Source organism: Lolium perenne, chromosome 6, assembly GCF_019359855.2.
Source record: "Lolium perenne isolate Kyuss_39 chromosome 6, Kyuss_2.0, whole genome shotgun sequence".
In the NCBI taxonomy this organism is placed as follows: domain Eukaryota; kingdom Viridiplantae; phylum Streptophyta; class Magnoliopsida; order Poales; family Poaceae; genus Lolium; species Lolium perenne.
This window is the reverse complement of record NC_067249.2, coordinates 235,416,682-235,560,860: the sequence shown is the minus strand read 5'-3', so window position 1 is coordinate 235,560,860 and position 144,179 is coordinate 235,416,682. Positions and strand designations below refer to the sequence as shown.

The window sequence follows — 144,179 nt, the reverse complement described above, 5'->3', positions numbered from 1 at the left end:
TTTAAGGAATGCGTGCTGATGTGCCAAATCTCCTCGTGCTCCTTCCGGATATTCTGAAATCTAGAAATAGAGGGGAAAAGGAAAGATCAAGGTTTGACAGCCCTTTTTAATGCGCCGCTTGACCCTGTTTTGAAAATGAGCTTTGCTCTTCTGGGCGCTGGGCGCTCCCGTGGTTCGCGAGAAGGAAAAAGGACTAATCTTTTGTTACATCTGGCACGAGATGAAAAAGAGAGAGCTTCGTCTATCGATGAACAGCAGATTGACGGAGCTCTTGGCATTGCTTTGTTGGCGGAAATCTAGCCTTTAACAGTGCGATCATCTGCGGCCAACGATTTACACGTGGTTCTCCTTTCAACCTACGCTCCTCCTGATGGCGATGCCACCAAGCACCAGCTCCACCCTGACGTTCGAACCAATCTTCTCTCTAGTAGACTTTAGATTCAGTCGTCCGTTTGTTTTGCTTTGAATTGACATAGAGAAAGATTTCTTGCAGGGACGCACAGCGTTGTAAGTTTTAGGCTCGTGACTACACGAGATACGGATTCTCTTCTTACCACAACTCATTGACCTTTTCCCTGTATCTTAGTTAGTTTCGAGCAAGCGTCACTTCTTAATGAATATATCATTTTTTTTGCACAAAGTATTCAATCAGGGGAGGATGGAATCCGATATTGATTCCATCTGTCACGATTTGGAAATCGAGGAGCACTGACCATAGTAAACTCCTTTCTCGTTGTACCGAGATGGAGGTAAGATTTGAACGACCAGGTACGGCATCACATTTGACACCTGAGGAAAAAAATTTACTTAAATTCTTGTCTTATCTGGATAAGACAATCTTATCTGGATAAGACAAGAATTTAAGTAAAAAATAATTCAGAATTTCAGTATCTTTCAATATCTGAGTATATAGAGGTAGGAATTTGTCGAACGAACCACACTCCTTTGTAGACGTCAGGAGTCCATTGATGAAAAGGGGCTGGGGAAAGCTTGAACCTATTTCATAATGCATTATAGTGTATCTATTGGATGATCCATCTTGTTATTGCATCATGTATTGTTAGATGCTCGACGCCCTCGAGATGTACAAGTACAAAAACACGGTGATTCAACAAGCTACAAGGTTGCAAGAAATGGGACGACCTCCGCCACACTCTAAACAAGGACGGGTAGAAGGGCTGGTCGATCTAGCCGACGCATCCACCGAGCGCCCCATTGGCAACAAGAAGGCCAAGGCCGAGAGGAATGCAGCGCCAACATTGGCCGCCATGGACGCCTCCCTCAAGAAGATGACAACCTCATTCTCATTGGAGAATAAGGAAGCGGTGGATAGGGCCGCCGTCGTGTGGAAGGCAATCCTCAACAAGCAAGACATCAAGATCGAGTTGGAGAGGGAGAAAGTGGAGGCGGCGAAGATGGAAGCTCACGCCGTTGCCATGAAGGCCACCAACGAAGCGACACAACTTTTGTTGGCCAAGATGTCTAAAGAATCCAAGATCTTTATGGCCGACATGGAGAAGATGAACCCGTTGGCGCGGGTGTGGCACAAGATGTACCGCGAGCGCATCGGCCAAGAGGTGCTGGCGGCGTGAGCTGCGTCGCCGTCTCCCCCGTCACCCTCCACGTTCATGTCTCCGCCGGCACCGTCGACGTTCATGCCTCCCCCAGCGACCGTGGATCCTGTTGCAGCGATTGAGCTACCGTCAGGGCTCGCCGACGATGAGGAAGTCATCGAGGTTGAGCCGCCCATGACCCCGTTCATCTGATCAGCTGGCTTGGAAGCCGAAGTTGTTTTTTGCAGCCGGAGACGGCGATTCGGTGACGTATGTCGGCCCAAACTTCATATTCGAAAACCTATTTGAATTTGGTGGCAGTGTGTTGGCTCAAACTTTAAATTCAAAAACTTATTCCAATTTTTATGCTTTTACTTGACTTTTTTTTAATTCAAATCATGTATCGGGGCTATCGTATGGGACGCGCCGGTGTGGGAGCAGCTCCTCAAATAGAGGATGTTGTGCCGGTGCCCTCCCATACGACAGCGCCGGCGTCCCTATCGACGACTATTTGGGACGCGCAAGTGAAGATGCTTTTATCTCTACTAATAAGTTACGGATAGGTGGGGTTGGTAGGTCAAAAAAACCGGAACAAATTTTCGTCCATCAAAAAAACCGGTTGAAATTTGGATGCTTTGTTGTACCTAAGAAAACCCGCTCGCCTTTGTCCGTTCCGTGCGCGTGGATCATCAGGACTCCATCCAGCGCCTCCTCGGGTCGTGGGCGAGCATCCGATTTTTTTTGTCTGCCGTTTCTGTCCGTCCTGGTTTTCTTGCTTCCCATGTTGGTTTTCTTTGTGGTATGCGCTTTCGTCCGTCTGTGGTAAGCTTTCTTATGCCGCACGTATAGCTAGCCAACCTTCATACGACGTTCTGCCCGCGATGCCAGAAGTCGTGTCACTACTACACGGTAGGGATTTAGGGGCACTTTGCCCTGGGGCACTTTTCAAAGTGCCCCTAAATAACCCCCTTTAGAGGCACTTTGGCCAAAATGCCTCTAATACCCTATCTATTGGGGCAGTTTGGAGAAGTGCCCCAATTGGTATACATCTATTGGGGCAGTTTGGAGAAGTGCCCCAATTGGTATACACCTATTGGGGTAGTTTGGAGAAGTGCCCCAATTGGTATATACCTATTGAGGCAGTTTGAAGAAGTGCCCCATTTGATATACACCTATTGGAGCAGTTTGGAGAAGTGCCCCTGTAGGTGGCTACCTTTTGGGACCGTTAGGAGAAGTGCCCCTGTAGGTCGCTACCTTTTAACGCACTTTCACAAATGTCCAAATTTGTACCTATGTAGTTAGTCAAATTGAACTAAAATTTGAGAATTCTACTAAACAACGAACTCCCTGCGGAAACAACAAAAGCGTACAACACCATCTGCTAATAGAAGTGAATAGATATAACTTCAACAGACCATCACATAGAACTTTAAAGCCAACACTAGCAAATGCAAACACATCAAAATCCAAACTAATTGATAATCTAAACAAATCCGATGTACAAACCTTCACCTAGCAATCTAGCTGGCTTCACGCCAGCTCGCCACGCACCTCTACAGGTTCGGTTTGAACAACCAGTTGCAACCTCAAAATAGCTCCATCTCCGGAACACCACCACAGTAGGACTCAATAGCTCACCGTGATCACGACGGAATAGACAACACGACGGCATCAGAAGGGTCCTTAGATTACCAAGACTTCTTGGTCTTGTCCTCTTGGCCTTTCTCCTTGGCCTTCTTCTTCCTTGGTTATCAAATCACAAATCCTCGGTGAGGTATCTGCACAGCGTCTAAGTTACTTGAACTTCTACTTGTCCTTTAAATCAAGAAATAATTTTAGAATAATCATCCCATGCAAGAAAATTATACTCCCAGCAACCCAAAATGGGACTAGATATCCCCATGCAAGAAAGAAAATGACCGTCATCACTCTGCTAAACAATATATACAGATAGTACATACAAGCTCAGTTGAGCTCCTTGAGATCAACTTTGCTAGGTGTGATTTTTCTAACTCACATGACATAGTGGCAGAAACTTTGCTAGGTGTGATTTTTCTACCTCACATGACATACTGACATATGCAAGTCAGTGAAACATACTGGCACATGAGTACTGATCAACTAACAAGGTGATACTGTACTAGACGAACAAGCGAGCTTCGCCTCTTCGCCTTAATAGCGTTGTCTCACATCGTGACCGTTGCGACACATTCACGGGTAGACACAGTCAGTCGTAATTCAGTTTGGCTTTAATTATGAAAAAAAAATGTTTCTCTTGGTTGAAAAAAGGGTAATTATAGCCATGAATAGTAATAATGTGAGATATAAAATGAAAAGAAAAATAGAATAGTATAAGAACATGTAGTTCAAAACATCTTCAAATAATATAGTTTATCTTGGATAGTACACTACTAGGAAAAGCTTTATTAGTGGCGCACCACTTTTGGCTATCAGTGGCGCACGGTGCGCCACTACTATCACGCCACTGCTATGTGTTAGCAGTGGCGCACCACTAGTGCACCATTGGTATGTCACGTGCGAGTGGCGCACCACTGATAACCAGCTCTGTGCGCCACCGCTACGCACGTAAGTGCGCCACTAGGACACCGGTGATGTGCTCCACTGCCTAATAAATGATTGGACATGAATGGACCACGTGGCCCTGGGTGGCAGGTGCTAGATCTGATTTTTTGTTTGTTTTTGAAATGGCTAGATCTGAATCTTGACGCGTAAAAAAACTACTTTTATTTATTATATTATAACAAATCAGAGGTATTACATGCCAGTTCAAACAAAAAGAACTATTACAGGACCTAAATAAAAATAGAAAAGCAAAATTCCTAAATTTTGCATCTAGGACCCCAAAACAAATTACAAAAGCAATCAAATCTTGCTCGTGGAGGAGCTCCTGGTCGCAGACGCAGCCGAGTGCGGTAGCGGCGTCCATGGCGAGCGCGACCATGAGCTACACGCACTGGTCCTGCTCCTTGTCATGCGGGTGGAAGACGACGCTCCTGGTCGCGCGGGTGGTAGGTGATACGTCTCAAACGTATCTATAATTTCTTATGTTCCATGCTACTTTTATGATGATAATCATATGTTTTATACACATTATATGTCATCATTATGCATTTTCCGGCACTAACCTATTAACGAGATGCCGAAGAGCCAGTTGTTGTTTTCTGCTGTTTTTGGTTTCAGAAATCCTAGTAAGGAAATATTCTCGGAATTGGACGAAATCAACGCCCAGGGGCCTATTTTCACACGAAGCTTCCAGAAGACCGGAGGACTAACGAAGTCGGGCCACGAGGCGGCGCCACAGTAGGGCGGTGCGGCCCAAGCCCTGGCCGTGCCGGCCTAGCGTGTGGGCCCCTCGTGACTCTCCCGACTCTGCCCTTCCGCCTACAAATAGCCTTCGTCGCGAAACCCCCAGTACCGAGAGCCACGATACGGAAAACCTTCCAGAGACACCGCCGCCGTCCCATCTCGGGGGATTCAGGAGATCACCTCCGGCACCCTGCCGAAGAGGGGAATCATCTCCCGGGGGACTCTTCACCGCCATAGTCGCCTCCGGAGTGATGAGTGAGTAGTTCACCCCTGGACTATGGGTCCATAGAAGTAGCTAGATGGTTGTCTTCTCCTCATTGTGCTTCATTGTCGGATCTTGTGAGCAGCCTATCATGATCAAGATCATCTATCTGTAATGCTATATGTTGTGTTTGTTGGGATCCGATGGATAGAGAATACTATGTTATGTTGATTATCAATCTATTACCTATGTGTTGTTTATGATCTTGCATGCTCTCCGTTATTAGTAGAGGCTCTGGCCAAGTTTTTACTCTTAACTCCAAGAGGGAGTATTTATGCTCGATAGTGGGTTCATGCCTCCATTAAATCTGGGACAGTGACAGAAAGTTCTAAGGTTGTGGATGTGTTGTTGCCACTAGGGATAAAACATTGATGCTATGTCCGAGGATGTAGTTATTGATTAAATTACGCACCATGCTTAATGCAATTGTCTGTTGTTTGCAACTTAATACTGGAAGGGGTTCGGATGATAACCTGAAAGTGGACTTTTTAGGCATAGATGCATGCTGGATAGCGGTCTATGTACTTTGTCGTAATGCCCAATTGAATCTCACAATACTCATCATATCATGTATGTGCATTGTCATGCTCTCTTTATTTGTCAATTGCCCAACTGTAATTTGTTCACCCAACATGCTATTTATCTTATGGGAGAGACACCTCTAGTGAACTGTGGACCCCGGTCCATTCTTTTAATCGAATACAATCTACTGCAATACTTGTTCTCTCTTGTTTTCTGCAAACAATCATCATCCACACTATACATCTAATCCTTTGTTACAGCAAGCCGGTGAGATTGACAACCTCACTGTTTCGTTGGGGCAAAGTACTTTGGTTGTGTTGTGCAGGTTCCACGTTGGCGCCGGAATCCCTGGTGTTGCTCCGCACTACATCTCACCGCCATCAACCTTCAACGTGCTTCTTAGCTCCTACTGGTTCGATAAACCTTGGTTTCTTACTGAGGGAAAACTTGCTGCTGTACGCATCACACCTTCCTCTTGGGGTTCCCAACGGACGTGTGTATACACGCTATCAAGCATATTTTCTGGCGCCGTTGCCGGGGAGATCAAGACACGCTGCAAGGGGAGTCTTCACATCCAATCTCTTTACTTTGTTTTGTCTTGCTTTACTTTATTTACTACTTTGTTTGCTGCACTAAAACAAAACACAAAAAAATTAGTTGCTAGTTTTATTTTATTTACTATCTTGTTTGCTATATCAAAAACACAAAAAAATTAGTTACTTGCATTTACTTTATCTAGTTTACTTTATTTACTGTTGCTAAAATGGGTACTCCTGAAAATACTAAGTTGTGTGACTTCACAACCACAAATAATAATGATTTCTTATGCACACCTATTGCTCCACCCGCTACTACAGCGGAATTCTTTGAAATTAAACCTGCTTTACTGAATCTTGTTATGCGAGAGCAATTTTCTGGTATTAGTTCTGATGATGCTGCTGCCCATCTCAATAATTTTGTTGAACTTTGTGAAATGCAAAAGTATAAGGATGTAGATGGTGACATAATAAAATTAAAATTGTTCCCTTTCTCATTAAGAGGAAGAGCTAAAGATTGGTTGCTATCTCTGCCTAAGAATAGTATTGATTCATGGACTAAATGCAAGGATGCTTTTATTGGTAAATATTATCCCCCTGCTAAAATTATATCTTTGAGGAGTAGCATAATGAATTTTAAACAATTGGATACTGAGCATGTTGCACAAGCATGGGAAAGAATGAAATCTTTGGTTAAAAATTGCCCAACCCATGGACTGACTACTTGGATGATCATCCAAACCTTTTATGCAGGACTGATTTTTTCTTCGCGGAACCTATTGGATTCAGCTTCTGGAGGTACCTTTATGTCCATCACTCTTGGTGAAGCAACAAAGCTTCTTGATAATATGATGATTAATTACTCTGAATGGCACACGGAAAGAGCTCCACAAGGTAAGAAGGTAAATTCTGTCGAAGAAACCTCTTCCTTGAGTGATAAGATTGATGCTATTATGTCTATGCTTGTGAATGATAGGACAAATATTGATCCTAATAATGTTCCGTTAGCTTCATTGGTTGCACAAGAAGAACATGTTGATGTAAACTTCATTAAAAATAATAATTTCAACAACAATGCTTATCGGAACAATTCTAGTAACAACTATAGGCCATATCCTTATAATAATGGTAACGGTTATGGTAATTCTTATGGGAATTCTTACAACAATAATAGGAATACACCCCCTGGACTTGAAGCCATGCTTAAAGAATTTATTAGTACACAACCGCTTTTAACAAATATGTTGAAGAAAAGCTTGGGAAAATTGATATACTTGCTTCTAAAGTTGATAGTCTTGCTGCTGATGTTGATCTTTTGAAATTGAAAGTTATGCCTAATAGGGATAATGAAAATAAAATTGTTACTACAGCAAATGCCATCCAAGTTAGAATTTATGAGAATATAAGATTAATGGCTGAACTGCATGCTAGGTGGGAAAGAGAAGAAAATGAAAAACTAGCTAAAGAGAATAATGTAGCTAAAGTTTGGACTATTACTACCACTAGCAATGCTAATGCTACACATGTTGCTGCACCTCCTACTAATAATGGTAAAAGAATTGGTGTTAGCAATGTTTCCACTTCTAATGCAAAGCGAAAAGCTACCCGAAATCGCTAAAACCGCTAAATCGCTCGTGATAAAACTGCTGAAATTTTTTCCAACATTGGGGACAATGATCCCATTGCTTTAGATCATAATGGTTTAGCTTTTGATGATTGCCATATCTCTGAAGTTATAAAGTTCTTACAAAAACTTGCTAAAAGTCCTAATGCTAGTGCTATAAATTTGGCTTTCATGAAACATATTACAAATGCTCTCATAAAAGCTAGAGAAGAGAAACTAGAACGCGAAACTTCTATTCCTAGGAAGCTAGAGGATGGTTGGGAGCCCATCATTAAGATGAAGGTCAATGACTTTGGTTGTAATGCTTTATGTGATCTTGGTGCAAGTATTTCTGTTATACCTAAGAAAATCTATAATATGCTTGACTTGCCACCATTGAAAAATTGTTATTTGGATGTTAATCTTGCTGATAACTCTACAAAGAAACCTTTGGGGAGAGTTGACAATGTTCGTATTATGGTTAACAATAACCTTGTCCCCGTTGATTTTTTTGTCTTGGATATTGAATGCAATGCATCTTGTCCCATTATATTGGAAAGACCTTTTCTTCGAACTGTTGGTGTTATCATTGATATGAAGGAAGGTAATATTAAATATCAATTTCCTCTCAAGAAAGGTATGGAACACTTCCCTAGAAAGAGAATGAAGTTACCTTTTGATTCTATCATTAGAACAAGTTATGATGTTGACACTTCATCTCTTGATTACACTTGATACACACTTTCTGCGCCTAGCTGAAAGGCGTTAAAGAAAAGCGCTTATGGGAGACAACCCATGTTTTTACTACAGTACTTTTGTTTTATATTTGAGTCTTGGAAATTATTTACTACTGTAGAAACCTCACCTTATCTTAGTTTTATTGCATTGTTGTGCCAAGTAAAGTCTCTAATAGAAGGATGATACTAGATTTGGATTACTGCGCAGAAACAGTTTTCTTTGCTGTCACGAATCTGGGTCTAATTCTCTGTAGGTAACTCAGAAAATTATGCCAATTTACATGAGTGATCCTCAGATATGTACGCAACTTTCATTAGTTTTAAGTTTTCTCATCTGAGCAATTCTGGTGCCTCTTAAAAATACGTCTTTACGAACTGTTCTGTTTTGGCAGATTCTGCCTTTTATTTCGCATTGCCTGTTTTGTCATGCTTGATGGATTTTTTGATTCCATTGTCTTTCAGTAGCTTTGTGCAATGTCCAGAAGTATAAAGAATGATTGTGTCACCTCTGAATATGTGAATTTTGATTGTGCACTAACCCTCTAATGGTTTGTTTTGAGTTTGGTGTGGAGGAAGTTTTCAAGGATCAAGAGAGGAGGATGATACAACATGATCAAGGAGAGTGAAAGCTCTAAGCTTGGGGATGCCCCGGTGGTTCACCCCTGCATATATCAAGAAGACTCAAGCGTCTAAGCTTGGGGATGCCCAAGGCATCCCCTTCTTCATCGACAACATTATCAGGTTCCTCCCTTGAAACTATATTTTTATTCCGTCACATCTTATGTACTTTGCTTGGAGCGTCTGTTTGTTTTTGTTTTTGTTTTATTTGAATAAAATGGATCCTAGCATTCAATGTGTGGGAGAGAGACACGCTCCGCTATTGCATATGGACAAATATGTCCTTAGGCTTTACTCATAGTATTCATGGAGAAAATTTCTTCTTCGTTAAATTGTTATATGGTTGGAATTGGAAAATGATATATGTGGTAATTGGTATAATATCTTGAATAATGTGATACTTGGCAATTGTTGTGCTCATATTTAAGCTCTTGCATGATATACTTTGCACCTATTAATGAAGAAATACATAGAGCATGCTAAAATTTGGTTTGCATAATTGGTCTCTCTAAGGTCTAGATAATTTCTAGTATTGAGTTTGAACAACAAGGAAGACGGTGTAGAGTCTTATAATGTTTACAATATGTCTTTTATGTGAGTTTTGCTGCACCGCTTCATCCTTGTGTTTGTTTCAAATAAACCTTGCTAGCCTAAACCTTGTATCGAGAGGGAATACTTCTCATGCATCCAAAATCCTTGAGCCAACCACTATGCCATTTGTGTCCACCATACCTACCTACTACATGGTATTTCTCCGCCATTCCAAAGTAAATTGCTTGAGTGCTACCTTTAAAATTTCCATTCTTCACCTTTACAATATATAGCTCATGGGACAAATAGCTTAAAAACTATTGTGGTATTGAATATGTACTTATGCACTTTATCTCTTATTAAGTTGCTTGTTGTGCGATAACCATGTTCCTGGGGACGCCATCAACTACTCTTTGTTGAATATCATGTGAGTTGCTATGCATGTTCGTCTTGTCTGAAGTAAGGGAGATTTACCACTAAAATGGTTAGAGCATGCATAATGTTAGAGAAGAACATTGGGCCGCTAACTAAAGCCATGATCCATGGTGGAAGTTTCAGTTTTGGACAAATATCCTCAATCTCATATGAGAAAATTAATTGTTGCTACATGCTTATGCATAAAAGAGGAGTCCATTATCTGTTGTCTATGTTGTCCTGGTATGGATGTCTAAGTTGAGAATAATCAATAGCGAGAAATCCGATGCGAGCTTTCTCCTTAGACCTTTGTACAGGCGGCATAGAGGTACCCCTTTGTGACACTTGGTTAAAACATGTGCAGTGCGATGATAATCCCGGTAATCCAAGCTAATTAGGACAAGGTGCAGGCACTATTGGTATACTATGCATGAGGCTTGCAACTTGTAGGATATAATTTACATAATTTATATGCTTTATTACTACCGTTGACAAAATTGTTTCTTGTTTTCAAAACCAAAGCTCTAGCACAAATATAGCAATCAATGCTTCCCTCTGTGAAGGACCTTTCTTTTACTTTTATGTTGAGTCAGTTCACCTATTTCTCTCTACCTCAAGAAGCAAACACTTGTGTGAACTGTGCATTGATTCCTACATACTTGCATATTGCACTTGTTATATTACTTTACATTGACAATATCCATGAGATATACATGTTACAAGTTGAAAGCAACCGCTGAAACTTCATCTTCCTTTGTGTTGCTTCAATACCTTTACTTTGAATTATTGCTTTATGAGTTAACTCTTATGCAAGACTTAGTGATGCTTGTCTTGAAGTACTATTCATGAAAAGTCTTTGCTTTATGATTCAATTGTTTACTCATGTCATTTACCATTGTTTCAAATTGCTACATTCATTACATGTGCTTACAATAGTATTGATCAAGATTATGTTGGTAGCATTGTCACTAAGAAATTATCTTTGTTATCGTTTACCTACTCGGGACGAGTAGGAACTAAGCTTGGGGATGCTTGATACGTCTCAAACGTATCTATAATTTCTTATGTTACATGCTACTTTTATGATGATACTCACATGTTTTATACACATTATTTGTCATTATTATGCATTTTCCGGCACTAACCTATTAACGAGATGCCGAAGAGCCAGTTGCTGTTTTCTACTGTTTTTGGTTTCAGAAATCCTAGTAAGGAAATATTCTCGGAATTGGACGAAATCAACGCCCAGGGGCCTATTTTCACACGAAGCTTCCAGAAGACCGGAGGACTAACGAAGTGGGGCCACGAGGCGGCGCCACAGTAGGGCAGCACGGCCCAAGCCCTGGCCGCGTCGGCCTAGCGTGTGGGCCCCTCGTGACTCTCCCGACTCTGCCCTTCCGCCTACAAATAGCCTTCGTCGCGAAACCCCCAGTACCGAGAGCCACGATACGGAAAACCTTCCAGAGACGCCACCGCCGCCAATCCCATCTCGGGGGATTCAGGAGATCGCCTCCGGCACCCTGCCGGAGAGGGGAATCATCTCCCGGAGGACTCTTCACCGCCATGGTCGCCTCCGGAGTGATGAGTGAGTAGTTCACCCCTGGACTATGGGTCCATAGCAGTAGCTAGATGGTTGTCTTCTCCTCATTGTGCTTCATTGTCGGATCTTGTGAGCTGCCTATCATGATCAAGATCATCTATCTGTAATGCTATATGTTGTGTTTGTTGGGATCCGATGGATAGAGAATACTATGTTATGTTGATTATCAATCTATTACCTATGTGTTGTTTATGATCTTGCATGCTCTCCGTTATTAGTAGAGGCTCTGGCCAAGTTTTTACTCTTAACTCCAAGAGGGAGTATTTATGCTCGATAGTGGGTTCATGCCTCCATTAAATCTGGGACAGTGACAGAAAGTTCTAAGGTTGTGGATGTGTTGTTGCCACTAGGGATAAAACATTGATGCTATGTCCGAGGATGTAGTTATTGATTACATTACGCACCATACTTAATGCAATTGTCTGTTGTTTGCAACTTAATACTGGAAGGGGTTCGGATGATAACCTGAAAGTGGACTTTTTAGGCATAGATGCATGCTGGATAGCGGTCTATGTACTTTGTCGTAATGCCCAATAGAATCTCACAATACTCATCATATCATGTATGTGCATTGTCATGCTCTCTTTATTTGTCAATTGCCCAACTGTAATTTGTTCACCCAACATGCTATTTATCTTATGGGAGAGACACCTCTAGTGAACTGTGGACCCCGGTCCATTCTTTTAATCGAATACAATCATCGCAATACTTGTTCTACTGTTTTCTGCAAACAATCATCATCCACACTATACATCTAATCCTTTGTTACAGCAAGCCGGTGAGATTGACAACCTCACTGTTTCATTGGGGCAAAGTACTTTGGTTGTGTTGTGCAGGTTCCACGTTGGCGCCGGAATCCCTGGTGTTGCGGCTCACTACATCTCGCCGCCATCAACCTTCAACGTGCTTCTTGGCTCCTACTGGTTCGATAAACCTTGGTTTCTTACTGAGGGAAAACTTGCTGCTGTACGCATCACACCTTCCTCTTGGGGTTCCCAACGGACGTGTGTATACACGCTATCAGTAGGCGGCGACGAGCGCGAGGAGGCGGCGGAGCGATCCGGTCGATCTGGACCTTGTCTGGCTGAGCACCAGCATCACATCCACCGCGTGGCGGCTGGCGGTGATTAGATCCCTGAGCAACGCGAGATGCTTCAGATGCTCTAGGGTTTGCTATTGGATCCACTAAGTAAAGAGTAGTTGGTTCCTAAATAGGATGGTTCATAAATATCTAACTAATAATAGTAGGGTTTAGTGGGTATGAGCATGTAAGGTCCAGTACTAGACATGGTTACTATTAGGATGGATCATAGTGGTTTGATATTAAGCATGGATGGTTAATGATGATGACAATGAGAATATGAATTAGGATTTACACTTAATTTACCCTATTTGATCATCTGGGTTTTATTAGGATGAGTACATGAAATACCAACTTATTAGTAATATGGCTTCTACTATTTTATGAGAACAAAAATATTTATTTAGTTGCTAATTATAGATCTATGAGTGAATGTTAAGTTCATATGATCACATTTCACAATTCCTAGGGTTTTAGAGTTTCACATAAAATGATGGAGTTAGGGTTTGATAACCCACAAGTATAGGGGATCGCAGCAGTCTTCGCGGGTAGTAAAACCCAATTTATTGATTCGACACAAGGGGAGACAAAGAATACTTGGAAGCCTTAACAGCGGAGTTGTCAATTCAGCTGCACCTGGAAACAGACTTGCTCGCAAGAATTTATCAGTAGTAACAGTTTTATAACAGTAGCAGTAGTAGAATAACAGCAGCAGAGTAACAAAGACAGCAGTAGTAATTATAGTAAACAGCAGGATTAAAATACTGTAGGCACGGGGACGGATAACGGGCGTTGCATGGATGAGAGAAACTCATGTAACAATCATAGCAGGGCATTTGCAGATAATAATAAAACGGTGTCGAAGTACAAAGCAATCAATAGGCATGTGTTCCAATTATAGCCGTACGTGCTCGCAATGAGAAACTTGCACAACATCTTTTGTCCTACCAGCCGGTGGCAGCCGGGCCTCAAGGGAATCTACTGGATATTAAGGTACTCCTTTTAATAGAGTACCGGAGCAAAGCATTAACACTCCGTGAACACATGTGATCCTCACGTCACTACCATCCCCTTCGGTTGTCCCGATTTCTATCACTTCGGGGCCATTGGTTCCGGACAGCGACATGTGTATACAACTTGCAGGTAAGATCATAAACAATAAATATCACGATGAAACAATAACATGTTCAGATCTGAGATCATGGCACTCGGGCCCTAGTGACAAGCATTAAGCATAACAAGTTGCAACAATATCATCAAAGTACCAATTACGGACACTAGGCACTATGCCCTAACAATCTAATGCTATTACATGACCAATCTCATCCAATCCCTACCATCCCCTTCGGCCTACAGCGGGGGAATTACTCACACATGGATGGGGGAAACATTGCTGGTTGATGGAGAGGCGTCGGTGGTGATGGCGGCGATGATCTCCTCCAATTCCCCGTCCCGGCGGAGTGCCAGAACGGAGACTTCTGGCTCCCGAGACGGAGTTTCGCGATGTGGCGGCGTTCTGGAGGCTTTCTGGCGACTTCGACTTCTTCCCGTGCGTTTTTAGGTCGAAGGCAATAAGTAGTCCGAAGGAGGGCGTCGGGGGCCAGCCGAGGGGGCGACACACTAGGGCCGCGCGCCCCCCTCCTGGGCCGCGCCGCCATAGGGTGTGGGGCCCTCGGGCCTCCTCCCGACTTGTCCTTCTGGCTCCGTCAGTGTTCTGGGAAAATAGGGCCTTCTGCATAAATTCCGAGGATTTTCCTGAAAGTTGGATTTCTGCACAAAAACGAGACACCAGAGCAGTTCTGCTGAAAACAGCGTTAGTCCGTGTTAGTTGCATCCAAAATACACAAATTAGAGGCAAAACAATAGCAAAAGTGTTCGGGAAAGTAGATACGTTTTGGACGTATCAACTCCCCCCAAGCTTAGCTTATTGCTTGTCCTCAAGCAATTCAGTTAACAACTGATGCGATAAAAGAACTTTCACGAACACATTTGTTAATATGATGTATATATTCTCATGCTATGGCTAACACTTAGGCAGTTCACAATAAGATGCATGCAATTAAGATCATCTAACAGCTATGTCAATCATGGAGAGGTACCAACAATTAATAATAAGCATCATGAATCATGTCTATAAGCAGGATTGCAATGTTCATAAAAGAGTATGATAAAGTGGTATCTCGCTTGCCCATATTTGATCAGCAAAACATAAATGCTCAGGCACCTCTGAAGTTCATAGAAAGACTAGAAGTAGTGATTGTCAAAGATAAAAGCATCAAAGTTATACCACAATCAATCATATTTTGAGACAAGCATATTGTACTAAGAATGACAGTTGTGCTCTCAAGAAAGTACTCAAAGAAAGGATGGAGACGCAACATAAAAAATAAAAGATTGACCCTTTGATAACCCACAAGTATAGGGGATCGCAGCAGTCTTCGCGGGTAGTAAAACCCAATTTATTGATTCGACACAAGGGGAGACAAAGAATACTTGGAAACCTTAACAGCGGAGTTGTCAATTCAGCTGCACCTGGAAACAGACTTGCTCGCAAGAGTTTATCAGTAGTAACAGTTTTATAACAGTAGCAGTAGTAGAATAACAGCAACAGAGTAGCAGAAACAGCAGTAGTAATTATAGTAAACAGCAGGATTAAAATACTGTAGGCACGGGGACGGATAACGGGCGTTGCATGGATGAGAGAAACTCATGTAACAATCATAGCAGGGCATTTGCAGATAATAATAAAACGGTGTCGAAGTACAAAGCAATCAATAGGCATGTGTTCCAATTATAGTCGTACGTGCTCGCAATGAGAAACTTGCGCAACATCTTTTGTCCTACCAGCCGGTGGCAGCCGGGCCTCAAGGGAATCTACTGGATATTAAGGTACTCCTTTTAATAGAGTACCGGAGCAAAGCATTAACACTCCGTGAACACATGTGATCCTCACGTCACTACCATCCCCTCCGGTTGTCCCGATTTCTGTCACTTCGGGGCCATTGGTTCCGGACAGCGACATGTGTATACAACTTGCAGGTAAGACCATAAACAATGAATATCATGATGAAGTAATAACATGTTCAGATCTGAGATCATGGCACTCGGGCCCTAGTGACAAGCATTAAGCATAACAAGTTGCAACAATATCATCAAAGTACCAATTACGGATACTAGGCACTATGCCCTAATAATCTAATGCTATTACATGACCAATCTCATCCAATCCCTACCATCCCCTTCAGCCTACCGCGGGGGAATTACTCACACATGGATGGGGGAAACATTGCTGGTTGATGGAGAGGCGTCGGTGGTGATGGCGGCGATGATCTCCTCCAATTCCCCGTCCCGACGGAGTGCCAGAACGGAGACTTCTGGCTCCTGAGACGGAGTTTCGCGATGTGGCGGCGTTCTGGAGGGTTTCTAGCGACTTCGACTTCTCTACGTGCGTTTTTAGGTCGAAGGCAATAAGTAGTCCGAAGGAGGGCGTCGGAGGCCGACCGAGAAGGCCACACCACATGGCCGCGCGGGCCCCCCCTGGGCCGCGCCGCCCTATGGTGTGGGGCCCTCGGGCCTCCACCTGACTTGTCCTTCTGGCTCCGTCAGTATTCTGGGAAAATAGGGCCTTCTGCATAAATTCCGAGGATTTTCCTGAAAGTTGGATTTCTGCACAAAAACGAGACACCAGAACAGTTCTGCTGAAAACAGCGTTAGTCCGCGTTAGTTGTATCCAAAACACACAAATTAGAGGCAAAACAATAGCAAAAGTGTTCGGGAAAGTAGATACGTTTTGGACGTATCAACTCCCCCCAAGCTTAGCTTATTGCTTATCCTCAAGCAATTCAGTTAACAACTGAGCGATAAAAGAACTTTCACGAACACATTTGCTCATATGATGTATATATTCTCATGTTATGGCTAACACTTAGGCAGTTCATAATAAGATGCATGCAAATAAGATCATCTAACAGCTATGTCAATCATGGAGAAGTACCAACAATTAATAATAAGCATCATGAATCATGTCTATAAGCAGGATTGCAATGTTCTTAAACGAGTATGATAAAGTTGTATCTCGCTTGCCTGTATTTTAATAGCAAAACATAAATGCTCAGGCACCTCTGAGGTTCATAGAAAGACTAGAAATAGAGATTGTCAAAGATAAAAGCATCAAAGTTATACTACAATCAATCATATTTTGAGACAAGCATATTGTACTAAGAATGACAGTTGTGCTCTCAAGAAAGTGCTCAAAGAAAGGATGGAGACACAACATAAAAATAAAAGATTTACCCTTCACAGAGGGAAGCAGGGATTAACATGCGCTAGAGCTTTTCATTTTTAAAACAAGAGTAAAATTATTTTGAGAGGTGTTTGTTGTTGTCAACGAATGGTAATGGGTACACCAACTACCTCGCCAACCAGACTTTCAAGAGCGGCTCCCATGAAGGACATTATCTCTACCAGCAAGGTAGATCATCCCTCTTCTCTTTTGTTTACACACGTATTTTAGTTTTATTATGGGTGACACTCCCCCCAACCTTTGCTTACACAAGCCATGGCTAACCGAATCCTCGGGTGCCTTCCATCAATCACATACCATGGAGGAGTGTCTATTTGCAAAATTAAGTTGCTTACTGATGAATTAGAGCAAAACATGTGAAGAGAATTATTAATGAAGTTTGATTAATCGGGGCTGGGAACCCCATTGCCAGCTCTTTTTGCAAGATTATTGGATAAGCGGATGTGCCACTAGTCCATAATGAAAGTCCGTCAAGAGTAAATGAAAAGGTTGAAAGTTAAACACCACATACTTCCTCATGAGCTATAAACATTAAACAAATTGAGAAGCATTTTGAAGGTTTTAAAGGAAGCGCATGAGAATTTACTTGGAATGGTTTGAAATGCCATGTATAGGTATTTATGGTGGACACTTTGGAACAACTTGGTTTTCAGGTGTTTGGAAGCACAAGCAGCGTTCCCGCTCAGTACAAATGAAGGCTAGGAATAGACTGGGGAGCGACAAATCAAGAGAGCAGTAACTGTCATAATTATGCTTGCGGCAAAATAAATTAACGGAGGCATAAAAGTGATACAAGAACTCTGAAGCAATGTAAATCATCGAGGCTTAATTGACTTTTGTTCAGTCATATGCATGCGTGAGCATGTGCCAAGTCGATATAAATGAATTATTCAGAGGAGGATACCACAATGCCATACCTACTTATGAATAAAACAATGCAAGCAAACATCATGACATGCTACTCATATTAATAAATTGGAGCTAAACATGAGAGATCATGAACTGCTAGACTTTCTCAAATGGCATATACCTCACATGAACCAACTAAGCATGCTCACATGGATGAGTATATGTACAAAAATGAAAACAAATAGAGTTCATACCAGCCTCTCACCACAATCCAATTGTCGTAGATCGTCATTATTGCCTTTCACTTGTGTAGCTTGGATAATATGAAATGAAAACCACGCTCCAGCCACCGAAGACCATTGAACTCAAAATGAACTTTACAAACCAAAGAAGAACAGCAAATATTTTTGGTGTTTTCGAATTGGAAACAAGAACAAGAGGAAACAAGCGAACAAAGCAAAATCTTTTTGGATTTTCTTATAGCAAACCAACGATAGCAAATAAAGCAAAGTAAAAGCAAGAAACCAAAATAAACAAATGGTGAAGAGAAACAACAGAAATATTTTTGGTCTTTTTGTGTTTTAGGAAAGAAACAAAGCAAAAAACAAGAAATGGCAAACTAGAAGACTCACATAAACATAAAGCAGCAGAAATTCGTCAAACTTGACAGCAGTACAGTACTCGATTTTTATGAAATTCTTTCACTGCTCAAATCGAAAAGTGTTCAACTAATGAAAGTTAGATAACAACCTGGGGAACATGCTCAAAAATTGGCTTCGTAAAATAACGTTCTGGCTGTTTTTGAGAATTTTTATGGTGACAGCCCAGAATCTGTTTTCAATCAGCACTTCCCCAAATATCATCTCCCTCTCATTAGAAAACCACTCAAACAAACTAAACAAGTATGTACAAGTATCCAGCAATCATAATATGCAAAGAATGAGTGATGCCGATATACCTCCCCCCAAGCTTAGGCTTTTGACTCTTCTTGATCAAATTATATCACCCTTCTCTCTTGACCTTTGAAAACTTCTGCCACACCAAACTTCTCATAAACTTCATTAGAGGGGTTAGTACTCAAAAACTTTAATCCACTTTAGTCCTGTAGTGAAACATTGCAAGAACTCAATAAAATATTAGCTACAGCTCTCCACGTCTAGAAAGCCTTACTTAAAGTCTACAAGAGACAATGCAAAAAAACAGAGACAGAATCTGCCAAAACAGAACAGCCAGTAAAGACGAATTTTTAAGAGGTACTTCCGTTGCTCAAATAAGAAAACTCAAAACTAATGAAAGTTGCGTACATATCTGAGGATAACTCACGTAAATTGGCAGATTTTTGTAAGTTACCTACAGAGAGACATACTCAAATACGTGACAGATAGAAATCTGTTTCTGCGCAGAAATCCAAATCTAGTATCAACCTTCTATTAGAGACTTCATTTGGCACAATAATGCAATAAAGTAAAGATACAAAGGTATTGCTACAGCGAGTAAAACAAGTGGAGGAAGAAAGAGATGTTGTTTACCTCCTCTATGCATATAAAAAGTATTTGTTAACAAGGTTGATCAAGTCTTGCCACCAAATAAATTTTACATAGCATAAGAAGAAATAAACCTCAAATCAATCATGTTACCTTGAATTGTATTGATATGGATCCAATCATAAGATTTTGATATCCTTCTTTAGGCTCATATATAGGACAATCAATAGTTCCAATTTTGATAGTTCTCACATTAGAAATAGTATTGACTCCACATACTTTATCAATCCTCTTGGGGAAATAGATGGTATGCTCCTTATCATCAACATTGAAAGTAACCTTCCCTTTGTTGCAATCAATAACAGCCCCTGCGGTGTTAAGAAAAGGTCTCCCAAAAATAATAGACATATTATCATCTTCAGGCATTTCCAACACAACAAAATCAGTTAATATCAAGCAGTTATTAGTAACTTGAACAGGAACATCCTCACATATACCAACAGGAATAGCAGTAGATTTATCAGCCATTTGCAAAGATATATCAGTAGGTATCAACTTATCTAAATAAAGTCTCTTATAAAGAGAAAAAGGCATAACACTAACACCGGCTCCCAAGTCACATAGAGCAGTTTTAACATAATTATTCTTAATAGAACAAGGAATAGTAGGTATACCTGGGTCGCCCAACTTCTTTGGAACTTTACCATTGAAAGAGTAATTAGCAAGCATAGTGGAAATCTCCTCATTGGGGATTTTCCTTTTGTTAGTAACAATATCTTTCATATACTTTGAATAAGGAGGCAATTTAATAGCATCAGTCAAAGGGATTTGCAAGAATAAAGGTTTCATCCAATCACAAAATTTATTATAGTGTTCTTCTTCCTTTGATTTTAGTTTCTTAGCACGAAAAGGCATTTGCTTTTGCACCCAAGGTTCTCTTTCATTACCATGTTTCTCAGCAATAAAATCTTCTTTAGTATACTTTTTATTTTTAGCATGCTTTTCAGGTTCATCTTCAACCTCTTCTTTATCAGAAGCATCATTCTTATCATTATTATTATCATGTTCATTACCACTTTCAGTTTCAGCATCAGAAATAGAAATACTATTAGGATCATTAACAGGTTCAGAGGATTCTACAACATTTTTATGTTTCTTCTTCTTTTTCTTTGAAGGTGCACCAATTTCTTTAGTTCGTTGAGAATCTTGTTCAACTCTTTTGGGGTGCCCTTCAGGATATAGAGGATCCTGGGTAGAGACACCGCCTCTAGTTGTTACTTCATAAGCATGTTTCTCTTTAGAATTATTTTTTAACAAGTCATTTTGAACTTTAGTGAGTTCATCAATTTGAGTTTGAACCATTTGAAAATGTTTAACAAGCATCTTAACATCATTGGAGGTTCTCTCCACAATATCATGCAATTCACTAATAGCTTGAGAATTTTCCATTAGATGATTCTCTACTCTCATATTAAAATTTTCTTGCTTAACAATATAATTATCAAACTCATCTAAGCATTGAGCAGGAGGTTTTGAATACGGAATATCTTCCCTAGTAAAGCGTTGAAGGGAGTTTACCTCGATCATGGATGAAGGGGGAGTTATCTCACATATATCTTCTATTGGAGGTAGATTCTTCACATCTTCGGATTTAATACCTTTTTCCTTGAGAGACTTCTTAGCTTCCCTCATATCTTCATCATTCAATTCAATTAAACCCCTCTTCTTCAATATTGGTGTTGGAGTTGGTTCAGGTATATTCCAATCATCATAATTCCGGCTTATTCTAGCCAATAATTCTTCAGCTTCGTCTGGAGTTCTTTTCCTGAAAACACACCCAGCACAACTATCCAAATATGCTCTAGATTCAATGGTTAGTCCACTATAAAATATATCAAGTAGATCATTCTTTTCTAAATCATGTCCAGGTCGAGCTCTGATAAGAGAACAAAATCTTGTCCAAGCCTCAGGCAATTTCTCTTCATCTCCCTGGTCAAACCTATAAATTTTCTGTAAAGCAATATGTTGAGCACTAGCAGGAAAGTATTTTCGAAAGAAAACATCACGCAGCTCAGTTGGACTTTTAATAGAACCAGGAGGCAAATTATTATACCAAGTTTTAGCATCATCCTTTAATGAGAAAGGAAAAAATTTAGCGACAAAGTAAGTACGCATCTTGACATCATCAGAAAACAAGCTACTCATAGAAGAAAGTTCAATCATGTGTTCTACAGCACTTTCTTTTTCAGTACCACAAAAGGGTGCTTTCTCTACAATAGCTATATGAGATAGATCAAGAGAAAAATCATAATCTTTATCCTTAATGCATATAGGAGATGTGGCAAATTTAGGATCAGGAGATAACTTATGTCTAACAGTATATTGTGTGAGGAACTTTTTAATTTTTCCTGCATCAGCAGTAGCATTGCATCTATTAATAAAATCATCATTAAGCTCCACATAATCCTCATCAGGATCATCACTAGAATAATCAAGTTCAGGTGAATTAACAGGTGTAGCAGCATTAGGAGTTTCAGCATTTTCAATTTGTCTAGACCTAACAATTGTTGCATCTAGAAAGGATCCCAATGAACCACTATCATCAAGCACAACAGAAATATTATCAATATTATGAGAGTTTTCAGATTCAGCAGAAGTACCAGCAAGTGAAGCTTGCGGCGGTGAAACAAGTTGACTTATCACAGATGGTGAATCAAGTGTAGCAGAGGTACTCAGAGTTGTACCTTTTCTTGTAGTGGATGGTAATATGGCGACTTTAGGATCGCGAGTTTTACCCATGATGGAGAATTTGCAGCGAACAATATCAATCCAAGTGAACTTCCAAATAAAGCTATGCTCCCCGGCAACGGCGCCAGAAAACAGTCTTGATAACCCACAAGTATAGGGGATCGCAGCAGTCTTCGCGGGTAGTAAAACCCAATTTATTGATTCGACACAAGGGGAGACAAAGAATACTTGGAAGCCTTAACAGCGGAGTTGTCAATTCAGCTGCACCTGGAAACAGACTTGCTCGCAAGAGTTTATCAGTAGTAACAATTTTATAACAGGGCGTAGTAGAATAACAAAGAAAGAGAAAGTAGCGTAAACAGCAGTAGTAATTATAGTAAACAGCAGGATTAAAATACTGTAGGCACGGGGACGGATAATGGGTGTTGCATGGATGAGAGAAACTCATGTAACAATCATAGCAGGGCATTTGCAGATAATAATAAAACAGTGTCGAAGTACAAAGCAATCAATAGGCATGTGTTCCAATTATAGTCGTACGTGCTCGCAATGAGAAACTTGCACAACATCTTTTGTCCTACCATCCGGTGGCAGCCGGGCCTCAAGGGAATCTACTGGATATTAAGGTACTCCTTTTAATAGAGTACCGGAGCAAAGCATTAACACTCCGTGAACACATGTGATCCTCACGTCACTACCATCCCCTCCGGTTGTCCCGATTTCTGCACTTCGGGGCCATTGGTTCCGGACAGCGACATGTGTATACAACTTGCAGGTAAGACCATAAACAATGAATATCATGATGAAGTAATAACATGTTCAGATCTGAGATCATGGCACTCGGGCCCTAGTGACAAGCATTAAGCATAACAAGTTGCAACAATATCATCAAAGTACCAATTACGGACACTAGGCACTATGCCCTAACAATCTAATGCTATTACATGACCAATCTCATCCAATCCCTACCATCCCCTTCAGCCTACAGCGGGGGAATTACTCACACATGGATGCGGGAAACATTGATGGTTGATGGAGAGGCGTCGGTGGTGATGGCGGCGATGATCTCCTCCAATTCCCCGTCCCGGCGGAGTGCCAGAACGGAGACTTCTGGCTCCTGAGACGGAGTTTCGCGATGTGGCGGCGTTCTGGAGGGTTTCTGGCGACTTCGACTTCTCTACGTGCGTTTTTAGGTCGAAGGCAATAAGTAGTCCGAAGGAGGGCGTCGGAGGCCGACCGAGAGGGGCCACACCACATGGCCGCGCGGGCCCCCCTGGGCTGCGCCGCCCTATGGTGTGGGGCCCTCGGGCCTCCACCTGACTTGTCCTTCTGGCTCCGTCAGTATTCTGGGAAAATAGGGCCTTCTGCATAAATTCCGAGGATTTTCCTGAAAGTTGGATTTCTGCACAAAAACGAGACACCAGAACAGTTCTGCTGAAAACAGCGTTAGTCCGCGTTAGTTGCATCCAAAACACACAAATTAGAGGCAAAACAATAGCAAAAGTGTTCGGGAAAGTAGATACGTTTTGGACGTATCACCCTTCACAGAGGGAAGCAGGGATAAACATGCGCTAGAGCTTTTCATTTTTAAAACAAGAGTAAAATTATTTTGAGAGGTGTTTGTTGTTGTCAACGAATGGTAATGGGTACACCAACTACCTCGCCAACCAGACTTTCAAGAGCGGCTCCCATGAAGGATGTTATCTCTACCAGCAAGGTAGATCATCCCTCTTCTCTTTTGTTTACACACGTATTTTAGTTTTATTATGGGTGACACTCCCCCCAACCTTTGCTTACACAAGCCATGGCTAACCGAATCCTCGGGTGCCTTCCATCAATCACATACCATGGAGGAGTGTCTATTTGCAAAATTAAGTTGCTTACTGATGAATCAGAGCAAAACATGTGAAGAGAATTATTAATGAAGTTTGATTAATCGGGGCTGGGAACCCCATTGCCAGCTCTTTTTGCAAAATTATTGGATAAGTGGATGTGCCACTAGTCCATAATGAAAGTCCGTCAAGAGTAAATGACAAGGTTGAAAGTTAAACACCACATACTTCCTCATGAGCTATGAAACATTAACACAAATCGAGAAGCATTTTGAAGGTTTTAAAGGTAGCGCATGAGAATTTACTTGGAATGGTTTGAAATGCCATGCATAGGTATTTATGGTGGACACTTTGGAACAACTTGGTTTTCAGGTGTTTGGAAGCACGAGCAGCGTTCCCGCTCAGTACAAATGAAGGCTAGCAATAGACTGAGGAGTGACAAATCAAGAGAGCAGTAACTGTCATAATCATGCTTGCGGCAAAATAAATTAACGGAGGCATAAAAGTGATACAAGAACTCTGAAGCAATGTAAATCATCGAGGCTTAATTGACTTTTGTTCAGTCATATGCATGCGTGAGCATGTGCCAAGTCGATATAAATGAATTATTCAGAGGAGGATACCACAATGCCATACCTACTTATGAATAGAGCAATGCAAGCAAACATCCATGACATGCTACTCATATTAATAAATTGGAGCTAAACATGAGAGATCATGAACTACTAGATTTTCTCAAATGACATACACCTCACATGAACCAACTAAGCATGCTCACATGGATGAGTATATGTACAAAAATGAAAACAAATAGAGTTCATACCAGCCTCTCACCACAATCCAATTGTCGTAGATCGTCATTATTGCCTTTCACTTGTGTAGCTTGGATAATATGAAATGAAAACCACGCTCCAGCCACCGAAGACCATTGAACTCAAAATGAACTTTACAAACCAAAGAAGAACAGCAAATATTTTTGGTATTTTCGAATTGGAAACAAGAACAAGAGGAAACAAGCAAACAAAGCAAAATCTTTTTGGATTTTCTTATAGCAAACCAACGATAGCAAATAAAGCAAAGTAAAAGCAAGAAACCAAGATAAACAAATGGTGAAGAGGAACAACAGAAATATTTTTGGTCTTTTTGGGTTTTAGGAAAGAAACAAAGCGAAAACAAGAAATGGCAAACTAGAAGAGCCACATAAACACAAAGCAGCAGAAATTCGTCAAACTTGACAGTAGTACAGTACTCGATTTTTAAGAAATTCTTCCACTGCTCAAATCGAAAAGTGTTCAACTAATGAAAGTTAGTTAACAACCTGGGGGACATGCTCAAAAATTGGCTTCGCAAAATAACATTCTGGCTGTTTTTGAGAATTTTTATGGTGACAGCCCAGAATCTGTTTTCAATCAGCACTTCCCCAAATATCATCTCCCTCTCATTAGAAAACCACTCAAACAAACTAAACAAGTATATACAAGTATCCAGCAACCATAATATGCAAAGAATGAGTGATGCCGGTATACCTCCCCCCAAGCTTAGGCTTTTGGCCTAAGTGGAGTTCAACCCCAGCGAGGATCACTGTTCCTCGCCGGTGGATAATGCATGGCGTAGTCATAGTAAGGTTCCTGTGCAGAAGAAAAGCGTGGAGGCTCCACATGCCCAATATGTTGATGCGAGGAACTTGCTGCATCGGATGATGAGTCGAGGTGTTCCTCGGCCTCCGTGTTGTCTCTTGCATGGTGGCCTCCTCCTTCTATGTGTGCACTCAGCGCACCTTCTGTGACTGACCAATCATTCCTGGAATCAAGGTTAAATAGAATAGGCGCAGGCAATTTTACTAGTTTTTCAGTTTTCTTAGTTAATCTCCAAGTTTTCGTATAAAAAGTCATCTTGTACAACAGGTTACTCAAGTTAGATGAATCAGAAACAAATTCATGTTTAATCATGGAGGCTATGTCAAGTTTCTCTACGGAGAGCGGAATATCAAGATGGTGAGGTTCTACACCATGCATAGCTAATAAACGAGAGGCGATGAGACCTCCACAAATTCCTCCCTTCTCACGGTTAGTAGCAAGTCTATATGCTATCAAAGCTCCCAAATTATAAGTCCTGTCACCTCGTAACGCAGCAGCTAGAAAGGCTAAATCCTGAATAGATAGCTTACTACCATTCTTTCTAGCAAGAACGCACTTGGTAATGAAGTAGGCAAAATAGCGTATAGCTGGGAGTTGAATGCTACTAATTTTACCGCTATCCTCTGAGAAGCTTCTTCCATGACAAATCATCTTGTAGAGATTTAACAGCTCTTGTGGCGATCCCCTCATCTTCTCGCACGATCCCCATTGCGGTACTCTAATGGCTGCACAAAAATCATTGAAAGGCAAGTTGACAATTTTGTTATAGATTTTGTACCGAACCATGGGGTTAGATTGAGACCAATTGAATTCAAAGTCCTGCACTACAGACATAGTCAGTTTGGCATATTGGCATGGTTCATCATCAACAAAATTACCCAACCCTGCACGAGAAATTAGATTATGAACATCTTCCAGTATTCCCGCACTTCTCATGAAATCTGTGCACGGGTAGTAAGAGGGGTATACTCCCTCTTCGCGGTTCACTCTCATGACTTGTTGCACCTTCAATTCTTGTTGGTTCAGTTGATATCTCTTCCACTCCATTTTCTGAAATTTTTCAACAATCATTATAAAATTTGATTTGGTGACATATAATTAAGGGGAACTACTATAGGAACTTGCTAGAGTACTAATCATGCATCAAAACTAATTTTTACATCATAGAACAAGCATGCAAGCTCACTAAACATGTTACCTACAGCAGCAAAATATTTGAGATATACTCAACCAAACAAAATTCTACTTGGATCATTGGAGGAGTAACATACCAAGGAGCAAATGTGCCAAATTTCAGCAAGAAATCTGGGCTGAGCAAAGAGATCGAAAAATCCTGAGCTCTTGAGCAAAAACGCGAGTAAGAGAAAGCTGGTTCGAGTTTTTTCGGGAGAGAGAAGATTCTGGGAGAAAGAGATGAAGTAGTGGGGCAAGGAGGGGCCCACACCACAGGGTGGCGCGCCCCCCTCCTTGGCTGCGCCGGCTGGTGGGGTGGCCCCCTGGGGTGCCCCACTGGTCATCCCCAGGTGCTCCCAGGTGCCTCTTCGAAAAATAGGAACAACGGTATAATTTTTGTAAATTTTTGAAAACTTTGAAAATGCACATTTCTGGGTATTAAGTTTATTATTACTGGACAGGAAATTTTTTGAAATCTCTAATTAACTAAGGAACTTTGCAAATCAAAGGTGCTACAGCAAGTAAAACAAGTGGAGGAAGAAAGAGATGTTGTTTACCCCCTCTATGCATATAAAAAGTATTTGTTAACAAGGTTGATCAAGTCTTGCCACCAAATAAATTTTACATAACATATGAAGAAATAAACCTCAAATCAATCATGTTACCTTGTATTGTATTGATATGGATCCAATCATAAGAGTTTGATATTCTTATTTAGGCTCATATATAGGACAATCAATAGTTCCAACTTTGATAGTTCTCACATTAGAGATAGTATTAACTCCACATGCTTTCTCAATCCTCTTGGGAAAATAAACGGTATGTTCCTTATCATCAACATTGAAAGTAACCTTCCCTTTGTTGCAATCAATAACAGCCCCTGCGGTGTTAAGAAAAGGTCTCCCAAGAATAATAGACATATTATCATCTTCAGGCATTTCCAACACAACAAAATCAGTTAATATCAAGCAGTTAGTAGTAACTTGAACAGGAACATCCTCACATATACCAACAGGAATAGCAGTAGATTTATCAGCCATTTGCAAAGATATATCAGTAGGTATCAACTTATCTAAATAAAGTCTCTTATAAAGAGAAAAAGGCATAACACTAACACCGGCTCCCAAGTCACATAGAGCAGTTTTAACATAATTATTCTTAATAGATCAAGGAATAGTAGGTATACCTGGGTCGCCCAACTTCTTTGGAACTTTGCCATTGAAAGAGTAATTAGCAAGCATGGTGGAAATTTCCTCATTGGGGATTTTCCTTTTGTTAGTAACAATATCTTTCATATACTTTGAATAAGGAGGCAATTTAATAGCATCGGTCAAAGGGATTTGCAAGAATAAAGGTTTCATCCAATCACAAAATTTATTATAGTGTTCTTCTTCCTTTGATTTTAGTTTCTTAGCAGGAAAAGGCATTTGCTTTTGCACCCAAGGTTCTCTTTCATTACCATGTTTCTTAGCAATAAAATCTTCTTTAGTATACTTTTTATTTTTAGCATGCTTTTCAGGTTCATCTTCAACTTCTTCTTTATCAGAAGCATCATTCTTATCATTATCATTACCATTATCATGTTCATTACCACTTTCAGTTTCAGCATCAGAAATAGAAATACTATTAGGATCATTAACAGGTTCAGAGGATTCTACAACCTTTTTATGTTTCTTCTTCTTTTTCTTAGAAGGAGCACTAGGTTCAATTCGTTGAGAATCTTGTTCAATTCTTTTGGGATGCCCTTCAGGATATAGAGGATCCTGGGTAGAGGCACCACCTCTAGTTGTTACTTCATAAGCATGTTTCTCTTTAGAATTATTTTTTAGTAAATCATTTTGCACTTTAGTGAGTTGATCAATTTGAGTTTGAACCATTTGAAAATGTTTAACAAGCATCTTAACATCATTGGAGGTTCTCTCCACAATATCATGCAAATTGCTAATAGCTTGAGAATTTTCCATTAGATGATTCTCTACTCTCATATTAAAATTTTCTTGCTTAACAATATAATTATCAAACTCATCTAAGCATTGAGCAGGAGGTTTTGAATACGGAATATCTTCCCTAGTAAAGCGTTGAAGGGAGTTTACCTCGATCATGGATGAAGGGGGAATTATCTCACATATATCTTCTATGGGAGGTAGATTCTTCACATCTTCGGATTTAATACCTTTCTCCTTGAGAGACTTCTTAGCTTCCCTCATATCTTCATCATTCAATTCAATTAAACCCCTCTTCTTCAATATTGGCGTTGGAGTTGGTTCAGGTATATTCCAATCATCATGATTCCGGCTTATTCTAGCCAATAATTCTTCAGCTTCGTCCGGAGTTCTTTTCCTGAAAACACAACCAGCACAACTATCCAAATATGCTCTAGATTCAATGGTTAGTCCACTATAAAATATATCAAGTAGATCATTCTTTTCTAAATCATGTCCAGGTCGAGCTCTGATAAGAGAACAAAATCTTGTCCAAGCCTCAGGCAATTTCTCTTCATCTCCCTGGTCAAATCTATAAATTTTCTGTAAAGCAATATGTTGAGCACTAGCAGGAAAGTATTTTCGAAAGAAAACATCACGCAGCTCAGTTGGACTTTTAATAGAACCAGGAGGCAAATTATTATACCAAGTTTTAGCATCATCCTTTAATGAGAAAGGAAAATTTTTAGCGACAAAGTAAGTACGCATCTTGACATCATCAGAAAACAAGCTACTCATAGAAGAAAGTTCAATCATGTGTTCTACAGCACTTTCTTTTTCAGTACCACAAAAGGGTGTTTTCTCTACAATAGCTATATGAGATAGATCAAGAGAAAAATCATAATCTTTATCCTTAATGCATATAGGAGATGTGGCAAATTCAGGATCAGGAGATAACTTATGTCTAACAGTATATTGTGCGAGAAACTTTTTAATTTTTCTTGCCTCAGTAGTAGCATTGCATCTATTAATAAAATCATCATTAAGCTCCACATAATCTTCATCAGGATCATCACTAGAATAATCAAGTTCAGGTGAATTAACAGGTGTAGTAACATCAGGAGTTTCAGTATTTTCAGTTTTATAGACCTAGCAATTGTAGCATCTAGAAAAGATCCCAATGAACCACTATCATAAAGCACAGCAGAAATATTATCAATATTATGAGAGTTTTCAGATTCAGCAGAAGTACCAGCAAGTGAAGCTTGCGGTGGTGAAACATGTTGACTTATCACAGAGTACAAAGCAATCAATAGGCATGTGTTCCAATTATAGTCGTACGTGCTCGCAATGAGAAACTTGCACAACAACTTTTGTCCTACCAGCTGGTGGCAGCCGGGCCTCAAGGGAATCTACTGGATATTAAGGTACTCCTTTTAATAGAGTACCGGAGCAAAGCATTAACACTCCGTGAACACATGTGATCCTCACGTCACTACCATCCCCTCCGGTTGTCCCGATTTCTGTCACTTCGGGGCCATTGGTTCCGGACAGCGACATGTGTATACAACTTGCAGGTAAGATCATAAACAATAAATATCACGATGAAACAATAACATGTTCAGATCCGAGATCATGGCACTCGGGCCCTAGTGACAAGCATTAAGCATAACAATTTGCAACAATATCATCAAAGTACCAATTACGGACACTAGGCACTATGCCCTAACAATCTAATGCTATTACATGACCATTCTCATCCAATCCCTACCATCCCCTTCGGCCTACAGCGGGGGAATTACTCACACATGGATGGGGGAAACATTGCTAGTTGATGGAGAGGCGTCAGTGGTGATGGCGGCGATGATCTCCTCCAATTCCCCGTCCCGGCGGAGTGCCAGAACGGAGACTTCTGGCTCCCGAGACAGAGTTTCGCGATGTGGCGGCGTTCTGGAGGCTTTCTGGCGACTTCGACTTCTTCCCGTGCGTTTTTAGGTCGAAGGCAATAAGTAGTCCGAAGGAGGGCGTCGGGGGCCAGCCGAGGGGGCGACACACTAGGACCGCGCGCCCCCCTCCTGGGCCGGGCCGCCCTAGGGTGTGGGGCCCTCGGGCCTCCTCCCGACTTGTCCTTCTGGCTTCGTCAGTGTTCTGGGAAAATAGGGCCTTCTGCATAAATTCCGATGATTTTCCTGAAAGTTGGATTTCTGCACAAAAACGAGACACCAGAGCAGTTCTGCTGAAAACAGCGTTAGTCCGTGTTAGTTGCATCCAAAATACACAAATTAGAGGCAAAACAATAGTAAAAGTGTTCGGGAAAGTAGATACGTTTTGGACGTATCAGGGTTTTATTCCTAATATAATTAGGGTTGCATTTGGAATTATGGAATTAGGATTTCCAATTTGTCATATAATAAATTGATGAGCAAATTGAATTTAGTAAATCCTTAGTTCAAGTTATTATTGAGTCAGGCATTTATATTATTTTTTATCATTTAAAATAAATGATAAATAAGGTAAATGCAATTTAGGGTTTTAAATAGTAGTTGAAATAAGGGTATATCTTTTAATTCTTTTCTAGGTTTTGAAATTATATGTAGAAGTAATGATCAATTAGGGTTTTCATATGATTAAACATAACCACAAAGAAACAATTGTTGTATTATATGAAATTTTATCACAAAGCAATATTTACTTTCTTGATGTGAAAAATAGAAACAAGAAAATTATATTTTTAGTATTTAGGTCTTAATAGTTTAAGATTTAAAATTGGTCTTCTAAAATTTAGAGGAAAATTCATATTATTATTCTTTTGATTTTAAAGTATTTGTTTTCTATTATTTTTATTATAGAGTTCATTTTCTGATACTCACTTTTATTTATTGGTTGTGTTTTTTTAAACAACTTATAAATGTTTAAAAGGTTTTTCCTAAAAAAAATAGACCGAATGGTATGTTGGGCTGGCCCAATGGCCTGGCAACCAGGCCCGGCCCAACCTGGTCCGACCGAGTCGGTCCGGCTCGGTCGGGTCAACCCCGAGTATCGTCGCCCTCTCCTCCTCTCGTTCTCACGCACGCGCCGCCATGGCCTGGCCGCGCCGCCGCTCTCTCCTGGCCGCCTCCGGCCCTCTACAACGCCGGCGAGATGGGGCTTTCGTCCGCCTCGATGAGCTCTGTATCCTTCCCCAACTCGATTTGGTTTTCCAGCTCTACCTCGTCCGCCCCCAAACCTAGAAACCCTAGCGGTCGCTGGTCGGTTTGGCCATCGCCGGCCAACCCCCGCGCTGCCGATGGTCGCTTCTGCTGCCCGGTGAGGCTTTGCCCTCACCCGCCGCCTCGATGCCGCCCTACGCGCGCGCGCCGCCCTGGTCCTGCTCACGCCCGGCGCTCCCTGGCGTGGCTCCGACGCTCAAGTATCCCCGACGCTCTAGCCACCAGACGCCGCAGCGCCGCCACTCCACGAGCCAGCGGCAACCATGGCGGTCGGGAAGAACAAGAGGATATCCAAGGGGAGGAAGGGTTCTAAGAAGAAGGCGTGAGTGCCTCCCCCGCCCCGCTCGTTCTCTGCACTACCTCGATCTAGGATATGTTCCCGCTGTTCTTCTCTTCGTCGTCCGCTAATGCAGTTTCTTGTGTGTCTTCTTTGATTTTGCAGCGTCGACCCGTTCACCAAGAAGCAGTGGTACGACATCAAGGTGCTGCTGATTTTCAGCCAGCGGAACATTGGGAAAACTCTCGTGTCCAGGACACAGGGTACCAAGGTATGCTCTCCCCCTCCTTGCGTCTGCGCGCGCGGTATTTGCTGGACATTGATGCGGTCCGTTTCAAGTATTAGCTGCATAGTCGTTTGCGTGCTCGCCTATGATTTGTGAATTGCGATTTCGTCTTTCGACATGTAGTGCATGCTACCAGGCTGTCTATTTCGAACCTAGTACACATGTTTTAGGTGTCTGCAGTTTTCGTACATGTGTAGATTTATACGTACTTGTATTATCAAGAATTTGCTGAGCTCTATTGACTATTGTATGCAGTTATCTGTGTTGGTCCGTCTAGCCAATGTCACAACGCTATGTTTTGCATTCATGCAGCCCAAACTATGTTTAATCAGACCATGCTTATTGGTTCACACTTGCCCAATTTTGGTTATAATAGTTTATTAGTTATTTTTATTATGTACACTAGCAACCAGTTCTCTAATAGGAGTAAACATGAGTCTGTTGTGGTGTTTTGATTGATCATCACTCGAAAGATTGTATGCATATTTTATCGAGATAGTAATATGTTGTGGCTAGATCTGTTGTCATGGATTTATCTTTTGAATGTACATCTAAGATCTCTGGTTTAGTAATCCCAACAGTAATAGCTTATTGCTAATCCTTTAATCTTCGTTTCAGATTGCCTCTGAGGGTCTCAAGCACAGGGTTTTTGAAGTGTCCCTAGCTGATCTTAACAACGATGAGGACCAGGCTTACAGGAAGATCAGACTCCGTGCTGAGGATGTCCAGGGGATGAATGTCCTTACGAACTTCTGGGTATTGTTTGAAAGGGTTGATGATGAGTTCTGCTAGAAGCATTGTCCTGATCTTTCAATAACTGGAAATGCATCGACAAGCATGTGAGTTATCCTACTCTATCTTTTTGGCTTGCTGATTAGGGAGCCAGTTTTTTTTTTTTTTTATATATCGCTTCCTCTTAGATCCTGGAATAAATTAACTCTCTTATGTTCATTACTTCTATCGTACATTTTGCTGAGAAACTTTTTGATAGCTTAAAAATGGCAAGAAAACTTGTTCTCTGTTCTACATTTTACTTAACAGTGATAATAATCATGTTAATGCCTCGTGAACCATACATTGAATTCAGTTTCACCCTATCAAAATATGTAGCGCAATTGTTTTAGTTGCTACGAACTCTGAATCTAGAGGTGACATACTGACCATTGTGTTTTTATTCTCTTTTTTTCTTAAAGGGTGTCGGTAATGTGAGAATTTGTTGTTGAACTATCACTAGTGGAAAAGAGGCCTTTCGTCCCACCCTTTAGTCCCCGTTTTAAACCAAACCGGGACCAATAGGGGGTATTGGTCCCGGTTCATCATGAAAACCCTTTAGTCCCGGTTCGTTTGGACCCTTTAGTCCCGGTTGGTAATACCAACCGGGACTAAAGGGTGGTCTATGGGGCAAAACCCTTTAGTCCCGGTTCGTATTACCAACCGGGACTAAAGGTCTACCCTTTAGTCCCGGTTCGTATTACGAACCGGGACTAAAGGGTTTTTTGCTTCCCCATGCACCTCCACCCCCCCCCCCCCGGATCGCCTTTTTTAACACTGTAAAATAGAAAAGAAAATGATACAAAATTCAAAAAATAAAATGTTTTCGGATTCTTGTATGTTATGCAACCTACTATTAGGGAAAATTAACAAATTTAAATTTTCACTTATTTTGCAAAAATGTTTTGAAAAATGGTAAAACCGCAATAACTTTTGCGTACGACGTCGAAAAAAAACGTATAATATATCAAAAAAATCCTGGGAAAAAGTTACATCCGAATTCACCAGGGTTTACCCGGTTAGCCAATTTTTAGATTCTCAAAATTCCAAATGAAAATATGAAAGCAGGAAGATTTTAGTTTTTGCCAGAAATTCGGAATTTTATTTTTTAAATTTTTTTAAAATAATAATTACATCATGCATAAAGATTACTATTACTTAACCATAAAGTTAGCCAATTTTTTAGATTTTCAAATTTTCAAGTTTGGCAAAAAAATATTAAAAAATAATAAATTAAAAAAACAATTATAATACAAATTTAAAAAATTATAATTATAATACCATTACCACAACATGTACGTTATTAGTTTTGTTTATTAAAATAATTATTTGGAATTCGAATAATAAATAAGTGTGACATCGACCAACATGTTAATAGGATTGATATGATACTAGTATCACAACATGCGCGCGAAGCACTTGGAAGCGGGATGGGAAAGGAACTTGGAAGTTAAGCGTGCTAGTGCTGGAGTAGTGGGAGGATGGGTGACCGAGCGGGAAGTTGGACCACAAGTAAGTAATTTGACTAGAGATTAAGGGTAGTTAGAGATTAAGTGGAGTTAGAAACTAAACTAGTTAAATAACTGAAATACTAGAAATTCTGAAAAAATAGGAAAAAAAAGAGGAGCGAAAAATAATTGGGAACCAAATAGATAAAAAAAATAACGAAATAACCTTTAGTCCCGTTCGTGTTACAAACCGGGACTAAAGGGTTTTTTTCTCGACGCGCGCCAGCAGCCCACGTGGCGGGACCTTTAGTCCCGGTTTGTTTTACAACCGGGACTAAAGGGGGGACCTTTAGTCCCGCCTAATTGGTCCCCGTTTGGAAACCGGGACTAAAGGCCCAAATGAACCGGGCCTATAGCCCTGTTTTCCACTAGTGTATAGATTGGAGTGCCTCCTTAATTCATATCTTTTATGTAGTTGTAGAATCTCGTGTGAGTTATTGTCAGACAAGTTGACACCACTGAATCTTGCGAATCAGAGACATTGTCATACTCCTCACCTGAAATCAACTGTTTTGCTCATTTATGTTGGTCCTTAGACATGTACTCCCTCTGTTCTTTTTTAATTGACTCGAATTTAGTACAAGTTTGTACTGAATCCGAGTCAATTAAAAAGGAACGGAGGGAGTATCAACTAGCTGATGCATGGTATGCGTAATGTGCTTGTTTGGATTTTTTCCCCTGTATATGCTGGTGTGGATATATTTTAAATCATAAACTACGATGCATGCCTTTCTGCTACATTACTGAGTTTTGTATAGAAAAGATGTCAAATGTGCTCTGCTCTGAGCTTTGCAAGTTAGGTGCTTTGTGGTCATACTAAGAATTAACTAGGCTGGAGTAGTTCATGCTTCATGCAATATCATCGTCTCTTAAATTGGTTACCTATAGCTATGGACCCTTGCAGCTCTTGTTCTTAAGACCTTTTATTAGTTAACAGTAAAACTGCTCCACCTAGGAGCCTCCACAGCGTTTAGGCATCCTAAACCATCCGATACGCTCACTAAACGGCCTTGATCATTCGGCATTGGAATTCTGGTGTCTACTTTTAGATCTGATCATCTTATTGTGTAATTTATTTTTGTTTTCACGATGTTACCTTGGATGGTTGGACTACATCTTAAAATCTACTCTGCTCTGTCTTGATTACATCTACATCACTCAGGCATAACAAAAAGATGGGTTCCGAGCCATGATCATCTAATTGTGTTTGAAATTTGGAGAAGTTACTATAAGAACAATTAATTAGATGTGCTTCCTATTGATTAAATTACAAGCTGCATTTTCCTGTTTCTTGGATGGAGGTAAATTTATTGTCCACATGAAATCATCTTAAAGTATTTGGCATGTATCTTCCTCACTGACAGCCATGGTTTTAAAGGCGTCGCCTAGGCGTCGCCTAAGCGACGCTTAAGCGTCCGAGCGCCCGGAGATGGCAAGGCGTCGTGCTCGCCTTAGGATCTTGTCTAAGGCGTCCAGATTCGCCCTTTGAGGCGTCCAAGTCGTCGCTTAGGCGGGGAAAGCGTCGCTCTGGCCCATTTTGGACGCCATGGACAAGTCAAGCGGAAGCAAAGGAGGCGAGCGGGAACCATGGCGAGAACTCAGAAATTGGCGAGAAATTGGGGGCCAGAGAGAGGGGAAACAGAGGGGAGAGAGAGAGGGGAACAGACCAATCAAGAATCGAATCGATTGAGAGAGATCTCGTCCTCCATCCTCCTCCGCCGGCCTCCCCTTCTCCGGCCAGCACCCTCCCCTTCACGGACGCCGGCGTCCTAGGAGTCTGCAGCACAGCCGGCGAGCGCGTCCGGGCGCCGCGGTGGCTGCCTCTCCGCCCGGCCTCCTCCTCCTCCTCCTTGCCCCATCTCGGATGGCCTCCTCTTCTCTCGGTGGGGGACAGAGAGGTCGAGGTTGAGCTGTGTCCTTGCTCGTCCAGCCCCATCCCGTTGGGCCGGTTGGGCCGGGGATAATTCTTTTTTTGCCTTTGAGTATACTGGGCCGGAGCCGTGTCCTTCGCTTCGCTTCGAGCCTTCGACCGAAGGCGTCGCCTTGCAACGCGCCTTGAGCGCCTATGCGTCCAGGCGCACCCCCATCGCCTTGGGACGCCTGGCCGCCTTTAAAACCATGCTGACAGCCACAGTCAAAACTCAGTTCATCTTCGAGATCATGCCCCGGCTCGCTGGAATCGTTTCTGGTGCCGCCGTCTCTGCAGTCTTCTCTTGGCCGGCTGTTCCCACAGTGAATGTCTTACTACTAATTGGCACTAAATCTTGGTGTGGTTAAAATTTCATACAAATAATATCCAGTGTTTGTGCAGAATCAGATCACTTTGTCATTATAGGTTTGAGTTGGATTTCAAGTTATTATTCATATCGAACAATCAAAGCGGGAACTTTTATTAAACATAAATTACTATGTAGCATCATATCAAGTTATCCAGAAGTAGCAGGTTCATTTTTGGAAACACCAGTAGCATCATTGTGCGTAGATATTATAGTAGATAATGGTTATTCCCATCCATATATTCTACTATTGATTTATGTAGCTTATAAATTGTGGTGGTTACCGAGTTTGCAATGTGGTTTTGTATTTTCATATTGCAGCAAAAAACGGTAGTGTTCATTCTGCAAATATTGGTAGAAGGTTGTCAGATATACCTCATGTTACATTTTATTTCTCTACCAAACAACATTTGCTCGCCCTTTTATTTATGATCAGAAAATCATTATGCACTTCAACCATCAATTGTCGAATGATGTAAAGAGTATAATATATTATTGATATGATCTTCTATTTATGGTTATCCTTTTTCCATAATGTGATTATGGATCTGGACTTTGGAATTAACCTTTGTTTCCTTGCGGTTCTTCTGTTTGTAGGTACCATATAATGTAGATTTTTGGGGAAAGAGTTTATCCTGATTTTATATGACAAATTTACACTATTGAGGCACAAGAACAGCAGGCGTGTCATTGGAGTAATTAGCTGCAGTCATGTTGCCTGATATATATATGGGCAGAGGGTGGGTGTTGCCTACCTCTCGATTTTGATGTAAAAGTCGTATGATGAAGGTATGCACGCCTCTGCCATTTTGCTTTCCCAACGTCCAAATCTTGCATGACTTCCATATTACGAGTTGTTGCCTGCTGCAAGATGGTACTGCCAATGCTTCATTAACACTAAGCGCTCTAGCATATTAGTTGAGACCCGTAAGTAAAGATACACATGTAAATAGAAGGTCAAGGAGTCAATGTCTCTTATGTCTTCAGTAGTTCAATCCAATTAGGGGTAATGATTTGTGCAAAATACTTTAGATTTTAAGTACATGATATCCATCGAGCAACATCTGCTGGTGATCTCATGTGCAAGACACATTCACTGTATCTCCTTTCGCCTGGTTTCGTAAATGGTGAGACAACTGGACCAAAAAAAAATGCCCACAGATTTTGGCTTCAAGGATGCCCTTTACTTCTCTATGGCAACTTCATCTAGGAAAATAACTTTTGTTTAAATTTAGTTTTTTTCGTTGGCCCGGTGTACTTAAGTGTGTTATCTAGGATATATATAGACCATCTGGTCAGTAATCATATTTGCAAGAATTTCTGTTATTAAATTGTTGCGTATATTAGAAAAACCATTAAAGTTACATATTGTTTCTTTGAACTATCAAACATACTTGGTATCAACACAAAGCGGATATGACCGCTACTAAATGGTTTGAAAGTTTCCACTTAGTGTTGATTTTGTGTCAGATTTTTGATAAATTTATCCACACGTTTAGAACAAGACGGTCCTCAACATATGTGGTCCTCGGAGATGGTCATTGTTGCATCTAACAAATAGTGTTGTATCTACCCAGCTATATGCGCTATAAGTTTATCTTGGTTAAATAAACAATTGTTTCTCACTTCTATTATACTTACTAATGTATGTACAAGCTTATGCACATTTTATTTTCATGATTTCAAACATGATAAGAAAACAACTATCGTAAAATAGACAGGCGGAACAACGTGTGCCATCATGATCTAGTATGTTCATGTAGCCGCTGCTGTCAAAGTTAAAAGTAGCGGCTGAGCCACTGGCTCGAAAGATCCATCTTAATGAATGTCACATTCATTTTCGTAGTGCAAGATATCACTCTACATAAACCTCAAATGTTAAATAATCTGAATAATTGTTTGTGCACACATTAGACCAATAACATCTTGTGTCAGATGATTATCTATATATTATTGGAATCATCCTTCAGTACTTGAAATCTGTTTTGACCAGTCACAAGTTTTTTTTTTTTGTAAAATATGTTCTTATAATATGCAAGTCATGTATTTGCCAATAAAAATTTGGATTTACTGCATTTTGAGTAAACTACTGATTTGTTGTTTCTTTTCTAGTTCAAATGTTCATCCTGTTGTGGTCGTGGCACATATTCCGGAAGCAATTCAGTTCGCTATAGGCCTTACCGATGGCATTGTTTATGTCATGATTGGAAGGTTGCAGTTTTTACTTCAAGTTTTAGTTGAAACCTGATATTTGGAATGCTGTGAAGTTACATGTAGTAGGATTTGTTATGATGTGATATATAGAATTCTGGATTATGTATATGTATTACAGGGTTGAATACTTTTCTGGTACATTTGTACATTTGGATTATGTGCATACATTGTTGTTTATATTTGCCTTTATTGTTATATTGAAGAATTTTCCTATATTTGCCTCTAATTGTATTTTGGGCAATTCTTAAAGTTGTCTCTGATTGTGTTTTGGGGCATATCTCAAAGTGCCCCTAAAAGCTTTTTTGGGCAGTTCTGAAACTGACCCTAAAGACCTTTTGAGGCAAATCTCAAACTGCCCCTATAAACCTTTAAAGGCAAATCTCAAAGTGCCCCTAAAAATCTTTAGAGGCAAATCTCAAACTGCCCCTAACCTTTAGAGGCAAATCTCAAACTGCCCCTAAAAATCTTTAGAGGCAAAATTTAAACTGCCCCTAAAAACCTTTAGAGGCACTTTTCAAACTGCCCCTAAAAATCTTTAGAGGCACTTTTCAAACTGCCCCAAAAAACCTTTAGAAGCACTTTTCAAACTGCCCCTAAAAATCTTTAGAGGCACTTTTCAAACTGCCACTAAATGTATTTGGGGCATTTCATTCAAAGTGCCCCAAATACATTTAGGGACACAAGCATCCGGGGCACTTTTCATAGTGCCCCTGAAAGTAATTAGGGGCACTTTGGCTACCTATTGGGGCACTTTGAAGTGCCCCTAAACATAGACCGTACAGTAGTGTGTCCCATTGAGAAAGTAAAGAGTTCGGCAACTGCCGTATATAAATACTCCGTAGGAAACTACGAATCCATATCCGGTTGATTTACAAAACAGGTGATTCCCTATAGTCCAATCAACGGAAGCACCGATCAATATTAGAGCTGACGCAACGAGCCGAACCGCGCATCATGGCGGCGACTTTAGAGACGCAACTTATTCTTCGTGCGTCGCTGCCGGAGAATCCCGTCGAGGGCGCCAGCAAAAGCGCTCCAGGCGTGAGTCTCGCTCGCCTCGGCTCTGCCTGGGATAAGCCTCCACGATCACAACGGCGGCAGCGATAGCCTGAGGTTGGCTCTCGCTCCCGACTGCAAGGCAGCACGGCTTCATCTCTTTTCGGTGAACATGGATAATTGCAAGTCGCCTTTCCGCTAGATCCTGAGTAGAACATCCAACAGGTCTTGTTTGTCATCGACAGTGGCTCAATCCTCTTGGTGATCCTGGATGAAAGAGTGCATGGACGTGATGGCCGCTTGGCGGTGCCATTGATGAAAGAGTCCATGAAGGAGCCAAGGCAAGACGACGACGGGTAGATATCCGGAAATCTCATGTTGGCAACCATCTTGGCTCACGGTTGAACAACGTAATGAAGATGGCCTGGTCGTTGAACCTGCTCCCGATGATGGTGCACATTGATGAATCGGCTAGGTACTCCCGGTTGGAAACGCTCGGCGGCCACCGATGCTGCCTCTGCGGCCGCCTGCAGATGACTGGAACGAGTGCACGTGCCTGGAACTCACTAGCTCGATGGTGCAGGTCTTTCTTATACTGTTGAAACGAACTGGGGTGGCTGGTTTGTTGTTCGGCTGCTCTAATGTGCCAGTCCAGATTAAGGACCGACGACAACACATGCTTCCCCTCCATCGGCCTGCAGCGCGCCGCCGTCCACAATTGGCATCCTCGTCGTGCCCTCTGGCCGCCCAATCGGCCACATCACCATCTTCGTCAGCATTCCGGAAGACGTGTCGACCTGGTGTCATGCTGGTGATGCCAGCAAAGAGGAGAGCCGGTGCTCGGTTGAGTCACAGCAAAAGCGAACCGTTTTTTTCCATCGTCGCTCGTGAGAGGCGGCGGCGGGATCCAATCTTCCCAATCTCCGGCCAGGGGTTGGGCCTGGTTTCCTCTCCCTCCGGTCTTGGCAGGCGATGGCGGCGCTACACGTCGTAACCTTTTTGAAGGCATCGTTGTCGCGGCCTGCATCTACACTCTCACGCTGCTCCGGGGGAAACCCTAGATCTGGGTCTCCCCGATCGGACGATGGCGACGCGCCCTGCGTCGTTCTACCTCCTGGGGCATCATTTTTGGAGCAGCTGCTGGATGTTGGCGGATGTCGGTGAAGTGGTATTCATCTACCACATTGTTGGCGCCGAGGCTCGGTGGCATGGTGCTGCAGGGTATCGACGACAGATGCGGGATGATGTATGCGTGCAGGATGGTGGAGCCGTCTGGCGTCATGGTGGCATCGACGACAGGTTATGCAAGGTTAATACGATGATCTCTCTTGAAGATGGAGTCGAGGAAGACGGCGGTAGCAACTTCTGTGGCGTGTGCGTTGTCGTGCGTGGAGAGTCTGCTTAACTGGATGTGCTTCTCACCGCGGTTTGGGAAGACATTTGGTTTTTGGATGATGTCAGTAGGTGTATTGTCACCCCTTTCATCGCACTGTAGGTCTAGTGAGGTGGCTTCGAGGTTGATTTTTTTTGTATTACTTCTTGTAAGGTTTGCGAATAATCTAGTAAAAAGTCGTGTGCATTCTTTGGATGCAGAAGCTGGAGCGATTTTTCCCTTTTCGAAGAAAAAAAAGAATCGGTTTCATAGAACTTCCATCCCTAAATCTTCAATTAAGGCCTCCGCATCCCTTCCGCATCTCAAGTCCTTCGGTCAACGATTTGTCCATGCGGTTATGCGTGGAGATGATGATGGATGGGCATCACTCTACATGGCTTGGTTGAAGCGATGGGCAAAAGTAGGTAGTGGCGGAGCCTGATATGGAGTGTATCATGGATGCGCTAAACTAAGTTGTTTAGAGCATCTCCACTCGTCTTCCGACCAGACTCCTGGCGTGCCATTTTTTCATGCGGATGGTGAAAAATGGCCCAGCCCCCGGTTTCTCGTTTTTCGCCGGATTTGGGCTTTCATCCATCCGGCGAGCCCACGCCAACCCCGGCCTACCGGGGAGCGCTCGGGGACTCCGGACGAAGCGAAAGCGCGCGAAACGCCGAGACATTTCTCCCGCGCTTTTCGCTTCGTCTTCGCCGCAGAGGTGGACCCGACCGGTCCGGTCAGCTCGTCGCGGACGCGTCGCATTCCACGCGTCGTTTAATCGCCGGCACCAGCCGCGCCTATATACCCCGCTCCACTCGCCGCGACGCGTATCCCCGCTCCACTCTCCCTTCACTCTCCCGATCCATGGTGTTCAACGACGAAGACGGCGCAGCCAACAACGGCTTCCCCCGCCGGTCGCTCCACGCGTGGGAGGGGCACCTCCTCCACCAGGCGGGGTACCCCTGCCCGCCGGACACGAGGCCTACCGGCGGCGGGTGGCGGCTAAGTGTTGGCGGCGTACCAATCCCGCCGCCGCCCTGGGGCCACGCCCTCGACGTCGCCATCGAGGAGGCTCGGATGATGATGACGGACGAAGAGCGCGTCGACCCGCGCCACCACCCCGACAACTACACGAGGTGGAACTCGTTCTTCCTCCGGCGGTGGGAGCGGGAGCTGGCGGCCTACGACGGCCCGCCGCCTCCGCCTCCGCGCAACAACGCCGCGGGTCGCTGACGTTGGTGGAGCGCGCCGAATAGGACGCTGGAGAACGTCATCGAGCACATCGAGGGCGGCAACTTCCCGGTGCTGACGATGCCCCCTCCATCGAGGGCATCGGCCAGCCGCCGCCGGGGAAACAGCTGGCAGCCACGGCACATGGCTGCCAGCTCGTCGTCTTCCGGATCGGCGTCGAGGTCGCTCTCCAGGTCGGCGCCATCCTTGGCGCCGGTGAAAAAGGAGGCGGCTTCTCCACCGAGCAACCGCGCGCGCGGCGGCGGCGTCGTCATCCGCGAGCCCTCGACGGCACAAGGACGCCTCCGCCCCAAGCGCGAACACGACACCTCCGGCGAGCGGAAGCGCAAGCTGGCAAAGGTGAAGGTGGAGGAGGTCGAAAGCGCCGAGGACGCCGCCATCCTCGAGGCCGTCATCGCGAGGTCCCTCCAGGACCTCGTCCCCGCTGAGAACGCCATGCCACTCGACCAGGCATGCGCCTCGAGGGAGCAGTGGGAGAAGGAGGAGGCGGAGCGGCAGACGAGGCTCCTCGAGGACGTCGCTCGCTACCGCCGGCCAGCGACTCCTCCATCCGGCGCCGCCGTCCCCGTCATCGACCTCGAAGCCTCCAACGACGACTGGTACAAGCCATCGCCGTCCCCGCCTCGCACCAGTGGCCGGTGGGGAGACGCCGGCCAAGGCAGCAGCCAGGCGGCTTCGGCGCCGCCGCAGTTCGAAGACACACTACTTGCACTATGTCAACAAACTCGATGTTATGCTCCCGGAGCATGTAAGCTCATTTGCTTATTGTCCTAGCCGTATTTCGATGTTCCAAAAATATTACTAACCATATAGTTAATTGTTTTTTGCACAGGTGACTTGGGAGCCATATGGAACAACGGGTAATATTGGTCGCTAGATCACATTCGGTTTGAACCCAAAGTGCCTAGACGAATCATATCTTTGGAGGTTGCGCAGCATGTTGATTTGTTGCTACACCATGGAGTGGCATCTACCACACCGAGTTATGACACAGTTTGGCTTATATCAGGAGACCCCGCAAAAGTTCAAAGACACTTCTTTCCATCTTCACGGGTAATTACTTATGAAAAACCTTGAAGTTATTTTGATTGTTTCATTGTACTGACAAAGATTACATTCTATGTGCAGCATTGACAAAATCAAGAAGAAGGGCATAAAGAATTGGAGCAAGAACATAAAGTACACATCAAGAGGACATATTGCTCGTACACAACTAAACCCGTCGGCATCTCAAAGCGAGGACATATTGCTTGAACCCAATCCGGGTTTCGACGAGATGGCCAATTTGGAGTACAACAAGCTCATTAGGATTGGAAGACGCACACAATTAGCCCGGATTGTGCACTTTGCGGTATGTTTTCTCCTCTCTTTGCGTTCCATCTTTGAGTCTAGATTTAAGTACTTCCACCCTTCCACCACCACATAGCCTAGGATCTGAAACTGAAGAAGAAACTCAATAGTTGTCCGTATTTATTTCCATCTAGAGAAACGGGTAAAGGAAGCCAAATGACCATGTTTGGTACTCCCTCCGTTTCTATATATAAGCCATATAGTTTTTTGAGAAAAAATCCAGAATATAAGGTTTATTGCATTGCCCTATTTGTATGGACAATATTTTTAGAGATTTGATTAGGTTTACTTATCTTATCTTATGCAAAGTCCTCTATTAGCTCACGGCAATTACCTAGGGTTAATCCTAGCCAAACATGGTGTAATTTTTCCTAAATATGCATTCCTTAATTTCCGTGCCAAAAAATATATGGCTTATATTTAGGACTGGAGGGAGTATTAAATAGCTTGCACAATTCCCCACGCTCTGATATTTTAAACTTCATTTTCTCCTTCATGCAAGTGTTTACAACTTTTTTTATTACTTTTAATTAATGACAACGTTTCTCTATAACCTTAGACTGCCAGCCTCTTTTTTACTACCCAACATCACAATAGTAGGATAAAAACCCATGGCAGCTACGTTTGGTTAAGTAGGGACCGAGGAATCATAGTAAATCAGGGATGATGCCTCACCTTTGTTTGAACAATGGCAAAGACAGAGAAGGAGAAGGACCAAGACAAATGGGAGCTGCACCAGGCAGGATCAACAATCGGGACCAGGAGGATGGTGGCAAACGAGTAGACGAGTGGGTTGCCGTTGACAGAGAGGACACCCACCAAAATTAGTTTTTTTTCCTAGGTGAGATCACACAGACACTGTTTGCTGCTGATTCATATGAAATTAACAAGGAAATAAAAGCCTTTTTTTAAATGAAAAAAATAAACGAGGGAAGAAGAAGTCCCACTACATGATTTCAGAAAAACCAGCTGCAACCTACGCGAGGCTGCAACCAACCAGAACATGATAATCCATCCGCGGGAACTTTACTGTACGAGGAAGAAACAAGAGGTTTTGATATCTGTCTTCCTCAGCTTCAACTGAACTTGCAAGTTCTCATATATTCAGGCAATGTGAGCTATCAAGTTTTCAACAAAAATATACTCACAAACTAACTCTGTCAAAAAGAAAGCAGGTCGATGGCTGTAGTGGATTGCATAAAGTCAATAAGTATGGCATAAAAGTACGTATCATCATTTCTCAAAATAAAATAAAATGAAGCACCAGAGAACGAACGTGGTTATTACTCAAGGTTCAAGACAGGTCTCATATAATGGTTGGCAACTTGTTGCTTGAGTGCGTTGCTGTAAGAACCCTTGAGCCAGACTTCTGTGAGACAGCGTAGATTATCTAGGCCAGAAAGCTCTAAAGATGATCCGCCGTAGCAGTGGATTATCAGATGCTCAACAAAATCCATCATCGGCCCTCCCAAAGTTAGCTTCAACTTGGAGATGCAATCAATCCTGAGGGCAAAGAAGCTGGAGTAGTAGCGTTGATAGTCATCGTCTCTACCAAGAAAAAGCACACCATCTTGAATCGGCTTTACCAGCAGACGGTGTAAGATATGTGGACGGGACAATTCGTCAAGGACATCTAGGTCCTCTTGTGTAGCGATCTGAAGCTCCAACTTTTCGAGCTTGTCAAGTTGTTTGATCCAAAGTGACAGTTTATGTACAGGCCCGTACAACTTAAGGCTCTTTAGCGTCTTGGGTGGCTGGGAGATGTCATCTAAGCAATAAAGGTGATCCTGCTTATCCTCCCTCAGTTCGAATCTCACCGACAAAGACTCCAGATGGCCGTGACCTGAGATGGCACCACAAAATTTGTGCCAGTTTCCCCTATTTATGCCACACACTGCGAGCTTACGCAGTTGGGTAAGCTTCTTGAGTTCCTTGAGAAAGGCCTCCCCGCTTGAACAACCTCCCACATTGATAACACCAAGAGTATGTAAGGCAGTCAGCTTACCAATCTCAACAGCAACTGGCACTTTAACACCGCCCTTCCGGATGCTAACAACGAGTTGACGTCTACGGATCTTCGACAACCAGGATCCCAAAGTACGTCGCATACTCCATGTAAACAGTGTTGATATCTGGTCATCGTTGGCTGCAGGAAGGGTTGCAACAACCGTGTCATCACTTTCTTGTGGTATTGATATCCGGTCCTTGTCGGCTGCAGGAAGGGTTGCAACAACCGTGTCATCCTTGTCTTCTTCCAGTGTAGTTGATGCCATGTCATCCTCTGCTGCGACGACCGTGCCATCACCATCTTCTAAAGGTGTTGATGTGCATTTCTCTCCTGCTGGTAGGGTTGTGATCCAATACTCATTCTCATATAATGGTATAGTGTTACCAGCACGAATGTATTGCAACTTCTGTAGCTTGAAGATGGCTGGTGGCAACATGACTACGGATGTGTGTCTCACGTCCAGAGTCTGTAGCTGCCTCAGGAAACCCAATGAGTCAGGAAGGAGACTGATCTCTCTGCAACCCCGTAGGGAGAGGAACTTGAGGCGAGGCAATAACTTCCCGATATGTTCTATGCAAAATTTGATACACCTGATGTGTCCTCCAGATCAAGCACCCGAAGCATTCTCATATTATTGCAACTTGAAGAAGAGATGAAAAATGACCTCCACTCCCCGAACACTGTCAAAGATCGTACTCGGGACAACTCCATGCTTTGAAATACATTCTCATCTCTATCCCAACAACTCCTTATGGTGAGGTGTTGTCCTGTACGTTGTGAGTTGGGGCTGCAACGCCCTTCAAGTGCAAACACAAGGTTATCTTCCATTGGCCTCGACATAATGTATTCACGGAAGAAGCCATTCACTTGGCATATCTTTTTTGTTTTTCGCGTAAATTCCCACCTCTTTGAAGCAGTAATTAATGTGTATAGATGCTTTATGCCCAGCTCCTGGATTATGCTCAGCTTAGCAAGCTCAGTGAATAGCATTTCCCCTTTCTCCTCTGCGGTACAACCTGCAGATGTGTCCCTTGAGTAACCCTCAGCGATCCACCGCCTCAACAAACGCCTCTGCCTAATGTTTTGGTTTGCAGGGAATACTGACAGATAGAAGATACATGGCTTGACTGTATCTGAGCAGGCATCAAAGTAGGACCGCATCCAACAAAATAGACCCGACAAACCATGGAATCTTATGTCCATCTGCAACATGCCCATAAAATCATCTCTCAAACAATCCAACAAACTTGCGGATGATGGGTTGAGATCTTCTTCGCCTATAGCATCACTTGTGGATGATTTGGGATCTTCTTCGCCTGTAGCATCTTTCACTTCGTATGAGTATTTCTCGATGGCAACAATTACTTCGGGAAGCCCTCCACACTTGGTCATTATAAGTTTCAAAACCTTCTTTTCATGGGTAGTCATTTCTGGGCGGTGCGAATGCATCTACAATTTAGAAAACCATATCAATTAAATTAGTAGAGATGCAAAACTAACTTAAGTGCTAATACTATTTTAGAATTTGATTGAATCCATCATCAATATATGTAAAGCATGGGTAACACATCTAAATGTAATTATTGTAAGGTGAAGAAAATTAACTTCTATGTTATGAAGCCAAACTCTCAATTCAAATCAAATTCATATCTCGAAGGTAAATTGCATTGAGAAATGTACTCCCTAATGCCCAAAATATAAGGTCTATTTTGATTCACTAAGGCAAGGTTTTGATTAAATATTACTCAAATAATATGTAGTTTATGTAACATATAACTGATGTCATCAAACTGGAACTTTGTACTCCATCCTAAATTTGATCATAACTCTTACAAATTAAACAAAACATGAGTTATAAACCACAAAAAGTATACCATTGGATTCATAGTTGAAATATTTTTCCAATGGTACAATATTCGTCAAAGTTTCGCCCCAAAAAATAAAATTACTTATATTAAAGTATGGAAGAAGTATAAAATTGAACATATGAGTAACTAAGATGGACCTATTTGAGGAGATCAGGAAGGCTGGACTGGCTTCAAAATGTCTGTTTGGACCTTACAAAAAGTTCTTTATTTGTGTGGGCTGATATCATTTGTGGTACAAACCTTTTACTAGTATTCATCCTAAATGTCACTACAATTTCAAATAGAACACTCATTAGTAGGTACGTTTGGTAACAAAAAATGATGCATTTTTGTACACACATGAACCAATGTAGATCAACACATGTCTTAGCAACACATGTATATTTGTCTTGTTTTTCTCATCGTTAAGGGATTTATTTACATGTATTATTAAGGATAACGATGTAATTTATTGTTTTGTTATCTTCGTCTTATCAGGATTATACATATTAATATGCTTAACCGAATCGATATTAGCTAAATTTATTGATATAGAGGTAGGCAATTATTTACCATGTTGAATAGACCTAGAGATGCATCATATTCTAGACCTTTGACATTGAACGATCGATTTCCCTTATCTACACAATGTGCTTCTACGGATGATTCATTTGTAATCACAATGATACATCCACTGATAGGCTCAGATAAGAAGGTGGCTTGTATCAAATCCCAGTCCTCAACTGAACGTAGACCATCGATAACGACAAGGCATTTGTCTTCATGCAAAAGCTTACGACACTCTTGAATTGGGTCATGGCCTTCCATCATACGAAATGCTGCAGTTTCCTTGGTTTGAAGATTGTCAGAATGAAAATCCACAAGTAGGCGCCAAGAGAACTCCGCTAGATTGAAGGGATGTGGCACATCGACCCAACCAGACGTTTTGAAACTCCCTTTAGTTGTTATTTCATCATGGTAAATAGTTCTGACCAGAGCTGATTTCCCAACACCAGCAATCCCGCAAACAAAGATCACTCCTGGATCTTGCAAAAAACTTGTAAGGGCATCCAATTCATTCTGACGCCGCACAAGTTCAAACGTTTTTGTCCATTTACGTGCCTCTTCTCTTTTTCTGGAGAAAACACGATCCTCCTGCAAGTAAGAATAAACAATTGGATCAGCATGCAGTTGCTATTCTATGTTTTCTGTAGCTGACTTACCATTCGTTTTAAAATCATAGGCACACAATGAAATTGCCAACATTTGAAAGATAATATCTTATGGCAAGTGCAACATGCCTAGAAACGTTGAAAGTATGTCATCATTTGCAACAAAAACAATCAGCAGATCCAACATATATGTCTGGCGCACCCAACATTACAGAAACGTGTTTGCAATATTAAAGAAATCCTTTTGTAGCCCATGCCTAGAAATCGTTGTACGGAGTAACATTTAACTTGTGGTTACATAACAAAATTGAGATTCGTTTGTAACATTATGAAAAGCCTTTGCAACATCAAAATTTCCCAAAACAAGCAGGCCTCCACCGTTGAACATAGAGGCACCGCGATGGCCTAAAAAACAAGTCGAGCTTGCAGGCCAAGAATCCGCTACCTAGGAGACCTATTGCCTCCGGATCGGGTGAACCCCTAACCAATATGTTCATGGACGTTGTTTGCTGGGCCTGGCGGCGCGTGAGGAGCTCACTGTCCATGATTTCCATGGCGCCTTTCTTCACCTGGTGTGGCGTGGGTGGTTGTCCTGCATCAGTGACGTCACAGTGGCTAGTGCGCATAGACGCTAACTGCAGTTGCGATGACCAGCGAGTGAGCAGAAGAGCGAGCGTTGTAGAGAAAAAACACTGCGAGCACACGGAGCTACATGCACGTAGCGAGCTAATGGGCTGATCCATTAGCCGATTGATAAGAATCATTTTCCATATCTTATTACCAAGAAACCATGCATATCTCCATCTCCATCTCCTCTCCACTACTTATAAAGAGCGACGTTGGCAGAAACATTTTATCTGAGCCATCTATCTTCTCTCATCGGGTGGCCTAGCGCGTGCTCCAATGATGTTGGGCGTCTTTCCTTAATAGACGAGCGCGCGCAGCTGTGTGGGCAACTAGCCGTCGGTGAAGAAGACGAAATGCTGATGGGCGGAACGGCAGGTCGACGAAAGCGCGGGCGATTCGCCGTCGTCGAAGGCGGCGCAGATGCCAGCACAGCCGCAAGGCAACGGAGGTGTGGACGAATCAGTTGAGGCGGAAGAATCGACAAGCGTGGGCAAACTATCGCGGCGAGTCAAGCGGTGGCGCTGGCCGCTATGGGAACTTTCCGGTTTCCTTTTCGTCTACTTTTTTTCTTGGAGAGGACGAGTCTGGAGAGTTTCCTTCTTTTCCGTTATTTTTTAGAGGATAATTGCTCAGTTGAAGAAGCAACGTCAGACTCTGACTTCTCTCCTTCACGTTCGAGGAGCCGGTTCCGGTCAGGCTACGAGGCAAATTAAGGTATGGCCGGCGAGGTTGGATTTTGTATGTACGTAACAGGTAATAACATTCATTAAAGATGACAATCTGGTATTTTTGTGAGGTCAGCTAACTGAGAGATTATTTTATTCATCATTTATGGGCTCATAGTAGAGGTAACTTCACACGTTCCAAGACGAAATGAGTCTACAAACTAATAAATGAGACTTTGCATGATACCACCTCTATGTTACTTTCCACTATGAATACATGGACTAACAATTTACGTATGACACCACCTTATGTTACTCCTTACTATGAGTAGCCTCACTCCAACCCTGTGCTGTTGCAGAACTAGTTCCAGGTGCTACCCACATTTAATTTTTTTATATGTGTTGTTTCCGTCATATATGTATTGTTTTTTCCTAATCGGATCTAGCACTAATGCTTTGGCTAATTACTTTGCTGGTATCGGGGTAGCACAAGGCAACGGGAAGCTCATATCTACCTTTTTCAGGAGAGTTGCGGCTAAGCTTTTTTACAATGTACCCAAGACAGGAAGGAAATACCCCTCTTGGAAAATTGCCCCTTTATGTTGCAGGTGATATTACACTGCATATTCACAAGGAATCTGATTGATAAAGTACAGCTACGATTTATCACTTCAACTTCAGTGAAACTATATTTAAAATATGACAAAAGAAACAATTTTGTAATTTCAAAAGCACTGCATATATATGACTACTGTTGTTGTATATATAGTGTAGCAAGATCATATTGTTTCTATTGGCATTTCTTATCAGAAATTATACTATGAAATTGTTATTTTCGTTAATCAATACTCCCGCCATCCTCAAATTAGTGTATGGTAGATTGGTAGGACATGTCTAAGTTAAACTTTATTAAATTTCACCAACTTCCTAGAAAAAAGCAATAACATTTATGACATTAAATTAATATAGGTACTACTAGATTGTTCAATAATATAGTAATTTGATGTCACATACATTACATTTTTTGTGTAAAATTTTAGTCAAATATAAAAATATTTGACTTCCCAAAAAGAAAAAAAATGTATACTTGCTCGCGGACGGAGGGAGTACATGTGTGCACGTACACATTTACTAGCAGCTATAAGGCGATTTTATGTGCAAAGATAGGCATATAACACCCCAGCAAAAGGTAAATAACACAACTAAAATAGAAAACAACCCACGCAAGTTAAAACATAAGCCACCAAGATAAGGGAAATAATGTGGTGTCAAACAACTCTAACAACACTTGAATATCTTTATAAAAGCTTTTTTTGGGTGTCATCCTTAACTCCCTCTTCTCTGGGTTTGGTCAAAGTCAAACTCAGTAAAATCATCATATTGTATATTTTATATTATAGATATTATATATATTCTTGACCAAACTAGCTAAAACTTGACTTTAACAAAATCCAGAATCGCAAAGTAACTAAAATGAGTGATGTTTTGGCACATGGGAGCATATGCTCTCTTTATATTGAAATGCATTTTAGACATATTTTGAAATATCAAAAAAATTAAAACAAAAAAAAATCACATGTACATCTTTACGTACTACACGCTCACAAATTTGTTTCATGAAAAATCAACTTGTTGTGTGACGTGTGTAAAAAAGACAAATTCTAGTGCTAAAAATAAGGTTTTTCACAAGATAAATTTTCTATTTTTTATTTAGACCACAAAAATTATCATTTTTTTACGAAACTTGGCGAACACACATATATTGTGGATCTATACATGTAGAATTTTCTTTCAGAAAATTTTTACACTTCAAAATATATTTTCTTGGTAGAGAGAGCATATGCACTCGGGAGCTGAATTGAGTTTTTACTAAAATAGAGGCCTATAATCGTGGTCGTTAGATCCAGAAATTCATTCACGGTAGTACCAACTCTAACAACTCTCTCTGTCTCCAATCCTAATGTGTTTGCTTTTGACGTGTTACCTTCCGGTGTTGTAGGTTTTAAAGCATAACCACACAATGCATTATCTTTTCGGTTTTATACTGAGAATTAACTTAGAGCTCGGTAGAATTTTAAACCGTTGGATTTTATGTATGCTTTGTGATCGTGTTTGCGTGGATTTTCTCAATTCAGCCTGGTTATGGTTTATCGTGTTCTGCTCTCGCGCGCGCATTCATGGGCCTGCCTGTTGTTCTGTTGCCTTGTCCGGGTTGCACGAAACTGGCAGGCGATTGATCAACCGTTTCTCACATGTAAGGCTGCTGCCATGCTCATGCTGGCCATAGTCTAATAGTTAATGCATTTAGTCGTAGTGGAAAGTAACATAAAGTAGTAACATGCACATGTTACTGCTCTATATTAGACTACTCACAATAGCAGCATCATAAGTAGTATTATGCACTACATGCAAAATGCCGATGTGTCGTATCAATTAATGATGAAAGAGATGATAGTGGTATCATAAGTAGATACCATATCATAACACGTAGAACTAGAAAAATTAATGCCAAATAAATATTATACACACTTTTGTATTGAGATTCTACAAATCATTAAATACATGTAACATATGATACTACTACATGATACTATGCATTGTGAAGATAATATCGTACACTAGTATCATATGCATGATACTACTATATGATATTCCCTATTGTGACTAGTTTTAGTATCCTTGTAGTGGGTAGTAACTTAGGATCTCACTCCTCTTTCTTCACCTATTATCATGTCATGTCACCGAATCATCTTGATATGTGTGATGTTACTACTTATGTTACTTCCACTATGAGTAGTCTTACGCATGCGATGTGATTAGAGGCGCGACACTTCTTATTTCGCATGCAAAATTGCAAGCTTCATGCACATGTAATGGCCTAGCTAGCTATAATATGTGAAGTTTATTTCTCATTCCTTTCGTATATATTCTTTTACCATTTTCTCTCTATTTTTCCTACTTACTTTTTATTCTTTTCTTTTTATTTTATGTTCTCTTCGATGTATTCCTTTTTTGTAGATGAATAATAATTTGTTTCTTTATTTTGAAAGATTTTTTCCCTTGTTACCAAAAAATTAATTTCAGATTTTTGTTGCTAATATATAGGGATTTATTAATTTTGTTTCAACTGTTTGTTCTTCTTGTTTTTAAATTTAGTTCCACAATTTCTTTTTGTTCCTTATTTTTTTCTTGTTCCATGTGATATTATTTTTTGTTCTCTTTTGTATAGTTATTTGTTCTTTTGTTCCCAAAAACTTGTTCCTTTTTTCAAAAAAATTATTCCATAATTTTTTCCTAGTTTTGTTCTTTTAATTTTCCTAGTGTATAGTTGTTTGTTCCTTGGTTCTAATATACTTGTTCCTATTACTCTACAAAATTAGTTTTGAGAGGCATAACACTATGTACCTTTTATTTAGAAAATATTTATTTCTCTTGTTTTAGAAAATTAGTTCCATAATTGTTTTTGTTCCAACATGAATATCATTTTTTGCTTTTATTTTTAGAAGAGATTTGTCTCTCTTGTTTCGGAAAATATTTTCCTACTTGTAAGTGGAGTCGGCAAGTGAGAGAAAAATACTCTAAAATCCGCACTAAACCCTAGTTTTTTTGTCCTAGTTGCAAGTGGGGTCGCAACTTATAGAGAAATTCTCTGGAATCCACGCTAAACAATAATTTGTCTTTGTCCCAGTTGCAAGTGGGGTTGCAACTGACTCTTGTTGCCCAGTTGCAAGTGAAGTCGCAACTGACAGATTAATGCTTTGGGATCCACGCTAACCCTAAGTTGTTTTTAGTTCCAGTTGCAAGTGGGGTTGCAACTCATGTATAATACTCTACAATCCTCCATATGCCCTAATTTATATTTTTATCCCATTTGCAAGTGGGCTTGGAACTTAGTCATGTTGCCCAGTTGCAAGCGGGGCCGCGATTGAGAGAGAAATGTTATGGAATCAGCGCTAGGCCCTAATTTTTCTTTTGTCCTGTTATATGTGGTGGTCGCAACTGACTCTTGTTTCCCATTTACAAGTGGGGTTACAACTGAGAGAGACATGCTCTGAATTTGTCTTTTTTTTGCAATTGGTGGTCTCAAGCGACTCTTACCCAGTTGGGTTGCAACTCAAATAGAAATGATCCATGTTGGAAGTGGTGGTCGCAACCGACTCTTGTTTCCTAGTTGCAAGTGTGGTTGCAATTGACCTTTTATTGTCGAGTTGCAAGTGAAGTTGCGAAGGAGAGGGAATTGGTCTCTGGAACCCGTGCTAACCCCAAGTTTTTATGTTTGTCCCACTTACAAGTGGGGTCTCAATTGATTTTTGTTGCTTAGTTGCAAGTGGTGTTGCAAATGAGAAAGAAATGTTTCGGAATTTGTGGTAACCCAAAATTTCTCTTTGTCCTAGTTGCAAGTGTGGTCGCAACTGATCTACCTAGTTGCAAGTGGGGTCGCAACTGTTCTACCTAGTTGCAAGTGGAGTTGAAACTGAGAGAAATGTTCCGGAATCCGTGCTAGCTCTGAATTTGTTTTTCTCCCAGTTGCAAGTGGGGTCGTAACTAACCTTTGTTTCCCATTTGCAAGTGAAGTTCCAAGAGAAAAATGCTTCGGAATCCGTGCTAGCCCTGAATTCTATTTTTTTTGTTCCAATTACAAGTGGGGTTGAAACTGAGCTCTGTTGTGCAGTTGCAACTTAGAGAGAAATGCTATGGAATCCAGATTCTTGAGTTGCAACTAGGGTTACAGTTGAGTTTCTTCAGTTGCAAGTTTTGTTGCAACACAGATTTTTTCAAGTTGTAACAGATGTTGTAACTATTATTTTTATTTCAGTTGCAACTTTGCAACTTATTTTTTTCTAATTTTAGCTGCAGTTGCAAATGAGTTTTGAAAAGAACGGTGTCTCGTTCCCAGGAGTCCTTCCCTGATGTTCATCTTTGGCATTTTTTTTACAAAAGTATGAAGGAAAAAAAATACAATGGTACCTTACCCTACAACATATCAAGTCAATAAAAGGAAATAAAACAACCCATGAACTGGAACAACGCAACATACAAAACGGAAAAGAAAAATAGCTCAAAGGAGAACTCAATCAAACACACTATCTCTGCCTGTACTTGCTAGCGTAGTGGCCGGCCCGGCCTGGTGCATGCGTACGGATCTCTACCCTGGGGCAGGCGCAAGCTAAACCGAATCAACACCGGTCGTGTCGGGTGGGTTCGATGGCGCCTACACACACACACACGTGTGACGTCAGCTAACTAAGAGTTAGCTAAGCATTAGATGGACCCTTGAGTTTTAGGTGTTGTCCCTACATGACTAGCCTTAGACATAGTTTAGAAGATCAAGTTGTACTAATAATGTACCGCTAAATTGTCTAATTCTATGAATAAATGTACATTTAGTTTTATCTTTAATTAATTTTTAAAAAGTTGTCCAACTGCATAGAAAAGTACTACCACTGGATTCATCTTGACAGGTAGTTTCATTTTTTTCGAAATGGAGACTATGCGACAACCTATGCATCAATAGATGCATATGGCCTTCTTTATTATTTTGTTCAACAAAGGTCCGACAAAGATCATACATCAAAAAATCCTAAGCCACCACAAAACACCTGCACACCCGACAATGAGTGGAAGTCATGCCAACTCGGCCTTGTGCCCTGAAAACGTGGAAAACCCCTCACCAATTAGGAACTAGGAACATCGCATACCCCGAGATAACCTCTAAGAGAAACGGGAGTGTTCATCCGGTATAGCAGACTCTTAGCGAGTGCCTCATGCACATGCTACAGAAGTTGTCACCTTCATCGAACTGCCGATCAATCTTTAGGGTAAATATCTGTATAAACTTCGCCGTTCATGCGGTCGATGCCACCACGACGCCAGACAACGCCACCCCTAGGCATGTCCATCGTTGCACACCAACCATCGAAACCTCAATGCACCATACTGCCGAGACTCGTCGTTGCAGATGCTAGATGACACGCCACACTCCACTTTGGTCTCAATGGGAGAAACACGCGGGGACCAACGCCCAGCCACCAAGCCGTCCACACGTATGTCCAACCGATGAATGTCTCCGAAGATGATGCCCCCCCCCCCCACAAAGGTGACGACGTAGACGTCTCCATCATCCGATCGATGAAGCCCCCATAGAGCCTCCAATGAGGGCTACGACGCCCACGTGCGCCGTCGTCAATGGTGGCCTCCCCTAGATCTGAGGTTTTCCCGGAAACAATGGAGCGATAAATTATCCCCACCATCGCATCCAACGAGGAATGCGACACCCACACACGCCGCCGTTGATGGTGGCTTCCTCACCCGCTTCAGCAGCCGGACCACTGTCTCCTCCTTACCATGGACCGCCGCACCCCACGGGCCAAGCGATCCGCTGCCGGGAAGCCACTGCGAGGTAGCACCACTACTGGCTAGATCCCTTTGCATCTACGATGAAGACAACCAAAGGTAGAGGAGGCCACGTCGCTGTGTGATCGGCGCCATGGCCACACATACACGTTGTCCCGAGGCGCCCGCTCAAGATCCACCGCCGCAGCCACACCTCTGAGCCACAACGGAGGGACGCCCCGCCGCCGCCATCATCCTACCGCACGGGCTTTGCCCCGCTGGGATCTGGCAGTGGTTGGAGGGGAATTGGGGAGGGTGGCAACTCGGGTTAGGGGGAGGTGGAGGAGGAGCGGGAGGGGAGTTGGCATCCGGTGTGTAGATGAGCGAGATGATGCCATGGACATGTAGTTTCATTACATGTTAAATTGATGTCACATATGTTGTTACTTTTGTATAAAAAGTTTAATCAAATTCAATAAAGGTTGACATAAAACAGAGCTAGACCTACCCTTATTTGTGAATGGAGGGTGTATGAACTTATTGCATTAAACACGCTTTTGGAAGAAAAATATTGCGCACCTTTATCGAGGGGATATGCGTCGTATCAGCTCCTATATCTTCGCGGCTCTGCTCCGGTGCTCCTCCCCTGGAAAAATTCTAGGCGTGTCAAACACAACAACGGTAGAGATCTTTCCATACTTGTTCATAAGCGGAGGCATGATCGTAATTTTAGTGTATGTCCACCGTCCGTATAGCTCTGTACATGCCCGTATGGCCCGCGTTGTGTTGTACCTTGTTTTTTACATATCTACGGTCACGTGCCTGTGCCGAAATAGAAAGGTCCTATAAATATCTTGCTCACGTGAGCTTTCTTTTTCTTACACAACATACACATACCGTACCAATATAGACGGGTGTACATGGGCCGGATATAGGTTTCGGCGGACCTAGCATAGGAAAAAAAAACCAACTATAACCCATCAACTTTGTTTAGGGGGGAGCACCGGAGCAGCCCTCATATCTTCGATGTTGATCACTGTAACTTGACCTTCATTTTCACATTGTGTGGCGACGCTTTCGTTTGTAATGATATATATGCAACTGTTACTGGCCTCAGATAAGAAAGCAAATTTTATCAAGTCCCACTCACGTGTGGACTCCAGTCCATCAATAACAACGGTGCATTCCGATCGATTCACGCAGAATCTTACAACATACTGGAATCGGGTCGTAGCCTTGTAGTATCAACTTAGCTGCTATCTGGTCCTTGGTTTCAAGATCATCCGAACAAAAATCCAGAAGTAAGCGCCAAGAAAATTCCTTCAAACTGAATGAGACACATCGACCCAGCTGCACTGCTTCACCTTTAGAGGATTGGACTCATCCCAGGTCACTCCTATATGGCGATAATAAGCTTGTCTCACGATAGCGGATTTCGTGATACTAGCAGGATTCCCGCACACGATGTTCACACCAGGAAAGTAGAAACTCTCCTGAATGGAACTGTCCGTCTCAATATCCAACTCGGACCAAAGATGTCTAGAGTAATTGTCGGTCCATTGACGTGCCTCTTCTCTTCGGGTGGAGGAAAATCGACAGTTTATCTTTCCTTCGGTACCATAGTAAGAATAACCCTGCAAGTAAGATGTGAAATTATAAAATTTGGAAAAATAATAACTATCCCGTTCGTTTGGCCGGAAGAGGGCACGCATTGGTCATCACCAGCGCCTTCGTAAATAAAACTTAGAGCCCTAATGGTCGACGTACCAGTGGCTAACTCAACAACCAGCTAGAATTTAAATCTTGTCCAAAGAGAATTTCGTGAATTCCCGCTAAGGGATATCTTTATAGAAATATGGCACCAAGAGGACGAGACGTTTTGCACCGGGAGCATATGCCCCCAGTTTTTCAAATGAGTTTTAAACACAGTTTAAAATGTCACAAATTTTCAAACAAAAATTGACGCATACATGTTGAGTTGTTGGCATTCTATTTCTATGTACTCATAAAGTTGTTTTGCCGAAAACCTACATTTTTTGGCAGAGGACGCATATCCTTCGCACGAGCGATCGCAACCACCGACTCCTATGTACGACACGCGTCCCACGAGCGGTTAGCGATGGATGGGCCCCACCACTATGGCGTTATCTTGCTTATGAGGCTGGCCATAGTGGTAAGTATCATGTTGTAGTATCATGCATATGATACTTGTGTATGTTACTATCTCTATAGTAGTTAGTATCATGAAGTAGTATCATAGTTATGCTATATTTATTACTTTTTAGAATCTCAATGCAAATGTGTGCACAAGATTTATAACTTTTCTCGTGACATACGCTATGATACAGTATCCACCTATGTTACTCTAATCTCCTCTCTCCTCCTTAATTAGCTGCCACATCAACAATTTTGTGGGACCAATGTGTATGATACTAGCTATGATACTAGCACTATGGCCAGCCTGATGCTTTTTTCTCCACCCGTTCTCCTTTTCTATCCCAATGGAAATACTTCTCTGCCTATAGCCTACCCTTCCAGAGGTCCATCAAGCCGGCGACCTGCCGCCCCGTCTCACACGCGCACCACCGGCAAGATCCTAGCCCTCGTTGCCGCCGGAGTTATCCCAGCTGCGTCGCCGCCATTTCGCGCCCATCTTCGGTTGTCATCATGATGTGAGGACCGGGTGGGCGGAGCTCCAAGGGTGATGCTAACAGGGGCAACCATGGTGGCGTGAGTCGGGGTCTGCAACGATGACACGAGGGTAGTGGCTCTGCTGCGAGGGGCCACCACGCGAATGCGGCCGGAGTCCATTTTTAGGAATATGCATAGATGATCAGTATATCTGTGCATCTGATAGTAAAATAGTATTTTTGTCAGAGTTTTTTTGTATTTTCAAAAATACAAATTATTTTAAAACAAAATTGATGGTGTATAATCTCGGTGTAGATATCTCCTATATTTTTTTGGCACAATGTTTGGAGACCTAGAAGTTCGAGTTCATATTTTGCAAAAGGGGCTTACTAGTGCCTAGGTGCATCCATCAGTTTTAGAATGAAAAGCTTGTATTAAATGGAGTTATTAGTATAGTATGAAAAACTGCTAAATGGTGTAATTAGTCTAAAAATCAAATTAGACGGTAAAAGCTAGAATTCACTCTATTTGTTATGAATATGCCAACATGTACACAGAGGAAATTATCATGCACGGTGGGTATACTTTTTGCTGAGTTTCTGAACAACCATATCAAGATCTTTAAAAACTAGTGTAAAAACATAGAGACATAGATCAATGACAATAAAATGTAGCACAAGTTGGTGGTACCTAAATTTAGAGCCGCCAAAACAAGGAAAATAGGCAACTGATACCAAATTTTTAAATAGCCTTTTGTGAGACCCCCGCTAGAGCTAGGTTGTTTATGGCAAAAGTCCCTAATTTTGTGAGACCCCCGCGACAGCCGGCTATAGCCCTATCTAGCCTCTAATTAGACCCTAATTTTTGAATTTTACTTCGCTTATCTTCTTTTTTCTTTTCTGTTTTTGGAATTTTGTACACTAATTCGATAAAACATGTAAGTTGAATAATTAAATATTTGCTTGCATTGGGTAGCTGAATGAATTGTACCTTGAATTATGTTTGAGTCATAGTTTTTCTCTCTTTTTTTTGCAAAATACGACTGAAATTTCTCTTGTTTTTGGAGCAAGACAAAATAGATTAACCGAATAGCTATACCCTTATTGGCTACTGAAAATGGCGCCGCCAAAATGCAATAGAGACGATATTTCGAACTTATGATTAACACACGTCGTACTAGCCTAGGATAACAGCACCAAGACCAAACCCACCGGTCAATGACTACATGCTTAATTATTAGGGTAAAACATGCATACCTTTTTAATGCGATCAAAGGCTACGCCAGCTTCGAAATCTTTGCCGCTCAGCACTTGAAGTGTGTCATCTGCACAATGTCTGGCCACACTTTCAGAATTTGTAATGACAAGGACACAACTTTTAGTAGGTTTGGATAAGAAGGCAGACTTTATCAAGTCCCAGTCATCCATGGACCGCAGACCATTAATAACGATGAGACAATCGCTTTCACATAGAATCTTACAACACCCTTGAACTATACCTGGGTCTTCCATCATACCAACAGCTGCAATTTCTTTGTCATGGAAATCACCTAAACGGAAATTCAGCAGCAAGCGCATGGCGAATACGTCCAAGTCAAATGGCTCAGGTACATCGACCCAATTGCGTCGCTCAATTTCCCATCCACTGGATTCTTCCGATTTATGCATTGTGTTGGCGTACACTTCGTCGATGAGAGTTGACTTCCCAATACCAGTTTCCAACAAGGAGAAAATACCACCGCGCCTTAATTTCAAATTAAGTTCACCTGTATCACCGCGACACCCAGAACACTGCAAATAGAAAGATATAGAATTCACACAAACTTGAAAAAAAATATGCATTCATATACTGGTTTTATCTAGATACATACGACGTACTATCTCTGTTAAGAATTATAAGCCTCGAGGGCCAATTCTCTAAGAACAAGAAAATTCATAACATTCCTCATTAATTACTGCATGCACCAACAGTTTTAAATGATTGGGAGAAGAGTGATTGGGAGAAGAGAGAGAGAGAGAACACAAACGTGTATTATTCGGGGAGAGGGGATAACAAGAGAGGCTTTCTATTATCATCAAGTCTTGAAATGACGTTTCGCCTCTCTCGTCCCCCCGAGGGCGATCCCCTTCCCAGGAACCAAGAAAATACACAGAATCCACAAGATAATCCAAGATTTAGAGGCGTGAGGACAACGGATCCAAAGATTTCCTACCCCAGCACTACCTGGAACCACTCATCCAACCAGGATTTCAGTCTCCTGCCGCCGGAGTTCAAGGCGAGACTGCGCTCCATCGTCACCCAATCCCCAAATCCCCGCCGTAGTATCGACCAGCTAAGATCCAAGATATCACTCCTACTCGCCCCCCACGAACCTCCAATTGCCATCCAAAATCCCACACAATCCCACACCATTCGCTCGCTGGAATCCCACTACATCACAGTGCCTCTCTCCCCAGTTCAGGCCGACCAGGTTCCCCGCCCGTTTGTGGGGGATCCTCTTAATGGCCTCGCAGAGACGAGAAATATGGAGGCCGAGCGATCAGAATCCACCCCTATCTCGCAGGCAGCAGGCCAGGCCCGCCAGCGCTGTCAGCGGCGAGCGATCAAGGACCTCTCCAAGGCAAGATCACCGGCGATCACATCAATGCTGATTAAGGGGCAATCCCGGCCTTCAGGTTGGGACTACGCTGATCCGGCAGGTACCATATATTCTTTGGAAGGTATGAATGTCGTTGATCTCTCCCCTGCAATTCCTCTGCCCCCTGATCCCGGTGGAAAGGCTATAAAGCAGGACACCGGGGACACAGACCTGTATACCCACAGCAAGACCCAGTTATCTGCCCAACCACTACAACACACCTCCGTCAAAACCATGGAAAATCCAAGCGAGAAGGAAGGAGAAGGGGCCAGGGAGGCCCTGTACCGGACCTCTGGCCCGCCTGCACCATCTGCAACAGGTTCGCTGAGTCTCGCCACGGCTGAGACATCGTGGCGGTGTCAAGGGAAGCAACCAATGGTGGACGAACGCACTGAGGCGGAGAGGGCTCCTCTCATTGTCAGCCTCGCCAAGGCCAGGGGTTTGGCAGGCCCTCGCCTTGTCGCCGTTGGAGTTTTCCTCTCTGTCTTTCTAATTCCTACCAAACAACTGATCAATTACATGAGGAATGTCTGGGAAATTAGAGGAACTATGGAGATGCACCAACTCGCCGACAAGCGTTTCGTGCTCGAATTCTCAGAGAGGAGGGATTTCGAGCACGTAACGAAAGGTGTCCCGTGGAGGTACCAGGGAGACGCAGTCCTCGTCCGGGAGCTCGAAGACAAGGAGGACCCGAACCTGGCCTAGCTCGGATCGCTTCCCATATGGGTGCAGTTCACTCGCATCCCCTTCTACCTCCTATCCAAGCAGCTAGCTAGAAACCTGGGGAGCAGGATCGGGGAACAGATCGCCATCGACAACAACGCTCGCGGGGATATCTGCGATAAGATTCTCCGTGCGAGGGTCCTTCTGCCTCTCGCCCAGCCCCTGCAACGATGTGTCACGCTGATGGACGATCTCTCCAATGAGGAGGTGATCGCGCCCGTCCTCTACGAGCGGCTTCCCAACTTCTGCATCCTTTGCGGGGTGATCGGCCACCAAGCGACGAAGTGTGGCCTGCCGGCTGAGCTGCAGACGACAAGATACAAGGCCGACCTGGAGACCCGGCCTATCCACAAAAAAGACCCCAGGAAGTGGTTCCTGCCAGAGGTGGTGGGACACAAAGGTCGTGCTATCGGGATGGAGTAGCCATGGCGCATTGCTACGGCTCTAGGACCAAGGTCTGCAACCCCACCCACAAAGGAGCTAGCCATCGTCGCCCACGTTGGCGAGGAGGTGGAGAAACTAACCATGCAGGACCAAAAGGATGCGGAACAGGGGGCGTTGGAGGGAGCTAATAGCTCCAAGCCCCCTACGGCCCCGCCAAACATCTGTAGCGACCCCAAGCTCTCCAAGAACATGCAAGTTCTGCACGGCCAGAACAAGGCCGACAACACATCCTCTCCTATAAAGGACTGGAGGAGGCTGCCCAGGAAAGGGGAGGAGATCAAGAACGGCGAGCCTGTCGGCCTGGAGTGCAGCAACAAAGGCGACCGCAAGGAGCTGCTCAAGAACAAGGCTCAGACCATAGCTCCGGTCCCTGGCACGGGATCGGTGTTGGGTAAACGTGGTGGCATCAAAGATGGAGACCAGGTGGGGACCGTGGGGGTTATCACCTACACCAAGAAGAAGAGAGGAGGTGAGATCGTTTCCACAGTCACGGCAAAGGAGGATGATCAAGGGACAGAGGATGGTAAGGAAGCAACCAGCCCGGGGGCTGCTGGTCAACTGACAGGCGCAAACACCTGTTAGAAGCCATGAGTCTTCTAAGCTGGAACCCCCGGGGTATGGGTCTGCCCCGAACGGTTCAAGAACTGGTGCAACTTGTTCGCACATACAGACCCAAGATTGTGTTCATCAGCGAGACAAGACGTACAACGTGAGATGAAAATAAAAGATATTAGATGGAGGCTTGGCCTCAAATACTGCAGAACGCAGAATGGCACCGGAAAAGGCGCTGGCATTGCATTGTACTGGGATGAAAATGTTGAAATAAAAGTCTTGTCTGAGGGTCCGAGGTATTTCGATGTGTTAATTAGAGAAGGCCCCAATGGCCAATGGTGGCGGGGCACTTTTGTGTATGGTGAGCCTAAGGCCTCAGAAAGGCACCATATGTGGAGAACCCTGAGGAGAATCGCGCCCAATGCATCTGAGCCTTGGGTAATGATAGGTGACTTCAACGAGACTATGTGGCAACACGAGCATTTCTCGGAAACTAAGAGGTGAGAGAAAAGGATGGTTGAGTTCAGAAAGACACTTTCCTTCTGCAACCTTCATGATTTGGGTTGATGCGGTCCCTTGTGGACCTTCGATAATAAGCAGAAGGAGAGACGGAATGTCAGGGCACGCCTTGACAGGGCTGTGGCGTCTGATAGTTGGAGGAGCATGTTCCCTGATGCCAAAGTAACAAACATTGTCTCTACTCGTTCAGACCACCTGCCGATTTTGCTGGAGATTGAAAAGCATCCAAAATCCAACAGGCAGCCTGAATTGCCTAGGTACGAGCGCATGTGGGAGCGCGAGCCATCCCTGCCTGCAGCCATTGAAGGGGCCTGGACGGGCAGCCCACCTTGCTCTTCATTAGGTGATCTCATGTCCAAGTTAAAGAATACACGTAGCCACCTCAAAGAGTGGAGCGAGCAAAACTTTGGTAACGTAGCAAAGAGCATAAAAAAGTTAAGCAAGAAAATAAGCTCCCTGTGGAAAAGGCCAATCTCTGAAGCGCGGGAATTTGCTGTCAGAGTTTGCAGCAAAGAGTTAGAGGAATTATTGCATAGAGAGGAGATGATGTGGAGGCAGCGCTCGAGAATCAATTGGATAAACGAAGGAGACAGGAACACAAAATACTTCCACAAGAAGGCGTCATGGAGACAGATGAAGAACAGGATTAAAAGAATCAGAGGGGCAAACGGAAATTGGACAGATGACCCAGCAGCTATCGAAGACCTAGCTACAGAGTTCTTCAAGAAGTTGCACACCAAAGACAAAGAGGTTGCCCCAGACGATTTGATAAACCTACTCCACACCCCCATATCGAAAGAGATGAATGCTGGTCTTTGCAAAGAGTTTTCAGATGAAGAAATTGGCGATGCTCTTTTCCAAATCGGGCCGCTGAAGGCCCCTAGACCAGACGGCATGCCTCGGCTTTTTTTCCAAAGGAATTGGGCCATTGTGAAAGAAGAGGTGGTTGCAGCGGTTACAAAATTCTTCCAGGAAGGGGTCATGCCTGAAGGTGTAAACGACACTGTCATTGTGTTAATCCCAAAGGATAAAGACCTGGAAAGCTTCACTGACTTCAGGACGCCCTCTGCTTGATGGCATCATTTCGGAGACCCAGAGCGCGTTTGTCCCCGGGAGATTGATCACAGATAATGCAGTCATCGCCTTCGAAAGTTTCCACAAAATCCAAAGGAGCAACAATGAAAACAACAATCATTGTGCTTTCAAACTCGACCTCTCTAAGGCCTATGACCGTGTGGATTGGTGCTTTCTGGAAAGGGCTCTACTAAAGTTGGGTTTCTGTGACAAGTGGACCAACTGGGTGATGACCTGCGTTCGATCGGTCCGTTTTTCTATTAGAATCAATGGTCGCACTCTCGACCCCTTCTGCCCCACTAGAGGATTAAGACAGGGTGACCCTCTTAGCCCTTACTTGTTCCTGTTTGTGGGAGAAGCTCTCTCCAGCATACTCAAGAGAGAAACCGATGGTGGAAGAATCACTCCCCTCAAGGTCGCCAGGAATGCTCCTGGCGTCTCGAACCTGCTTTTTGCGGATGATAGCCTCCTCTTCTTCAAAGCTACCACAGAGGAGGCACGGGTTGTTGGCAGCTATCTGAAACTTTTTCAACTCGTTAGCCCGAGCAAGTGCTCGCTGATGTTCAGCACAACTTGCCCATCCGCAACACAGATCGAGATCAAATCAATCCTTAACGTGGTGTCTTCCACCTTTGAGGAGAAATACTTGGGTCTGCCCACTCCTGAGGGACGTATGAAAGGTGACCATTTTCAGCCCATTATGAAGAGGTTCTCTAAACGTCTCACCAGCTGGGCGGAGAAATTTTCCTCCCATGGAGCCAAGGACACTCTTATAAAATCGGTGGCTCAAGCTCTCCCTGGGTACGCAATGGGGGTTTATAAGATGACTTTGGGCTTCTGCGAACAATATGAGAGGCTCATCTGGGACTTCTGGTGGGGAGACGAACAGGATCACCGCAAGGTTCATTGGATGGCGTGGGAGAACATGATAAAACCAAAAAAGCAAGGGAGGTAGTGGGTTCAGAGACATACATCTCTTCAACCAAGCTCTTTTGGCTAGACAGGCATGGCGTTTGATCCAGAAACCGACCAGCCTATGTGCAAGGGTTTTAAAAGCCAAGTACTTCCCCTATGGTGACATACTGGACACAGTGTTCACCTCGGATCCCTCCCCGGCGTGGCAAGGAATAGAGTTTGGCTTGGAGCTGCTGAAGAAAGGAATCATCAAACGTATTGGCAATGGAAGAGGAACACAATTCGTGAGAGACCAATGGATCCCAAGGAATGAGGGCCTAAAGATCACACACATCAAGAAGAACTCAAGACGCAGATGGGTGAACCAACTTTTTCTCCCTGGAACCAAAACCTGGAATGTGGAACTCCTTCGTAAATTGTTTCAGGAGCATGATGTTGAAGCCATCATGGCCATCAACGTCCCTGAGCAAGACACAGAGGACAGAGTGGCATGGCACTATGAAACTAACGGTAACTTCTCGGTTAAAAGTGCATATCGCCTCGCTCTCTCGATGAAACATCAAAAGAGAGACCTGGGAAGTTGCAGCAGTAGCCCAGATGGAAATAGGTCGATTTGGAACCTGATTTGGAAATCTAATGTTCCCCCAAAAATTCGCATCTTTGGTTGGAGGGTGGCCACTGACTCCCTGGCCACTAAGAGAAATAAAAGAAGAAGATCTCTTGAGCTCAATGATCAGTGTATCATCTGTGGAAATGGGGAAGATGATGCCCATCATGCTGTCGTTGCCTGCACCAAAGCGGTGGCTCTTCGTCAGGCTATGCGCAAATTTTGGGCCCTTCCTGTTGAATCCAAGTTCAGAGATTCAGGGACTGATTGGCTTCAAAACCTACTCGCCCAGGCTGACGAGGGGATGCGGCCTAGGATCCTTTTGCTCCTATGGCGCGCTTGGCACCTTCACAATGATGTCATTCACCAAGACGGGAAAGCACGGATCGATGAATCTGTGGTTTTTCTCCAGTCCTATCTGGTCGACAACCACTTGCATGTGCCTTCCATGCAGGACCTGAGAGGCAAGGAGATTGTTCAAGCCCCTGTCAGCAGGGACTCCACGGCGCCCAACTCTCCAGATCCAACCTGGTCTCCTCCCCCGAAGGGTTGAGTGAAGGTGAACACTGACGGTTCTTTCTCCGACCGCGATCGTTCTGGAGGGGCGGGCATCATCATGCGAGACCACCTGGGCAAAAGTTTGTCGACTTCTTGTGTGGCCCTGATGCATTGCGAGGATGCAGAGGAGGTGGAGGCTAAAGCTGCGCTAGAAGGTATTAAGATTGCAACCAATCTGGGGTATACAAAAATTATCCTGGAACTTGACTGCTCGGCTGCAGCAAAGGCTCCGACGGCGATGGCGGCGACGGCGACATGGACTACACGGTGTTCTACCGCCATTTGGGCATGTAGAGCGCCGTGTTTTAATATTTACAGTTGTATTCCCCTAGCCGAATTTGAAATATAGTCGAATTCGGTCTCTATGTATGAACTTCGCCCTCTATATAGTAAATATCATTAAATTTAGTCTAAATTCGCCCGTTTTAAGCCGTAGTTTGTCAAGTTTCCGTTTTTCAAATTTAGATCGCCGTCTTCGCCTGAGCACGCGGCTGGGAAACTACTCCTCCCCACGCCAAATTTACGTCCAATCCGGACGTAAATTTCCCCGGATTTCGGCGTGGGGAGGGCAAACGAGTGGAGATGCTCTTATGCAACACACCGCAATTATATCGATGAATAATTACTTTTTCTGTTTTCACCATGTAGATTTTCTTTTCCCGTACAACGCACGGACACCTTAACTAGTCCTCAATAATCCTTAAAAACACTCTAGTACCAAATAAAGTCTAAATGGGGATGAAGATAAAAAAGGTTGGGGGAGCAGACAAATTACCATCCTTACCTCTCACGTCTAGCTGCTGCGAAGGAAAAGAAGAGAGAGAAGGCCCTAAACAGGCCGGCTCACTCACACGGACGTACCGGCAGAATGGTTGCTAGGGTTAGCGAGAACACGCCGCATAGGGCGACATATATTAGTCGATTTGGACAAAACTGGCTATGCTTAGCAAAGAAATTCACAAAATGAACTCAGCTCGAAACCACTTCACCAGATAGCCTTTCTGGAAAGGGGCGCCGTGCTGGATTGCTGGATACTATAACGGAGCTTAGTCAACGGCGCCATGTTAACGCAGTTGATTTTCCACATCGCTGGCCCCGGACCAACTTTTTTTAAGTGTAAAACACAATATATTAAGCAAGCAAATCGTCTTATTAAAAACCGGACCCCCGGCAACCTATTTGCACGCATGACGTCTTGCCTCCGGGCGCCGTGCATGTACGGTGCTTTTTTTTAGCAGTCCTGTACGGTGCCTGGGTCTGGCGCCATACCCCTTCGTCCATTTCAACGTCTAGGCCCGACCGGACGCAAGCTCACTTCTAGCCCTTGTCGACGCCTCCTCCGATACTCGCCGCCTCCCGCCCGCGCCAACCGACCTCGCCTTTCGCCTTTCTCCGTCTCGTCCGCCGTCGTCTATCTTCGCCAGAGACGCCGGGATCTCCGTCCCCCCCACCGTCCCGGTGCTCGGTGCCGCCTCCATGGAGGTCGGCGGCGCGAGCTCCCCTCCGCGTTGTAGGCTGCAGCCGGCCTCCCTCCGGCGTACGTCTGGCGTCCCTATGGAGTCCTCTTCTACAAGGTAAAGTGCATCATCACTCCTCCATCTGGTTATGTTAGGTTAATTTTGCAGATTATGTAGATTAATTTTGATTTGAGATGGCAGTAGTGTTGTTAGAATTTCGATTTAAGATGCCTAAAGATTGTCCTCCATCTGCATCTAACTAGAACCACGATTGGGTTCATAGAGAAACTAACACCACCATTGAGTACATCTCAGTAACTGGAACTCCTCATTTTGGCATTCCTTTAGTCCATGATTAATATGAAAATGTTGCAAAACGTAAACTCGAACTGGTCCCTTACAACGAATTCCACCAAGACATTTCTTCCTAGCTGTGCAATTGGGCCAGAACACTAGAAGCAAAAAAAAAAAAAGTCTCACATAAAAACCACCGACCAAAAGAACTTACACTACAGAATTTGCATTACAGTATGAACTATATATGGCATTACTGTGTGAAGTACTGCTCTATTTCTAGCAAACTGAAATCCGAGAAAGTCAGTATTATAGTTCGTAGTGACTACTAAATGCCATGACTAATTTTTGGGCTTATTTTGTAGGTATTCTCTCATCGATTACTCGTACGATGAACTCCACCGTGCGCGGTTTATGGAGGAGAAAGGAAGGGTTGTTGACCAGCTCCACCTGAGGTCTGGTGGGGTTAATGACAAGATGAAGTATGACGAGCGATACACGAAGCATAATCGGCAGACTGGGCTTCTACCTTTCATCACGCTCGTGTCTCGTTGGACGCAGAAGATAAACCCTTGTTTAATCATGACACTCGTTGACCGATGGCATCCTGAGACACATTCTTTTCACTTACATTGTGGGGAGATGACCGTGACTTTACAGGATGTTTCTATGATCCTTGCACTTCCTATCAAGGGTGAACCCGTTTGCTCCATCACTGATACTGAGAGATGGCGTACCACTATGGAGGGCCTCATAGGGAAGGAACCGGGTGTGCCAAAGATGTCCGCCGGTGCAACTTATTCCTGGATTGCTCAAAATTTCGGCTAGTGCCTGGATGGATATGATGAAGATAGTGAAGTGGTGCAGCAGTATGCCCGGACATATTGTTGGTATGTAATCAGCCGGGTTCTTTTTTCTGACGCCACTGGTGATCGCGCTTTCTTTATGTGGCTTCAGTTGTTTGTTGGTTGGAAGCATGGACTCATTTGGGTACAACTGCATTTGCACCGTCAGGTAACCACTCAATATTTTCACAAAATTGAAGTTTTCTCGAGTTGGAGGTACTTACATATTGTTCCTTGTGTGTGCAGCTAGACGAGGCGTGTCATAGGGGAACAGATCCAAAGGACCGGGGCAAGCCAAAGGAAGCTAATATCTGTGGTCTGATGATCCTCTTGTTGGTATGGTGCTGGGAGCGCTTGCCAGTTGGGCAGCCAACATCTTTGGGTCACGACACGTGGGATGCAAGATGATCAGTATATGCCTACATGGGCGTGGCATTGGGACAAGGTTGAAGGTTTCTTGGGTATTGCTAGCGTACAGTTGACGTGGGCGTAGTAGCTTCCTTGTGACGGTAAAGCACTCGTCCGTTGGGAACCCCAAGAGCAAGGTATGATGTGTACAGCAGCAAGTTTTCCCTCAGTAAGAAACCAAGGTTTATCGAACCAGTAGGAGCCAAGAAGCACGTTGAAGGTTGATGGCGGCGAGATGTAGTGCGGCGCAACACCAGGGATTCTGGCGCCAACGTGGAACCTGCACAACACAACCAAAGTACTTTGCCCCACGAAACAGTGAGGTTGTCAATCTCACCGGCTTGCTGTAACAAAGGATTAGATGTATAGTGTGGATGATGATTGTTTGCAGAGAACAGTAGAACAAGTATTGCAGTAGATTGTATTCGATTAAAAGAATGGACCGGGGTCCACAGTTCACTAGAGGTGTCTCTCCCATAAGATAAATAGCATGTTGGGTGAACAAATTACAGTTGGGCAATTGACAAATAGAGAGGGCATGACAATGCACATACATGACATGATGAGTATTGTGAGATTTAATTGGGCATTACAACAAAGTACATAGACCGCTATCCAGCATGCATCTATGCCTAAAAAGTCCACTTTCAGGTTATCATCCGAACCCCTTCCAGTATTAAGTTGCAAACAACATACAATTGCATTAAGTATGGTGCGTAATGTAATCAATAACTACATCCTCGGACATAGCATCAATGTTTTATCCCTAGTGGCAACAGGACATCCACAACCTTAGAACTTTCTGTCACTGTCCCATATTTAATGGAGGCATGAACCCACTATCGAGCATAAATACTCCCTCTTGGAGTTAAGAGTAAAAACTTGGCCAGAGCCTCTACTAATAACGGAGAGCATGCAAGATCATAAACAACACATAGGTAATAGATTGATAATCAACATAACATAGTATTCTCTATCCATCGGATCCCAACAAACACAACATATAGCATTACAGATAGATGATCTTGATCATGTTAGGCAGCTCACAAGATCCGACAATGAAGCACATAAGGAGAAGACGACCATCTAGCTACTGCTATGGACCCATAGTCCAGGGGTGAACTACTCACTCATCACTCCGGAGGCGACCATGGCGGTGAAGAGTCCTCCGGGAGATGATTCCCCTCTCCGGCAAGGTGCCGGAGGCGATCTCCTGAATCCCCCGAGATGGAATTGGCGGCGGCGGCGTCTCTGGAAGGTTTTCCGTATCGTGGCTCTCGGTACTGGGGGTTTCGCGACGAAGACTATATGTAGGCGGAAGGGCAGGTCAGGGGGCCACACGAGGGGCCCACACACTAGGTCGGCGCGGCCAGGGCTTGGGCCGCGCCGCCCTGTGGTGTGGCCACCTCGTGGCCCCACTTCGTCTCCTCTTCGGTCTTCTGGAAGCTTCGTGGAAAAATAGGCCCCTGGGCGTTGATTTCGTCCAATTCCGAGAATATTTCCTTACTAGGATTTCTGAAACCAAAAACAGCAGAAAACCGCAACTGGCTCTTCGGCATCTCGTTAATAGGTTAGTGCCGGAAAATGCATAAATATGACATAAAGTATGCATAAAACATGTAGATATCATCAATAATGTGGCATGGAACATAAGAAATTATCGATACGTCGGAGACGTATCAGGTATTTCGAAGACACACTACTTGCACTATGTCAACAAACTCGATGTTATGCTCCCGGAGCATGTAAGCTCATTTGCTTATTGTCCTAGCCGTATTTCGATGTTCCAAAAATATTACTAACCATATAGTTAATTGTTTTTTGCACAGGTGACTTGGGAGCCATATGGAACAACGGGTAATATTGGTCGCTAGATCACATTCGGTTTGAACCCAAAGTGCCTAGACGAATCATATCTTTGGAGGTTGCGCAGCATGTTGATTTGTTGCTACGCCATGGAGTGGCATCTACCACACCGAGTTATGACACAGTTTGGCTTATATCAGGAGACCCCGCAAAAGTTCAAAGACACTTCTTTCCATCTTCACGGGTAATTACTTATGAAAAACCTTGAAGTTATTTTGATTGTTTCATTGTACTGACAAAGATTACATTCTATGTGCAGCATTGACAAAATCAAGAAGAAGGGCATAAAGAATTGGAGCAAGAACATAAAGTACACATCAAGAGGACATATTGCTCGTACACAACTAAACCCGTCGGCATCTCAAAGCGAGGACATATTGCTTGAACCCAATCCGGGTTTCGACGAGATGGCCAATTTGGAGTACAACAAGCTCATTAGGATTGGAAGACGCACACAATTAGCCCGGATTGTGCACTTTGCGGTATGTTTTCTCCTCTCTTTGTGTTCCATCTTTGAGTCTAGATTTAAGTACTTCCACCCTTCCACCACCACATAGCCTAGGATCTGAAACTGAAGAAGAAACTCAATAGTTGTCCGTATTTATTTCCATCTAGAGAAACGGGTAAAGGAAGCCAAATGACCATGTTTGGTACTCCCTCCGTTTCTATATATAAGCCATATAGTTTTTTGAGAAAAAATCCAGAATATAAGGTTTATTGCATTGCCCTATTTGTATGGACAATATTTTTAGAGATTTGATTAGGTTTACTTATCTTATGCAAAGTCCTCTATTAGCTCACGGCAATTACCTAGGGTTAATCCTAGCCAAACATGGTGTAATTTTTCCTAAATATGCATTCCTTAATTTCCGTGCCAAAAAATATATGGCTTATATTTAGGACTGGAGGGAGTATTAAATAGCTTGCACAATTCCCCGCGCTCTGATATTTTAAACTTCATTTTCTCCTTCATGCAAGTGTTTACAACTTTTTTTTATTACTTTTAATTAATGACAACGTTTCTCTATAACCTTAGACTGCCAGCCTCTTTTTTACTACCCAACATCACAATAGTAGGATAAAAACCCATGGCAGCTACGTTTGGTTAAGTAGGGACCGAGGAATCATAGTAAATCAGGGATGATGCCTCACCTTTGTTTGAACAATGGCAAAGACAGAGAAGGAGAAGGACCAAGACAAATGGGAGCTGCACCAGGCAGGATCAACAATCGGGACCAGGAGGATGGTGGCAAACGAGTAGACGAGTGGGTTGCCGTTGACAGAGAGGACACCCACCAAAATTAGTTTTTTTTCCTAGGTGAGATCACACAGACACTGTTTGCTGCTGATTCATATGAAATTAACAAGGAAATAAAAGCCTTTTTTTAAATGAAAAAAATAAACGAGGGAAGAAGAAGTCGCACTACATGATTTCAGAAAAACCAGCTGCAACCTACGCGAGGCTGCAACCAACCAGAACATGATAATCCATCCGCGGGAACTTTACTGTACGAGGAAGAAACAAGAGGTTTTGATATCTGTCTTCCTCAGCTTCAACTGAACTTGCAAGTTCTCATATATTCAGGCAATGTGAGCTATCAAGTTTTCAACAAAAATATACTCACAAACTAACTCTGTCAAAAAGAAAGCAGGTCGATGGCTGTAGTGGATTGCATAAAGTCAATAAGTATGGCATAAAAGTACGTATCATCATTTCTCAAAATAAAATAAAATGAAGCACCAGAGAACGAACGTGGTTATTACTCAAGGTTCAAGACAGGTCTCATATAATGGTTGGCAACTTGTTGCTTGAGTGCGTTGCTGTAAGAACCCTTGAGCCAGACTTCTGTGAGACAGCGTAGATTATCTAGGCCAGAAAGCTCTAAAGATGATCCGCCGTAGCAGTGGATTATCAGATGCTCAACAAAATCCATCATCGGCCCTCCCAAAGTTAGCTTCAACTTGGAGATGCAATCAATCCTGAGGGCAAAGAAGCTGGAGTAGTAGCGTTGATAGTCATCGTCTCTACCAAGAAAAAGCACACCATCTTGAATCGGCTTTACCAGCAGACGGTGTAAGATATGTGGACGGGACAATTCGTCAAGGACATCTAGGTCCTCTTGTGTAGCGATCTGAAGCTCCAACTTTTCGAGCTTGTCAAGTTGTTTGATCCAAAGTGACAGTTTATGTACAGGCCCGTACAACTTAAGGCTCTTTAGCGTCTTGGGTGGCTGGGAGATGTCATCTAAGCAATAAAGGTGATCCTGCTTATCCTCCCTCAGTTCGAATCTCACCGACAAAGACTCCAGATGGCCGTGACCTGAGATGGCACCACAAAATTTGTGCCAGTTTCCCCTATTTATGCCACACACTGCGAGCTTACGCAGTTGGGTAAGCTTCTTGAGTTCCTTGAGAAAGGCCTCCCCGCTTGAACAACCTCCCACATTGATAACACCAAGAGTATGTAAGGCAGTCAGCTTACCAATCTCAACAGCAACTGGCACTTTAACACCGCCCTTCCGGATGCTAACAACGAGTTGACGTCTACGGATCTTCGACAACCAGGATCCCAAAGTACGTCGCATACTCCATGTAAACAGTGTTGATATCTGGTCATCGTTGGCTGCAGGAAGGGTTGCAACAACCGTGTCATCACTTTCTTGTGGTATTGATATCCGGTCCTTGTCGGCTGCAGGAAGGGTTGCAACAACCGTGTCATCCTTGTCTTCTTCCAGTGTAGTTGATGCCATGTCATCCTCTGCTGCGACGACTGTGCCATCACCATCTTCTAAAGGTGTTGATGTGCATTTCTCTCCTGCTGGTAGGGTTGTGATCCAATACTCATTCTCATATAATGGTATAGTGTTACCAGCACGAATGTATTGCAACTTCTGTAGCTTGAAGATGGCTGGTGGCAACATGACTACGGATGTGTGTCTCACGTCCAGAGTCTGTAGCTGCCTCAGGAAACCCAATGAGTCAGGAAGGAGACTGATCTCTCTGCAACCCCGTAGGGAGAGGAACTTGAGGCGAGGCAATAACTTCCCGATATGTTCTATGTCAAAATTTGATACACCTGATGTGTCCTCCAGATCAAGCACCCGAAGCATTCTCATATTATTGCAACTTGAAGAAGAGATGAAAAATGACCTCCACTCCCCGAACACTGTCAAAGATCGTACTCGGGACAACTCCATGCTTTGAAATACATTCTCATCTCTATCCCAGCAACTCCTTATGGTGAGGTGTTGTCCTGTGCGTTGTGAGTTGGGGCTGCAACGCCCTTCAAGTGCAAACACAAGGTTATCTTCCATTGGCCTCGACATAATGTATTCACGGAAGAAGCCATTCACTTGGCATATCTTTTTTGTTTTTCGCGTAAATTCCCACCTCTTTGAAGCAGTAATTAATGTGTATAGATGCTTTATGCCCAGCTCCTGGATTATGCTCAGCTTAGCAAGCTCAGTGAATAGCATTTCCCCTTTCTCCTCTGCGGTACAACCTGCAGATGTGTCCCTTGAGTAACCCTCAGCGATCCACCGCCTCAACAAACGCCTCTGCCTAATGTTTTGGTTTGCAGGGAATACTGACAGATAGAAGATACATGGCTTGACTGTATCTGAGCAGGCATCAAAGTAGGACCGCATCCAACAAAATAGACCCGACAAACCATGGAATCTTATGTCCATCTGCAACATGCCCATAAAGTCATCTCTCAAACAATCCAACAAACTTGCGGATGATGGGTTGAGATCTTCTTCGCCTATAGCATCACTTGTGGATGATTTGGGATCTTCTTCGCCTGTAGCATCTTTCACTTCGTATGAGTATTTCTCGATGGCAACAATTACTTCGGGAAGCCCTCCACACTTGGTCATTATAAGTTTCAAAACCTTCTTTTCATGGGTAGTCATTTCTGGGCGGTGCGAATGCATCTACAATTTAGAAAACCATATCAATTAAATTAGTAGAGATGCAAAACTAACTTAAGTGCTAATACTATTTTAGAATTTGATTGAATCCATCATCAATATATGTAAAGCATGGGTAACACATCTAAATGTAATTATTGTAAGGTAAAGAAAATTAACTTCTATGTTATGAAGCCAAACTCTCAATTCAAATCAAATTCATATCTCGAAGGTAAATTGCATTGAGAAATGTACTCCCTAATGCCCAAAATATAAGGTCTATTTTGATTCACTAAGGCAAGGTTTTGATTAAATATTACTCAAATAATATGTAGTTTATGTAACATATAACTGATGTCATCAAACTGGAACTTTGTACTCCATCCTAAATTTGATCATAACTCTTACAAATTAAACAAAACATGAGTTATAAACCACAAAAAGTATACCATTGGATTCATAGTTGAAATATTTTTCCAATGTTACAATATTCGTCAAAGTTTCGCCCCAAAAAATAAAATTACTTATATTAAAGTATGGAAGAAGTATAAAATTGAACATATGAGTAACTAAGATGGACCTATTTGAGGAGATCAGGAAGGCTTGACTGGCTTCAAAATGTCTGTTTGGACCTTACAAAAAGTTCTTTATTTGTGTGGGCTGATATCATTTGTGGTACAAACCTTTTACTAGTATTCATCCTAAATGTCACTACAATTTCAAATAGAACACTCATTAGTAGGTACGTTTGGTAACAAAAAATGATGCATTTTTGTACACACATGAACCAATGTAGATCAACACATGTCTTAGCAACACATGTATATTTGTCTTGTTTTTCTCATCGTTAAGGGATTTATTTACATGTATTATTAAGGATAACGATGTAATTTATTGTTTTGTTATCTTCGTCTTATCAGGATTATACATATTAATATGCTTAACCGAAACGATATTAGCTAAATTTATTGATATAGAGGTAGGCAATTATTTACCATGTTGAATAGACCTAGAGATGCATCATATTCTAGACCTTTGACATTGAACGATCGATTTCCCTTGTCTACACAATGTGCTTCTACGGATGATTCATTTGTAATCACAATGATACATCCACTGATAGGCTCAGATAAGAAGGTGGCTTGTATCAAATCCCAGTCCTCAACTGAACGTAGACCATCGATAACGACAAGGCATTTGTCTTCATGCAAAAGCTTACGACACTCTTGAATTGGGTCATGGCCTTCCATCATACGAAATGCTGCAGTTTCCTTGGTTTGAAGATTGTCAGAATGAAAATCCACAAGTAGGCGCCAAGAGAACTCCGCTAGATTGAAGGGATGTGGCACATCGACCCAACCAGACGTTTTGAAACTCCCTTTAGTTGTTATTTCATCACAGTAAATAGTTCTGACCAGAGCTGATTTCCCAACACCAGCAATCCCGCAAACAAAGATCACTCCTGGATCTTGCAAAAAACTTGTAAGGGCATCCAATTCATTCTGACGCCGCACAAGTTCAAACGTTTTTGTCCATTTACGTGCCTCTTCTCTTTTTCTGGAGAAAACACGATCCTCCTGCAAGTAAGAATAAACAATTGGATCAGCATGCAGTTGCTATTCTATGTTTTCTGTAGCTGACTTACAATTCGTTTTAAAATCATAGGCACACAATGAAATTGCCAACATTTGAAAGATAATATCTTATGGCAAGTGCAACATGCCTAGAAACGTTGAAAGTATGTCATCATTTGCAACAAAAACAATCAGCAGATCCAACATATATGTCTGGCGCACCCAACATTACAGAAACGTGTTTGCAATATTAAAGAAATCCTTTTGTAGCCCATGCCTAGAAATCGTTGTACGGAGTAACATTTAACTTGTGGTTACATAACAAAATTGAGATTCGTTTGTAACATTATGAAAAGCCTTTGCAACATCAAAATTTCCCAAAACAAGCAGGCCTCCACCGTTGAACATAGAGGCACCGCGATGGCCTAAAAAACAAGTCGAGCTTGCAGGCCAAGAATCCGCTACCTAGGAGACCTATTGCCTCCGGATCGGGTGAACCCCTAACCAATATGTTCATGGACGTCGTTTGCTGGGCCTGGCGGCGCGTGAGGAGCTCACTGTCCATGATTTCCATGGCGCCTTTCTTCACCTGGTGTGGCGTGGGTGGTTGGCCTGCATCAGTGACGTCACAGTGGCTAGTGCGCATAGACGCTAACTGCAGTTGCGATGACCAGCGAGTGAGCAGAAGAGCGAGCGTTGTAGAGAAAAAACACTGCAAGTACACGGAGCTACATGCACGTAGCGAGCTAATGGGCTGATCCATTAGCCGATTGATAAGAATCATTTTCCATATCTTATTACCAAGAAACCATGCATATCTCCATCTCCATCTCCTCTCCACTACTTATAAAGAGCGACGTTGGCAGAAACATTTTATCTGAGCCATCTATCTTCTCTCATCGGGTGGGCGTCTTTCCTTAATAGACGAGCGCGCGCAGCTGTGTGGGCAACTAGCCGTCGGTGAAGAAGACGAAATGCTGATGGGCGGAACGGCAGGTCGACGAAAGCGCGGGCGATTCACCGTCGTCGAAGGCGGCGCAGATGCCAGCACAGCGGCAAGGCAACGGAGGTGTGGACGAATCAGTTGAGGCGGAAGAATCGACAAGAGTGGGCAAACTATCGCGGCGAGTCAAGCGGTGGCGCTGGCCGCTATGGGAACTTTCCGGTTTCCTTTTCGTCTACTTTTTTTCTTGGAGAGGACGAGTCTGGAGAGTTTCCTTCTTTTCCGTTATTTTTTAGAGGATAATTGCTCAGTTGAAGAAGCAACGTCAGACTCTGACTTCTCTCCTTCACGTTCGAGGAGCCGGTTCCAGTCAGGCTACGAGGCAAATCAAGGTATGGCCGGCGAGGTTGGATTTTGTATGTACGTAACAGGTAATAACATTCATTAAAGATGACAATCTAGTATTTTTGTGAGGTCAGCTAACTGAGAGATTATTTTATTCATCATTTATGGGCTCATAGTAGAGGTAACTTCACACGTTCCAAGACGAAATGAGTCTACAAACTACTAAATGAGACTTGCATGATACCACCTCTATGTTACTTTCCACTATGAATACATGGACTAACAATTTACGTATGACACCACCTTATGTTACTCCTCACTATGAGTAGCCTCACTCCAACCCTGTGCTGTTGCAGAACTAGTTCCAGGTGCTACCCACATTTAATTTTTTTATATGTGTTGTTTCCGTCATATATGTATTGTTTTTTCCTAATCAGATCTATCACTAATGCTTTGGCTAATTACTTTGCTGGTATCGGGGTAGCACAAGGCAACGGGAAGCTCATATCTACCTTTTTCAGGAGAGTTGCGGCTAAGCTTTTTTACAATGTACCCAAGACAGGAAGGAAATACCCCTCTTGGAAAATTGCCCCTTTATGTTGCAGGTGATATTACACTGCATATTCACAAGGAATCTGATTGATAAAGCACAGCTACGATTTATCACTTCAACTTCAGTGAAACTATATTTAAAATATGACAAAAGAAACAATTTTGTAATTTCAAAAGCACTGCATATATATGAGTACTGTTGTTGTATATATAGTGTAGCAAGATCATATTGTTTCTATTGGCATTTCTTATCAGAAATTATACTATGAAATTGTTATTTTCGTTAATCAATACTCCCGCCATCCTCAAATTAGTGTATGGTAGATTGGTAGGACATGTCTAAGTTAAACTTTATTAAATTTCACCAACTTCCTAGAAAAAAGCAATAACATTTATGACATTAAATTAATATAGGTACTACTAGATTGTTCAATAATATAGTAATTTGATGTCACATACATTACATTTTTTGTGTAAAATTTTAGTCAAATATAAAAATATTTGACTTCCCAAAAAGAAAAAAAATGTATACTTGCTCGCGGACGGAGGGAGTACGTGTGTGCACGTACACATTTACTAGCAGCTATAAGGCGATTTTATGTGCAAAGATAGGCATATAACACCCCAGCAAAAGGTAAATAACACAACTAAAATAGAAAACAACCCACGCAAGTTAAAACATAAGCCACCAAGATAAGGGAAATAATGTGGTGTCAAACAACTCTAACAACACTTGAATATCTTTATAAAAGCTTTTTTTGGGTGTCATCCTTAACTCCCTCTTCTCTGGGTTTGGTCAAAGTCAAACTCAGTAAAATCATCATATTGTATATTTTATATTATAGATATTATATATATTCTTGACCAAACTAGCTAAAACTTGACTTTAACAAAATCCAGAATCGCAAAGTAACTAAAATGAGTGATGTTTTGGCACATGGGAGCATATGCTCTCTTTATATTGAAATGCATTTTAGACATATTTTGAAATATCAAAAAAATTAAAACAAAAAAAATCACATGTACATCTTTACGTACTACACGCTCACAAATTTGTTTCATGAAAAATCAACTTGTTATGTGACGTGTGTAAAAAAGACAAATTCTAGTGCTAAAAATAAGGTTTTTCACAAGATAAATTTTCTATTTTTTATTTAGACCACAAAAATTATCATTTTTTTACGAAACTTGGCGAACACACATATATTGTGGATCTATACATGTATAATTTTCTTTCAGAAAATTTTTACACTTCAAAATATATTTTCTTGGTAGAGAGAGCATATGCACTCGGGAGCTGAATTGAGTTTTTGCTAAAATAGAGGCCTATAATCGTGGTCGTTAGATCCAGAAATTCATTCACGGTAGTACCAACTCTAACAACTCTCTCTGTCTCCAATCCTAATGTGTTTGCTTTTGACGTGTTACCTTACGGTGTTGTAGGTTTTAAAGCATAATAACCACACAATGCATTATCTTTTCGGTTTTATACTGAGAATTAACTTAGAGCTCGGTAGAATTTTAAACCGTTGGATTTTATGTATGCTTTGCGATTCGTGTTTGCGTGGATTTTATCAATTCAGCCTGGTTATGGTTTATCGTGTTCTGCTCTCGCGCGCGCATTCATGGGCCAGCCTGTTGTTCTGTTGCCTTGTCCGGGTTGCACGAAACTGGCAGGCGATTGATCAACCGTTTCTCACATGTAAGGCTGCTGCCATGCTCATGCTAGCCATAGTCTAATAGTTAATGCATTTAGTCGTAGTGGAAAGTAACATAAAGTAGTAACATGCACATGTTACTGCTCTATATTAGACTACTCACAATAGCAGCATCATAAGTAGTATTATGCACTACATGCAAAATGCCGATGTGTCATATCAATTAATGATGAAAGAGATGATAGTGGTATCATAAGTAGATACCGTATCATAACACGTAGAACTAGAAAAATTAATGCCAAATAAATAGTATACACACTTTTGTATTGAGATTCTACAAATCATTAAATACATGTAACATATGATACTACTACATGATACTATGCATTGTGAAGATAATATCGTACACTAGTATCATATGCATGATACTACTATATGATACTCCCTATTGTGACTAGTTTTAGTATCCTTGTAGTGGGTAGTAACTTAGGATCTCACTCCTCTTTCTTCACCTATTATCATGTCATGTCACCGAATCATCTTGATATGTGTGATGTTACTACTTATGTTACTTCCACTATGAGTAGTCTTACGCATGCGATGTGATTAGAGGCGCGACACTTCTTATTTTGCATGCAAAATTGCAAGCTTCATGCACATGTAGTGGCCTAGCTAGCTATAATATGTGAAGTTTATTTCTCATTCCTTTCGTATATATTCTTTTACCATTTTCTCTCTATTTTTCCTACTTACTTTTTATTCTTTTCTTTTTATTTTATGTTCTTTTCGATGTATTCCTTTTTTGTAGATGAATAATAATTTGTTTCTTTATTTTGAAAGATTTTTTCCCTTGTACAAAAAAATTAATTTCAGATTTTTGTTGCTAATATATAGGGATTTATTAATTTTGTTTCAACTGTTTGTTCTTCTTGTTTTTAAATTTAGTTCCACAATTTCTTTTTGTTCCTTATTTTTTTCTTGTTCCATGTGATATTATTTTTTGTTCTCTTGTGTATAGTTATTTGTTCTTTTGTTCCCAAAAACTTGTTCCTTTTTTCAAAAAAATTATTCCATAATTTTTTCCTAGTTTTGTTCTTTTAATTTTCCTAGTGTATAGTTGTTTGTTCCTTGGTTCTAATATACTTGTTCCTATTACTCTACAAAATTAGTTTTGAGAGGCATAACACTGTGTACCTTTTATTTAGAAAATATTTATTTCTCTTGTTTTAGAAAATTAGTTCCATAATTGTTTTTGTTCCAACATGAATAACATTTTTTGCTTTTATTTTTAGAAGAGATTTGTCTCTCTTGTTTCGGAAAATATTTTCCTACTTGTAAGTGGAGTCGGCAAGTGAGAGAAAAATACTCTAAAATCCACGCTAAACCCTAGTTTTTTTGTCCTAGTTGCAAGTGGGGTCGCAACTTATAGAGAAATTCTCTGGAATCCACGCTAAACAATAATTTGTCTTTGTCCCAGTTGCAAGTGGGGTTGCAACTAACTCTTGTTGCCCAGTTGCAAGTGAAGTCGCAACTAACAGATTAATGCTTCGGGATCCACGCTAACCATAAGTTGTTTTTAGTTCCAGTTGCAAGTGGGGTTGCAACTCATGTATAATACTCTACAATCCTCCATATGCCCTAATTTATATTTTTATCCCATTTGCAAGTGGGCTTGGAACTTAGTCATGTTGCCCAGTTGCAAGCGGGGCCGCGATTGAGAGAGAAATGTTATGGAATCAGCGCTAAGCCCTAATTTTTCTTTTGTCCTGTTATATGTGGTGGTCGCAACTGACTCTTGTTTCCCATTTACAAGTGGGGTTACAACTGAGAGAGACATGCTCTGAATTTGTCTTTTTTGCAATTGGTGGTCTCAAGCGACTCTTACCCAGTTGGGTTGCAACTCAAATAGAAATGATCCATGTTGGAAGTGGTGGTCGCAACCGACTCTTGTTTCCTAGTTGCAAGTGTGGTTGCAATTGACCTTTTATTGTCGAGTTGCAAGTGAAGTTGCAAAGGAGAGGGAATTGGTCTCTGGAACCCGTGCTAACCCCAAGTTTTTATGTTTGTCCCACTTACAAGTGGGGTCTCAATTGATTTTTGTTGCTTAGTTGCAAGTGGTGTTGCAAATGAGAAAGAAATGTTTCGGAATTTGTGGTAACCCAAAATTTCTCTTTGTCCTAGTTGCAAGTGTGGTCGCAACTGATCTACCTAGTTGCAAGTGGGGTCGCAACTGTTCTACCTAGTTGCAAGTGGAGTTGAAACTGAGAGAAATGTTCCGGAATCCGTGCTAGCTCTGAATTTGTTTTTCTCCCAGTTGCAAGTGGGGTCGTAACTAACCTTTGTTTCCCATTTGCAAGTGAAGTTCCAAGAGAAAAATGCTTCGGAATCCGTGCTAGCCCTGAATTCTTTTTTTTTTTGTTCCAATTACAAGTGGGGTTGAAACTGAGCTCTGTTGTGCAGTTGCAACTTAGAGAGAAATGCTATGGAATCCAGATTCTTGAGTTGCAACTAGGGTTACAGTTGAGTTTCTTCAGTTGCAAGTTTTGTTGCAACACAGATTTTTTCAAGTTGTAACAGATGTTGTAACTATTATTTTTATTTCAGTTGCAACTTTGCAACTTATTTTTTTCTAATTTTAGTTGCAGTTGCAAACGAGTTTTGAAAAGAACGGTGTCTCGTTCCCAGGAGTCCTTCCCTGATGTTCATCTTTGGCATTTTTTTTACAAAAGTATGAAGGAAAAAAAATACAATGGTACCTTACCCTACAACATATCAAGTCAATAAAAGGAAACAAAACAGCCCATGAACTGGAATAACGCAACATACAAAACGGAAAAGAAAAATAGCTCAAAGGAGAACTCAATCAAACACACTATCTCTGCCTGTACACTTGCTAGTGTAGTGGCCAGCCCGGCCTGGTGCATGCGTACGGATCTCTACCCTGGGGCAGGCGCAAGCTAAACCGAATCAACACCGGTCGTGTCGGGTGGGTTCGATGGCGCCTACACACACGTGTGACGTCAGCTAACTAAGAGTTAGCTAAGCATTAGATGGACCCTTGAGTTTTAGGTGTTGTCCCTACATGACTAGCCTTAGACATAGTTTAGAAGATCAAGTTGTACTAATAATGTACCGCTAAATTGTCTAATTCTATGAATAAATGTACATTTAGTTTTATCTTTAATTAATTTTTAAAAAGTTGTCCAACTGCATAGAAAAGTACTACCACTGGATTCATCTTGACATGTAGTTTCATTTTTTCGAAATGGAGACTATGCGACAACCTATGCATCAATAGATGCATATGGCCTTCTTTATTATTTTGTTCAACAAAGGTCCGACAAAGATCATACATCAAAAAATCCTAAGCCACCACAAAACACCTGCACACCCGACAATGAGTGGAAGTCATGCCAACTCGGAAGGGCAGGTCAGGGGGCCACACGAGGGGCCCACACACTAGGTCGGCGCGGCCAGGGCTTGGGCCGCCGCCATAATCCTACCGCACGGGCTTTGCCCCGCTGGGATCTGGCAGTGGTTGGAGGGGAATTGGGGAGGGTGGCAACTCGGGTTAGGGGGAGGTGGAGGAGGAGCGGGAGGGGAGTTGGCATCCGGTGTGTAGATGAGCGAGATGATGCCATGGACATGTAGTTTCATTACATGTTAAATTGATGTCACATATGTTGTTACTTTTGTATAAAAAGTTTAATCAAATTCAATAAAGGTTGACATAAAACAGAGCTAGACCTACCCTTATTTGTGAACGGAGGGTGTATGAACTTATTGCATTAAACACGCTTTTGGAAGAAAAATATTGCGCACCTTTATCGAGGGGATATGCGTCGTATCAGCTCCTATATCTTCGATGTTGATCACTGTAACTTGACCTTCATTTTCACATTGTGTGGCGACGCTTTCGTTTGTAATGATATATATGCAACTGTTACTGGCCTCAGATAAGAAAGCAAATTTTATCAAGTCCCACTCACGTGTGGACTCCAGTCCATCAATAACAACGGTGCATTCCGATTCACGCAGAATCTTACAACATACTGGAATCGGGTCGTAGCCTTGTAGTATCAACTTAGCTGCTATCTGGTCCTTGGTTTCAAGATCATCCGAACAAAAATCCAGAAGTAAGCGCCAAGAAAATTCCTTCAAACTGAATGGATGAGACACATCGACCCAGCTGCACTGCTTCACCTTTAGAGGATTGGACTCATCCCAGGTCACTCCTATATGGCGATAATAAGCTTGTCTCACGATAGCGGATTTCGTGATACTAGCAGGATTCCCGCACACGATGTTCACACCAGGAAAGTAGAAACTCTCCTGAATGGAACTGTCCGTCTCAATATCCAACTCGGACCAAAGATGTCTAGAGTAATTGTCGGTCCATTGACGTGCCTCTTCTCTTCGGGTGGAGGAAAATCGACAGTTTATCTTTCCTTCGGTACCATAGTAAGAATAACCCTGCAAGTAAGATGTGAAATTATAAAATTTGGAAAAATAATAACTATCCCGTTCGTTTGGCCGGAAGAGGGCACGCATTGGTCATCACCAGCGCCTTCGTAAATAAAACTTAGAGCCCTAATGGTCGACGTACCAGTGGCTAACTCAACAACCAGCTAGAATTTAAATCTTGTCCAAAGAGAATTTCGTGAATTCCCGCTAAGGGATATCTTTATAGAAATATGGCACCAAGAGGACGAGACGTTTTGCACCGGGAGCATATGCCCCCAGTTTTTCAAATGAGTTTTAAACGCAGTTTAAAATGTCACAAATTTTCAAACAAAAATTGACGCATACATGTTGAGTTGTTGGCATTCTATTTCTATGTACTCATAAAGTTGTTTTGCCGAAAACCTACATTTTTTGGCAGAGGACGCATATCCTTCGCACGAGCGATCGCAACCACCGACTCCTATGTACGACACGCGTCCCACGAGCGGTTAGCGATGGATGGGCCCCACCACTATGGCGTTATCTTGCTTATGAGGCTGGCCATAGTGGTAAGTATCATGTGGTAGTATCATGCATATGATACTTGTGTATGGTACTATCTCTATAGTAGTTAGTATCATGAAGTAGTATCATAGTTATGCTATATTTATTACTTTTTAGAATCTCAATGCAAATGTGTGCACAAGATTTATAACTTTTCTCGTGACATGCGCTATGATACAGTATCCACCTATATTACTCTAATCTCCTCTCTCCTCCTTAATTAGCTGCCACATCAATATTTTTGTGGGACCAATGTGTATGATACTAGCTATGATACTAGCACTATGGCCAGCCTGATGCTTTTTTCTCCACCCTTTCTCCTTTTCTATCCCAATGGAAATACTTCTCTGCCTATAGCCTACCCTCCCAGAGGTCCATCAAGCCGGCGACCTGCCGCCCCGTCTCACACGCGCACCACCGGCAAGATCCTAGCCCTCGTTGCCGCCGGAGTTATCCCAGCTGCGTCGCCGCCATTTCGCGCCCATCTTCGGTTGTCATCATGATGTGAGGACCGGGTGGGCGGAGCTCCAAGGGTGATGCTAACAGGGGCAACCATGGTGGCGTGAGTCGGGGTCTGCAACGATGACACGAGGGTAGTGGCTCTGCTGCGAGGGGCCACCACGCGAATGCGGCCGGAGTCCATTTTTAGGAATATGCATAGATGATCAGTATATCTGTGCATCTGATAGTAAAATAGTATTTTTGTCAGAGTTTTTTTGTATTTTCAAAAATACAAATTATTTTAAAACAAAATTGATGGTGTATAATCTCGGTGTAGATATCTCCTATATTTTTTTGGCACAATGTTTGGAGACCTAGAAGTTCGAGTTCATATTTTGCAAAAGGGGCTTACTAGTGCCTAGGTGCATCCATCAGTTTTAGAATGAAAAGCTTGTATTAAATGGAGTTATTAGTATAGTATGAAAAACTGCTAAATGGTGTAATTAGTCTAAAAATCAAATTAGACGGTAAAAGCTAGAATTCACTCTATTTGTTATGAATATGCCAACATGTACACAGAGGAAATTATCATGCACGGTGGGTATACTTTTTGCTGAGTTTCTGAACAACCATATCAAGATCTTTAAAAACTAGTGTAAAAACATAGAGACATAGATCAATGACAATAAAATGTAGCACAAGTTGGTGGTACCTAAATTTAGAGCCGCCAAAACAAGGAAAATAGGCAACTGATACCAAATTTTTAAATAGCCTTTTGTGAGACCCCCGCTAGAGCTAGGTTGTTTATGGCAAAAGTCCCTAATTTTGTGAGACCCCCGCGACAGCCGGCTATAGCCCTATCTAGCCTCTAATTAGACCCTAATTTTTGAATTTTACTTCGCTTATCTTCTTTTTTCTTTTCTGTTTTTGGAATTTTGTACACTAATTCGATAAAACATGTAAGTTGAATAATTAAATATTTGCTTGCATTGGGTAGCCGAATGAATTGTACCTTGAATTATGTTTGAGTCATAGTTTTTCTCTCTTTTTTTTGCAAAATACGACTGAAATTTCTCTTGTTTTTGGAGCAAGACAAAATAGATTAACCGAATAGCTATACCCTTATTGGCTACTGAAAATGGCGCCGCCAAAATGCAATAGAGACGATATTTCGAACTTATGATTAACACACGTCGTACTAGCCTAGGATAACAGCACCAAGACCAAACCCACCGGTCAATGACTACATGCTTAATTATTAGGGTAAAACATGCATACCTTTTTAATGCGATCAAAGGCTACGCCAGCTTCGAAATCTTTGCCGTTCAGCACTTGAAGTGTGTCATCTGCACAATGTCTGGCCACACTTTCAGAATTTGTAATGACAAGGACACAACTTTTAGTAGGTTTGGATAAGAAGGCAGACTTTATCAAGTCCCAGTCATCCATGGACCGCAGACCATTAATAACGATGAGACAATCGCTTTCACATAGAATCTTACAACACCCTTGAACTATACCTGGGTCTTCCATCATACCAACAGCTGCAATTTCTTTGTTATGGAAATCACCTAAACGGAAATTCAGCAGTAAGCGCATGGCGAATACGTCCAAGTCAAATGGCTCAGGTACATCGACCCAATTGCGTCGCTCAATTTCCCATCCACTGGATTCTTCCGATTTATGCATTGTGTTGGCGTACACTTCGTCGATGAGAGTTGACTTCCCAATACCAGTTTCCAACAAGGAGAAAATACCACCGCGCCTTAATTTCAAATTAAGTTCACCTGTATCACCGCGACACCCAGAACACTGCAAATAGAAAGATATAGAATTCACACAAACTTGAAAAAAAATATGCATTCATATACTGGTTTTATCTAGATACATACGACGTACTACCTCTGTTAAGAATTATAAGCCTCGAGGGCCAATTCTCTAAGAACAAGAAAATTCATAACATTCCTCATGAATTACTGCATGCACCAACAGTTTTAAATGATTGGGAGAAGAGTGATTGGGAGAAGAGAGAGAGAGAGAGAACACAAACGTGTATTATTCGGGGAGAGGGGATAACAAGAGAGGCTTTCTATTATCATCAAGTCTTGAAATGACGTTTCGCCTCTCTCGTCCCCCCGAGGGCGATCCCCTTCCCAGGAACCAAGAAAATACACAGAATCCACAAGATAATCCAAGATTTAGAGGCGTGAGGACAACGGATCCAAAGATTTCCTACCCCAGCACTACCTGGAACCACTCATCCAACCAGGATTTCAGTCTCCTGCCGCTGGAGTTCAAGGCGAGACTGCGCTCCATCATCACCCAATCCCCAAATCCCCGCCGTAGTATCGACCAGCTAAGATCCAAGATATCACTCCTACTCGCCCCCCACGAACCTCCAATTGCCATCCAAAATCCGACACAATTCCACACCATTCGCTCGCTGGAATCCCACTACATCACAGTGCCTCTCTCCCCAGTTCAGGCCGACCAGGTTCCCCGCCCGTTTGTGGGGGATCCTCTTAATGGCCTCGCAGAGACGAGAAATATGGAGGCCGAGCGATCGGAATCCACCCCTATCTCGCAGGCAGCAGGCCAGGCCTGCCAGCGCTGTCAGCGGCGAGCGATCAAGGACCTCTCCAAGGCAAGATCACCGGCGATCACATCAATGATGATTAAGGGGCAATCCCGGCCTTCAGGTTGGGAATACGCTGATCCGGCAGGTACCATATATTCTTTGGAAGGTATGAATGTCGTTGATCTCTCCCCTGCAATTCCTCTGCCCCCTGATCCCGGTGGAAAGGCTATAAAGCAGGACACCGGGGACACAGACCTGTATACCAACAGCAAGACCCAGTTATCTGCCCAACCACTACAACACACCTCCGTCAAAACCATGGAAAATCCAAGCGAGAAGGAAGGAGAAGGGGCCAGGGAGGCCCTGTACCGGACCTCTGGCCCGCCTGCACCATCTGCAACAGGTTCGCTGAGTCTCGCCACGGCTGAGACGTCGTGGCGTCGTGAAGGGAAGCAACCAATGGTGGACGAATGCACTGAGGCGGAGAGGGCTCCTCTCATTGTCAGCGTCGCCAAGGCCAGGGGTTTGGCAGGCCCTCGCCTTGTCGCCGTTGGAGTTTTCCTCTCTGTCTTTCTAATTCCTACCAAACAACAGATCAATTACATGAGGAATGTTTGTGAAATTAGAGGAACTATGGAGATGCACCAACTCGCCGACAAGCGTTTCGTGCTCGAATTCTCAGAGAGGGGGGATTTCGAGCACGTAACGAAAGGTGGCCCGTGGAGGTACCAGGGAGACGCGGTCCTCGTCCGGGAGCTCGAAGACAAGGAGGACCCGAACCTGGCCTAGCTCGGATCGCTTCCCATATGGGTGCAGTTCACTCGCATCCCCTTCTACCTCCTATCCAAGCAGCTAGCTTGAAACCTGGGGAGCAGGATCGGGGAACAGATCGCCATCGACAACAACGCTCGCGGGGATATCTGCGATAAGATTCTCCGTGCGAGGGTCCTTCTGCCTCTCGCCCAGCCCCTGCAACGATGTGTCACGCTGATGGACGATCTCTCCAATGAGGAGGTGATCGCGCCCGTCCTCTACGAGCGGCTTCCCAACTTCTGCATCCTTTGCGGGGTGATCGGCCACCAAGCGACGAAGTGTGGCCTGCCGGCTGAGCTGCAGACGACAAGATACAAGGCCGACCTGGAGACCCGGCCTATCCACAAAAAAGACCCCAGGAAGTGGTTCCTGCCAGAGGTGGTGGGACACAAAGGTCGTGCTATCGGGATGGAGCAGCCATGGCGCATTGCTACGGCTCTAGGACCAAGGTCTGCAACCCCACCCACAAAGGAGCTAGCCATCGTCGCCCACGTTGGCGAGGAGGTGGAGAAACTAACCATGCAGGACCAAAAGGATGCGGAACATGGGGCGTTGGAGGGAGCTAATAGCTCCAAGCCCCCTACGGCCCCTCCAAACATCTGTAGCGACCCCAAGCTCTCCAAGAACATGCAAGTTCTGCACGGCCAGAACAAGGCCGACAACACATCCTCTCCTATAAAGGACTGGAGGAGGCTGCCCAGGAAAGGGGAGGAGATCAAGAACGGCGAGCCTGTCGGCCTGGAGTGCAGCAACAAAGGCGACCGCAAGGAGCTGCTCAAGAACAAGGCTCAGACCACAGCTCCGGTCCCTGGCACGGGATCGGTGTTGGGTAAACGTGGTGGCATCAAAGATGGAGACCAGGTGGGGACCGTGGGGGTTATCACCTACACCAAGAAGAAGAGAGAAGGTGAGATCGTTTCCACAGTCACGGCAAAGGAGGATGATCAAGGGACAGAGGATGGTAAGGAAGCAACCAGCCCGGGGGCTGCTGGTCAACTGACAGGCGCAAACACCTGTCAGAAGCCATGAGTCTTCTAAGCTGGAACCCCCGGGGTATGGGTCTGCCCCGGACGGTTCAAGAACTGGTGCAACTTGTTCGCACATACAGACCCAAGATTGTGTTCATCAGCGAGACAAGACGTACAACATGAGATGAAAATAAAAGATATTAGATGGAGGCTTGGCCTCAAATACTGCAGAACGCAGAATGGCACCGGAAAAGGCGTTGGCATTGCATTGTACTGGGATGAAAATGTTGAAATAAAAGTCTTGTCTGAGGGTCCGAGGTATTTCGATGTGTTAATTAGAGAAGGCCCCAATGGCCAATGGTGGCGGGGCACTTTTGTGTATGGTGAGCCTAAGGCCTCGGAAAGGCACCATATGTGGAGAACCCTGAGGAGAATCGCGCCCAATGCCTCTGAGCCTTGGGTAATGATAGGTGACTTCAACGAGACTATGTGGCAACACGAGCATTTCTCGGAAACTAAGAGGTGAGAGAAAAGGATGGTTGAGTTCAGAAAGACACTTTCCTTCTGCAACCTTCATGATTTGGGTTGCTGCGGTCCCTTGTGGACCTTCGATAATAAGCAGAAGGAGAGACGGAATGTCAGGGCACGCCTTGACAGGGATGTGGCGTCTGATAGTAGGATGAGCATGTTCCCTGATTCCAAAGTAACAAACATTGTCTCTACTCGTTCAGACCACCTGCCGATTTTGCTGGAGATTGAAAAGCATCCAAAATCCAACAGGCAGCCTGAATTGCCTAGGTACGAGCGCATGTGGGAGCGCGAGCCGTCCCTGCCTGCAGCCATTGAAGGGGCCTGGACGGGCAGCCCACCTTGCTCTTCATTAGGTGATCTCATGTCCAAGTTAAAGAATACACGCAGCCACCTCAAAGAGTGGAGCGAGCAAAACTTTGGTAACGTAGCAAAGAGCATAAAAAAGTTAAGCAAGAAAATAAGCTCCCTGTGGAAAAGGCCAATCTCTGAAGTGCGGGAATTTGCTGTCAGAGTTTGCAGCAAAGAGTTAGAGGAATTATTGCATAGAGAGGAGATGATGTGGAGGCAGCGCTCGAGAATCAATTGGCTAAACGAAGGAGACAGGAACACAAAATACTTCCACAAGAAGGCGTCATGGAGACAGACGAAGAACAGGATTAAAAGAATCAGCGGGGCAAACGGCAATTGGACAGATGACCCAGCAGCTATCGAAGACCTAGCTACAGAGTTCTTCAAGAAGTTGCACACCAAAGACAAAGAGGTTGCCCCAGACGATTTGATAAACCTACTCCACACCCCCATATCGAAAGAGATGAATGCTGGTCTTTGCAAAGAGTTTTCAGATGAAGAAATTGGCGACGCTCTTTTCCAAATCGGGCCGCTGAAGGCCCCTAGACCAGACGGCATGCCTGGGCGTTTTTTTCCAAAGGAATTGGGCCATTGTGAAAGAAGAGGTGGTTGCAGCGGTTAAAAAATTCTTCCAGGAAGGGGTCATGCCTGAAGGTGTAAACGACACTGTCATTGTGTTAATCCCAAAGGATAAAGACCCGGAAAGCTTCACTGACTTCAGGACAATCAGCCTCTGCAATGTCGTCTACAAAAATATCTCAAAATGCTTGTCAAACAGACTACGCCCTCTGCTTGATGGCATCATTTCGGAGACCCAGAGCGCGTTTGTCCCCAGGAGATTGATCACAGATAATGCAGTCATCGCCTTCGAAAGTTTCCACAAAATCCAAAGGAACAACAATGAAAACAACAATCATTGTGCTTTCAAAGTCGACCTCTCTAAGGCCTATGACCGTGTGGATTGGTGCTTTCTGGAAAGGGCTCTACTAAAGTTGGGTTTCTGTGACAAGTGGACCAACTGGGTGATGACCTGCGTTCGATCGATCCGTTTTTCTATTAGAATCAATGGTCGCACTCTCGACCCCTTCTGCCCCACTAGAGGATTAAGACAGGGTGACCCTCTTAGCCCTTACTTGTTCCTGTTTGTGGGAGAAGCTCTCTCCAGCATACTCAAGAGAGAAACCGATGGTGGAAGAATCACTCCCCTCAAGGTCGCCAGGAACGCTCCTGGTGTCTCGAACCTGCTTTTTGCTGACGATAGCCTCCTCTTCTTCAAAGCTACCATAGAGGAGGCACGGGTTGTTGGCAGCTATCTGAAACTTTTTCAGAGTTGCACGGGTCAACTCGTTAGCCCGAGCAAGTGCTCGCTGATGTTCAGCACAACTTGCCCATCCGCAACACAGATCGAGATCAAATCAATCCTTAACGTGGCGTCTTCCACCTTTGAGGAGAAATACTTGGGTCTGCCCACTCCTGAGGGACGTATGAAAGGTGACCATTTTCAGCCCATTATGAAGAGGTTCTCTAAACGTCTCACCCGCTGGGCGGAGAAATTTTCCTCCCATGGAGCCAAGGACACTCTTATAAAATCGGGGGCTCAAGCTCTCCCTGGGTACGCAATGGGGGTTTATAAGATGACTTTGGGCTTCTGCGAACAATATGAGAGGCTCATCCGGGACTTCTGGTGGGGAGACGAGCAGGATCGCCGCAAGGTTCATTGGATGGCGTGGGAGAACATGATAAAACCAAAAAGCAAGGGAGGTAGTGGGTTCAGAGACATACATCTCTTCAACCAAGCTCTTTTGGCTAGACAGGCATGGCGTTTGATCCAGAAACCGACCAGCCTATGTGCAAGGGTTTTAAAAGCCAAGTACTTCCCCTATGGTGACATACTGGACACAGTGTTCGCCTCGGATCCCTCCCCGGCGTGGCAAGGAATAGAGTTTGGCTTGGAGCTGCTGAAGAAAGGAATCATCAAACGTATTGGCAATGGAAGAGGAACACAATTCGTGAGAGACCAATGGATCCCAAGGAATGAGGGCCTAAAGATCACACACATCAAGAAGAACTCAAGACGCAGATGGGTGAACCAACTTTTTCTCCCTGGAACCAAAACCTGGAATGTGGAACTCCTTCGTAAATTGTTTCAGGAGCATGATGTTGAAGCCATCATGGCCATCAACGTCCCTGAGCAAGACACAGAGGACAGAGTGGCATGGCACTATGAAACTAACGGTAACTTCTCGGTTAAAAGTGCATATCGCCTCGCTCTCTCGATGAAACATCAAAAGAGAGACCTGGGAAGTTGCAGCAGTAGCCCAGATGGAAATAGGCCGATTTGGAACCTGATTTGGAAATCTAATGTTCCCCCAAAAATTCGCATCTTTGGTTGGAGGGTGGCCACTGACTCCCTGGCCACTAAGAGAAATAAAAGAAGAAGATCTCTTGAGCTCAATGATCAGTGTATCATCTGTGGAAATGGGGAAGAGGATGCCCATCATGCTGTCGTTGCCTGCACCAAAGCGGTGGCTCTTCGTCAGGCTATGCGCAAATTTTGGGCCCTTCCTGTTGAATCCAAGTTCAGAGATTCAGGGACTGATTGGCTTCAAAACCTACTCGCCCAGGCTGACGAGGGGATGCGGCCTAGGATCCTTTTGCTCCTATGGCGCGCTTGGCACCTTCACAATGATGTCATTCACCAAGACGGGAAAGCACGGATCGATGAATCTGTGGTTTTTCTCCAGTCCTATCTGGTCGACAACCACTTGCATGTGCCTTCCATGCAGGACCTGAGAGGCAAGGAGATTGTTCAAGCCCCTGTCAGCAGGGACTCCACAGCGCCCAACTCTCCAGATCCAACCTGGTCTCCTCCCCCGAAGGGTTGAGTGAAGGTGAACACTGACGGTTCTTTCTCCGACCGCGATCGTTCTGGAGGGGCGGGCATCATCATGCGAGACCACCTGGGCAAAAGTTTGTTGACTTCTTGTGTGGCCCTGATGCATTGCGAGGATGCATAGAAGGTGGAGGCTAAAGCTGCGCTAGAAGGTATTAAGATTGCAACCAATCTGGGGAATACAAAAATTATCCTGGAACTTGACTGCTCGGCTGCAGCAAAGGCTCTTCGCTCTCAAGAACCTGATAGATCAAAACAATGGAGCACGTATGAGGAAGCCAAGAAGAACCTGAAGGCATTCCAGGATCATACCATTATCCTTGTCAAAAGAGATTGTAATAGTTGTGCTGATGCTCTTGCGAAGCATGCCATGACCTGTGGTGTCTCCTTCCTGACAGACACTACCCCCCATTTTATAAGGGAGCTTGTAACCAAAGATAACTTTTCGGGATTTCCCAGCTAATATAAGCGCCCTGTTGCTCAAAAAAAAAGAGAGGCTTTGTATTGTCTAACAATTTTTAAAAGCCCAGAAGCCTTATAATCCGTCACGGAGGGAGTATTTATTGGGTTAGCACTACGTTATTTCACAACAGAGCACTATAAAACGAAATTATTCAAGTCTACTCTACGTTATTTCTTCATAATCCTCTTCATCATCTGCGAACTCTTCTTCGAAAACCAGGTCCTTAATTTGGGCATCAAAAACCTCATTCTTCAGAACTTAAGGAAGGAAGAAGAGTCGGCGGGTAGACTTAAACTTGACTTGACTTTGTTTCTTTATATATACGAAAAATCTGATTTCAATTGGTGTGAAAAAACACCGGGCAAGGTTCTATTCGATCAGATCCAGAAAGGTTGTGTTGGCTTCTCAGTTAAGAAGAAGCAGTAAGCGGAGGTAAGAAAACACGAAGCTAGATATCGACCAAGTCCAGGGTGAAGCATCTAAGTCAGGATCTTACCTTTTGTTTTCTCGTGGCCAGGTAGTTGAATTCCATATAGAATATAGCCTTCACTGGACCTAGCTTTCGACTACCGGGTAAGCCTATAATACTAAAGGAAGTTTTAACATAAGCTACCTTCCTCCCAGAGATAAGATCATATCAATCCGACTTTACGTTATGCGCCAGCTTCGGATCGGAAAAGTTCTTCTCATTGTATCTTTACTAAAGCAACAAGCCCCAGCTAGTGACGACACTATTGGAAGGTGAAGAATTTCTTTTTTTATATATTTCCCACTATTAGATAGTGGGAAAAAAACCCCATGATAAGTCCCAAAATATTCATATTGAACTTGAATCAGAACTTCTCTTGGAGGATTTCTCGCATGGAGACTCTCCTCTTGAGCTCTATCGGATCTAATTTTATTATTTCAAATATGGGACCTGCCCTTTTAATGGGACATCCCGGCAACAGTCCTACTCATGCATGTGGACAAGGAGCTTGTTAAAGAAAGTAGTACCATTTGTGTGGACAAGCCAAAGCAATCCTTTGATGTTCTCAAGCAAGCTTTAATTGAGGCTCCTGTGTTGGTTCTCCCTAATTTCAGTAAAATATTTGTGCTAGAGATAGATGCATGTAGGCGTTGGGGCTGTGATAAGGGGTAGAAGAATTCGTGTATGGTGGGTTTCGAAGGGAAGGTTGCACAACAGATCACTATATACGATCGTGATTCCTCTCGCACAGAATAGGCACCTATCTGCTAACCTCGATCTCCCCGGAACACCAATTGAAAGGAACTGAAAAGATAAGAGAGATGCTAGCTAATTAGTTTACTCAACCCTTATCAGATTGCATAAAGGCCGCCTTCCAACTTCTTAAGTGGTTTATCTAAAAGATTCACGATATAATTAGTAAGACCTTTCAAATACCAAACATGAGTCACATGACATGTGAGTTTGATGTATCACATTTGCTATCTTCGTATCTGAGAATCCACAAATTCTACTACACATTTTTTGCTAAATCTTTCGTCTTCGTTTTCACCTATTTAGATCTTTTTTATAACTATCGGGACTACTAATTTGAAGTACAAAGATCTCCTATGAATATGCTAATGCTCTTACTTTCTACGTGAATCTGAGGATTGAAGCAAGCTCTTTATCGCACCATAACTTAGTCGGGATCAGGCTCAAACGCATCGGCAACCTCATCGTCGGAGAGACACTGTTTTCCTACCAAGGAGGCTATTATAGCCGGATTAGGAAGTTTGGCTGCGATTTGCCTTTGGTCGTGATGTGAAAACGCGGCAAGTGATGGCGCACATTAGTTCTATCACACTGTGTTTCCCCATTAATGGAATTCCATAAGGGACTATCGGAGGATGTGTCGAGCCGTGGCCTAGCCCAAGTTGTCGATGATCACCTAGCGCGGTCAATTAACGTAGGAACATTCGCTACTATGAATGGTTCTACACATGCAGTAACTAAGGTAAAATAAGCCAATTCATCGAGTATGAACCTGAACGCAGAAAGCCTTCCACTGGCAGGCGATTATTTTTCACAGGATTTCTCGTTGCTGATGTCAGCATTCTCACTTCTTATACATCCTCCAGGTCTTGTCACCAAAAAGCTTCCCCGATGGGTCTACAATAATTCCTGAAAGTCATCGAGTACTCTTCACTTCACCGCCATTCTTGTAACCGTCACCTGTAATCCGCGCAGGTGTGTCCGTCTCCGCTTTGCCGTCCGATAAGATCACCTAGATTGACCAGCCAGCTGGGTAGGTTTGGATATTCCTTTCTATTGAAAAAGGAGTAAGACGAGAAAAGCCTTCCTAATCTGCGGGCTGTCAACTGTTCCAATGAAGAACTTATTTCCCCAGCCACTTTAGCATGAGAGTTGCAATCAACAAATCGGAACATTAATTGATTCGTGGAAATGCCGCGGGGATGCCTTTAGATTGATTGTCTTTCCTTTATGTATCTCTCTTATCAAGTTGATTTCTGACATCACCCTGTTGCGAACATAGATACAACAATACAACTCCATATTTGATTCAAGTCAAGGAATATTTTTATGTTTTGTTCCTAGATGAAATGGAATACCTATTATATTCAAATTCATTCCTATTATACAAAAGGGTCCAAATAGACTAAGCAAAAGAGTTCTTCATTCAAGTTGGCCCTTTCGAATAACTTGATGCACTATCTCCCTTCAACCCTTTGAGTGAAATGTAGAAAAAGGAAGGAAAATCCATGGACCAACCCCATTGTCTCCACCCCGTAGGAACTACGAGATCACCCCAAGGACACCTTCAGCATCAAGCCCTCGATTGGAGGGAAATCTGTGACTCGAAACATGTTGTTATCTTTGCTCTAAAGAATAGTCATGAGCATTAAGTAACCGTCTTATAAATAGGGTTGGGAAAGGTTCCTAAACGTATTGGTTCGCGAATGCATTGCTTGAAGGAAGGAAGATGCTTTAGAGGAGGGATGCCATCAAAGGGGTGTGCCGGATTTGGGCTTTGCTAAAGATACTGACTAAATAGGTTATTTCCAAAATCGAGGACCTCAGGGCATGTACAATGGTAGGGAAGACATGTCTTCTCTTAGTAATCCACGTCATCTAGAGAAGATGATAAATATTAGAGATACAATGCATCATCTCTTATTATCATTTCTTATAATAAATGAGAATTAATTATTTTTAGTAAGAAATTATGTGGGTAAGGGAAGACAAGTCGTACAATGGGAAAAATAGTCTTCTCTTATTTCGTAAGAGATCATCCCTTAGCTAAGGGAAGACAACATTCTCTTTCTTCCTTCTCTCTCCTCCAACTAAGCAAATATCCTGCGTGGCAAGCGTAAGGGAAGGCTGACGTCACCCCATTGTACATTCCCTCAGGAAGATAACTCAAGCACAAAAGACAAAGGTATCGCTTGTAAAAGGGGCACGCTGCGGTACTAACAGTGCCGAATCAGCGGATGGTCCTTTTTACTGTAAAGCCGTTGCGGGCGCTAGCTAGAAGATAGTTATCATATCATATTTTTTGAGCATTATACATAAGAAACAGTCTCAACTCGCGGGTGTGATGGGACCAGCGGAAATAGAGAGAGGTACTTCCCACAAGAAAATGAGTAGAAAATAACTAGCTAAATAACTAGCTCCTTCGGTTAAAAAGGGTTTCTATGAGTGAGCGATCCTTGATAAATGTTGATTGATACGTGTCAATGACAATAAGTGGATGTGTTTTGTTAAAGAAAAATGTTTGTTCCTCTTCCTTGAAACGATTTTTTATGAACATCGAGATGATATTGATTACCATGAAATCCTCGATGGTGTTGGCATTTTTTCTTTGGGGGGGGGGGGGGGGGAGAGTGACATGTAAAATCAATATCTTCTATTTGACTTATCTAGCCATGTCTTGTCTTGCACATACTCGGGTCGCTGAATGGTTCATCTTCGATTGGCATGGTCCTTTGGATGTAAGAGATTTTGTTTGCTGGCCACCGGGCCCTTCCATGAGTTTAATTAGATATCTACGTATGAATCTCTTATGAAATCCCATACCCTTTCTCATTTCACAAAGATCACTTCTTGATTGACTATATTTGAGTCTTTGGGGTACTTTAGGATTATATTCCGCGCCGAAGATTTGTGCTTGTGGGCTAGGGTGAATATAGCGGACCAGCGGATCTGGTAGTTGACAATCGTTCGGACTTGGTGAAGATTGGCACAACTTTTCATCTAGCAGAAGCGAATAAGAAGTGAAGATCGGTAGTCCCGAAGACAAAAAGACAGGTGGTGGTGGGTCATTAAAGCTGGCTATGACTTCGTTCTATGACTTTATGCTTCAAGAAATACGGCCAAGTTCTTCATGATTAATCATCAATAATTGTCAACATATAATGAACACCACTTAAGGATGCCTTGCAAGATGGTCCCCACAAATCAGGTTGCACATAATCAAAGATACCTTATATTATATGAATGCAGTTTCTTTTCATGCGGCTATAGGACAACCGCCCCCCTATAGGTAGTAGGGTAGGGTGGGTGGTACCACTCAGATAGCGGCCAATCCTCCTAACTACACACGGGCTTAGAGCGCGTGAAACTCATCACTCGAGTGTCAGGGTCGTCGGTTGGGAAAGACACTGAGATGTGTTTTTTATGAGCTAAACAGCTAGCAAGCACTTTTCGGTGTATGCCATTCTCGGGTAAAAGCTAGGGAAATAGGGGACAAACGGCTCTAGTCTTTGATCTTCTTGTTGAGGAACGTTTTCCCGGCAATCTCAGCTTATTAGGGTGGCCTCTAATAGGTCACTCAAAATCTTGGTCATACGCCTTGCAAGAAGGCCCTCGACCAGGGGAATCCTTATTGATCAGTAGTCACAGAAAACTCCATAACGAAAGAGCTAGCCTGGGGCATTCCAACATCCAGAACCATGCCTGTCAAGCCAACCTTCCCTCACTCCAAGCATGATGTTGAGGGTGATTTCCTCTTTAATTACTTACATATGTATAGGGCTCGGACAGGGACATCTACTGCCCATTGCTCTTTAATACGGTGGTGGATGTCTTTCAAGGGTGTTGATTAAAGGGAGTGAAGCAGTTTTAATTAGTGGTCTATGCCCCAGGCTCATACCTAGTAACATAATCAGTTCACAACATGTAAATGGTACTTTAGCATTCTTAGAAAATGATACTAGGGTAAATTTGAAATGGTATTGAACTGTTTTGAACAAATTTATTGTTTGTGAATTAATTATCATAAGTGTGTGTTGATTCCCGTTAATATTGAGAAAGAGAAATGTTTTCCTTTTATTGATTTTTTAATCTGTTACGAGCAATTTTCCTGTCAAATATTTAGTTATCCTCTCCCTCATGATTTATTGAGGAGAGAGAATTTACAACCTATAGTTTTTGTAATAATCGCTAGATGTGCGTATCGCACATGTCACCGCCACCTCACGAGCTTGGCCGGGCTCGTTTGTCGGGTGTGCCTCCCTTCGGGCACAATTTACAACCTATAGTTGATATCATCATAACTTAGGATGACAAGCTACGGAGGAATTTCATGGCCTCTGGGGCAAAAAAAAAGGTGTTGATTAGGGCATGCCTTGCTAGTATGCCCATCTATATGTTATCCTTCTATAAATTACCTAGGCTCTGAAACTACATCTGGAATGATGAAGAAGAGAATCGAACAGTTCATTTAGAAAAATGGATATCCTCGTGTATGAAGAGGAAATTTGGTGGTTTTGGGAAAGCTTACAATATTAAAATCTCTGCTTTGTTGGGTCTTAGATGAAAAGGATATATCAAAGCTGAAAGTAAAATTCGATAGGAGAGTAGTGGATTCTAGGTATAATTTAAGAATAATAATATTCCTCTAAGTCCATGTATACAATTTCTTAGTGCAGGGGTTTAGTACTAGTAGATATTGTTTGGGATCTTAGAGTCCCTCCTAGAATCCACGTTCTCTTGTGGTCGTTGCTATCCTAAAAAATACGACTAGAGACAATTTGAGGACAAGGGGAATGCCAAAATCTACGGAGTGTGATCTTTGCAATGAATTTGAATATGTGAAGTATTTAACTTTCTATTGCATTTTAGCTAGGTTGCTTTGGAAACATGTTTTTGAAGTTTTTGAAATAGCTATTGCTAAATTTGAATATGATTTTTTCAAATGTTTGTTGAAACAGTGAGGATTCCACCACCGACGGTGGCGCCCATGGTTGTCGTGTTCCTCGTTGGAGGCAATAGTGGGGGCGTCTCTCGCTCCATTGTTTCCGTGGGGGAACCTCATATCTAGGGGAGGCCACCATTGATAGCGGTGCCCGTGGGCACCGTAGCCATTGTTGGAGGCGTTATGGGGGCCTCCTTGATTGGATGATGGCAGTCTCTATGTCATCACCCTCGTGGGGGCATCATGTTTGGAGACATTCATCGACTGAACGAACGCGTGGATGGCTTGGTGGCTGGGCATCGGTCTCTGCCTGTTTCTCGCAGGGAGACCAAGGAGGAGGGGCATGTCATCTACCATCTACAACGACGAGTCTAGCGTGTGATGATGGACGCGCAGGTAGGTGGCACTGTTTGCCTTCGTGGTGGCATCGCCAATAGAAACGACAAATTAATGCAGATAATTATCCTGAAGATTGCTCGGTGGAGGTGATGACTTCTATAGCGTCTGCATGAGGTATTCGCTAAAAGTCTTCTATACCAAATGAGTGCTCCAGTTTCACTCAGAGGGTGTCTCGGGGTATGTGATGTTCCCGGTACCTAGTTGATAAGGGATTTTCACGTTTTCAGGGCACAAGACCATGTTGGCATGATTTTCACTCATTATCGGGTGTGTCAGTGTTGCGTGGTGGTTTTAGGGTTTTAATATATGATCTTTATTAGACATTTATTTAATAAATTAATAAAGAAGGCCGCATGCATCTACCAGTATAGAGGCTGGAGCATAGCCTCCATTTCAAAAAAAAATGCAATTTAATATGGTCACTTCTGTCATCTTGTGGGGTATGTAGGATAATAGAAACAGTTCAGCATTTTTTACCTAGATTAATATGAAACTCGAAGGTCCTTCCAAGGACATGGAGGATAAAAAAACTTAATCAATTCCTAGAAAGAGTTTGTGAGACCCAAATCTACTCTGGCGTTGACAGAAACTTAAAGTGCACCGACTTTGTATGGACTGCATATTATTTTACGAAGGCAGGATAGCTGCAGGAGCACCAAGGAGATCATACATGTATGTTAGTGTAGTGTGATAATTTTCTGCCATATTTAAGAGTTAATAGTTATTAAATTCATTTTAAGTTGTTGGATTATTAAATTAGCCTAGTATGACTTATCTAATTCATATGTTTGCTTTTTTGTCTTCTGATACTAGATGTTGCTTAAGATTGTTTACTATGATAAATTATCTATGTTCACATCACATTTGTTTTTCGCTATTTTCTGCATGTACTTTCTACAGTCGTCAGATATTTTAAAATTATGGTCATTCCAATATACTTTGTATTTATAGTTTCTTTGTTTAGTTAACTATGGTGATGATCTTTCATGCTATATTCTACTGGTGATCATATGTGTTTCATAGCTTTGTTTTCACACGTTATATATTCATTATTTCTTTGCTTACTTAATTATGTTCATTCATTATTGATATATTTGAGTTAACAGCATATATGTATCCTAACTAGATCATGATGATTTAAGTACATCCATTTTCTTGTTGTATATTATCATAATTTTCTGCTATATTTGAAAGTTAATTTTTTGTTCATTTAAGATTTAGAAGATTTCACACTTTAATTATTTTTTGCATGTCACATTGTTTATCTGATTATAATGACATATATATTTTCTTCTTTTATGCATGTTAGCCAGTATGTTGCAGTATTTTGACGGATATGGGTCTTGTACTACAACTTCTACTCTTATGTTGTACCAACTACTCCGACCAAGGGTTTGTGCATGCATGTCATTTAGTATGTTAGGTACTTATTTATATATTGTTGTACTGCAATAGTGTATTAGTGGGTTAGATACTTCTACTATTTTTTTGAAATCAGATACTTCTACTAATTTGATTTAGATAACTATTTTTAAATTTTTTTGTATAGTGTACACGTCTTACTTGGATATGGTGGAGTTCGAAAAGAGAGTGAAAAAGATTGTGACGTATTGTTTTGTTAAAAGAGGTTGGATATTCATATGATATCCCCTCGATTAGCTTGTTGCTTTGTTTATTTTGGACTGAGTAGCGGAAGTGAGACCGTTGTCCACGCCAGAGATTGAACTTAAGAATCAATCCAATGCGCAGATGGCGAGTCTTCTCCGTGAAGAGGAACTCAAATGGTATCAACGATCCAAAGCCCAATTCATTTTGGAAGGTGATTCGAATACGCGATATTTTCATGGCCTGGCCAATGGAAGACATCGGAAAAAACGTATTCACTCTCTTATCCAAGATGAAGGGGTGATTGAAGGCCACAACAACTCAAATCATACATTACTAATTATTATAAAGACATGTTTGGTCTTCCGGAGGAAAGCTCATTTTCTCTTAACGAGGACTTAACGGATGATATACCCCAAGTTTCTATAGAAGAGAATGGCCTACTAACCGCACCTTATTCTGAGGATGAGGTTCAGAAGGCAATTTTCCAAATGGAATGCAACAAAGCACCGGGTCCAGATGGTTTTCCAGCGGAGTTTTATCAAACTTTCTGGGATACCATTAAATCGAATCTTCTAGATTTGTTCAGTGATCTTCACACAGGACAACTAGAATTATTTCGTCTAAATTTTGGTGAAGTAATTTTGTTACCGAAAATTAATGAGGCAGAAAGGATTCAACAATATAGATCTATTTGCCTCTTAAACGTCAGTTTCAAAATTTTCACGAAAGTGGCCACCATTTGACTTAATACGGTTGCGGATCATATCGTTCAGCCATCACAGACCGCTTTCATGCAAGGAAGAAACATCCTTGATGGAGTGGCAGTTTTGCATGAGACGGTACATGAGATGCATTCTAAGAAATTAAATGGGGTCATTTTAAAATTAGATTTCAAAAAGGCGTATGATAAGGTGAAGAGGTCTTTCCTACAGCAGACACTCAGGATAAAAGGTTTTTCTCCAGAGTGGCGGGCTCTAAATTATGATTTTGTGTATGGAGGTAGTGTGGCAATTCGGGTTAATGATGATACCGGCCACTATTTTCAAACACAAAAAGGGTTATGCCAAGGGGATCCGCTATCACTGATGTTGTTTAACATTGTAGCGGATATGTTGACGATACTCATAGAGTGGGCCAAGTCTGATGGTCAAATTGAAGGTGTGATTCCACATCTGGTTGATGGGGGTTTATCTATCCTTCAATATGCTGATGATACAATTCTATTTATGGATCACGATCTCGAAAAGTCTCGCAATCTGAAATTAATTTTGGCAGCTTTCGAGCAGTTGTCGGGATTGAAAATCAATTTCCATAAAAGTGAATTGTTCTGTTTCGGTGATGCCCAAAATGATATGACTCTATATACATAGTTGTTTGGTTGTGGGCAAGGCCGATTTCCTATTCGCTATTTGGGTATTCCGATTCATTTTCGGAGACTTACAATTGCTGAATGGAAAATTGTGGAAGAAAGATTACAAAAACGCCTTAGTAGTTGGAAAGGTAAATTGTTGTCCCTGGGAGGAAGATTGGTACTCATTAATTCGGTACTCACAAATATGGTACTGTATATGTTGTCATTCTTTCTGCTCCCGAAAGGAATTCTGCATAAACTCGATTATTATCGATCCAGCTTCTTTTGGCAAGGGGATAGCGAGAAAAAGAAATACCGACTGATAAAATGGAGTATAGTTTGTAGTCCCAAAGATCAAGGCGGACTTGGAGTTCACGACCTGAAGGTTAAGAATTCAGCTCTGCTGGGTAAATGGCTTTTTAAGCTTCTTACCGAGGATGGAATATGGCAAACTATCCTTCGGAGAAAGTATATTGGCTCGAAGACGTTATCCCAAGTGGTTTGGAAACATGGGGATTCTCACTTCTGGGTTGGACTCATGGCGACAAAGAATATTTTCTTTCGCCATGGTACTTTCTCGATTAAGAATGGAGAACAGATACGTTTCTGGGAAGATGTTTGGTTAGATAATGCTTCCTTAAGTGAACAGTATCCTGCTCTGTATAGTATTGTTCATCGCAAAGGTGATACCATTGCCACAGTAATGGCTACCTCACCCCCGAATGTGACGTTCAGACGGGTTTTGCTAGGACAAAGGCTATTGGCATCGAATGCTCTAATTCACCGACTGGGAGATATTCACCTATCGCCTGAACCGGACGAATTTAGATGGAATCTTCATGTAGATGGTACTTTCTCAGTCAAATCTTTATACAATGCGATCCTTCATTCTGATATACCAGTTGATAATAATAAGAAAATCTGGAAGATGAAGATACCATTAAAAATTAAAAAAATTTGGATGGTACCTTCGTCGAGAAGTTATTCTTACTAAAGATAATCTTGTTAAGCGGAATTGGCACGGAAGTTCACGGTGTGTTTTCTGTCATCATGATGAAACTATTAAACACCTTGTCTTCCAGTGCCATTTTGCGAGATCTATATGGTCAGTCATCCAAGTAGCGTCTACCCTGTATCCCCCGATTAGTGTGGCCAATGTCTTTGGCAACTGTTGACGGTGTCAATTCAAGGTTTAAGTTACTTCTTAGGGTGGGGGCGCTAGCAGTTATCTGGGCGCTTTGGCTAAGTAGAAATGACAAGATTTTTAACGATAAAAATTGTTCTTTGTTGCAGGTCATCTACAGATGCACATGTATTCTCCGTTCATGGTTACCTCTTCAGCGGGTGGAGAACCGAGACCTATTTACGGAGGTCTGTACACGGTTGGAGGCTACGGCGAGGAATATTTTTTCCCTACATGGGTGGCAGCATAGTCTACGGATTGCAGCGCCACCCTCACCCTAGGCGTTATATGATTCATCGCTTCGATATGTATTTCGCCTAGCTTTTTATATACTTTGAAGCCAGACACTTGAACGGCTGTGTGCATCCTGGTTATGCAGAGGCTGGATGTAATTGCTTCCCAAAAGTAATAAAGCATCTTTTATCGAAAAAATATGTACTTATATACACTTTATGGACATATTTTAAGTATAAATTAAGGTCATAGGTTGTCCACCATCGAAACTTAAGGGCACTTATATCTTGAGATGGAGGGGGTACTTGATATTATTTTGTTTAGTTCTATGTGCTATCATACAATGTTTACATATGATACCACTATAGTCTTTCTCGTCATCAACTACTGTGACACGTGAGTTTTTATACTCATGGAATCCATGATAATACCTATGATACCTCACTATATGGGTTGTCTAACTTTTAGATGTAGCTTTTATTTTCTGACACTCTGAACTATGTTATTTTTCGTTCAGATGAAATGGAACGGGAAAAACTGATCAAATTAAGTATGAGGAAAATTTTAAGACAGTGGAAAGACTTTCCCTCTTGACCTCTGTATCATGCTTGAACTTATACTAGCTTAAAATAATTATCCCGGAATAAGCAAAAAAGAACGTTTTGTTTAAAGATGTACCTTGAAAAATGCACAAATATATTGATCTCCAGAGAAGCGTCTGATCTCTGAAACTTGGTACGGCTCCCCGGTGCATAAAAGGGCAATGCCTAACTTCTTTGTCGACACGACGATCCGGCTGCCGTTGTGATTGTCCGGCAGGTACATTCTGATGATATTCCACTCTACCACGGTGGATACTTCTTCTAGGATGACAAGATACCTGTGCTCGCTGACTTGCTGGATGAGATTGTCTTCCATAGGTGATTTCATCTTCTCCCGGAAGTTGTTTGCTTGGAGGCGAGAAGAGGTGGCGTTGAACTGCGTGAGCAAGCTCTTGAGGAACTCGTCAGGGTTGAAGGGGTGCATCAGCTTTATCCAGGCACGGATTGTGAATTCTTGGCATATTTCTTTGTCACAGTAGGCCTCGTTGATGATATTGTATATCTCTCCAACATGAGCAGCTCCCTCTGACCTGTTCCATAGCGAGACCACTTGAAGGTCATTTCCATAATTGGTGATCAAAGTCTTAAGACTGCTGATGCTGTCTTCCGGCTTCTTCCCCGTGTCCTCCCAAACCTCCTTTAGGATGTCATATGCCACAGCAACCATGTTCGGCTTCTCAGCCGTCGCCGAGATAGCAAATGGCTTAATGGAGCTGGAGCCGGACTCATTGCCGATGATGAGGCTGTAGCGTGTGTTCCTGTGACTGACGTCCTCCACCCTGGCCTTCAGTTGCTTTATCTCGGCGACCGCCTCGTCGAGGGGCAGCGGCGGCGCCATACAGGACGGCAGGATGCGCCACCACCATGCGGACTTGCCGTCGAGGTGGACGACAAACTCGACGCAGTCCTCCACGTCGAAGGCAAGGTCTCGGAGCTGCCTCACCCATGTCCTCACCGTCTCGTTCTTGGTGCGGTCGGAGTTGGTGACGTTCAGAAAAGATTGCATCATCTGAAATTCGCCGGTGATGAACAGTAGGTCGTGCTGCACCTGCACCTTGAGCTTCGCCTCCTCCTCTATCACCGATTTGACTCTGCTCACCGTCCCCTCCACCGCCGTCTTGGTCAAGCCAAGCGCGAACTCCGCCATGGTTGCTCTCTCGATTGTGTCTCGATCTCCTAGCTTGTGTGGTTGTTGTGTGCTCAATTACGTGCTAAAAGCTTTGTAGTAAGGGATGCCGCTAATAATTGAGTTGTGCAGCAGATGGAGCTGGGGTGATAAAGCCGTGGAGACCAGCTGCCAAGACAGCCAAATAATTTCTTTACGAAGAAATCCTCTCCTCTCAAATTAAGGACGTTTGGTTTACTTTCTCTTTCAATAAAGTTATCTTTCAAGAGGAGTGCTTCGGTGCCCCCTAACTCCATGGTACTAAGAAGTTGGAGCAGCTTACATGGAGTTGGTTCCGCGGAACAGGAAAACATGGATCTGTTGTTTATTTACATCCCACTGCTATCGGTAAGTGACCAAAACATTACACGCGTCTTATCTTTCTCCCCCTCCTCTCCGGGTATTTCCCAACGCCCAAACTCTTCCCCGATTTGCCAATGCTCTCGGACGTAATGGATAACATCCCCTTTTTGTTTTCCCACGCCGCCTCACCCAGGACAAAGTTGGTTGAGCGGCATCGACAACGAGCTACAACTCGATTTGCGTGACAACGAGAACGAATCGGACAAGTTTGACTCCAGTTGAAGATACGTTGATTCCTTCGTCGGTGGCCTTGATTCGGTGGCGGCACGCGTGAATCGCGTTTCGGTGAAGTCAAATTGGGGAAGAGTCTGGGCGTTAGGAAACATGCCTGGGAGAGGGGGCGAAAGATAAGAGGTGTGTAACGTTTTGATCACTTATCGGTGGGAGGGGACGTAAATAAACAGCCGCTTCGTGTTTTCGTGTTCTATATGTACCAAAAGTTGGAGCAGCTCCACAGATCAAAGAAAAAAAATTGAAGCGGCTCCAACTTTTCGAAAACATGGAGCTGAGGGGGAATACCGAAGCACTCCTCATCTTTCAATAGCTAATTATATCTTGAGATGAGGTATTTAAGCTACGGTGTAACCTAAGCCCCTGCTAACATCTTTTTGGAATAGTACAAAAATGCATAAAACAAATTCTACACGTTATAGCACCAGCCACTAAATGTTATGTTCGCCTGTAAGGTTTCACATTCATATATTTCTACATTTCAGAGAAACGAAAAAATGGCATGAATTTCATATATTTTTTGCCACCTTTTCTTCTTGTACGAGCCACAAATTATCTATTTTGTTCCTGCGACTCTTTGTGTGTGGTAAATGAATAATGTGGGACGCCAGAGAAGGGAGCCATGCGGTTGGTGGCGGGGGAAATTATTTGATCCGCCGTGGCGCCGTCCGATCAAGATGTCGTGTCGCCATCGGGTCAAGATTCATTATACCATGCTGCAGTTATTTAGTATGTACCTTAAACTAATTATCATGACATAGGTATCCATGGATACCTATGATGTCCATGAAACATAATGATTTTGGGTCCGTCTTGTCTTGTAGCCTTGGTGGATAGAACATCTTCTGCACTGGTGGCTCCTTCATTACAGTATAATTTGGGGTGTCCCTCCACCGCTTGAATCGCCGACCATGGATACCCTATACCACCCACCTTGTACATGCAAACCCCTTATCTCGAAATATCATGTTGATTTATTGAATTATCTCTTGCTTGTTAGATTCCCAGTGATATGTGATAAGTATCAGTCTCCCTATATATGCGTGAAATACTGTTTGTTATTTGGATTTAGAGCATAGCCGGAATGTTAGAATTCAGCAATAACTATGGCACTATTCTGCTGAGAACTACCAATTGTCAGCTGTAAGACATCTTCTTTTTATATTTGTTCGGGCATTTTATTCATGATAAACAAATTCACTAGCTATATTTGTACAGATAGCACCGAAGAAGTCTTCTATCCAGCAGGTTACCATACCACTGCCCAATACCCATCTAAAGATTCTTGTAGCCGTGGGTAATGATCGAATATCATGGCATCTCTAAATCACACCTTACATACTGTATGAATTTGTTTTAACACGGAAAATTAATTTTATAAGTGTAAATCAAGTTCTAGAGTTATATTCTAAAAATTGGGCAGGTGGATGAGGATGAGGAACGATGATGTCATTTTCATATTATTAGATGTGTGCATGATGGTTATCAGAGATAAAGAAAGCGTGAGAATGATGTCGACATTTCTCATTTGTTAAAGGCTGATGAGCACAAAAACATAGTAGATAGAGGAATAGTGCCGAGTCAAAGGTGGGCGTACCTTCACCACCGTAAACGGAAACGTAGTTTAACTGTTACTGTTATTTAGAATTTGCCAACCTTTGAATTTGTTGTACAACTTTCTTAGCATATTAGCCGGAGAGATTTATTGCCTGGCTATTATTTCACACCATACATAGACTATCATGTGGAACATTATGTCTCAAAAAGATTGAGAAACTACCCAAAAAGATTGATATCAAAGTTTTCAATTATATCATCTACCAAAAATCTGAAAATAAATTAAGAGAAGAATAAGACAAAAAAATAAAATCCTATAAATCCAAAGGTATACATTTTATTTATAGTTATTATACTTAAGAACCAACAACCAATATCAATTGCAATGTAAAACAGAAGCGTGTAACTTTCTTATTGCACTGATCAAGAAGATCAAGAGCATGTCCCATTAGTTTGAGAAATCAAACGACAATGTCCTCCACTTCACTAGAATTTTCACATGGATTTCACTTCACTAGAATTTTCACATGGGTATGTGAATTTCTAAACTCTTAGCAGCAATTTCACGTGACTTATTGCATTGGGATATTTTTTTGGAAATATAGATTATCAGAATTTAACCATCTACTTCTGAATACCTATGAATTTTGTGTGTATTATATTTGCATGTGAGATAAGATAATAATTGTAAGGATCGTAGCAACGCACCACAACTAGTACTACTTATATATCTTCAAAACAATTTGAGGGAGAGAGTGGACAGAGCATCCAAGTTGAACCATTTTCTACGCTGAAACCATTATCATAGATCAATAGATTGCTACATGTTGCCACATGGGGCCATGTGGGTGGATAGATAAGAACGTTATACGATTAGTCAACTAAGCAACCTACCGGGCCGGTTTGGACAATTGAACATGTACACAAATACCACAGCTCATAAGTTTGTATAATTTGAATTAGTTCGCTGTCAGCCAGCTCTGAATGTGATGGCGAATCCCAAAACTAAGATCACCAAAGCTGACTTTGCTGCACATACCTCATTTGCACCCGGCAGCAACTGGATTACTATATATGCCCACGATCGGTGGATGAATACATATCGTTTACTTTCTGTTTAGTTATTAGCTATCAGCCAGGTCTGAATAGGATAGATGAAGCAATTTCAGACATTGTTAGCCCGACTTCAAGACTGGCCAGACTTGAGATTGATCGAGGTCGTAATTAAGGAACTCCTTGATTTAGCTGATCGACTCACGTTAACAAGCTGTTACGAAGCCGATGATTCCGGGTGTATGCAGCACATTACCGGCCAGCTTGTAATGTCAAAGACTCAAAGCTGAGACGGCGGTTAATTAGTAGAGGTGTGAGTAGATGAATATGTCGCGAATCAACGAAGTAGTACTTAGCACGTCTCGCTAGATGGTGTTTTAGACAGATCGGAGACCGAAGCAAGCTGTAGCTGCGCTCCTACTATACTCAAAAAACAGATAAACCTATCAGGTTTTACCGAATACTATACCGGAGGTTTGCGGTGACAGCTACTCACTCCGTTAGGGATTATAAGACACGAGGACCAATTCGATAAGATTAATAAACTCCATAACTAACTTCATTAATTATAACATATACTAACAATTTTACATGCACCAGAGACGGCAGGACACATGATTGCTAGAGATGCTCTTATACGAGGCAAACCTATGCGGCTTTCTCTCTCTGGAAAACGTCTTTTTCCTCCCTCCTCCCTCCTCCCGTGTCGGCCCCGCGCGGCGACCAGAGGGAACCCTAGATCGCGCCGCCACCAGGACCCCCTCCTCCCTTGCCGCTGCCTGAGGGCGCGGCCGGGCAAAGCCCGGTCGGCTTCGGCGGCGGCGAGGTCCTCTCGTCCTCGGGCTCGGGTGGAGGGGTGCGGGATGTCTCCTCCGGGTCAGGGCGTGGCCCGTCCGTCGGGGGCCATGGCGTGCCGGCGCGGGCGTGTCCTGCTGCGGCGACGTGACAGACGACGGTGGTGGCTGCGAGTCTCTAGGCGGCGCAGGCGGGTGGCGGCAAGGGCGGTATTGGCTGCTCAGCTGACTTCTGCGAGGAAGGGTGGCTCAACGGCGGCTGCGTGGGGGGCCGGCGGCGCCTCGCTGCGGGTTCGATCTAGGCTGCTGGGCCTGGATCTGCCAGCGGCGGCGCGACGGTGTCCTCTGCGGATACGGGCGATGGCGGCGCTACACGTCGCAACCTTCTTGGAGGCATCGTTGTCGCAGCCTGCATCTACACACTCGTGCTGCTCCGGGGGAAACCCTAGATCTGGGTCTCCCGGATCGAACGATGGCGGCGCGCCCTGCGTCGTTCTACCTCTTGGGGCATCGTTTTTGGAGCAGCTGCTGGATGATGGCGGATGTTGGTGTACTGGTATTCATCTACCACATTGTTTGCGTTGAGTCTCGGTGGCATGGTGCTGCAGATTATCGACGACGGATGCGGGATGATGTATGCGTGCAGGATGGTGGAGCCGTCTGGAATCACGGTGGCATCGACGGCAGGTCTTGCAAGGTTAGTGTGATGATCTCTCTTGAAGATGGAGTCGAGGAAGACGGCGGTAGCAACTTCTGTGGCGTGTGCGTTGGCGTGCGCAGAGAGTCTGTTGGACTGGATGTGCTTCTCACCTGCTATTGGGCGGTTTGGAAGGCATTTGGTTTTTGGATGATGTGAGTTGGTGTATTGTCACCTCCTTCATCCCACTGTAGGTCTAGTGAGGTGGTTTCGAGGTTGATCCTTTATATTGTTCTTGTAATGTTTGTGAATAATCTAATAAAAAAAGCCGTGTGCATCCTTTGGATGCAGAAGCTGGGGCGATATTTCCTCAATTTCGAAAAAAAAACCGAGACAAACCTATGGCACGGAGCTCCAGTCGCGAGGTTCTTTATTTTCGCAGGCAAATCCAGTTGCGCGAGCTAGCTCAAGGTAAATGGGCTGGGCCGTTAAGACTTCGCTTCAGACGGTTGGAGTCCACCGTGCCGCAATGAGCGATGTAAAGGGCGATCCTTACATGTCCATCAGGTCGGCACCTGCACCGGACAGCACACCCCCGTGCGCACGGTGCGAAATCCTATACAACGCCCGCGGGTGATGGTTACAAACCATCACCCGTGTGGTTTGACCCGCGGGAGTGTTTTGGGCCGCGGCCCAAAAACCTGCTGGGAGGTTGTAGGCCCCAGTTTTCCGGTTTTTGTTGGGGTTTTTTCTGGTTTTCTTGGGTATCGGTTTTTCTTCGTTTTTTCGATTTTTTCTTTTTTCAGTTTTTTAACAAATTTTAAAGTGGAGCAAAATTTAAAGTTAAGCAAATTTCAAATTCGAACAAATTATCGAAGTAAGCAAATTTTTAATCTTAGCAAATTTCACATCTGAGCAAATTTTGAATCTGGGCAATTTTTAAATCTATGCAATTTTTGAATCTACGCAAATTTGAATCTAAGCAAATTTTCAAATCTAGAAAATTTTGCAATAACCGACTAATGGGCCAGGCCCATTAATGGGTTCCCCTTAGCGATGGTTTATGGTTAGGCGCTCCCGTGCATGGTTAGCCATTTTTCCTTGTTTTCTTTTTTCTTTTCAGTTTTCTTTTTGTATGTTTCTTTTTCGGTTTAAAAATAATTTTCGAAATTTTTTAAATTTGAAAATTGTTGAAGTTTGAAAAAAGTTCATATATTTGAAATTTGAAAATTGTTCGACTTTTAAACGATTTTTTTCAAATTTGAGCGAATTTCGAATTTTGAACCATTTCTGATTTTTCGATCAAATTTTGAATTTTCAACCATTTTCGAATTTTGAACAGATTTTGAACTTTGAACGATTTTCAAACTTTGGATAAATGTAAAATCGAACATTTTAAAAATCTATAAATAGAAAAATTTGAACATAAAAAGAAACTGAAAAAAATATTAGTTTTTCAAAATAGAGCTATAAATAGAGAAAAAAGGTGTTTAAGTGATGGGCCACAAACCAATTAACAGCCGCCGGGCCAAGCTGTATGCAGAGAGATGCATTGCCGAACATGCCTTTAATCTAATCTATGTGCCGACCTAGTTGGCGCCGACCACATCTCGCACACACCCCTGTCATCCGTGAGCTTGGCCCATTATCGTTGATTTCCGTTGGTTCGGTTCTGCTATTAACTCGGCCGCGGCCCATCAGGAAACCTCTTTTCTTTTTCTTATTTTTTTTGTCTATTCATAGTTTTGTTTTTAAAACTAACATTTTACATGTTTTTTATATTTTCAAAATTTGTTCAAAATTTTCACTCTACAGATTTTAAAAATGTTCGATTTTAAATTCTTTTAAAATTTGAAAATCATCTAAAATTTCAAAATTGTTCAAAACTAAAATTTTGTTCAAATTTCGAATTTTTTTCAGATTTCAAATAACTTTCAAAATTTAAATTTGTTCAAATTTCAACATTCGTCCAATATTTGGAAATTCGTTCAAGATTAAAATTTTGTTCCAATTTCGAAATTTGTTCAAATTTGAAAATCGTTCAAAATTTAAAATTTGTTCAAATGTTTCAAAATTCTTTCAAATTTGGAAATTCGTTCAAGATTCAAATTTTGTTCAAATTTTGAAATCCATTCAAATTTTATCAAACTTTAACATTTTCAAATTTTAAAATTTTCAAAAATTATTTTTAAATAGAAAAATAAAACGAGAGAACAAAAAAACACTGGAAAAGAAAACAGAAAAGAAAAAAGAAAATGGAAAACGGAAAAGAAAAGAAAAGAAAAGAAAAAGAAGAACAGGAAAAATCACCTAACCGGGCTGGCCCAGACCGCGCGCGGGGGTGTGCGGCGCGGTGCAGGTGCCGACCTGGTCGGCATATAGGAAACGGCACATTGAGGAGCCATGCTCAGACTGTACCTCGGCCCGGTCATTGCTCCGGACCGGCGCACGCAGCGGCACGGGCCCTGCCAAAGTTGGCCCAGGCCTAGAACATCAACACCGTCCGTGCCCGATTTTCCATTCAGCTCGTCTCGTCAGAGCTTCGTTTCAGAGCACAGTTTTCACTATCAACTGGCCGTCGGTCAGTACAATCCGCTTCTACTGCACCGCATCCACTCTCCTCTTCTCTATACCGATTGCTCCCTGCCCGTAGGCTCGCAACTATGCATGGCGGTATGCATCCTTGATGCGGGGACCGGGTAGACGGGTACTGGGTATCTTCAATTTTTCATCCCTCCCTCCCAGGATAGAGAAAGTGCAAGCTTGCTGTTCCCTCAGCAAGGAAGGAAAAAGTGCAGCAACAAGGTAGCCCTTGAAAAAAAGCAGAGGCTTGGAGCGCCTCTTGCTCGGGGACCTCAGATGGTGTTGGTGTGATAATTATACAGGTACAGCCTAATGACAGGGACATTCTGTCTCTGCCGGAGAGCTTTGCAACTCATGGTTGGTGAATGTCTGAATGATGAACATGATTCACGGAGGTGGTAGTCTTATTATTCAGGCGAAAGCAGCAGGCGTGCGCCTACGCGATCGAGACCGATCGAGCACATTGAATTCTTCCGTTTAGGTTTAGTCCTGAATCCTGATGGTCTGATGGAGTGACAGTATCCTAGCATACTCCTTTCGTGCGAGCGGCAATAAACAGACGAATTAAGACGAGCCACCGGTCCAACGACTTCACTGTTCACTCGTTATTTTCCTTGTCGTTGCAGGCGATGAAGTGTCACAGTCGAGATGATTTTGTTTGTTGCGTGATCTCCTAAAACAGGCACGTAGCTCAGTGGATAGTTGCACCTTCGTCTTCATCTGCTCCGTTTTTCACCTGATGAGAACGAGATGTCTGCATCATATATACAGCAGCTTCCCGAAATTTGCAAGTTGCTCTCAAGTCTCAACCCAGTGAATGTCCGACGAAGGAAACCCCAGACAGTCCAAGCTAGGTGCAGAGAATATCTCCGGTGTTTTTTATTCGAAAACAGAAGCATAGCAGAGAACCTAATCATGCCATTAGAACGTACTATCATCCATAAACTATCTTTCAGACAACTAACTGCAAATCGGATCTATGCCAAGTGCGGGACAGAATCATGCCATGCTATCATCCGCGGCTCCAAGCTACGCCATCACTGACACCATCGAGCTAGAAAGGCCTAAAAGGTCCACCAAAGCAGAGCAGCTTTGCTTTCAAATATTGTACTACCTACAACCATATCAATTTACTCTTTTTTTTTACTGAGAAAGGTTCCAAAGGACCCAGATCTCTATACTAATAAGGTGGTGGATACTTTTACAGCAGAAAATAGAAATTACAACCAGGCCCATGACTTTGACATAAATCACCCTACAAACGTCCACCAAAACATGATCAAGTCTTAGGGCAACGCCCTCGAGGAACTTCCTCCAGGCAGTGCATGCACCGAGGACAAGACCACTTGGGGCAGTCAAGACGTCGACTACCGCATCGAGACATTGGAAGATCCTCCGAGATCAGAGGAAGAAGAAGCTTGGGACAAAGTGGCCAAGCACGGCGAGGCCACCCGTATGGCCAGAGATAGCGGTGGTCAGACGATGCCATCGCCTCATCAAGCACAAAATCTTGACCTCCCAGCGATCTTCCAAATCCGCCGGACATCAGGGATCCCTCCACCTCTCCCACCACCGAGGCCGGCCAAGAGAAGAACAAGAACCTAGGTATCTTCGAAGTGGTGGCAGGAGGAGCGCTTATTGGAAGAGCTTGCCTCTAGAGCCTCCTTCTCCATCTTCCTCTCCAGAGTTGTAGTTGTCTCGCGTTGTGCGAAAACGCAGGAATGGACAAGCTCGGAAGCACAACCTTGTTGGCCAAGATCCCAGCTTCAGTTCCGCCACCTGCAACATCACCCGCCACCGGAGCTCCACAACAACGAAGACCAGAGCCAAGCTATACTAGATCCGACCGGTATGATCGAGCTCCCTACTCCCAGACACCGCTAGGGGACACAACCTAGGCCTACTATACACCTCACCAAGTCCGGCGCCTCCCCTCGGCCAACTTTGTCCAGCAATACCGGCGGTAGAGGCCTTGGTTTGGCCTGACCCTCTAGAAAAGACTCTCAAACCATTGTAGACAAGAGAGAGGGAGGGGAAAGTCCGTGACTGCCCTCATACTCCCTCCGTTTCGATGAATAAGTCCATGTAGATTTTATCAAAAACCATCATCCTCTAAGGTTTGAAACAAAGTTATTATAGATAAAAGTGTGAAAAGTTACGATGCCAAATCAACATTAGTAGATCCGCCGTAAAATATATGTTCATAATAGATTAGTAGATATTCATATTTTTTCTATTTAATCAAACTTTGTAACTTTTAGCTAAATTTATAAGTTTCGTTCACCGGGAAGGATCGAATCACGCGAGAGCATGAGCCATCGTCGCCTTGCCACGGCGAAGAATGCATGCACGTGCTCCTCAGATAGTGCCGGCGCCTGTCTGCCAGCCATTTATGGGCACTGGAGACCGGAGTGGAGAGACCACCTTGTCCGGTGGCGGAAAGCCCAAAATGACAAAGCATCCACAAGGCAACACGCGCATGTGGTATACAACCCTTGGCCGCTCCTTCACGCGCCTGTCCTACTGGCTACTGCCTTATCGACCCGGAAGGAAATCTAGCGCTAGATCGAGGCAGCGCCTATGCTGCAGGATGTCGCCCACAGTGGCGGAAGCATGCGAAGACAGCATCAGACCGGTGTTCGCCGCTACAGTGCATTAACTGAGCTCGCAAACCTCCGGCGGTGTCTCTTCCGGGAGGAGAGGAATATATCTGTGCGGCTAGCTCCGGTCCCGGCCGGCTCACGAGCGCGTGATGATGATGCCGCCGTAGTGCGCCTCCTGTGGCTCGGCGCGTTTGTTGGCGCATGGCGCGCGGCGGACGGTTGCGCGGTCCCGCGCGCGACGATGATGCCCCGCCGCTCGCTGTTGGACAACGACACGGCGCGTGCGGGCTCCTGGATTCGCGCGCCGGTCACTGGCCGTTTCCGCCGCGAGACGCCCTCTGCGTACGCCGCCCGGCGCGCGCATGGGAACGCCGATGTCTACAGGAGTTTTGTTCCTACGAAACAAGGGAGCTGCGCGCCTACGTACGTGTCTCTCGTTGGTGCTCCGTCCTGCACAGCCCGCCTCCTCATCCTCTCCGTCTGGTGGGTGGGTGCTCCGTCGGTGAAAGGCAAACGAGCACGAGGCTTCTGCTGCTGCCCTGCCGTGGCGTCGCGGCAACGAAGACGACGACGGATGCGTGCTCTTGTTGTAGACCGATCCCTACTGAATCTTTTGGAGAGCCATATTGACTAATCCGCTCGAGATAATTTGTCAAGCTCATCGAGTTCTTAGAACATCTCCAGCCGCGGTCCTCAAAACGTCTCTAAAGTGTTCAAAGGGATTTAGGCCGCGTTAGACAAAAAATCGTTTCTAGCCCGCGCTCCAAAGGCCCTTCCATCCGGCGCGGCCCAATACAGTGTCCCGTGCCCCGAGCCCGTTCCCGGTATACATGGAACGCTCCGGATACACTGGACACAACGAAAAACGAGGCGAGGAGTGGCGAGACCAACGCGTCAGCGGCACACTGAAGTTTAACCTAACCGTCGTCTACCTCATGACGAAAGTGATTGACGCGCAGCGACGGTGTAGTTCCTGCAGAGGCGCAACGAAGCGTCACGTCGCGCCTAGCTCTGCGTGCCGATGTTAACGAGCGCCACCGCTCCCCCGCCTCCCTTCGGGCTATAAAAATGGGCGCTCTCTCATCGTCCCTCACATACAAATCCTAGCGCCTCTCTCCCCAACCCTAGCCGCCACCATCTCCAGAGTCGACGCCATGACTGGTAGAGGCAGAGGCAGAGGCCGAGGTCGCGGCCGTGGTCGTGGCCGCGGCAGAGCTGCACACTCGTTTTCGCCTGCGACGCTGTCGTCTTCATTTTCGGACCTGCAGAAGGAGGAGCAAGTGTTGTTCGAGTTTGCCGTCATCCTCAAGGGCGACCCACACGACATCGAGAGGCTGCCGGACAAGTTCGCTGACTTCGTCGCCAGCAACGAGCCGGCCGCGCTGCACCTACGGGAGGTTGGCTGCGACTGCTGCTGGTGGACGTGCTCTTCGATGGGCGCGGCAAGATGTACCTCCATACCGGGTGGAGAAGTTCGCGCGCTACCACGACCTCGAAGCCGGCTGCGTGCTCACATTCTCCTACCTTGGGCGACGCCGATATGAGCGTCAAGGTGTTCGACGACACGCGCTGCCGCCGGCACTACCACGACGACAACGATGAGGAGGACGATTGAGTGTTGTTTCTTCGCAGCGAAAATATGCACGAAGGTTTCTTGATGTTCTTCCTCGAAAGGACCAACAAGGCTATCATCACCAGCTGGATTTTCCAGTTTGGGTGACCGGGAGTGCCAACACACGAAATCTGTGATGCCAACACTAGTTAGGTTTCCTTATTTTCTAATGTTTTAATTTGTGTCAACCATGTTCCAAACTATGTCTTATTTTGTATAAACCATGTTCCGATTACGTATTAGTTTGTGGAATGTTTCTTCTCTATTGAAATAAAAATGAAAAAAAGAGTATTTTAATATTAAAAAAAAAGTTTGTGAGCGTCGCTTTGGGGACGCGGTTGGGGAACGACGTCCTCCAAACGATCAATCCGACGCCGTTTGGAAAACGCGACTGGGGATGCTCATAGAGCACGAATTAGCCAGCAGATGGCCATGCCATATATATACCTATACCTAGTGCAGTGCAGGAAAACAGTGAGATGTCGACGACCATTTGTTAGGACCGTTGGTGCATGCTCTAAAAATATACGGCAGATAAAACACCAGTCAGCATAGCTTGGGTTTTGGCGTAGCTGGAGCTAAGCCGATGGCCATTGTCGGCACAGTCGTCTGTATAGCTCGCAGACACGTGTCTTTGGTGATTTCCTGTTGACGGACTCTTGGCAACATAAGGCTATGTCGACAACAATGCCGTTGGATAGCTCTTTTGCCCTTTCCGCATTCGTGCTTCTATTTTCTATGTATGATTTAGTTATATTTGCATTTGCTTGTTTTTGTTGCGCGATAATTTTAGTGTTTAGTAATATACCGCATAATATCTTTTTTAAAGTGCCAATTATGGGTATTTTTGTGAAGCACCTACAAAAAACAATTACAATATTGGAACATCCAAATTTTTAATACTAGATCACATTGTTTTTACAAAAAACAAACAAACAAACAATGGTCGATTTAGCTTAAAGGGGACAAACTACATGTGTTTGATAGTTTGCTCATTTTAGGCTCCCAACCATCTATTTCATCATAGATCCACTTTGTTTTGCAAGGTTACAACCCCCAGGTAACAAAGTTCATGCCCCCCCCCCCCACCGGTGTTGGCCACATTTTTAATCAAGCACAAGTAATTTTTTTAAAAATAAAAAGAAATGTAAAACCTTCACACTGTGTGGATCTAGTTGTTAGGAAAAATAACAAAATTAGAGTATCACAAATATTCTAGAAAAGCCTTTTCAGAAATAACCTAGTATGCACGAAGTTTCATGACTTTCAAGCCAAATAAGCTATGTCATGATCAAAATCATGGCACCCTTTGGTCAAATGACCCCATATTACGCATATGGGTGCATCTTGGGATGACAACCAATGCTGATTATTCTTAACGAGCCAAACACTGACTTTATCATGTTATTCTTAACGATCTTAAGAAACAGCTCGTAGGACACAATAAATGTAGCTGAACAATGATTTTAGCTTGTTATTTTTAACGAGCTTAACGAGTCGAGTCTTTACGAGCCGAGCAGCTCATTAGTTCCGTCCTAGTTTCAAATTGTGTAGGAACCTGACTCTTAAAATTAGAGTCCGCTTACCTTCTCTTGTATTATCTCTTCTCCAACTAAAAAAAATAATATCTTATTTTTTTTAGCTAGACATCACTTTATTGTAATTTCTCTTAGCGGAGTGGCCCCGTTGTTGAATGTACAGGCGCAGACAGATCACGGCAACCTAACGACGCCACTTTTTAAGACGAGCAACCAGCAAATCCGCAATTATGTTTCAAAAAAAAAAAAATACAAATCGGCAGTTATGAAAACCAAAACCGCCTGGCAAGAACTGTTTGCCCGACGTCAGCCCGGGCATGGTTTGGTGCGACGCATCCACGGCAACCATCTCCACGCCGCCAGCCAATCACACCTCCACGGGTCAACATCACACGTCAAGTAGACCTATCGGCCTCAGCCCCCACCTGTCAGCCACCCACTCGCCGCCTACCAACACCGAGTTGGTCCGGTTTTCTTTTCTTTTCGTTTCATTTCGTTTCTTCTCTCGCACACTCCCACGAAACTTTTGCTCTCGCTCTCGCACTCGCAGCGGCGTCGTGCTCGCTCGCTCCCGCATCGCTTCCGGCGGAAGCAAAAGGGGGCCGGCGAGCGAAAGGCATCCGAAAGGCAGCGCCACCGCACGAGCGGAAAAAACCCTAGCAGGGAAAACCCCGCATAAAGCGAGGAAGGGACGGATCCGAATGCGGGGCGCCACGTGCTGCTAGATCCATCCAGCAATGGCGACGCGCCACCGGAAGCCGGCGCCCAGGGCCTCGCAGCAGCACCACCACCTGCAGCAGCCGCAGCCGCAGTCGGGCTCGCCGACGTCCACGGCCACCACCACCTCCTCCTCGCGGCTCACGCCGGAGATGTCGCTCGAGGGCCCCGCGTCGCCGAGGCTGGACGACGACCAGCCCACCAAGGAGAACGTCACCGTCACCGTCCGCTTCCGCCCGCTCAGGTACGGCCCCGCTCCCGCTCTCTCTCTGCTTGCCTGCGTGTGTTTCGCGACGGTTTCCGTTCGGATTTGGGGGAATGCGGGTTTGATTTGGTTTTCCTCTTGTGCGTGCGCGCGTGAAGCCCGCGGGAGATTCGGCAGGGGGAGGAGGTGGCCTGGTACGCGGACGGCGACACGGTGGTGCGGAGCGAGCAGAACCCCAACGTCGGCTACGCATACGGTACGTCGTGCCTCTCCCGTTCTACGTTTGGGAGTTTCTCGGTTGGATTGCTCGCTTGGTGCTTGCGGCGTTGGCACTTGGCACAGCAACACCGCTTTCCTTCTGATTATCATCGTCGCGTTTGGCATATGGATTCGCCCCAATGTTGGGGCGAACTTGATATGGGATTTGGGGATAGTAGCTCTAATCGCAAATGCTTTGCAGTTTTAACATGCCGCTACGCTGTTACTTCAGTTTACTTCTAGATCTCAGAAACCCGCATTGTGACTTGAGGATTTTTCAACAGTTTGTTTGTTGGTGCATTCTGAACAAGGGCCTCCGATTGCACTTTGGTATAATCTCCTTATAAGTAGTAGTCAACCCACTAGAAGACTGCTGCTCGTGCGTAATGAACAAGGGCCTCCAATTGCACTTTGGATTTTGCAACAGTTTGTTGGTGCCTTGTGAACGAGGGCCTCCAGAGTCAAATTGCACTTTGATGTCGAATTTGCTTATAAGTAGCCAGACCAATACAAGGCTGCAAGTCTTCTTGAAAGAGTCCACCAATTCAAATACGGATACATTTTTTGATAATGAAATAGGGATACATAGTTCAGCATGGTAGTTTTTGCCTACTGATCCCGGAGGGATTGGATTATAATTATATGCATTGTCCAGGCTTGCTGCTCCTGCGCTAATGCACAAATCCATATGCTCATCTGTGCACGAAACAAGTATTCACATGCTTAACAAACTTCATTTCTCATACACTACTTTGCATTCACGCTTCACTAGCTGACCTTAGGTTTAGGTGCTTCCTTCAATTGCATGCAGTTATGAATGGAATCCTCTCCTCCCCCTTTTAAAACATGCGGATGGAGTTGGAGATTTTGGCACAATTTTTTTTTCACACAGATTCATTTCTGTGAACAAATAACATTATTTCAATATTTTCTACACAACGAGCTATTGAAGTGAAGCATGTTTTTCCATTGCATATAGCAATCACAAAGTAATATTTGGCAGAAGGAGGCACAGTTCCAGGACTGCTATTCTATGGATTTTCTCCAGTTTCAGATTACACTGCAGAGACTAATACTGTATTATTGTTCAGATCGAGTTTTTGCACCAACTACTACAACTCGCCAAGTTTATGATGTCGCGGCTCAACATGTTGTCAGTGGTGCCATGGAGGGCATATTTGGTAAATGATCTTTTCTTCTGTTGCTCTCTTCAGCTTCATCTTACACTTTAGGATCATGGCAGCACTTTTCTCCTTTCTGACTATTTTTTATAAGATGAAAGAGCTCGGTTTCTGTTCATGGCATGTCACTATGAGATATCTTCTAAATGTGATGTGAGATCTAAAGTACTGTTGCACTAAAACCATGACACTTATTATGGATCAGAGGGAGTATCTCCTAAAGAATGCTGATTAAATGCAATGATGGGTTCTGAATCTCTCTTGGTATGTAGTTTATTTGCTGTGCAAAGCAAATTATAATGCTTTTTTTTTACTCTTGCAGGAACAATATTTGCATATGGTGTAACAAGCAGTGGAAAGACACATACGATGCATGTAAGGACACTTATATAATTATTCATAATGAATGCTTGATTGAGTGTAATCCATAACATGCTAAATGCTCTTGATATCATGTCCACTATTTTCCTCTCTTCTATTTTGTGCGTTGAACTGACCATCATTCATGGGGATAGGCAAATTTCATTTCTCTTTTGAAGAATACAAGTTGGAAATTGTTCATAAGATATTTTCTTTTTTGTTTTATATGTTGCTACGCTGATATTTTACAAATCACCAGTTAGCTATATTTTCAAAGTCACCAGTATCTTAATATACTTCTTCTATTGAGTCAGGGAGATCAAAGATCCCCAGGAATAATACCTTTGGCAGTCAAAGATGCATTTAGCATTATACAAGAGGTACCTTTTAAATATGGAAACATGGATCATGACATGCAGAAGCATTCTTGTTATAATATGTGCATACTAACTTCTGCCACTCTTGGTTTTTCTGTGCAGACGCCAGATCGCGAGTTTCTCCTACGCGTATCATACCTGGAAATTTATAATGAGGTTTGTTGCTGCCATCGTGTTTTTCATCATGATAGAATACTTGTATGTTGATTATTGAGTCATGTCTGCTTGGAATATTTTTTAGTCTTGCTTATCTTATATGCAAACATGCAACCAAGGTTATGTTCAAAATTAATTGCAAGAATCCTGGTGTTTTTTGGAATGAGTAATTTGTCACAACCAGTTAAATGCTACTTCCTCCGTGCTAAAATAAGTGTCTCAGTTTTTAGAACGGAGGAAGTGGAGTGATAGTTTCATCCAAATTGTTATAAGGACCATCATGTTAAATACTTGATATCATTGAAATAAAATTATTTTCTTGAACCTGTGCTGTAAGACAGTGGTGCCAATTAACATGATGACACTAGGCTGGCTACTATGACGAAGCGACAGTATCAATGCATACCATCCATATAGTCTGGTGGCACATTCTGTTGGCGATTATCTCATCTCAGTTTGTGAGGTCATATTGCTATTGGTTCATGGTAGTAGCAGAGGCGCGATCGTGGGCAAAAGCTGGGACCAGGGGGCTTCGCCAGATTCTCCCCTAGACTAAGTTTTCTTGGGTCGAGTTGTATGGCACGGTGTTGGCCCATTCTTGGGTTTGTAGATATAACCTTCTTTTCTATCAATGCATCGAAAGTTCGAAACACAAAGCTTTCTGCGTTTTCGCGAACAAATTGGTTCATACTAGTTGCTTTGCGTGCCCAACAGGCTTTAGGTTCAAAGATCATGGAGTCAACCCCAAACATGACAAGTATCAGTTAAACCTAGCATCTAAATTCCATCTGAATGATTATATTTCCATGCTTCTAGACATAATTTTTTTGAAAGAGAAAACCATTCATCTGGGTTCTGTACTTTGGATCTCATTCAACTAACAAATATTTGAATAGCCATCAGGCCAAACACTAAGTACTGAACTAAAGTGCTGAACTAATCGTGTAGATACTAGAAATTGGTTTCATGACTCCATGTAACCTTTCTTGCCTTTTTCGATATGGGAGCGTAGCCCCGGCCTCTGCATCAATAGATGCACACAGCCATAAAAGGTAACCTTTCTTGCCTAGTAGCCAATCAGCATGTTGGTGCCTGTTATGGTTTTAGAACTGTTGATAAATGTCAGCATTTCTACTGGAAACTGGAAAACACAATTTTCTTTTGGATTGTTTGTCATCAGGCTACCTTTTAAGTTTTGATCACTCAGGTCTTTCTTGTGTGTAACTTGCCATGTCGTCTACTGAAGTCTTTGTTAAACCTCGAAATGCGTACCATGTCATATCAGAGCTCCATGTTAGTATACAATCTGTTAGCTGTGATCATGATCTTTCAATACACTAACTGCATCCCCAGTTGATCATCAATCACTTTCGTATTCTTTATTTTACCTGGTCTGTTCTAATGGAGGACACATTGATTCTAGGTTGTCAATGATCTACTCAATCCTGCAGGGCAGAGCTTACGGATTAGAGAGGATCCTCAGGTGTGTATATCTCAGTTCTCCAATCTTCATTATGAACTCTTTCCTCTATATGTTAAACCACAATTGATATTTCTACTACTGAACTAATGATTGTTCTGATGGATGATTGTCGGTGTTTGTATTCTAGAATTTCCTCCCAAGAGGAGTACTGTCCTATGGTAGTCCGTAGATGTGTAGAACATGTTTGGGTTTGGTTGCTGCCATAGCAATAGTTGTGTCATTCATCCTACTAATTGATGGAGTGGCCTCATTCCCCTGTATAGAAACTGAATAATTTCAGACTTCTTTATGGAGAAGTTCATAACTTGCTAGCACTAAAGATGTTACCCCTGTGTAGAAGTTGGATCATTTTCAGATGCCTTTTGTGATGGTTGCATGCATAAAAGTTCACTCCCAAACTTGCTACTTCATCAGGGAACGTTTGTTGAGGGTATCAAAGAAGAAGTAGTATTGTCTCCTGCACATGCTCTCTCCCTTATTGCAGCTGGAGAAGGTAAATTTTCTGATGATATAGTAGTCTGCTTGGTTTAATCTCCTTCTGGAACTATTGTTGTGTTACCATATGGTTGAACATAGGTCTGGGAGACCAGGAGTAGCTGTGAGGGTGTCAAGTTCATTTATGAAGAGACCTTATCTGGTGGAATGTTATCCTTACACAGTAAAAAAAAACTGATATCACAACAATTAAGAAATTCCCTCAAAGTTCTGAAACTGGTTAGAATCCCTTCATAATTGCGTTTGGAAGGGGGAATTAGCTAAATGTCAATGCAAAAGAGTGTAATTAGACCCGATGCAATATTACTGTGGATGGCCTATACTCTGGTTACTCCCTACTAGCTGCTGGTGTAAACTACTTGTGCTCTTTCTCACCACATGTGAACTTGGGTGGCTAAAGATACTCTTGTGTCTTTTGCTTCCAGAAGATCAATAATATGTACACAACCCACCATCAATGATAAGAATTTAAGAGTCGTTTGACTAGTCGTTCAACTAGTGTACCAGTTGGTACTTGGCTTCCACCTCGACTTGGCTAGCTGTGATAGTTGAGCAAACAGTTGACTAGTTGTGACTAGACACAGTTAGTCTAGCATGCTGAGTCGTCTGACTTATTGAGGTGGCACACTGTGAGGCCTTGCCCACTGTCAGATTGAAGTTATCCTCTTGAAAACTCCATGATCGAATCCAAACCTGCCGTTGCTTCTCCTCTCCTTCCTCTGAAGCCCAGCTGTACTCAGTAGTATCTAGCATGTAACAGCCTAGCAGTATGTACTGCATTGTGTAGCATGTATTTGTCTTGGTTTCATGCCTTATGATTTGCCTGTAATTTGCTTCCGAGATCTGTTTCTTTATGCACATGCGTCTCTGATTGGCCTCTGATTATTCCCTACTACTAGTGCATAGTTAAAATGGCTGCAAGTGTCACACTTCCAGGTATCTCCACTCACCGCCTTCGGTTTTTGTAGTGTAGTACACTGCTGGTGTGGTATTTTTTGGAATTATAGTGATGATTTGTCAACAAGTCAAGTACTAGTCATGACCCTTAAACGTTACCTGCCTGTGCACGGTGGATATGCAGACCCTCCCAATCATGAGGCCTCCTGATAAGATTTAGAGGACGACGTAGTTGCTCAACACTGAGTGTCTTCTGGACCACTAAGCCTTCCAGCAGCTGATGGATAGAGTTGTAGAAAGGTCGTTTGGACATTACAGGAAAATTAAAACACTGACATAATTTCACTAAATGCTATATTTTGCAGTGATATGCAACTTAGGCTAATTGTGTTGAAGTTGCATTCCTCTGAATGCACTCTTTTCTATCTGTATATCCATTTTCCGCCTTAAAAAATGTACTCCCTCCGATCCATAATAAGTGTCATGGATTTTGTTCAATTTAGTCCAAGTTTGAACTAAAGCCCTGACACTTATTATGGATAGGAGGGAGTACCCACTTCAAGTGGTGCAAATGTGATTGTCATATATGTGCCCTTAATACTGAGTTTGCTATCCTTTTCTATTTTTGTTGAAATTTATTTTCACAATTGTGGATCAGCATATTTGCTTATTTGCTAATTGTTGTGTTCATTCTGATTTGCAGAACATAGACATGTTGGTTCCACTAACTTCAATCTACTAAGTAGCAGAAGTCATACAATTTTTACACTGGTAATGAGGCATGGAAATTTGTATGTTTGCAGTTTAAAATTGTATGTGTGATCGCTATTTGAAGAACTGCACGCCTTTATTAGTGAAAGAGCTTCACCTGATCTTAGCTTTTCTTTATTATTTGACAGACAATTGAGAGCAGCTCTTACGGTGAGTCTAATGAAGGGGAAGCAGTCACCTTCTCACAGCTGGTCGGTTTGGATCCTGCTATTTTTCCTATATTAAATTTTAGTAGTTCCTTACATCACCTTAGTATAATATTTAATTTCACACAGTTATTTTTGAAGATTTTTCGTTGTACATCTGACATGTCTTGAGAGCATCTGTTCACTCTTCACTTGTCTCTCTCACCTGCAGCACCTCATCGATCTGGCCGGTTCAGAGAGCTCAAGGGCTGAAACAACTGGAGTACGTAGGAAGGAAGGATCTTATATCAATAAAAGCTTGCTAACTCTTGGAACGGTACGGCTCACAAATGCAACCTATATCAATAAAAGATTAAAAGCTTCTGTGCCTTTTTTAATTATCTTTTTGAACTTTGAATAATCTGGTAAAGTAATGTGCTTTCATTTTTCTTGTTATCTCAACTTGTAAGTATTTGGTGCCCAAGCTGTCATGAACTGGGCACGTTATTCTCAAATAAATAACAGATGGATTTTTCCTTTTTATTTTTCAGGTGATATCAAAATTGACTGATGGAAAAGCTACACATATTCCATTTCGAGATTCAAAACTAACACGTCTACTTCAGTCATCCTTGAGTGGACAAGGGCGTGTTTCAGTGAGTTTTTTCTTGCCAACTGTGACACGGGTTTTAAATTAACATGATTATGATTTTACTGTGAGAGTTAACGATATTTGGATTTGTGGCATATACTGACAACATCTCCTTGTTGCAGCTAATTTGCACAGTGACTCCAGCATCAAGTAACTCTGAAGAGACCCACAATACACTAAAATTTGCCCACCGTGCAAAGCGCATTGAGGTCCAAGCATCACAAAACAAAGTAAGTCCTTGCCGGTAATTCTAAATCTGGTGTTTTGTCCCCTGTTATCTCAACATACTTCTGACACATTCTCCTGCGTCTGTCTTTTTGTTCTGCAGATTATTGATGAAAAGTCTTTAATAAAGAAATACCAGAATGAGATTCGCAGATTAAAGGAAGAGCTGGAACAGCTGAAAATGGGTATTATTTGTGGAACTCCGACAAAAGATGCTGAAGAAGATAATATCATCCTTTGGAAACAAAAGGTACAATTTTATTGCAGCTGAATTTGTGATCGTCTCTATGTAGTTCTATTGGGAACATTTCTATATGCCATAGTTGAGAGTGATTTGTCTTGCGCTTCTCTTGTGCCCGAATAATCTGCGGAATCAGTATAGTTTTGAATTATACAATGCTGTGCGTTTTTTTTTGTTTTGGTAAATCTTACTAACTATAGTTTGTTCATCATATGAAAAGCTAGAAGATGGTAATGTCAAGCTGCAATCAAGACTGGAACAAGAGGAGGAAGCTAAATCTGCTTTGCTCGCAAGGATACAACGCCTCACAAAACTTATTCTGGTTTCCACTAAGGCAACCCAGACTTCTAGATTTTCTCCACATCCTGGACCAAGAAGAAGACACTCTTTTGGGGAAGAGGAGGTCAGGTTATATATAATTATGACGACAGGCACTCAGTTTAACTTTGATGTTAGTTTGTTTTTGTTGCTGGTTATGGTAGTTTTGAGAATAAATGGACACATCCCCGTTTTAGTCTTTCTGTAGAAACATTGAGTTGCGTAAGCCTTCATTACAATCAGTTTTGATAACTTCATGCTGTCTCACTGTTGGCCTTCTGAAACTGCAGCTGGCTTACCTCCCGTACAGAAGACGAGATATTATGTTGGATAATGAAAGCAACGAATTACTTACACCTGGTGAAGGATTTGGTGTGACACTTGAAGACTCTTCGAAGGAGGAGAAAAAGAATCGGAAAGGGCTTCTTAACTGGTTCAAAATCAGGGTATGCAAATTCGGCAGTTCCTAATTCTCCGCAGATGAAAGAAAGCGACTAGTTCGTCTTCCATAGATTAAACTTTTGCAACTGTTCCTTCACATGGTGCTGTTTTCCAGAAACGTGATGGTGGAGCTTCTACTCTGACAAGCTCAGACTGTGACAAGTCCAGTTTGACTAAATCAACGGCTCCTTCAACACCTATTGGGGAGAGTATGAATTTTCCTGCAGAACCAAGAATATCAAATTCTGTGGTTAATGACAGTGTATCAGCTGATATGCTGAGCATTGGCCATGGGGAATTTACTGCTGATGATCTTCCTGGAGAAGAAACCCTTCTGGTAAAAAACTTGATCTTTTAGTAAGACCAAATTTTATCAGATGAAAAAATAGTCAGTCGCATACTTTAGAAATTTTATGAGATGAAAATTAGCAATTCAACTTGGATGGGTACTCGTTTAGGATAAATAATTTCCTGAAGAATCTGTCCTGGAGTTATGGACTTGACAACTGAAGTTTATACTTTACTTAAATTGTACTAATATTATGCTTGATAATAGGTAAATCCTTTTTTATGTAATATATAATCATATTTGAGAAAAGAAAATCAAGTTCCATGGTTGGGTAACACAATGAATATTGTGAGTACAAATTTGACAGGACAATAGTTTAATACAAAGTAGCTAATTTGGATACGGGATGGATACAGAAAACTAATATAGTTGCAGATCCTAATTTAGGGGTCAGCAAATGCATAAATTAAAAGTATTATTGGCTAAACACTTGAACCATGATACAGTTCAGTGTAGTTAATATAGTTGCAGATCCTAATTTGGGGGATTAAAGTTCTTTGCTTCTTCATTTTCAGTTCAGTGTAGTTAGTTCTATTGATGACATGTTTTGTGTGGTATGGTTACAGGTCAGCACTAAAACGATTGACCATGTTGACTTGTTAAGAGAGCAATTGAAGATTTTATCGGGGGAGGTCGCACTTCATACAAGTGTTCTAAAGTGCCTTACAGAGGAAGCTGGAAGAAACCCAAATAGTGAAAAAATTCAGGTACTCGCTTCTTTGATCTACAATTTAGTGTACTGTTACATGCTTTTCAGGACATGAAACTCGATCTTTTTGGCATTTTAAAGATGAAAATGAAGAAGACTAGTGACGAAATTAAGGCGAAGCAGCAGCAGATATCATCTTTAGAAAAACAGATACCTCATTCATTGTCAGATAGTCAAGCGAAGGTTGACAAGTTAGATCTTTCACCGGTAACATTCTGTTATCATCTTGGTTTCATACTTATACCGTTCTGAACATTCCATTTACTAAAGATGGTTTTATTGGTTTTGCAGTCTTATGCTGAACTACTTGAGCAGCTCAATGAGAAGTCCTTTGAACTTGAGGTACTTAAATTGTGTATAGTACTATGCCCTTTGGTTTTGATTCATATTAGACCACACCTTTGCTGCTCAGTTTGTTGTACTCTTCGTAATAACTTGTCAGTGTCAATTGTTTGAGTAGGCTAATATTTTGAAGTTATTAAGTAAATGAAGAACATTTGATCTACTCTTTGCATTTTTTAGAGTATACTAATATTGTGGAGTTGTAGTATGGTCGAGGCGGAGAAAAAAATTTGAACATATTAGAACACAAGGTGATACTGATAGATATTTTGTGGAAAAAAAAATAAAACTAAGATGGACTGATGAACTGGTGCATAAATCTGAGAGATTCAGGAGTGAGAAGAAAACTAAAGATCAAGAGACACAAATCTGAAAGACGAGCTTGGAACTATTGTATCTGAATAAAATATTTTTCAGGGCATGCATGTAATTTACGGTGTTGTTTTTCCCAAATCTTCCTGTTTATTTTCTATTAGTTCTGTCCATATGGATACAGATTTGTGCAGATTAATTGTGCACATTTAGATACGGCTCTGTGCAGATTAAATATACATTTTTAGTTTTGTGAAAGCTCCTATGATGTGAGTGTACCAGACCAAGTCTTAGTTGGCAAGTTCGATTTGTTCTTTCTTGTTGCAGGTGAAGGCAGCAGATAACAGAGTAATACAAGACCAGCTAGAGGAAAAGGTTAGATATACTTTTTCTTTTCTTTTTCTTGCAAGTTCAACAGTGTAACTATGACCTTTAGTTCATACCACTTATTTGAATTTATTGTGTTACCAGACAAGTGAATGCATGGAACTACAAGAGGCAGTTGCTCACCTGAAAGAACATCTTTCCCAAGCTCTTCAAGCTAAGGATTCACTGTCAAATAGCATTGTGATGCAGAAGAGTTCAGGAGCAAACCATGAAGTTCAACAACACAGTGATCAAGAAGAAACAGTCCCCAGAGAGATCTCTGCTGAACCACTGCAAAAAGAGCAGCAGGTATGCTTTTTGCGCCCTTGTTTGCACTTTCTTATTAGACCTAGGAGATACAAACCTAGTTGATATCAATTAGGAACTACTCCATCTAACATACTAGGTTCTACTTTCCTCATTTCTAGGAACTTCATTGTGTTCAGCAATCAATTTAATTAGGAGTACATAGGTAGAGATAGCTGCTATCTCTTGCACACATATCATTATTAAAAGACAAAGATAATCCCTTAGTCTTGTACCCAAGCAATCTCTTAAAGACCAATAAGTACAATGGCAGAGAATAGTTATCTCTTGTATACCTCGAGTCTCGTACCGGAGTCATCTCTTCGTCAACAGATAGCTACATTTTCTATCCATGTCTGCAAAAAACCTAAGTGGCACGACGAAAGATAACTGACATCACACCATTGTACATTTCATTTGGTTTCTTGGTTGTTAATACTAGACTTCCACATCATTTGTTACAAGTTTGCACACTTAATTCCTAATAAACGAATCCTGTTGTTGTGAATACACTTACAAATTATGGTCTGAAACCGAGTTACTCAGGCAGATATCAGAAGTGAATGTTCTTATCAGTGTGAGAATATGTCTTGATCACAAGTTCTGTGGTGAGGATGAGCTCTGCATTGAACTGATTTGTTCGACTAATTAATCTCTCTTTCAAATTTTCTGATGATTCACTCCCATGCGCTCTGCTATTTCTAAATATCTTCCCAATGTGTATATTTTAGAAACATCATCTACATTTATTAAGCGCGCTTATTTGCTCTATTGTTCCTTCCTTATCTTTAGTCAGTTGAGATTGGTGAGCTGAAGCAAAGGGTGTGTGAACTCGACAAAGTCAAATCTCAACTGGAGGCTCGCAATCAGAAGCTACTAGAGGAAAGTACATATGCGAAAGGCTTGGCTTCGGCTGCAGGAGTGGAATTGAAAGCATTGTCAGAAGAAGTTACCAAACTCATGAACCAAAATGAGAAGCTTGCTTCTGAGTTGGCATCTCTAAGAAGCCCAACCCCTCGCAGAGCAAGCAATGGACCGAGAGGTACTACTAGGCGAGAGAGCATGAGTAGACGAAATGAGCCAGCTAGCAGAAGAGAGAGCAATGCAAGCCAAGAAAGGGAGCGTGTTTTAGAAACTATCCTTATGGAGAAGGAGCAAAAAGAAGCAGAACTCCAAAGGAAAGTTGAGGAATCAAAGCAAAAAGAAGCCTTCTTGGAAAGCGAGCTTGCGAACATGTGGGTTCTAGTGGCAAAGCTGAAGAAGTCCCAAGGGGATGACCATGAGGATTTCGATGCCAAATACAATGGCTCCTGACCTCATAACTAAGGCTAATCAATCATCAAAGGTGTGTTTGGCTTGGATACGGGCTTTCTGTATGTATGTGATTTGTGTTGGTTTTCTTTTCTGTTCCTCGTTGTGAATTAGTGTCTCCTGTATATTCTTGGGCTAACCAAAGTTGTGAGTAGTGGTTAGTTGAGATTGGTGTGCTAACTACTGAGAGCTTCCTACCAACGAGATTTTGGAATTTCTAGAACATGGCCTTGATCACGAAGATAAACGATTCTGGTGCCTGTACCAGTTATCTAACGTAGAAACATGTACTGCGTCTGCTCATTCTGCAGTTTGAAGAATGTCAAACTAGAATGTGTGTATATATATGAAGAATGATTTCCTCCTGGTTTTGGAAAATGCCATGTTGGTTTTATTGTAGTGCTATATATGTGTTAGTTGTGAAGAATTCTGCCATGCCTAAATCATTTGGCGTCCCATTCATATGTTTGTACCTTGTTTGACTGTCAGCGCTATTATAAAGATCTGTATCGAGCTGTCTTGCTTGTCTTATTTGAGCATCTTTGTAGAGGAAACTTGCAGGTACCTTGTTTGACTGACATTGAATCATGGATCTGACATAGCTGGTTATAGCTGAATCGCTGGTTCCATCGACGCACCAGGTTTGCTAAGAGTATGCGCCACACAATTGCATTCCCAGAAGCAGAACCAGTTCGGTAACGGATGGAGCTTGGTCAGCATGATGTGCTTGTAAATCAAAATCTATGCCCCCCTGTGTATGATAGAACGATGTGCTTTCTCATGAAGATAATCTAGACCTTTGGCCGAACCAACAGCTATCTTCAGCCATTGTGCCCATAAATAGTAGGTTGCCTCTGTGTTGCTACGGAATAAAACTCGCTTATATTTCTTTTTAGTGAATGCATCGCTCAAGTGGGACATTTGCAGTTTTAAAACTGTGTATCGACAATATCAGCTAGGACATGTGCATTTTTCAACTGTCCAGCGACAAGTGGCACGTGTCATCTTTCTCAAGGTTTCCCCTCTGCCACCATGGGCTCTTCTCCCCAAAGGACTTCAACAACATTTCCACACTTACAAGCCTTGACATAATGGACACCTGTTTTCCTGGACATACAAAAACACGAACCTGTGCCAACAATCCTTTGTCTGCTTACCAGAATCCAGCTTTTTAGCTGCTGCACTTCCACCATTTCTTAGAACACCAAATTATACTCTGCCAAAGGAGCCCTCACCAATCAAAGCTTCACCAGGGAAACCCACCCAAGTACCAAAGGCTTTCTGGGCGACAGATATACACGAGGAATATCTGGAGGCAGCTGCCATTGCAAAACTTCAGTGAACGATAAGCTTGGAGATATGAGACATCGAAGGGGTGTTTTTTCTATACAAAAAATGCCTTTACCATACACATCCGTTTAAGACTAGTCGCCAAGACTTTTCTCATTACCCTACACACGCAGCTCTACTTCGTCGTTATGAAATCCTCAAAAATTGAGTGGGGCATGACATTTTAGTCCTGTGATTTTTCCTATTTCTACTTTTTCAGAATTATTTGAATCAAAGAGGTCCACAAAATACAATGCATACTTTTTTGGTCTTCGGAGATACTAAAAGAGGTCTGACCTCAATGATCAATTAAATAGTACAAATTTTGTATATACTGATATGTGATCGGAGTCAAGGGTGTACTTTATTCAATCCAGTAACACTATTCATGTAAAATTTGGCACAATATGTGGTGTACTTGAGGCGAGCTATCCATGCTACTTGAAACAAAATCTGGCTTCAAAGGCCAGAAGCTCTGCCACACATTATAAGCGAGACCCAATGGGAAAACGGGAAAAACTGTTCCAGTTTGCCCCAATGGAAGCCAATGCTAGTAGTAAAAGATTTTCTTGTAGTAATTGAAATGCTTAACAACCAATGGGAGCGAGGCAGCATCTTTCAAAGTTACAGTACATATAAGAGCATTTTAATTCAACGTGTGCTGTTGCTCAGAAGAAATTGAAATATTAATGAAAAGAATAACTAGTACTACCTCTGTCCATAAAAGTATGTCGCAAATTTGTCTAAATTTAGATGTATCTAGAGACTCTTTAGTGCATAGAAATATACGAATGTGGACAAATCTCCGACATCTTTTTATGGACGGAGGGAGTAAATTAAAAGCTACACACATAAGGACCAAAAAGAAGAACATCATAATAATGGCCCAAATACCGGCATGTTTCTTCGGGTTCTCCAGCGAGAAACGGAGTTATATTTTGCTTCAGTAGTGCTAACCAAATGATAAATCGATATTCTAAACAGATTACAGTTCATCTACCATGTCTTTTTCTTTTCTTCACAACAGGTGACTTAATTGGAAACCACCTCTGTCCTTCACATTTTTCTTTGAACCTCTCCCTCACCTCGACAAACAAAGAAGGAAAACTGTGCGCCAGATGGATGTACTCATCGGGGGTGGCCACCATACTTAGAATTTTAGCATCGGTGAGGAAATCAAGGCACCTAGATTTCAGCCTGGGATAAGTGTTCTCCTCCGCCAGCTCCAAGGTTGAGCAGACCGTGTCGACGGCAATACGAAAGCATAGCCTCTCCTCGCAAGCTTGCTGTAACATCTCTAGCCCATACCTGTCGGCGGCTACAAGCAGATGCTGGATGTCATGGCTGGTGAAAAACTCATCGTCAGGAGAGGGCAAGGAATCATGATACATGTAATGGAGCATGGACGCGAATGTCGACGCCCTCATGTCTTGGATTGCAATGGAGGCCATCTTGCTCTCGGCCATCTGGCCGTAGAGCTCCGCTCTGAACACCGGCGATCGGGCTGCCAGCACAAGGCGATGCGCGCTGAAGGTCACGCCGTCGACGCTGAAGCTGACGTCGGTGAGGTCTTGTTGGTTCCACATTTTGGCAAGATCGTGGCACAGGTCCGGGATAATCGTGTGAGGCGGAGGAGGCCAGTCCTTGATGATGGCCACAGAGCATTGTGCCACGAAGTAGCCGTCCACCACACAGTTTTTCTCCAGGTGTTCCCTCCTGACGCTCAGCCTGAAGCCGTCTGCAAGGGTGCCCTCATCCACCCCTGAATAAGATGGCGACCCGGTCTTGTCGAGAAGAACCATGTTGGCAATCACCTTTATTCCCTCGAACGTCTCGTTAAGTCGAGGTGACACAGAAAGAATGAGCTTGAGCCAACCTTCGTCCGAGGTCAGCGGGCAACAGAGTAAATCGCATAAGAAGCCGGCAACAACGGTGGTCGCGTGTACGTAGGGGCCGCCATGAGGATGGATATCTTTGGTGGCCGAGTATCTTACCCGGAACTGGAAGGGGAGAGCGTCTGCCGTAGGGATGATCTGCCAGTCCTCGTTGCTCTTGCCCATGATATATCCTCTGGCCAGTTTCGTAGAGCCTGCAATGGGCTGCTTCTCCAAGATCATGAGTCCCTCATCTGTCTGGCAATAGTAAAACTGCATCAGAACTAGTAGCGGACGTGCTAATTGACTGTAGTTCGCGTTGAGGTAGGATGCAAGATTGGTCGGTGAAGCCGCCGGATTTGATCGCTGAAGTTAACCCTAGTGGCGGTCTGGCGGAAGGGCCAGCGACCGGCGGCGCGGAGACCTTAATTTGGGCGTACAGAACTACAGCGTACAGGTTCGATACGCTCGATTGGGCTGGACCTTTCTATTCGCCCATGTTAACGTTGGCTATATACTAGCACAAAACCCGTGCGTTGCTACGGATTAATTAATTTTTAAAAATTTATATGCCATAAAAAATGTCGCTATTAAAATTCTTAAAAAGATACCATTTATCCTTAATGAGGTGAATATAAATAAATGTTGGAAAAAATAAACCCACCTCTCTCCTTCACCCCATCACCTCCATTGTTTCTCTGGATAGATCTATCCACATCATCGCTTGCAATATTTATGCTCCCGAGCCTCTCGAACGGGGAGCAGGTGATATAATAGCAATTCTCTCTTTCCCTTGACCCCACCCTCTCGTCATACCTTGCCGAACATCCTCTCCACCCTATTAGGGACAAGCTCCATAGACAATCCTATTGGGGACAAGGTCCATAGACAATCAGACGCGGGACGGCATTATAAAGACCATAATTAATATAATTTAAATTGACGGTTTATATAATTGTGTTGGGTGAAATGGGCATTCTTGCGGACAAAGTGGCAATTGTTCCGGACCCTTTCTTCCTTTATGAGAAACGACATCTATTTGTATATACTCCTTCCGTCCAAAAAACGGTTTTGGAGATTCATCTAAATTCGGATATACCTATACACTAAAAAGTGTCTCGATACATCTAAGTTTAGATAAACTTGCTCGACATCTATATAAGGACAGTGGTAGTATAATTATTTGTTTTGAAACTATGTATTCATTCATATTTATGTTTTTAAACTATGTATATGTACATCCAAAAGATAGAGTTTAGAAGAGCTATGTTTGTGACGCATAGAATCAACAGAAGCTGTGGCCCATACAGCCTCAATCACTCATGCTAGCCTAACCAGTTAAAAAGGACCCAAGAGGGCCCCGCTCAGTGAGGCACTAAAAAACAAATCGCATCATCTAACATGGACTATGGAGCACCGCATCGAACAGGCAGCAGGGGAATGAAATTTCCCAAATCGAACCTCTTCCGTCCGAACCCGGTCGAAATCCGCCGCGGCTCCGCTGCAGCCGCCTCCCTTCAATCCAGGGCGACCAACCACCCTTCCTTTGCCCGTCTACCGCTGGCGTGCGGCCGCATCTCTTGCCACCACAGGCGGCCCGCGTTGGATTCCGCTGGGCGAGGCCACACATGCCGGCGGGAGCTGCCGCGGGAGCTCCAGCCTCCAGGTCGCGCCGTGGAGTCTACTCTCGCGGGGCAGCGGCGCCGCCCAAAGAAGCTCTTCCGGCCAGCCCCGACGTGGCCGGCGCGCCTCTCCGTCTGCTTCCAATCACGTCGCCAATCGGGAGGTTGAGATTGAGAAAGAAATAAACTAACCGGTACAATGGCAGTTTGCAGTATTAAGTGATTTGGTGGGAGGGTAAATCCGTCCAGAAAAAAGTTGGACGAAAATTTTGGCAGAAACCTTAGCTCCTTTATTATTAGGTATAGATATACGGGCAAGGCTGGGAATTGGCAAAACCCACGCTACCTAATCCAGCCCACGCCGTATGGAAACTAACCTAATTTAGTAGGCCAACCCTCCTCCTCGAAATAGGCTTTCGCCCCGCTTTATAAATAAAGCAACCACATCCATACAAGGTTCAGATACAAGACCACGAGAACCCCACACACAACAACAGTCTGCTGGGGCAACAGCACAACATGCCCAAACGAACTAGAAAAGCGATACAACCCCAAAGAGAAGGGTCACTCAGAGGCTGGACGACGTAGAAAGGCGACGGGCAGCCGCAAGAAGATCCTCCAACATGCCGTCTGTGCGCACCCGTCCCGCCGCCTACACAACGGGTACCACTCGCAACAAAGCCAAGAAAGAATATAAGGAGTCGAAGCGCGTCGAGGAGGATACGCTCAATGACCATCTTATTACGCATGATCCATAGGGTCCAGTGTTAAGGCCGCGAACACCACCCGAAGAGGCGCCTCCTCCTTCCGGTGTTGTTCGCGTGGGCCTCAATAAACTCACCGAGGACCGAGGCTCGCCACTCGTGCCCAGCCGCCTCCCCGGAGGAAGCTCCAGAGGAAGCGGGCCGCAGGGCAAGAGAACATTATGTGGGTCGTCGTCTCCGGGACCGCACACAATGGACAAAGCCCGTCGCCCGGCCCGTGCCTCTTCGCAACCTCCACCCCAGAGGGAAGGCGATCCCTAAGCAGCTGCCATATGAAAATCTTCGTCTTAAGCGGGATGGGTGCTTTGAAAAGGGGAGCCGTCCAAGGCAACGGGGGGCCCCTAAACAAGGCCCTATACGCAGTCCGCACAGAGAACGAACCGTAGGGCGACAGCGCCAAGAAGGCGAATCTAGTCCTCCTGGCAAGGCGTCCGGGAGGAGGTTCCGCAGCCGAGCTGCACTCGGGCCTCTCCCCGGGTAAGCCCGCGACGAACAGGATATCCCAGCCCTCTGGGCGACGTCGACGACAAGACAGGGTGGGTCGGCGCAAATAGCGAACAGTGTCCGGAAGTCCAGCAGATGGGACTAGCCCCCAACCACGGGTCCAGCCGTAACATGGTCCCTCTACCATCGCCTATGGAGAAGGACGGTCCCGCTCTAACCTCATGCTTAACGTCCTGGAGGGCCCTCCAAAACTGAGATCCCTCCCGACGATCACAGGCAAGCAGAGGCCGGCCCCGTAGGTACTTCGCCTTGATTAACTTAAGCCACAAACCCCCATCATCAGAGAGGATCCTCCAAACCCATTTCAGAATGAGGGCCACATTCATGTGGCGAGAGGAGATTATCCCTATGCCCCCAAGATCCTTGGGGGCGCACACATCGGCCCATTTGACCATGTGATATTTTTGGCGGCCCGTCTGTCCCCGAGAAGAAGCGAGATAGCTCTTTGTCGAAGGCCGCATGTACCCCTTCAGGGAGGAGGTACAGGCCCATGATATACATGGGAAGACTAGACAAGCATGAATCGATGAGAACTGTTTTGCTACCCTTGGAGGTGAACCTCCCGCACCATGGTTCAGCCTTCGCTCTAACTCGCCCCACAAGGGGGGCGAGGTCTCTAATAAGGATCCTAGAATCCCTAACAGGTACCCCCAAGTAGTTCACAGGGAAGGTTGCCAACCTACAATTGAGGTTGTCAGCGATCCGCTGTTGAGCTTCCGGAGGGTACCCCAAGACCACTACCTCACTTTTGTCAAAGTTTATTTTGAGGCCCGACATGGCCTCAAAACAGAGGAGAAGGAACTTGGTGTTCTGGATGTCCCGGTCCGAGCCCTCGAACATGATCATGGTATCGTCCGCATACTGGAGGTGGGTCACCCCTCCACCAGGGATGAGGTGGCCGACCACTCCGGTAATATGGCCCGAGATCCTAGCCCTCTCCAGGATCTCGGCCAGGGAGTCAACCGCCGCGTTGAAGAGGATAGGGGAAAGGGGGTCACCTTGTCTCACTCCACACGTCGGCCTAAAATAGGGACCCACTTCCCCATTAATGTTGATGGCCGTGCTGCCAGTCATCACCGTCTGCATAATCCAGCCAATCATACGGTCGTCAACGCCTCTCCTCTGGAGGACCTGCCGGAGGAAGGACCAATCCAAACGGTCGTACGCTTTCTGGAAATCTAGTTTTAGGAAGACACCCCTCTGGTGTCGACTCCTAACCTCGTGCACAATCTCGTGCAGAGCTAGAATCCCATCATGGATGTGGCGGCCCTTAAGGAAGGCAAACTGGTATTGGTGCGTAATCCGCTCCATAACCGGGGCCAACCTTACCGCACACACCTTGGAGAACAACCGCTGGATTACGTTGATGACCGTAATAGGCCTGAACTGGCGTATATCCGTGGCCCCCACAACCTTGGGGATCAAGGTAATAACACCGTAGTTCAGCCGCCCCATGTCAAGAGTTCCCACGTAGAACTCTTGTAACATTGGCATGATAGTGTTATCACCAGTATTTGACCGAGTCAGAGGTGGGCCGCGATCAAGATGGATTTGAAGAATATACATGGTAGAATTACGTGAATCGGCCTGTTATGCTGAGTTTGGGCTAGTTTGCCCTTGTATCTGTAATTATAGTAGATCGCATCTTAGATTAGAAAATAGAGTTTTACCCGTGCACGGTTAGGTGCACACCTGAATTAGAAAGTCCCTTGGACTATAAATATGTATCTAGGGTTTATGGAATAAACAACAACACAACGTTCACCCAAACAAACCAATCTCGGTGCATCGCCAACTCCTTCGTCTCGAGGGTTTCTATCCGGTAAGCGACATGCTGCCTAGATCGCATCTTGCGATCTAGGCAGCACAAGCTCCACGTTGTTCATGCGTTGCTCGTACTGAAGCCTTGTTGATGGCGAGCAACGTAGTTATCATAGATGTGTTAGGGTTAGCATAGTTCTTCGTATAACATGCTTACGTAGTGCAACCCTTGCATGTCTAGCCGCCCTCACACCTATCTCAGGTGTGGGGGCGGCACCCCGCTTGATCATTATTTAGTAGATCTGATCCGTTACGATTGTTCCTTGTTCTACAAGGATTAGTTTAATATCTGCAATAGTTAGGCCTTACAAAGGGGGGGGAGGATCCAGCGGCACGTAGGGTGGCGTTCGCAAGTCCTAAACAGGATGTTCCGGGGATCAACTTCGTGTTGGTTTTTAGGCCTTGTTTAGGATCGGCTTACGAGCACCGTGCGTGGCCGCGAGGCCCAACCTGGAGTAGGATGATCCGATTATGCGGCGAAAACCCTAAATCGTCGTAGATCTCATTAGCTTTATCTTGATCAAGCAGGACCACCATATATTCGTGCACCCCGTACGAATCATGGGTGGATCGGCTCCTTGAGCCGATTCACAGGATAACCTGAGAGCCGATCGAGGCTCGTATTTAATGTTTACGTGTATGCCATGCAGGAAATTAAGCGAGGCATCTCCATCACCTTCCTGGCCAGGTATAGGTCAGGTGGCACGCCCTTGCACCCAGCATCGGACGTGTGACCAGAAGTGCTTTGCGGGCCGTCGCTCGGAGGGGTCTCAGCCAGCCGCAGCTCTAGGCTCTTCCCGGCTCTACGGTGTTGACCCGTCGCTGCCCGTCGGTGGGTTTCTAACGTCAACACATTTCTGGCACACCCGGTGGGACTATCGTCTACATCAACCACATCGCCATCTACATCCGAGATGGCGGACGGCACGCCAGTCACCTACGAGGAGCTGCCTGACGAACTCAAGAAGAGATATGACGAGATCAAGGCCACCCTCGAAGCCGACCTCATCGGCTCTTTTCAGAGAACCCGTTCCCATGGCATCAGATGGAAGGGATTCTCACCAGAAGGTGCACTCGATGGGATAGACCTCTCTGCCCCGTCGGAGGAACGCACTAGGGGCCTGCGGCAGGAGATCAATTACTTGGTGGCTCATTCGCTACACCGCCACTCTGAGAACCTGGTCAACACGTTGGAGCGTGTCGCTCTTCGCGTGATCCAGGAGATCATGAGGCACCAGTACTCGCCGTCAGGACCAGCTCTCGGGACACATCAAGGAGAGTTGCCACTCCAGTCCCGTCCACCGCTGCCATATGCGTTGGCAGCACCAGAAGTGCCGGCTACACCGGCATTCGTCGTCTACAAGATCGGTGGTGACCCTAGTGACTACCAGTTCTTGACCGAGGCGCCTAAGGAGATCCCTCACGGGTACGCGTGCACGTATGTGCCGGATTGTGGCAACTGGGCACTCACAAACCAGGCCACAACATCAGGGACTTCTGGGAAAACAGGAGGAACGTCAGCAACAGAGCTTGAGAAGCAGACGTGGCTAGCTAAGTACGCCACCCCGATGAACCTCCAGAGCTCAGCTCCTGCAGTTGGCTCAGAGCTGGAAAAGCAAACATGGCTGGCTAAGTACGCCACCCCGGCGAATCTTCAGAGTTCAACTCCTACAGCCAGCACAGCGGATCAGATCAGTACTATACTGAGAGACCAGTTCGGCATGGTGCCGAAAAGGAGGGCAATCGGCTATTCCAAGCCGTACCCCGACGAGTACGAGATGATCCCGCTGCCACCTAAGTATCGGCTCCCTGATTTCTCCAAATTCAGTGGATCAGATGGCTCCAGCTCCATCGAGCACGTCGGCCGATATTTGGCACAACTAGGACCGGCTTCAGTGTCGGATCAGCTACGCGTGAGGCTCTTCTCACAGTCCCTCACGGGATCGGCTTTTGGATGGTATACCTCTTTGCCATCAAACTCCATCCAGACTTGGAAGCAGTTGGAAGAACAGTTCCATATGCAGTACCATCCAGAGGCTTCCGAGTCTGGCATTGCCGATCTAGCGCAACTACGTCAGAAGCGCGGAGAAACTGTGACAGAATACATCCAGCACTTCAGGAATCTTAGGAACCGATGTTATTCGGTTCGTATAACTGAAAAAGAAGCAGTTGAGTTGGCAGTAGCAGGCCTTGCAACACAGCTCAAGGACATGGCCTCCCAAGCAGATTATCCCTCATTGGCGCACATGGTTCAGAAACTATCGGCATATGAACAGCGCCACCCGGACTGTACCAAGACAAGTTCAAGCGTGCGTAGTCCCGGTCGATGCAGAGGAAGACGAAGTTCCCGCGGGAGACCAAGAGGTAGCGATGGCTGAATGGACTCGGGGAGGAACCCCGTTGCCACTCGCAAATGGGTAAAGCCACCAGGCCCACCCAGGGGATTTGATTTTGACGTGACCAAGACTGAACAAATCTTCGACCTCCTGCTCAAGGAGAAACAGTTGACGATTCCTGAAGGTCTCAAATTCCCCACGGTGC

General features: G+C 43.4%; 6 protein-coding genes and 1 pseudogene across 8 annotated transcripts; 3 read left to right on the top strand and 4 right to left on the bottom strand.

Annotated features, from left to right (window-relative positions):
* Nucleotides 1-31,818: 31,818 nt before the first annotated feature.
* LOC127343925 (small ribosomal subunit protein eS1-like) lies at nucleotides 31,819-39,468 on the top strand. Of its 3 annotated transcripts, XM_071822925.1 has the most exons (6): nucleotides 31,819-32,263; nucleotides 32,384-32,489; nucleotides 33,123-33,343; nucleotides 35,933-36,084; nucleotides 36,929-37,848; nucleotides 39,172-39,468. In XM_071822925.1, exons 1-3 carry the CDS (start codon nucleotides 32,205-32,207, stop codon nucleotides 33,294-33,296), a joined length of 339 nt encoding a protein of 112 aa, XP_071679026.1. In that variant the 5' UTR covers nucleotides 31,819-32,204; the 3' UTR covers nucleotides 33,297-33,343; nucleotides 35,933-36,084; nucleotides 36,929-37,848; nucleotides 39,172-39,468. The 3 variants fall into 3 exon arrangements, with proteins under 3 accessions (XP_071679026.1, XP_051226107.1, XP_071679025.1); XM_051370147.2 differs by lacking the exon at nucleotides 35,933-36,084 and having other exon boundaries at nucleotides 37,657-37,848; XM_071822924.1 differs by having other exon boundaries at nucleotides 35,933-37,848.
* Nucleotides 39,469-45,525: 6,057 nt separating this feature from the next.
* On the bottom strand, nucleotides 45,526-61,817 carry LOC127328995 (disease resistance protein PIK6-NP-like; annotated as a pseudogene).
* A 12,368-nt stretch (nucleotides 61,818-74,185) lies between these two features.
* On the bottom strand, nucleotides 74,186-76,353 carry LOC127343935 (disease resistance protein PIK6-NP). The gene has a single exon (XM_051370157.2). It carries the CDS (start codon nucleotides 76,337-76,339, stop codon nucleotides 74,186-74,188), a length of 2,154 nt encoding a protein of 717 aa, XP_051226117.2. The 5' UTR covers nucleotides 76,340-76,353.
* Nucleotides 76,354-91,750: 15,397 nt separating this feature from the next.
* LOC139832651 (uncharacterized) lies at nucleotides 91,751-92,716 on the top strand. Its single transcript, XM_071822459.1, has one exon. The coding sequence runs from the start codon at nucleotides 91,751-91,753 to the stop codon at nucleotides 92,714-92,716; it is 966 nt and encodes a 321-aa protein (XP_071678560.1).
* Nucleotides 92,717-107,055: 14,339 nt separating this feature from the next.
* Nucleotides 107,056-108,138, bottom strand: LOC139832650 (disease resistance protein Pik-2-like). Its single transcript, XM_071822458.1, has one exon. The coding sequence runs from the start codon at nucleotides 108,136-108,138 to the stop codon at nucleotides 107,056-107,058; it is 1,083 nt and encodes a 360-aa protein (XP_071678559.1).
* A 13,484-nt stretch (nucleotides 108,139-121,622) lies between these two features.
* Nucleotides 121,623-134,102, top strand: LOC127343945 (kinesin-like protein KIN-7D, chloroplastic). The gene is made up of 23 exons (XM_051370167.2): nucleotides 121,623-122,088; nucleotides 122,208-122,305; nucleotides 123,399-123,488; nucleotides 123,811-123,863; nucleotides 124,163-124,228; nucleotides 124,328-124,381; nucleotides 125,805-125,864; nucleotides 126,279-126,357; nucleotides 127,960-128,027; nucleotides 128,156-128,218; nucleotides 128,385-128,489; nucleotides 128,704-128,808; nucleotides 128,927-129,034; nucleotides 129,133-129,279; nucleotides 129,491-129,673; nucleotides 129,879-130,034; nucleotides 130,145-130,366; nucleotides 130,945-131,085; nucleotides 131,169-131,294; nucleotides 131,379-131,429; nucleotides 132,069-132,116; nucleotides 132,213-132,416; nucleotides 133,206-134,102. The coding sequence occupies exons 1-23, from the start codon at nucleotides 121,865-121,867 to the stop codon at nucleotides 133,725-133,727; spliced, it is 2,973 nt and encodes a 990-aa protein (XP_051226127.1). The 5' UTR covers nucleotides 121,623-121,864; the 3' UTR covers nucleotides 133,728-134,102.
* Nucleotides 134,103-135,983: 1,881 nt separating this feature from the next.
* Nucleotides 135,984-137,244, bottom strand: LOC127328608 (BTB/POZ and MATH domain-containing protein 1-like). Its single transcript, XM_051355222.1, has one exon. It carries the CDS (start codon nucleotides 137,204-137,206, stop codon nucleotides 136,046-136,048), a length of 1,161 nt encoding a protein of 386 aa, XP_051211182.1. The 5' UTR covers nucleotides 137,207-137,244; the 3' UTR covers nucleotides 135,984-136,045.
* Between the last annotated feature and the right edge of the window lie 6,935 nt (nucleotides 137,245-144,179).

Excerpts from the sequence above, each read along its gene's own strand:
- LOC127343935 (XM_051370157.2), bottom strand. The coding sequence starts at position 76,339 with ATGACTACCCATGAAAAGAAGGTTTTGAAACTTATAATGACCAAGTGT.
- LOC127343925 (XM_051370147.2), top strand. The coding sequence starts at position 32,205 with ATGGCGGTCGGGAAGAACAAGAGGATATCCAAGGGGAGGAAGGGTTCT. Across the intron at positions 32,264-32,383 it reads AAGGGTTCTAAGAAGAAGGC|CGTCGACCCGTTCACCAAGA; the intron begins GTGAGTGCCTCC and ends TTGATTTTGCAG. Across the intron at positions 32,490-33,122 it reads CCAGGACACAGGGTACCAAG|ATTGCCTCTGAGGGTCTCAA; the intron begins GTATGCTCTCCC and ends TCTTCGTTTCAG.
- LOC127328608 (XM_051355222.1), bottom strand. The coding sequence starts at position 137,206 with ATGCAGTTTTACTATTGCCAGACAGATGAGGGACTCATGATCTTGGAG.
- LOC139832651 (XM_071822459.1), top strand. The coding sequence starts at position 91,751 with ATGGTTGAGTTCAGAAAGACACTTTCCTTCTGCAACCTTCATGATTTG.
- LOC139832650 (XM_071822458.1), bottom strand. The coding sequence starts at position 108,138 with ATGGCGGAGTTCGCGCTTGGCTTGACCAAGACGGCGGTGGAGGGGACG.
- LOC127343945 (XM_051370167.2), top strand. The coding sequence starts at position 121,865 with ATGGCGACGCGCCACCGGAAGCCGGCGCCCAGGGCCTCGCAGCAGCAC. Across the intron at positions 124,229-124,327 it reads CATTTAGCATTATACAAGAG|ACGCCAGATCGCGAGTTTCT; the intron begins GTACCTTTTAAA and ends TTTTCTGTGCAG. Across the intron at positions 132,417-133,205 it reads CACTGCAAAAAGAGCAGCAG|TCAGTTGAGATTGGTGAGCT; the intron begins GTATGCTTTTTG and ends CCTTATCTTTAG.